We start from the raw sequence: 112,259 nt of genomic DNA on the forward strand, positions 1-112,259 counted from the left end.
TTTTCTTATCCTCCAATTGGCGTTTGTCTACCACAAGCTTCCGGTACTGAACCTATTCAGGCTACATCTCAGGAAATTATGGTTCAAGAAACTCTGTTTAGAGATCAAGTTGATGTTCGTGGGGTCTGGACATCATTTAACATCTACGAAGGAGTTAATGTTGGAGGTGACTATGCTGAACGGTTTCCTAACGATGAGGAGTATGAGCAGTTGCATAATATTGATCATGATGAGAATTACAATGCAGCAGGGGATGATGTGGATCATATGATGGAGATTTTGATCATGAGTTGCCGGACAATGATAATGATATGCATCCTAAAATGAACAATGAAGGAGTTGATGATGTTAGGGTTCATCGTGCTACAAGTGACCATATATCATCGAGCAACAGAAGTGGTTCTATGGCTATATTTTCATCAAAGTTCACTGGCTATGAGAGTATAGTAGTTGGACAATTATTTCGCAACAAAAGTGACTTACAGAATAAACTGAGTATCTATTCATGCGAGAAAATAAAGAGTTCAAGGTGACACGGTCAACTACACAACGGTATGAGGTTGTATGCTTGGAAAATACTTGTAAATGGTGACTACGTGCAACCACATTTAAAAATGGAGAAATATTTGTTGTGAGAATTTTTGATAATGTACACAGTTGCTCGTTAGATATCGTGCATCGAGAACATAAGTAGGCCAGTAGCCGGTTTATCGGGCAATGTATCAAATCTAAATATGAAGGTATTGCACGTGTTTACAAACCCAAAGAAATTCAACATGATTTTTTGTAGAAATATGGGGTGAATATAAGCTACAACAAAGCATGGAGAGATAAAGAGTATGCACTTAATAGTGTTAGGGGATCTCCAGAGGAGAATTTTGCTAAGTTACTTGCCTACTGTTATGAGTTAGTGTTGAAGAACCCTGAGACTGTTACACGTATCAAAACATACGATAATAACAATTTTGTATATTTCTTTATGGCGATTGGAGCAAGCATTAGGGGATTTAAATCCCACATAAGATCCGTGTTGGCTGTTGATGCAACTACATTGAAAGTGAAATACAAAGGGTACATGTATATTGCATTGGGCATGGATGGCCATAAGCAAATATATCATTTGGCTTTTGACATTGGAGATGGAGAGAACGAGCAAGCATATACATGGTTTTTCCAAAACCTCAAGGATGCCATCAGAGATTTTTCGAATTTGGTGTTTGTGAGTGATAGACACCCCGCTATTGAAAGGGCATTACGCAAAGTTTTTCCCAATGCATACCATGCATTGTGCACGTACCATATAAGCAGAAATATTAAAGCAAATGGACAGGCGAAAGATGAATCAATAATACAATGTTTCATGCTCGTAGCTAGTGCATATTTGGTTGAAGATTTTGAGTTTTATATGGGGCAAATTGAGGCAAAAAAACAGTAGGGCTGCCCAGTACATTCGATCATGTGACCCTATAAGGTGGGCACGTTCTCTTTGTCCATGTAGAAAGTACACTATCATGACCACCAATGTTGCAGAAAGCTTGAATGGCATTTTGCTAGATGCTAGAGAGATGCCAATAGTAGCATTAATAGAGCACATACATGATTTACTGCAAAGGTGGTTTTATGAGCGACGTACTGAAGGTGCAAAATTGACAAAGCCTGTGACTGACCATATGGAAGAGCAACTCAAACTACAAAATTTGGAGTCCATCGGACTACGTGTGAAAGCCATTAATATGCATGAATTGCTTGTGGAAGGTGGGAGTTTGAGGGGTACAGTTAATCTCCAATAAAAAACATGCTCATGCAAAGTCTTCGATCTTGATCAATATCCTTGTGATCATTATATTGCCGCTTGCAGAGACCGTAAAATTGCTCCTTATGGCATGTGTTCTCATTACTACATCGCGGATGCATATCGTGCAGCTTATGCTGAGTCCATTTACCCTTTGTTAGATGAAAAATAGTGGCATACCCTGGATGACGTGGCAAGTCGTATTGTTCTTCCACCAAGATGGACATGTAGGCGAGCCGGTAGGCCGAGGATGCAATGCATACCATCCGAAGGTGAAGATGTTATTGGACGTAGATGTAGCCGATGCGGTGGTGTTGGACATTATAGGCAGAGATGTACGAATTCATTGTCTTATGCTTCGAATTAGAAAGTTTTAATTTAGTGTTATGGTTTAATATGTTTTGATAATTATTTCATATATTGGATATAATATTTTCTACTCCACGGTGGAAGATTTATTAGCAATTTTTTTTTTTTTTGAATTTAATCCCAAATGAAAAGAGGCTTTTTGGAGTTGATTTTAAATCTTTAGTTTACATATCATTTTATGAAATGTCCAAATGATTTTGAAAAGAAAAACAAACATATATCATTTTTTTCTTTTATTTAAAATTGTTATTGATTTTAAATGTCACTACATTTTTTGTTAATTCCATCTTCATCTTATATAATATTTTGTCTCCACTCTCAATTGTTTTTTACCCCACTATTAACTTATATAATCTATTAGAAATTGATTTTCCAAGTGGAGGAAATTAGTTTCTGATAGGAGTAAAAATTATTCAACGATTTCCGCTTGGAGCAAATTTTTTCCAACAGGAGGAAAACTATTTCCGCTTGGAGGAAAAATTTTCTGCCTGGCGAAAATTTATCTAGAGGCTTTAATTTATCTCCATATGGGATTTCCAATTGGAGGAAAATTTTTCCGTCTATAGGAAATATTTTCCGACAAACGGAAATTTTTTTAAAATTTGCAATTAAGCTTGTAAGGCATTTGTGCATAACGGAATTCTAATAAATAAGCACGGCACATTTCCCATATGGTCAATTACTTATCCTTATATCAAAACCACATATATTTCAAAGGGCAATATAAAAGGTTTTATTTTGTTTATTGGATCAAGAAGTAGGAATACTGACTTAGTAATATTAAACCATAACACCAATCCCCATTGCCATTTCTCTCTATTTCTTTTTTATGCAGCCATAATAACACTCACTCACTAGCATAGCATAAAAAAAATTATTTGCAATATTTTAATTTTGCTGTTTTGGACCTGACAATCTGTCCCCTTGTTATATTTATAGATATAAATTAAGGATTGCAAGCTGACCACCATCATCATCCCCAATAACATGAATAAAATAAAGGTGAATTATTTACAAATGACATTTACAAGACGAACAAAGAAGGATAATATTTTAACTTGTCTTATTAATTTGTTTAATTTCATCTGCTGATAGCTATAAGGAATTTATTTATTCCTTTTGGTGGCAAGAAATGGCAAGCTAGCTCAAGTGTATCTCGTAAATCTAATCAAAGCACTACTATTACATATTTTCTAAGCTATGCCTAGTCGATGGCCAATCAAAATTGTGTGTTCTAAATACAGTTGTTTTAACATATATATATATATATATATATATATATATATATATATGTAGTCTACTAAAATCCATACATAACAGCTTCAATTGCAAATATATTTCAATGTATTTTAATCTTCTCCTTATGAAAATTACGAATTGTTTGCTAGAGAAAGAGTTAAATTATAAAAAAAGAAAAAGAAAAAGATACTAACTTAGTTTGCATGATAAACAAATGCTTAATAGATATATGAAAAGTTAGAGTTTTTTTTTTCCCTTAAGTTTTGAGCACATAATAATAAAAATAAGATTTAAATTCAATGTTGTATTTTTTGCAATAATCCGATCATGCATTGTTGTAACATAAACTTTAATGAGGTGGGTCAGTAAGCTCAAAACAAGTGAGGTTTGATGATTTTCGCACATATATCTATAACTTTTAATGGTGCTTATGAAGTCCAAATTGAATGAAAATTATAAAGCTGTCCCATAATAAGTTCTATTCGATGATGCTAATGAGAATTCAAACCTTCACTTGGATATTAATGTCTTGTAAAATAATTTAGAATGCACTGTGCATCAACCATCAAGTTGATAAAGCTGGTGAATGCTACTTTGTTAATCAGGCATTGATTTAGACATTCTACTTAACTATGCACTATATCATCCACAGCTTTTTGCTTTTCAATTTTTATTCCCTATATATTATTAAATGTATTTTCTTCTTGAGTTTGTACTATTATACTGTTTTGATTATATTTAATGTAGCTGATATTTTTTTAGCTTAATGTTTGGAGTTGGAGGAGAATATGATTTGTCAAAGTAACTGAAATTTTCTTGCTGTAGTCCAAAACAAAGAGAAAGAACAGAACTCATTAATAGGAAATCAAAATCGAACAAAACAAATTCAATGATAAAAAATATATTAACTAATAGTACAAAAGCTTCAAAACTAAGAACAAAAAGTTTGCAAGAAAGAAGAGAAACCTTACAGCAACCTAAAGATCAGAAATGGGGTTGCACAAAATTTTCAAAAACTAGGATCAGAAATGCTTAACTAATAACTCTACAATAATGAAAAGGAGAAACATCCTTTCTATTTTCTTTTTCTTTTTCTTTTCTTTCTATCCAAACATCCAAAAAAATGACAATACTTTAGATGTCAGGATATGAGGTAACTACATGCAGTTGATGAAGATTACATGAACAAGATTACATTTTCTTTTCTCACATTTTCTTTCGACCCGAACAGAGCATTAACTCAATTTAGTAGAACCCCACAAATATTCACCCCACAAAGAACTAGTAGCTCATTCCACTTAAATCACTAAATTGACAAAATTAAAGCACTAAATCATAGATTACATGAACAAGATCACAAACCCAATAGCAACTATAAGCTTCCATTAACATAATCACATTAAACTCATTTCAAACTCGAGCATCGACAAACATAGAGCCCTCAAAAATGCAGCACCACCACCCTAAACCCAAAAACGCCACATTTAAAAGCCAAGAGCAGGACCAAAGCTCTACTTCTTAGATTGCCTACCATTTCCCGAATCAAAGACAAGTAAACAATTCCACAGAACCATAAACAGCGAATTAACAATGAAAAAAAACAAAAACAAAACTGCTAGTATAGAAGAGAAAAATGCTTACCCAGATCATCCTAGGAACTAAGAAATTTTGGGTTTATGGATTTCAGATCTAAGTGTGTGAGTCTCTGAGCTTAGTGTTCTTGTGAGAGTGATAGAAGCTAGTAAAGGCAGAGAGAAAAAGAAAGAGAGAGAGACAGTATGTAGAAGAAAATCGGCTTCACGTGGCCCCTACATTCCACAATCTGATTTTCAGTCCATATTTTTAGTCAAAAAAAAGTTCTTGAAACTCTTACCTCTTTTAGCTATTCCTTCACTTTCTTCTTCAGCGAATCCTTCACTTTCTTCTTTCACGATTCCTTCACTTTCTTCTTCGGCAAACTAACTGACGAAAATGTGGACCTTCTATAGAAATTTGCAAGCCAATTGTGATTTTCCAGAAACTTGTCTCTCTGCTCAAAGACGAAAATCAAACAACATCGCATGGGCATGGGGAGGGAGGACAATTTTCCAAAAACTGGTTCTTTTATGACACTCGCGAATGGGAGGACAATTTTGCTTAAAGTGAAAATGGCGCTGGTGTGTTTCTAAAGGGAAAGGGAAAGCTTAGCTGTGTTCGAAAGCCCTAGTTGTGTTTCGAAAGGAAAAGGGAAAGGAGGAAAAAAAAAAAAAAAAACCAAAAACAACAGAATAAAAGAAAGTTGCATTTCGGTAGAGAAAAAAGACCCAAAAAAAAAAAGTACAAAGGGTATTTTGGTCCTGATGTACTAAAAGTTGGCTAAAATTTAAAAAAAAAAAAATTTCTATTTTTCAAAAAGTGATTTGTAAAGTGGTTAGTTTTCAATAAAACTCTTTTAATTTTTTAAACATAAAATCCATGGACCTTTGTTCAGAACCATTTCTGTATGCCAAAAATTCTAATTTCTTTATGGACCTAACTTTGTCCCAAATGGGAAAGCCCATTATCTAAGTTTGATCATAACAAGGTTGGGCTAATTTTAGCAAAATAAAATATAGAGTTTTTTAAAAAAATAGCCATCTCGTAACATGATTTTTGAAGAATAGCAAATTTTTTTTTTAAAAAAAACTAGCCCATTTTTTATGTTTTTGGACGAAAATACCCTTAATGAAGATATTTTTTTCTTTTCTCTATCAAAATGCATGTGTTTTATTTATTTATTTATTTATTTTGGTTGCTTTTCGTTTTCTTATTGTTACTTTCCCTTTCGAAATAGGGTTTCTTTCAACTTTTCCTTTCAACAATTAGGGTTTCTTTCTACTTTCCCTTTTGAAAAGCTCAATCACTGTCACCACCCAGAGGTAGAGGAAAGATACACCATCATTCGCCGTTGATCGCTCTGGTCCAACCTCTTGTTCGCCGTGTCGTCTTCGTCGCACCGCTGTCATCTTCGTCACGCCACCATCGTCCAACCAAGACAAGTCTTCCAGGGAAGAGATAGAGAGGTAGGCAATTGGCATAACTTAAACCTCGAGCCAATGGGTCTCGCTTTTGGTATTGTGTTTGTTATTTTTAATATGGTTGGGTTTGTAATATGTATTATGCATCTGAGTAACATTTGTTTTTTTCAATTTTTAAGAGGTTGCCAAAATAATTATAAACCTTTGCTTTCTTTGTTTTCTAGATTTTCTTTGGCTTACTTTCTTTCCTTGATTTTTAAACCTTTGTCAATATTTAGGCAATGAAGAGCTAGTCTCTTTGGAAATATCTAAATGTTACGTGGGAACAATTTAATCCCATTTTCATATTCATCCATAAAAAAAATGTTATTGGAAATGGAGCAATAACTTTGAAAGGAACTTTCTCCATTTCAGAACTCCTCTGTTTTATTTATTCATTTATTTATTGTCCTCCGTTCCTCTATTTTCTTTTATTTGTTGCCAAGTATTTGAAAAGTAATTGAATGTTGCAGTGTAGATAGGTAATGTTACATTTACTATTTAAATATGTAAATTTTGGAGAGCAGATTGAAAAATGGAATGTGCTTCAAGAAGGATTAAAAAAAAGGATTGAAAATTGGAATAGCATTTTTCTTATTATGAATCAGGATGTGGATAAATAATACAATATTCAATAAGTTTGATTTGTTCACGCACTTCCCCATTTATCTAATGTCCACATCTCAATGACAAATTATAATTTCTTGTTATTTTTGTTTTGTTCCTTGTTAAAGAATCTAATGGTTTCTAGCTAGTGGTATTATGGACTTCGAGCTATTGTCTTGTTGACTTGATAACGAAATGCATCATCTAAAATCTTGTTATTGCATTTAGAATTTTTTTCAATGATTCATTAGTTTTTCAAATTATAATCCCATTATTTTGTCTCGTCTTTTGTTTCATGTACCCTGCATTTGATCAAACCACTAAGGAAATGAAATATAACTTGCAGTTTGGATTTAATTCTTGATGGTGATATTTTTGAGTGAGTGAATCTAATAAAAGATCGTCTTTTGCCTTGGGGTCATTTTCTGGTTTTAGCAAGAGATTGTTTTATTCCTTGGTCAATTTTCTACTGGAAAAGAGGTGGTTTGGTCTAGATGGTCATATATCCTGCACTGGGTGGTTAGACTGAATTTACATTTCTTTGTTAATAACCCAACCCTTTTTCTTTTTACTCCCTTATCTTTCACAAATAAAAGTACAAAGCAAACAATATACAATTTGGCATTGGAATGAAAGCTTGTTTTCGTCCATGTGTATACATACATATATATATATATATATATATATATATATATATATATATATATATGTAAAAAAACTATTGTTTTGAGTGTGAGACCATAAATTAAATAAATTATACAACATCCTAAATTTTGTATTTTTCTTAGTTTTTGCAAAGGTTTGGTTTAATTTATGGCTGTTGATTAGTAGGGTTCTCATGATTGGCACCATCTTAGAACTTAGAAACTTTATTGGATCAAAATGCTAAATGTTGAAAGGAGAGAAACTTTAACAGTAGGGTTTTGAAACCAATTTTAGACTTAAAAATATCTTCTACTAAAATTTAAACATCAACCAGTAGGAGGAAAAAGTCATTAAGAAACACAAATTTATAAGGAGTCACAACTTTTTTTTTTTTAATAAAATATGCTAACACATGGAAAATATTTTGGAAGCTCTAATCATTTGGTTTTGGGAGTATGATCAAGGAAGGAACAAATTAGACAACTCATGAAACTATTAATCTATATATAATTCTTTTAATCAAATCTAACGTATGTGACCTTTAAGTTGCTTACATTCTGGTATAAGCAATTTGCTCTATCCACATGTGAGCATGAGGTCTTTTCTTTTTTCATTTTTTTACATGAAATTTGTCAATATCATTAAGATGAAATAGCAGTACATGAATTCAGCAAAATGAAATTAGAGTATTATGAGTTAATCATGACAGTGCCTCCTCTGTCCAGGTCTCATACTGAGACACACCGAGAGAATAATGAGTAAGCTCATTGAGTAGAGCTGTATTAGACCCTGTCAATCTTCTTTTTAAACTTGCAATTTTTTCACCTAATTATTTTTTCTGATGCACTCTAAGCCACGTGTTATATTATCTATGGACCATGGTCCACAAAAGCTTTTTTCTTTTTATTAATATTTTTATTTTTTGGGGGAAATTTGATGAAAGGATCGTAGAATATTTGAAAGTCAATTGCTTGTGAAACTGAACCTTAATTAAAGTATCAGAGTAAAGTAATTTTTGGTAATAGTATATAAGAATAGTTATTGATACATATAATTCTTTTAGCTTATTATTTTGCTTGTATGGAGTTGGTTTACTTCTTCTTCTTATTATTATTATTATTATTATTTCTGTTCATTCTTTGCTCATGTTGGAAATGTCTATGACAAGCTGACTGCTTTTGTATTATTATTTAAGTATTTAATGCCTTTTATTCTTTCATAGAAGCTAGAATCTATAAATTTCCTTGGCATGTAGCTTTAAAAATTGTCAAAGCTGTATAGTGATATTATTGTCGTGATTAATAAATGTTTTATTGTAAATTTGTTTCAATTTAGTTAACTCATTTTAGTTAAACTAAGAAATACATAAATTTTTAAGTTTTGTTACTAATATTGATTTTCTATATTTTTCAGCATTGTCGGAGCAAGTGATGGACCGAGCAGAAAATTGAAGCACAAAATTTGCGTTCGTAGAGTTACAAGTGTATGCTGAGAAAATTACACATACTTACAGAGATAGAGAAAGAGAGAGATAGAGAGAGATATATAAATAGATAGAGAAGCATTAGTGGCGGTTTCTTCCCCATTAATGTAAGTTGCTTCTCTAAACAAAATAGAAAATATTATGCAAACTAATTTCGCTTTAATGTAACAAACTTATTATTGAACCTTTACTTGTGCTGCATTAAATGGTGTTTCAGAATTGTTGATAATTTTCATAATGGATTATTTAGAGATAATAAGTCATCTCTTTATAAATTGCTCAATTTTGAACCTTTGTCAATATGAGCTATGCTTATAATATTGTGTTATTTGTTGTGACGGAAATGTTTGTGTTGCATGGTTAGAATGTGAAATGTGAAATTAAAACTATTATGAAGTTGTGTTTTTGTTTGAATTTAATGCGAGGTTTGAATGTGAAACCATAATATATGTGTTAGAACTATAGGTTATCCTTAGGAAGCAATGTCACATGTCCATGGTTGGTTTATATAATGTACACTAATATATAGAAGATATTGTAGCTTTTAAATCCACATATGCGCTGGTTCGAAAAGATTCTTTAGCCATTTTCATTATATTGTTGCACAAATCCTGTTAGGTGTATGTCATTTAAGTTTTGGAAAATTTTCCACCTGGACGAAAATATTTCCTCTTTTTTTACTCCTGGAGGAAATTTTTCCCTCGAGGCGGAAAATTTTTTTACTCCAGGCGGAAAATTTTTTTCTCCTGGCAGAAAATTTTTCCTCCAGGCGGAAAATTTTTTCGTCCAAGTGGAAAACTTTTTCCTCCAGGCGGAAAAATTTTCCTCTAGGCTTTCCTCATGTCGGAAAAAACGTTTCCTCCATATGTTATGCTTTGTTGTATTTGATTTGCAGATAAATGGATTCAGATTACCAACGAAGGTTTTGGGACTTGGAGATATCGAGGGCAAAGGTTAATTGTAGATCGAACTTTTGGAAAGCCGTATCAGATATTAAGTTCAAGCTGACTCCAGCCCAAATAAAAAAGTTCGAGGATAGCTGTTTTGGCCACTTTTTGAAGACCAACGAGATACAATTTAGTGGCCACATCATCAACAGCATGTTGTATAGGTAGTGTGTTTGCGACGACAAGGATTCTATGGTATTCAATTTTGGAGGGCATGGTGCTAGATTTACGTGGAGAGACGTCAACATAATTACAGGTCTACGGTTTGGTTAAGAACCTAATAGGCGAGTTAACATCTCTACTCGTATTAGTGACATATATTTTGGCAGAAAGCGAAAGGTCACTAACTCGGAGATGACCGTAGCTTTCATGACCACACAGTGTCAAGGTGATGATGAAGCCGACGATGATAGATTGAAGTTGGCTTTATTATATTTCCAAGAGACAGTTCTTCTAGGCAAAGAAAGCATGGCCATCGCACCTCATAATCACTTGGAGATGGTGGACGATTTAGAGTACTTCAATAACTATCCATGGGGTACTTTATCATATACTACCACCATTAGATAGTTGAATAGTGCTTTTGAGCATAGAGAGTCCATGGCTTTAAACAAGTCAAAGGGTTATAGTCTTTGTGGGTTTCCTTTGGCTTTCATGGTAAGTTTGTTACACTTGTATTTATGGTGTGTATTTCTTTACTTATTCATTATTAATTAATTGTTTGACAGATTTGGGGTTTTAAGACAATTCCTTCGTTAGGTCAAGCATTGGGAAAGAAGTTGCCGGACATGGCATTCCCTCGAATTCTTAATTGGCATATTTCACAAGTGCTAAGATTTAGGCTACTGAACTCTTCGATCATCGTGATGTAAGTATATGAGTTCTTCCACTTATATGTACAAATAGATATATATATATATATATATATATATATATATATATATATATATATAAATATACATTCCAACATAGTAACATTATTTATAGACTTTTGCAGTATTTGTAGGAATATTAGTATTACTTAATAATCACTTGATGATAATCCCTTTTGTCTTTTGTAGTATCCCGTTCATGGCTTAATGAATGTAACTGAATTTGAGCATGCATATATCGGCAAAATTGCATGGGATGTATGTCATGACAGTACTCCATACAATGTTGCACCTGCTGTCCGAGACAAGCCACCACAGGCAAGTCATGATGAAAAAGATGAAGGTCTTCCACTTACAAGAGGTGGAAGAAGTAAGAAATGAAAGAGGCATCTGTGGAAATTATGGGTAAAGCAGGGAGGCGGTGAATGGGAGATAAGCCGACAGACCAGCCTTCATCATCGACTGCAGGAGTTGCTGCTCATGTTTGTGTTAAACCATCGACTCCATCCCAACCTCCAATGACTCCATCCCATGATGAGGTTTGAATAAATTGTATGAATGTTTATCTTTTTTATTATTGCAAGTACTAATCACTATTGTTTCTTTTAGGTACCTTTGAGAGAGAGATTAACTATCCTTGAAGGCGAAGTGGCTAATGTACAGCAAGATGTTAAGGATTTAAGAATCCCCATGCTTAGAGAGTTTGCAAGTTTAGACACCAAGCTTGATAAGTTAATGAAGCACCAAGGAGTGGGAGTTGGTGCTGACGGGTTGGGAGATGGGATGGAAGCGGACGTTGAAGGGGATGAAAATAAAGAAGAGTTTGGTCCCAATGCAACCCCCGTTGATAGACAGTCACGTCCATCTGTTGTAGATGATGCAGGACCAAGTGTTACGATTATCGAGAAAGTATCTTCATCAAAGTTTCCTGTTAGGAGACGTGCAAGAAAGGTAGCAGTTGCTAAGCAAAATATAGATATTGGGAGGTGGGATAGGAAGGCGGCAGCAGCTATTACAACTCCTTACAGTGTTGGAGGATTGCGGAAAAAACTACATCGCACTTTACCAGGTGCATCTTCTACTTTGAAGTTTGACCCATACACACCAGTACCCACGCGACTTGTAAAAATTTTTGACCAATTTATGAAGTCCAGTTAGGCAGCAAAGTTTGATATGGACATTTTGTCTACGGGTAAAGACTTTTTCCAGTTGCTTATAACCAGTGAGAAGTAGCTGAATCACAATGTAAGTATTTTTCGATCAAGATTTTTATTTTATAATTTGATAAATTCCATAGATAGTTGTTCAACTGCATGAATGTAATTTAAAATTAACTCGTCTTTCAATGCAGCATATGGAAGTCCTACCTTATTTCATGTACGTGCCAATCGATTCCCTGATGTTTTTTATCCTAGTTTTGAGGTGATAGATGGAGGATTTTGGGTAAGTAAAGGCCAGGTGTCCTATATGTGGTTATTTTGATTTTGGGTAACTAATAATTTATTTTGTTGTAGGTATACATTGAGCAGTGTTATGGAAAGTTCCTCGCCAATCCATCTAAGTTCCAATTCTCATATGCAATGCAAGAATATGTATTGGGGATTTGAATGAAGGAGTCGAAGCCATGGAAATGCGTAAATCATGTACAATATACATGTCTAAATTGTATAATGTTAACTATTCATTTATTCATGTGCCTTCCTTTATTTGTTGTGCTAACTGAAATCTTGTAATGTATTGACAGTTGTTGATTCCACTAAACAAACACAACATACATTGGTTGGTAGGGCACGTGGACTTGAAAGAGCGTCGTATGACTGTATATGACTCAGATAAGGCTGGCAACCGAAACAGGAGAGAAATTTATTTCCAGAAATTATGCATTATGTTACCATATTTACTGCGGTCTGCATCCTTTTATGAGCAGCGGTCGGATCTTGTAGACTCCGTTGATGAGTTTACATGTGAATTGGCACAAAATTCCCCTCAGCAAAGTAACGGGTAAAACCCTTTAATACGTACATGTTTGTTGAATAAATATTAACTATTGAATATGGTTCTAATAATACTAATATATGTTATAATAATTGTTTTTTTGTAGTGATGACTGTGGCATGTTTACACTCAAGACCATCGAGTTTTTACATGCTAGATTACCAGTGACATTCACACAAGATGACATGGAGTTCTTTAGGAAGAAGTATGCATATGAGGCTTACAACAAAGAACTAAGCATATGAGCTGGGTGGTGATGCATTTTTCTTTCCTTTTGTCATGTTTATAGATGCATATTCTTTATTATATTAGACTTTTAATTGTAAAGATAATGGTGGCTTATAATGTTAATTTAACAAAGATAATGATGTGGTATTGATGTAAGGATAAGTAATTGACCTTATAGGAAATGTGCCATGTTTATTTATTAGAATTCCATTATGCACAAACGTCTTACGAGCTCAATTGCAAATTCTAAAAAATTTTCCGCTTGTCGGAAAATATTTTCTCTAGGCAGAAAAATTTTCCTCTAGTCGAAAATCCCATATAAAGATCAATTAAAGCCTCTGGATAAATTTCCGCCAGGAGGAAAATTTTTCCTCCAAGCGGAAATAGTTTCCTCCCATTGGAAAAAATTTCCTCCAAGCAGAAATCGTTGAATAATTTTTACTCCTATTAGAAACTAATTTCCTCCACTTGGAAAATCAATTTCTAATATATTATTTAAGTTAATAGTGGGGTAAAAAAATTGAGAGTGGAGACAAATATTATATAAGATGAAGATGGAATTAACAAAAAATATATTGACATTTAAAATCAATAACCATTTTAAATAAAAGAAAAAATGATATATATTTGTTTTTCTTTTCAAAATCATTTGGACATTTTATAAAATAATATGTAAACTAAAGATTTAAAATCAACTCCAGAAAGCCTCTTTTCATTTGGGATTAAATTCAAAAAAAAAAAAAAAAGATTGCTAATAAATCTTCCACCGTGGAGTAGAAAATATTATATCCAATATATGAAATAATTATCAAAACATATTAAACCATAACACTAAATTAAAACTTTATAATTCGAAGCATAAGACAATGGATTCGTACATCTCTGCCTATAATGTCCAACACCACTGCATCAGCTACATCTATGTCCAATAACATCTTCACCTTCGGATGGTATACGTTGCATCCTCGGCCTACCGGCTCGCCTACGTGTCCATCTTGGTGGAAGAACAATAAAACTTGCCACATCATCTGGGATATGCCACTGGTTTTCATCTAACAAAGGGTAAATGGACTCAGCATAAGCTGCACGATATGCATCCGCGGTGTCGTAATGAGAACACAAGCCATAAGGAGCAATTTTACGGTCTCTGCAAGCGACAATACAATGATCACAAGGATATTGATCATGATCGAAGACTTTGCATGAGCATGTTTTTTATTGGAGATTAACTGTACCCCTCAAACTTTCACCTTCCACAAGAAATTCATGCATATTAATGGCTTTCACACGTAGTCCGATAGACTCCAAATTTCGTAGTTTGAGTTGCTCTTCCATATGGTCAATCACAGGCTTCGTCAATTTTACACCTGCAATACGTCGCTCATAAAACCACCTTTGCAGTAAATCCCGTATGTGCTCTATTAATGCTACTATTGGCATCTCTCTAGCATGTAGAAAAATGTCATTCAAGCTTTCTGCAATATTGGTGGACAAAAAGAACGTTCCCACCTTGTAGGGTCACATGATCAAATGTACTGGGCAACCCTACTGTTTTTTGCCTCAATTTGCCCCATATAAAACTCAAAATCTTCAACCAAATATGCACTAGCTGCGAGCATGAAACATTATATTATTGATTCATCTTTTGCATGTCCATTTGCTTTAATATTTCTGCTTATATGGTACGTGCACAACGCATGGTATGCATTGGAAAAAAACTTTGCGTAATGCCCTTTCAATAGCGGGGTGTCTATCACTCACAAACGCCAAATCCGGAAAATCTCCAATGGCATCCTTGAGGTTTTGGAAAAACCATGTATATGCTTGCTCATTCTCTCCATCTCCAATGCCGAAAGCCAAATGATATATTGCTTATTGCCATCCATGCTCGATGCAATATACATGTACCCTTTGTATTTCCCTTTCAATGTAGTTGCATCAACAGCCAACACGGGTCTTATGTGGGATTTAAATCCCCTAATGCTTGCTCCAATCACCATAAAAAAATATACAAAATTGTTATTATCATCTGTTTCAATACGTGTAACAGTCCCAGGGTTCTTCGACACTAACTCATAACAGTAGGCAGGTAACTTAGCAAAATTCTCCTCTGGAGATCCCCTAACACTGTTAAGTGCATACTCTTTACCTCTCCATGCTTTGTTGTAGCTTATATTCATCCCATATTTCTGCAAAAAATCATGTTGAATTTCTTTGGGTTTGTAAACACGTGCAATACCTTCATATTTAGATTTGATACATTGCCCGATAGCCCAGCTACTGGCCTTCTTATGTTCTCGATGCACGATATCTAATGAGCAATTGTGTATATTATCAAAAATTCTCACAACAAATATTTCTCCATTTTTAAATGTGGTTGCATGTAGTCGTCATTTACGAGTATTCTCCAAGCATACAACCTCATACCGTTGTGTAGTTGATCGTATCACCTTGAACTCCTTATTTTCTCGCATGCAATAGATACTCAGTTTATTCTGTAAGTCACGTTTGTTGCGAAATAATTGTCCAACTACTATGCTCTCACAGCCAGTGAACTTTGACAAAAATATGGCCATAGAACCACTTCTGCTGCTCGATGATATGTGGTCACTTGTAGCACGATGAACCCTAACATCATCAACTCCTTCATTGTTCATTTCAGGATGCATATCATTATCATTGTCCGGAAACTCATGATCAAAATGTACATCATTATGATCAACATCATCCTCTGCTACATTGTAATTCCCATCATTATCAATATTATACAACTGCTCATACTCCTCATCGTTAGGAAACCGTTCAGCATAGTCACCTCCAACATCAACTCCTTCGTGGATGTTAAATGATGTCCAGGCCCCACGAACATCAACTTGATCTCTAAACTGAGTTTCTTGAACCATAATTTCCTAAGATATAGCCTAAATAGGTTCAGTACCGAAAACTTGTGGTAGACGAATGCCAATTGGAGGACAAGAAAAGGAATGAAGATTACTTCCACTATCCGAAGCAAAGGCTGTTTGATGAACATTTCTACATGCATGTTTAACTTTCAAAATCACATCAACATACAATGGAGGCAGCATCATTTTCATCCCTCCATTCCTCACTTCTTGAAGAAAGCATTTCACATCCCTATCACAGCATATTTTTGTAGGATCCAACTTTTCTGCACATCGTCCATATATCCATTTTAGCTTTAGCAAATATTCATTTCGATCTATCTCAATAGAATTGAAAATCTTATCCTCTAACTCTGATTTTGTACTTCTCTTGCCGACGGAAACCATTATATTTTTACCATTTCGATATTCCCAATTACCACCATCATTTTGTACCAATGTTCCATTGTATAAAACTGCAATTACAATATTATCATCTTCTATTTTACTACAAAATTAAATGAATAACGTTAAACTAAATCAATAAATATATAAAATTTTGAATAATACTAAACAAACATATTAACTGTATTAAAAAAGTTGATTCTGTTTTTTTTTTTGGGCCAAATATAGCTTTTTCCTACTGGCGGAAACTTGGTGGAAAATTGGCAAAAAATTAGAGGAAAACTTGCAAAAACTGACAAACTGGAGGAAAATGGCGGAAGTTCATCTTTTTCACCAAATTTCCTCCGTTTTTTCTATTTTTCATAATTTTTCAGTTTTACACAAATTTTCCCCCATTTTCAAACCATATACCACCTAAGTATCTTTAAAATCACATATAACAGCTCATAAATTAATTTCTTGCATATCCATATTAAATAAAAAGCTTAAAAATTCCAAAACTAACAAAAAATACAAGAAAAAAGAGAAAGAGAAAAAAGAAAAAAAACACATATTTCCTTACTTTCATCTAATAAGAAAAAAGATAAAATTTTTACCTGAGTTTAGTTTCAGATATGAGAAAATACAAAAAATGAGATTGAGAGGAGATGAGATGTAAAGAGTAGCCTGTTAGAGAAACCCTTACCCGAACGGCTGTGTAAAGGAAGAAGGAAAGGGTAAAAAAAATCTTTTGTGTAATTTTCAATTTTATCAAAGGTATTTTTGTCTCAAGGTGGCTAGTTTTTTTTTAAAAAAATTTTTGCTATTCTTCAAAAATCATGTTGCGGGGTGACTATTTTTCGAAATAACCCTAAAATATAACATTATTGACTGCCATTTGATGTTATGATAAAGAAAAAACAAATTCCAGGAAAAAAAAAAAAAGAAACTAAAATCCTTGCTTTATGTAAATATATTTCAATTTTTTTAGTTGGGCAAATTTACTTGGATTATTTAGGAAGTATAGAAATTTTGAAGGAAACCAATTACTGAGAATTAGTTTATCAGAAATTCATTTTTCAAGATTCAAAATTTTTATGAATAATTTATTAGAGTTTTTTAAAATTTTAGGATAAAATATTTTTTTAATAAAATATATAAAATTAGTTTTTTAAAAAATTTTAAAATGACACTGCTTTTTGGATGATTCATTTCCATCATTTACCATAATTTTATCTTTCTAAAAGCCATCCAAACTATAAAAAAAATTATTTTTTTAGAAAATTTCAAATTCCAAATAATTTTAATACTTTCTAAATGGGGCTTGATATTTTTTTAATTTTGATAAAAATAGCCATTAGTTTCTTAAAGCCTATAAAACTTTAAAAAAACTAAAAAAAAAAGTTCAAAACAAAATTATGATCAGTAGTATAACCTCTCCTTAATTATAATTATGGACGAAATTATAACCTTTTTTTTTTTTTTTTAGTTTCTAACAATGACCTGTTACCATAATTATGGCCATTTTGTCTGTGAAAAAATTACTTTTTTTATTTTTAAATGTATAGGTGCTAAGAGGGTTAAAACTTAAAATTGCTATTTTGAGTAATTGGTAAAAAAAAAAAAAAAGATTCAAATACAACATGAATTCACATTATAATTACAATAATTTTTTGAATTTAAATTATTAATATCGTATTGAGTTCTTATAAGTGGTACCTTATAAAATATAATAAATTAATAAATATTAATGGGTAAAATATGATAGATCAATTAAATCTATTATTAAGGAAAGGTATTTTTATAATTATGCCAATTTTTAAAATAGTAGAAAAACTTAGTTTATTATTTTAAATTTGTTTAAATATATTTTTTTATTTAATTTTTTCAAAATATAAAAATAAATAAATATATTTGCAAGATTAAAAGAATATATATATATATATATATATATTATTCCAAATCTAAATTAGATTTGAATTTTCAAATTGATATGGATTTTAATGAATTATTTAAATAATTTTATGAATTAATTTAGATTTATCTATTTTTATAAAAAAAATAAAAAATTATATTCAAATTGATTAAATTTAATATGAATATTTGATACATATAATATGAAACGAATATGATTCAATAGAGCATGTTGACAGGTAGTCTATATGTGTAGGAGTATAGTGGAATTTTTTAAAACAAAGTTGCATTGTAAAATAAACTGCAAAACAGGGGGCCAAAGTGAAATTATATTAAAAAACAGAGAGAGAGAGAGAGAGAGAGATGGCCCTGCTCATTTTTCCCTACTGAAAATTCCACCATTGGAGAAGCAGTAAAACAAAGTAAAAGTAGAAATCAGAAAGAATCCGGTATTCATCGATTGGGTGATCAGCTAATCAAGCTATGGCGACCACTAACAATGGCGGAGGAGAAGGAGGAGAGGAGCCACTTAAGCAGTTGGAGGAGCTGAGCAGAAACCTAAAAGAAGGTGAGAGAATTGTCGCCCCGACCCGACGACCTGATGGTACTCTCCGGAAGCCCATCCGGATTCGTGCTGGCTATGTCCCTCAAGACGAAGTCGCCATTTACCAATCCAAAGGTGCTTTGGTACGAATTTTATGTTGCCGTACTCTCTACCTTATTTTTTTAGATACCGTTTTGTTTGGTTTCTGGGAAATTATAAGGAATTGAATAGAAAGTTTGCTTCTTTTTGCATTATCAATAAGACCCATTTTGAGTCATAGTCATAGTCGCTTACTTCGGTACTTATTTTTTGGTTAGTGAGAAAATATATAGAAATAGTGTATGTAAAAGAGGAAAAGCGAAACCCAATAGTCTTTTGATCCTTGTGGTTGTTGGAGAGCTTAAAAATTAAAGAAAGGAACTTTTCTATGTTTATTCGACTTAATAAAGTTGGGTTTTTTTAAAAATTTTCTTGGGGATCCAACAATAAAAATTATGATTTTTATTTATGTCTTTTTTCTTTTTATTTGTCTTACATTTTCAAGGTTATCAAATGTTGCTATTATACAACAAGCAAACAGAAAAGTTGAAAACTTTTTTTTTGTGGGTTGTTCTCCGTGAATGGATCAACGTGGATGTTGCTTGTCTTTCTGTAATGCAGTGGAAAAAGGAAATGGCCTCACAGGATGGAGGACCTCCAGGTTATGATCCTACCCCAGATAATACAAAACCCAAGACCAAGGCTGTAAAGAGAAACGAGCGAAAGAAGGAGAAACGGCTACAGGTTTGTCATTTGCGCATTGGCGTGCTCTTTCTCTATTTTATTGAACAATTATTAGTTTCCGGATGGAGAGAAGCAATGGCGAAATCTCCCCATGGAAATTTCTATGTCAAATGATTTTTTTGTTGAATATAGATTTATTACTATATCTCAAATACATAAGTTAGATGGTTAACGCTGTTATGAAATGTAAAAAGTTAGAATTAAGAAGAAACACAAACCTTCAAGCTGTATCCATTTTTCAAATTCTTCCAATTTTCTTCCCCAGCTTTAAAGGTTTGATGTATGGCAGGATTGGAACAAGATGTCCGTGTTGGATAGTACTTGCCGTCCTGTTCAGGGAATTAGGATTTGTTATGCTGAATGATGCTTAGAAAGGGAAAATGATTATTCAATAATTGAACCTTTGATTCTGTATGCTTTTCTGTATGTTTATTATCTTGTGTCTGTTTTGTTTATAGCCTCTTAATAATTGGAAAATCTCTTGTTATTTAGATTTTAAAAGAAAAAAAATAAGTTCATAAATATAGAGCTAAAAACATTCTTAAAATTAGACTATGGTGCTGGAAATTACTAAGATACTTTTAGGCAGCCATTTACCGTAAGTGATCCTGGACATATGCATATTTTAGACTGCAGGCTTAAAGATGTTCTCCTTTTTAAGGATTTGTTGAAAGGTTGGTTATGAAAGGAGCTAAGAGGGTGTAGAAGTTGTGTTAGGATCTTTAGTCTGCAGATCGTGATTTGGATGAGATTAGGTTCTTAATGGTATATATCTGAAATTTTGATGGTCTAATGCCATGAAGAAGTTGTAGGAATTCATGGATTAAGGTTTCATTTCATGTTTTTCCTTTGGACGGGGTGAGCATAACATGTAGGAATCATTCTGGTTTTGGAATATGTGGCTGTCTTTAGGAAAAAAAACTTAAATCTAGGTTTGAAAGAATCATTTAAGGAGTAAAGTAATGGAATAAGGAGTTTGGTATTCGTGAGCAGAGGAAATTTAAGGCTTTGGTGGGATTAAGGAGTTGAATTTAAAGGAGGGAACGGATGGTTTAGGAGAGGAGAAGGCTAGAAGAGGCTTACGAAATGCATTTGATCGTTCTGACTAGTAAATTGCAGGAATACAAAATATAAATATTTGGATACTCATTTAGGAGATTAGTAGCTCTGTTTTCAAGTAAAGCAGCTTGGTTTTGGAAAAGGCATCGCCTCTTTCATTCTAAATCTAGTGTTTTTAGTTGTAAATTTATCATATACAAATTGAGGTCTCTTTTGAAAATAGTTAATAATGTGCTAATAAGTCCCTTTATGGTTTTGAAAGAATACCATTTTAAATTGAACAGCTTGTTTTAAATTCTCTTCTTTTTATGTTCTATAGGCTGCTCTTGAAAAAGAGAAAAACTCGGAACAAGGTGAAGCTGAGGAAACTGAGAGGGAAGAATCGGTACCCGTTGGAGATGCTGGTCATGAATCTGACTCTGTCAAGCCATTGATCTCTCAAATGAATGAGCTAGCTGTTTCTTCAAGTCCTGCTTTAGTTACTCCTCCTGTTGATTCAGCAGAGGATTTAAATCCAGGGGGTCCAGTTCAAGACATCGATAAACGAATTCGTGCGCTAAAAAAGAAGGTACATAATGTCATTGCACTTTTCTTTTGTAGCATATTCCGAATTTAACCAACGTACTAATCTTTCCATGTGTTGGCTCTCCCTTACAGATTCGACTTGCAGAAGCTCAAAAACAAAAAACTCCACAGCATGATATGAAGCCTGAGCAGTTGGACAAGTTGACAAAACTTGAAGGTTGGCGCAATGAGTTGAAGCTTTTGGAGGATGAAAAAGCTGGATCATCTGCATCTTGAACTGGGATTTGTGTTAGCAATGAAGAAAACAAGAAAACCATTGTAGTTTTGTTAATTTTTTATATTTATTTTTTTTACCCCCCTTCCATGTACGCTTTCTTGACGTGGACAAAAATGCTGCATGCATTTTGGAAAACAGAGGATCAGCTATTCAGATTTTGCTCTATTAATCGTATGGGGACAAGCTTGGCAATCCAAACGCTGATCATTGACCAATGCTAGCTTGTTTATTAACCTTGGTCATATATTAAGGAAACGATTTATAACAATAATATTCTCGGTTTAAGCTTAGAGGGCCACCGCACAAAAAAGAGTTCAACTAGATCAAAATAATTGGTGGTTTTTTTAATTACTTAATGAAGTTCAGGTGGAAGTTCTTAATGGCAATATGGCACTCTTTGTTCAACAAAAAGCACTTGAAAATTTTCTACTACTATTAATTTTGTTTTATTATTATTATTATTATTTTTTAATTATTTTTATTGGAACATGATGACGACTCAAGAGCCGCCTGTCACTGCACGGTTATAATTCTTATTTATTCCATTGGCTGCTTGTCGCTGCACAGTTGCAGAAGTCCAAGAAACTTCAAATTTGGTAGATCTTATATGCCATCCACAATAGACAATGGAACTAGCCCATCTTTTATTTAGGATTCAATATTATTTAATTTAACATTTTTTATGATGAAAAATTTAATTACTTTTTGTTAAGATCTGTGAACAAGGTTTTAATTTCTTAAGCTTTTATTACATTTTTTTTTTATTTTTAAAATTTTTTAATTTTACGATCACTTTGCTTTTATAAACTCATATTCCATAAACTACGGGATCAAGAAACTCATCTAACAAATTCCTGCTCTTTTCTCTTTTCCCATTTTTTCTTGACTGGTGGTAAACCCTCCTCTCTTCTTTCTATTTCGAAAATGAGATTCTCAGGCTTTAGCTGGTATAGATAGTGCCATCATAATAAGGATGTTATTGGGTGCGCCCTTTTTTTTTCTTTTTTTCTTTTTTTTTTTTTAATTATAAACATTTATTTTTCATAACATTTTTGTTAAAAAGTGCTTCATAAAATAATTTTTTAGAAAGTCCTATTTTGCCATTTTAAAGTAAAGTAGTTTTAAAAGAGAAAAAAATAAAGAAATAAATACAGAAAGTAGTTCTGTATAATGCAAATAGGTACATAGATTTTTCCCCCTTTCCATTGATTTAATATATTTCAATTTGCCTCCATTATTTTATGTCATATCAATATAATAAATTACACTACTTAAGATACATGCAAAATTTTGGTTTTTGAATTGGAAAGTACTTTAATAATATTAAAATGGTGCTAATTTACTTTATGTTCCTTAATTTGTGCCAAGAAATCATGATATTTAAGTGAAAAGTTATTGTTATTATAATTTTAAATTTTTAAATTTTTATATCTGCGATTTTTTTTAGCAATTTGTTATTTGAATTTAGAAAATGCATTTCAACAAATTTTATAATCTAATAATCAAATTTATAATTTAGGTACAATAATAATTAAAATGAAGATGCCAACTAGAAAAAGAAAACAAGATAAATTTTAGACTAATTGTTTCCTAAATTTTAAATAATAGATTCATGAGTTGAACTCATAACAAAATAACTTAATAGTTTTAACATTATATCTTTCATTATTTGTCTTTGAATTTCATTATTTGTCTTTGAATCGCATTAATAATTAGAATTTAAAATTTAATTAATGTCAGATGTATATATCAATGATATATTAAAATTTTATTTAGTACAAAAACTTATCAAGCACAATAAATAATATATATATTTTTAAATCTTAGTGATGCCATTTGAAAACTAAAAAAGAAAGATTAACCTTATTACTTGTTAAAATTAAGTAAAAAAAAAAAATAATAAGAAAGCTGACTTCAATTTTTGAAAGTAAAATAATATTTCAATCTAAAAAATTTTAAAAGAAAAAATACATTAAAAATATAATTTATTGGTAAATAAAATTCCACATTTCCCTATTTATTTGACATGTATATATATTGATTTTTTTTTATGATAAATATTTAAAATATATTTATATACATAATATTTTAATAGAAAACAATATAAATTTTTACGAATCCTAATGCTCAGAAACATTAGATAAATTATTTCATAACTTAATATTAGGTCACTACTTTTATTCAATTACATTATAATTAAAATAATAAAGGTTTAAGCAAGATCATATTTTCAATATTTTACAATTGAAATATCATGAGTTGGTGCACAAATATCATAAAATATAAAATAAAATTAAAATCAATTGCTTTTATAATATTTTTTGAAATTAAAAACAACATTGATTTGGTATAATTTTAATCATTGTACAGATGTTGTAAAATGATTAATCAAATATAGATTGTTCATCTATAAAATTGTAGCAGACTGAATTTATTAACCAAACTTAAAGTATAACTTTATCACTACACTAACTAAAAAAAATCTAAAAGAAATTTAAAATTATTTTAAATACTTAAAAATTATTATTATTAAAGCCCATATATATTTGTATTTCATACAATTGGCTACATATATATTTATATATTTAAGAACGTTAATTTGTAGAAAATGACACTATATATGACATCAAACACTAAAACCAAGTAAAAAGAAAAAAAAAATTAAAACTAATAATTATCAACTAAAAATAAAGTTGTAGTGTTTCAAATATAACAATACTCAGAATTCGATTTGAGACAAAATTCAAATCCTATACTAATTCAACCACGCACATATATATAAATATATATATATATTCTTGGCAAAATATATATATATATATATATAGATATAGATACACACATATACAAAAGTAGATATCTCATAAAGAAAGATGAAGATCAAGAGATGGCTATGAAGAACAACTGGGCGAAAGCAGCAGCAAAGTCTCCATGATTAATGGCTGTTATTCATGCTGTCACTTTGCTGTTGCTTTCGCTGCAGCTGTTCTGTTCATAACCTATGTATATCAATACAAGATGAACTAGGACGCTAAGGTTGTTGGTTTTTTTTTCTCTTTTTTTTATGTGTTTTTTTTTTTTTTTTTTTTTTTTAATTTTATCCTTATATGGTCTGTAATTAATGAGATTGAGATTTTGTAATCAATGAGATTATTCCTTGTTAATGAATTTTAAATGACTATTTTAATTTTTTTCTTTTGATAATGATCAATGTTACTCCAAATATATAATTCAAATCGAATAAAGTGCAAAATTTCTTCTTTCTTTTTTTTTTTTATAAAAAAAAAAACACAGAAGAAAAATAAAACGCATATATTGTATTTGATTCATTCTCTGAATAACTTTGAATTATTTGTAAAATTTAATTAAAAAATCTATATATATATATATATATATATATTTATATAAAATACTATATCACACTTCTTTAATTACAGTTCATATATATTATTCTTCCACACATCATTTAAATTGCAAACGTATGTGGTTATATAATTTTTTTTTTATTTTTTTTATTTTTTTTATTTTTTTTATTTTTGAATGAAAATGATTATGAGAGAATTGGAGAAAGAATAAAGGGTCCGGCAAGAAAATTGAGAGGAAAATTAAAAAATTGTCAAACTAATCCTCTATGTCCCTACATCTATTCAACTTCGTTCTTAATTTTTGGCTACATAATCTATTCAACTTTGTTCTCAGTTTTGGCTAAATAAAATGTTTTATTTTTATTTTTTTTCTTTCCAAAGTAAGTTTGCTCTTCAAGCCATGACTGCTGGTGAATTCCACCAAGAGAGTTGTTGTACACAGCCATAACCCGGTGAGAAAACTACTCAATCGGCATGCAGACAATCATGTCAATGAACATCGATCCTCTATATTCAAATTCCAGATGTTCCCAAAGCAAGAATAATGGGATATGAGAAAACCAAATATATTTCGTGTAGTAAATTGAATTGAATTCTATTCGCAATAAAATTCAATTCTCCTAATAGGACCTGAACTTCCACATCCAATCCGATACTGGAAGTTGTAGAGGACTCAAATTAGGAAGTTGATTTGCTATCAAATTCAAATCTCTTACACTTTGTGGCTTAATTAAGCTTATCTACTCCATATTGAATATCATCCTCTTGTTCAAGACAGAAGGAGGGATTCAAATATAGCAAAAAGGGTTTATTGCATAATGATATCTCTGACTTTTGCAATTTTATAATTTAGGCTTTCAATTTACTATTTATTCTAATTTGGATTATATTTGACTTTTGATTAGTAAGATTTAATAGCCATCTCACATGTAGATTTTATTTTAGATATTAAAATGCATCAAATTTCAAATTAAAAAAATACGAAAATGTAATTTTTAAAAATTTAATTTAAAAATTATACACTTTAATATCCTTTAATTTTTTTAGAAAAATTATATTTTGATACCCTATATGTTACTCACATAGGATGGCTATTAAATTATCTTGTCAGTTAAAAGTTAAATATGATCTAAATTATAACAAATAGAAAATTGAAGTTTAAATTGTAACTTTTGAAAATCAATGATGTAAATTTCAAAACTGCAATACTCGAAAATACTAAAATGAAATAACCCCAATAATAAATTATGTACTTTTTTGGGTCAAGATTTTGTTTGAAACAAATTACTCTCTCTCTCTCTCTCTCTCTATATATATATATATATATATGTATAATAATAATAATAATAATAATTGGTAGTAATGGGATATTATAAGAAACCAAATCATCTATGCTGTACAAACTGAAGTGGACTGCGTTTGTCAATTCAACTCTCTTAATAGCATCACTTAACTTCTATATGCAATACTAGTACTAAGAGGTTGAAACTATAAAGTCAATTTGCAATAAAATTAGTGTTTGTGGCTGATTAAGCTTAATGTACTACAACCATAGGACTCATTCCACATCCAAAATACTTTTGCTAGCTACGAATCATATGATACTCTAAAAAAATGCAACTTGTCACTATTGTAAATAATCACTAATGGAACCTATATGCAAGTAACAATTTAAATAGTTACAAAATTTACTTTTAGATTAAATTTAGAATAATAAATAATAAAATTAAATATTTCAATTAAAATTTACTATCTAAGATGATATTTGTTACTAATAGTAATAAATAGCAAGACTATACCTTCTATATTTTCAAAAAGAGGTAGGATTCAAATATAACAAATCAGCTGCACTCCATATAATTCTATTCAAAGCAAAATTATTGAAATTCAAATATTAATACTTCATCCATATATACATATAGAATGATTATCATATTAGGATATTCGGATTTTATAAAATCATATATAAGTATAAATAGCCCAATATTACAATGCAATAAAATAAGAAACAAATAACTAATGGCAAAGAAATAGAAAACTAACAACTTAACCAAATCAAATTAAAGCTCCAATAACAATAGAATAACTGATCAGCTCTAAAATCCTTTTCTTAATTTGAACTCTTAAAAACTGTTGGTGTAACATAAGGAGATTAGTATCGCCCTTGTTGTTTCTTTGTAGTATTATAAATTATATAATTAATATGATTCCATCATCTATTATTTATACATTAACAAATAATATGCGTTTTTTATTATTAGTCAAATTAATGCTTCTTTTTTTTTTCTCCTGAAGTATTATACACGACATGTGATAGGAATTAGGTTCAACGGCCCAATTAGACCCAATCCTTTGCTTTTTGACAGCCCAAGACCCAAATCCTTACTTTTTAACCGAAAAACGCACCGTTTAAGGTTGTAGTTCAAATTTCAGTTGGCGCTCTATGTCCAAAAGAAGAAAAACTTCAAATTCAATTCCTGTCTGACGATTTTCAGAATCAAAGGTCATTTACTCGCCCTCGGTGCCAAAGAGCGTTGAAATCGGTTTGGATGTGGAGTGGATTCGGGAGGTCGGCGACAAATTGGTATCACCAATGGAAACCGCCATTGAATTCAAGTTGGGCTTGATAACTACACGAAATTTCCAACCAAATGATTTTTTTTTTGTTTTTTGAATTCCTTTGGCTAGGTTTTGGGTTATTAGGTAACTGATTCAATATATATTAATATATATACGTACATGAACTGGAATTTGAATTTGAAATCTGCTTAATTTACTATTGGAGTTCAATTTCTCTGTTTTTGGCTAGAGAAAAACAAATTTGTCATCGAATTCTAATGTGCTGAAATTTGTTGTTCTTTGTCGTACCATACTTGATGCTTAATGACCTTCATTTTGTATTCCTAAATTTTTGTTGGAACTTTTGCTTGAAGCTGGCATTAATTTATTTGCTCATATGTGCTTGTTGAAGGACCAAATTAAGAATTTTTCCTGTACTGGCATGGTGAAGATCAAGTAGTTTAGAATTTTTCTTATTGAAGAACTTGGTCATGCCCAACTCTATTCTAGTTTGTTCAATTTGTTATACGGCATATATATATATATATATATCAGACAGTTTGATTGCTTAAATTTGAATAATATGTGGATTGTTTAATCCATCTTAATTGCATACGTCAATGCACATTTGTCCTCTTTCAGTTCTACTTGCTCTTGTCATAACATGAGCTTTTACTTCTCCATTATAGGTTTAGGTTGGTAATATGTCAGTTTAATATTCTCAGCCATGCTGATGCATACTGGTGAACATTTCTTTTTTTACTAATTGTAATTTACATTTACAATTGTAGTATGAATTTCGAATCTTCGGAATGGAGATCTAGTGCTAGATTTAGAGAACAGAAACATTTATGTGTTATGTATTAAGATTGATATATCTAACCTTGTTAACGTTTTCTCATGTTAATTTCGATGCTCTGGTTCATTTGTACATTAGGTGGCAGAAGGTTGAAAGGCACATGGATAAGCTATTTGGGCTACCTGAGAAACTTAGATATGCATATTTCTTCTCATCCAAGGCTCTTTTTTATAGTGAACAACAAATTGGATATCCATCATCATCATCATCATCATCATCATCAAACACATAGGTTTTCAGAAAAAAAAAGCATAAGCCTACAATTAACAAATAAGTCAGACACCACTTGTGAGTGAGTTGTGACATTAGTACAAACAGAGGGAATTTCCTAATTAAATTATGGTTTGTCAAAAAGCAAGCACAATACAAAACGCCTATTAATTAAACTCATATGTATTTAAGACAGATATGAATGAATGCTATTCTGAGTATGATTTCTGCTTGCACTGATCAGATATGTATTCCAACTTGCAAGCAATTTCCATATGCAGACAGCTTGTTCTATTGAAGAACCTGATCATGCCCAACTCTTATCTTAATTTGTTCCATCTTCTGTGAATATCTTGTGTGCTTGGGATGTAAATATTTTCATACTAATGGGTGGATGGCATAAATTGCACAAAGTTTGATTGCTTAAATTCGCATGATGATTATTTAATCCAACTTTCTGCCTATGTCAATACATTTGTCCTCCTTCAGTTGTACTTGCTTTTGTCATCACAACTTTTCTTTTCCATCATAGTTTGGCAATAAAATATATAAAATATTCTAAACTGCTTTCTTTCAAGAATTTTAATATTGACCCCTTTACAAATTTTCAAATATAATTGCTCTATTAGCTGAAGTCATGCATATTGTGTCAGTTTAATATTCCCGGCCATGCATACTTCTAAAACATTTTCTTGATAATTTTAATTGTCGTATGGATTTTGAATTTCAGAATTGAGCTCTGATGCTAGACTTTAGAGACCAGAAGCATTAAATTACATGTTACATGCTAGGACATCTATACCTTGTTAACATTTACTCATGTTAATTAAGATGCTCTGATTCATTTGTACTTGAGGCGCTAAAGGTTGAGAGGCACGTAGATAAACTCTTTGGGCTACCTGAGAAACTTAGATATGCATATTTCTCATCCAAGTCTCTTTAGTTTTTTGAGAATACGAAACACTTATTTGTTCAAAATTTGTAACGTAATGACCTGATATATATTAATTGCTTTGTTGAATGATATTAGAGAAAGACAAAATGTAAAAGTTGCCCATTGTTTAGGAGAAAAAGGATGTGCTCCCATTTGCATAAGGCTGTGAATTTATGGCTGAGCTTGATTGATAGGAATCAAAATTTTCCACTATCTCTATATTTCTGTGTATTTGAGAAACCATTTGTGCTGCATGGTATTAAAACTAACGCTTCAATAATATAGCAGTCACATAAGAGATTTTCTTTTTTCTTTTCTCTTTTTATTTATTTATTATTATTATTATTATTATTACTTTTTGGTATGCACAGTTTGTTTTCTTTGTGAAATAGGATATGCTTTTGGATTAGCTGTGTCACTTAAAAACAGTTTCGTGTAGTGAAAACAATTTGGATATCCGTCATCATCATTAGTCGCATAGGTTTTCTGAATAACAAGCATGAGCCTACAATTAACTTAAATTTAGACATCGCTTGTGAGTTGTGACAATTAGTACAGAGAGGATTTCATAATTAAAATATAGTTTGTCAAAATGCTAGCACAATAAAAATGTCTTTTAAACTCAGGAATAAGATATGAATGCTATTCTGAATATGATTTCGGCTTGCATGGGAAGAGAGATGTATTCCAACTTGCAAGTAGGTTCCCATATGGACAGATGGAGCAACCAGAAAGTGAAATCATAAAGGTAAACAAGACTATAAGATAATAAATAAATAAATAAATATAGAAATATATGTTTACAGTGCGATCTACAAATTGAATATTAAGAAATACAGAAAACTATAAGAATTCTATCTACAAGTTTTATCTACAAATTGAATATTAAGAAATACAGGAAACTATAAGAATCCTATCTACAAATTTTACAAATTCTCTTAATCTTCATCTTCATCCCTCACTGTCTTTGCTTCTTGTATAGCTTCTGAAGAGCTTGCCTAGCCTCACACTCTGGAAAGTTGTCCAAATCGTAGTAATGAGCTGCTAGATCAACCAACCACTCGCCGCGAATTCCTGTGATTGTACGGATGAATTTGCTGGTGGTTAAGACATATTCATTGTAAATCACCCACGTTGGCTTGTGATCTAAACCTGTTGAAGGATGTAACTGCACCATCTGCATTCAAAAAGTAAATATTATCAGTAAAATCCTATCAAACAAATAACAGCTTAAACAATGATAAAAATATATTAACAAAATAAATTAATAGGATTATTAATTATTAAATACCTGGTTGTCTTTCACTGTCAAGTAGTGTCCTGATCGTTCAAGATGAGCAACCTGCATGAAATTTCCAGCAAGCATGGCCTTTCTGATGTTGATGTAGTAGTCCCGGCTGCTAAAGTCATTACTACATAACCTGAGTTGAACCCTTGCCATGGTGCGGACCAATTGCTGTCTGATACTGTCAGCAGCTTTCATGAGCCTATGATTGACAAAATTTTGGTAGCACCAAGAAGAATCTTCATCTGCAAATTAAAAAATCCACAATAAGTAAGATTGTTTATTAATTAATTAATTTCAAGATGCACATTTTAAATTAGATTGTAAATTATCAACTTTAAAAAAGAAGAAACTAAGTATTTTTAGTACTTACCATTATTCTTGTAAGCATGATAGACATTTAGCAACGTCAGATGATCTCCATCAATGTGTGCAAATCTAGCTTTTGCTTCATCAGCAGCTTCTCTAGCTCCCCTTGGCCTCACAAAGCAATTGGGTACCGAAAGCATAGCACAAATTGAAACAATTTCGTTCGAACAGCCAAATTCAGGACTGACCACAAGCATCTTTGACATCTGAGGATCCAAAGGAAACTCACTCATAATCTCCCCAAGCTTTGTCAAGTTTCCATCATCATCCAATGCACCCAAGTAATTCAACATCTCCAATGCTCTCATCAATGTCTCAGGAGCTGGTGGATCCATAAAATCAAAATGGACCAAATCATCAACCCCAAGCTTCTTCAAAGTTAACACCGTATTTGAAAGATTGGATCTCAATATTTCTGGATAAGTTTGAGGCTGAAGTAACTCATCAAAACTCTTATTAGTGTACAGTCTAAAGCATTTTCCCGGTCTAGTTCTTCCAGCACGTCCAGCTCTCTGATTGGCGCTTGCCTTAGATATAGGAGATACCAACAACGATTCAAGACGTACTCTTGGGTTGTAAACTTTTTGCTTGACAAATCCAGGATCTATAACATAAACTATTCCATCAATTGTCAATGAAGTTTCTGCAATATTTGTTGATACTACTATTTTCCTTCCTCCTGCTTCATCCGGAGGATCAAATATCTTTTGCTGCATTGCAGGAGGCAGAGTTGAATACAGAGGAAGCACATTAACAGGACCAACTTGGCTCCCAAGATTCTGAATTTCTCTTCTTATTCTAGAGCATGCATCTTCTATTTCTTCCTCTCCTGTTAGAAAAACTAGAACATCTCCCGGAGGTTCACATATATGAATCTGAAGAACAGTCTGAATCGCCGACTCCAAGTAATCCTTTTGTGGTTTCTCTAAGTACAATATTTCCACAGGATGAAGCCTACCAGGAACGTTGATGAGTGGTGAACCAGAAAAGTAGCTCTGAAACTTTTCAGCTTCAAGTGTTGCACTCATCACAACCAGCTTAAGATCGGCTCTGTTCTTCAGTACCTCTTTCAAAAACCCGAATAGAACATCGGTTGCCAATGTTCTTTCATGAGCTTCATCGAGAATGATAACCCTGTAGCGTTCCAACAATGGATCCGCCATTGCTTCTCTTAAAAGCATACCATCGGTTAGATACTTGAGAACAGTCTTTGAACTGCTGCAATCTTCGAAACGAATGGTGTAACCGACCTCTTCACCAATCTTCACATCCATCTCTTCGGCTACACGTTTAGAGACCGAGATTGCAGCCACTCTACGGGGCTGAGTGCATGCGATCATCTTCTTCTTTGTGATCCCTTTATTGTTGTCACCAAAAGCTTCCAAAACAAATTGAGGAATCTGGGTTGTTTTGCCACTGCCAGTTTCGCCTACCAAAATTACAGTCTGATTGGCACTGAGAACTCGCAAGAACTCCTCTTTCTGTTGCCAAACCGGCAATGTCTTCCTCTTCTCTAGGATCTCATAGTACCTCTGTGAATGGGTTCTGAACTCGGATTCGTTAACCATGTCAAATACCTTCCTCTTCATTGTGAATTGAACTAGGATATTTAAAAAGATAAAAAAGAGTAAAGAAAAACGCCAAAGATATTTAACCAGGGAGAAACTGCAAAAAGAAAACAACACAATAGGATTTCGGAACTAAAATAAAGCAAAGGCCAAGATATATACAAAGGCCAAGATATATAAATAAAGTACAAGGCCAAGAGATGCTAGGAACCAAAACAGAATAGGAAAGGGAGATGTTGGATTTCTTTTTAATTAATCTGAATTTCCTTTAAAAATAATTTAATTTCTCCTTTTTTACTGGCAATAGACTGCGCGTTTATTTTTTCAACATCTCATTTTTTAATAAAATATTCGTTTTAATTTTATTTATTAGAAAATTAAAATATAGATATTTTATCTATTACAAATTAATTACTTCAATATTTACATTATTTTTATTCCTTTCTTATCTTATATGTGTGTGTACTGTATATATGGATATGTGTGTGCGCGCGCGCTAACTTGGATGTGAAGATATGTGTGCGTGCGTGTGTGTGAGCGTGTGTATGTGTGCATTGGATAACTTGGATGTGAAGATATGTGTGCGTGCGTGTGTGTGAGCGTGTGTATGTGTGCATTGGATACTGGATATGAAGAAATCTTATATTATATTTTTTATACTTATCCGATTTTATTATTTGACTCCATGCTCAAATCTGACCAGAAATTGGATTTCAAAATTTAAAGGGGAAAAGAAAAAGTTTATGGAAGAGCTTAAGGCTGGACTGGAATTATATGTAGATTTTAATCAAAATTATATATATTTTGTCTTGGAATTTATATGAAGTTAAGAACCATTCATATATAATTAGTTAATCCGTCAGTATGTATGGATTAATTCACAACTTGCACATATAATACATAATGTACACTACCAAAAAAATGTAATACTTCCAATATAATATTTCAACCATAAATCTCATCCAAATTTTTTTTTTTTTTATTTGGGAAGGAAATATATCTCATCCTTAATCTTCTAAATGGAATATTATATCCAGATAATTAATAAAGGGGGCGATATGAAGACTTGAAAAACAAAAACAACTATATATATATATGTTATTCATTTAATGAATTACATTAAAAAAATAAAAAACTAACTATTAATTATAACTGTAGTAACAATGTTTACAAAGCTTAATCATTTTTGTAAGAATACATACATACAAACGTAAAACTAAACAGATTATATAAGAACTACAAATTAAAATCATCCAGTACTCCAAAATCAATGATAAAGTCATCAAAATCACCATCTGGTGGCAAAGGCATGTGAGAATCATCATCCACTGCTGGCAAAGGCAAAGAAGATTGTGGCAATGGAGGCTGTGGTTGTGGTTGTGGTTGTTGTTGTTGTTGTTGTTGTGGGCATGGCAGTGGTAATGGCAAAGGATCAACCTGCACATTAGTGTTATGACCATGATCACCATGGCCATCCTCCACTGCCAATGTCAAGTCTTGTGGCAATATTGGAAAAGGAGGCTCTTCCTGGCATATTGGCAAGGCTTGCAGTGGTGGTACCGCAAACAACATAGTGCCATTATCAGCATCAACACCACCATTATTATTGGTCTTCTGGTTCTTCAATGGTGGCATTACATAATCGTTATCATCACCACGGTTCATGATCATCAACTTCTTCCTCTTCTTTTTACTATTCTCGTTTTTCTTTCGGATTTGGCAGAGGACAAAATCATTATCGGGACTGGTAATACGGTTTTCCAGTGAACCAGCAAGGCAGTATTCGAACATTATCCAACTTCCATCGTGTTCTTTGTACTGCTTGTTCTCGTAGTGGAATCTTTTCTTCAGTCCCATAACAATGGCTTCACCGGTTTCGATATTAGCGTAAATTTCGGTCCCGGAGTCTTGACCTTTCCATGTCCCGGAGCCGACTTTGCGGTTGAACCGTTTTCCTTTCGGTGTCGTTTTCTTTGGCTTGGTGAAGAAGTAGAGATCATCGGGATCAGGATCATCATCGTCGGTGCCGTTTCGAAACGAGTTCCAGATTTCCCAAGGCTCTTGCTTGCCGAACACGTCAAAGTCTCGGACAATATTAGGGTTAGGGAGTGGAGTAGAACCAGTGATTTTGTTGAGGAGATAGTATCCCACTAGTTCTTCGTCAGTGGGACGAAACCTCCAACCCTTCAAAGGCCGTACGTGAGCTGTAGCCGGAAACTCCATTGATGCTGCTTAATTGATTGGCTTTCTTAATATGCAATAAAGAAGCGAAATCTTTCAAGGTATGATCCGCTCGGAGCTTTACAAATGCTACTATTATTCAATGTGATATATAATCCCTCCTGATCATGATATTTATACGTAAAAAATAAACGGTTAATGATATTTGAATGCAAGTAGGATTATACATGATGATATATAACTTTTACTATCAGAGAAGCTTCTTATAAGCGTGTGCACTAATTAATTAAATTCAAGAATCAAGATAAGGGAGATGAGAAATGACAATTAAGGACTTAATTAAAGATTACTTCACTACAAGTTACTGTATAAAATACGTTTAAAAAGTGTACTATATTATTCAATATTTATATATTCATGTATTTTTCATGCATTTTCATTGCTGTTCTTTCCTCCTTTTATATTTTATGTGCTGCTAACTTGGATGTGAAGAAATCCTAATATTCTTTGCAAAAAAAGAATAAAGAAAAAAAAAGTCATATATTATATATTATTTGATATTTTATTTCACTTTAATTATTATTTGATTTGTACCTCTACCGTCTATTTATATACTAATATTTAACAATTATCTTCAACTTCACATATAATGTCCTATAAATTGAACTCTGAATTAGTAGAGATGTTGACCATTCCACTGCAAGAAGGATGTTTCTATCACTATGGGTGGTAGTTTAGCGAAAGGTCCAATAATTTAGTGGAAGGAAATATTTCAGTTTATGGAATAAAATCTTTTAATTTTTATATCTGTATGTTGAAAAATTTGAGATTTAAAATTTGATAACCATTATTATTATTTTGGATAGTTCTATACCATAATATCGCATAATATAGGATTACGATCCGATACCTATAATCCCATCAGATTTTTTTTTTTTTTCTATCGGAAAAAAAATATAAAAGGATTGCTTTTTCAAAAATAAATAAAATTATAATTAAATAAAATAAACCACAAAAGCGAACCGCAAAAGTCAGGGAACAGCCCAAGATTTCTGCAACTACAGAAATTCAGCCTGCAAAGGCAAAAGGTCCCTCGGTAATTGAAACTCATGATGTTCGGCCAAATATGTATAATTCGAATAAAGTGGAAAATTTTCTTTCTTTTTTCAAAATTTATTTTAGGTAATTGCTTCTATTTACTATTTTCAAAAAAAAAAAACAACTAATATTGAATTTGACAACTGCCCAAGAAAAAAATTTTCAATCCATGACGGATTAATTGATAATCTCCAGAAATTTAAATGAAATTAATACAAATAACATTTTTCTAGTCATTTATAACAATTTTTTCACTCCTCATGTTTTGAACTCACTACTTTATAAATCTGAGGTTACTTTTCTTTTCTTTTCTTTTCTTTTAGCATAGTCAAACGCACACATCACGCAGCCTGTGCATGTGCATTTTTTTGCATGAATACTTATTTGGTAACGTCCTTTAATTCCACTTATAAGAGCATCACCATTCCCTTTTCACAAACCTAATTAACGCAGTTCATTTTTTAGTTAACACATTATATACATAAAAATAGAATCTTTGAAAACTCATCTCATGAATACACTGCTGGTTTATTCATTTTATGCTGATTATCACACAATTTCAGACTGTTTATGTTTGCATAAATTCACATGATGATTATTTAATTCAACTTTCTCCCTATGTCAATACATTTCACCTCTTTAGTTCTACTTGCTCTTGTCATCATAGCTTTTCTTTTCCAGCATAGTTTAGTGTATTCTAGTGTATATATATATATATATATATACGGTTTTACTGTAGAGAGAATAAAGTTCTCTTTATAAGATGAGAAACCTAATGTTAAATTTTATTTCAGGAGGCTCAGTTTTGTACCAGTGCAGATATTCTTTCACAAAACATGCTTATAGAGAAGATTTGTCCATGCCGGCGCAAAACTGATTTTTCCGAAATGATATTTAATATTAGATTCTTACCTTATAGATAAAATTTGATTCTCCTTGTAGCAAAACTATATATATATATATATATGCTAAACTACTCTCTTACGGGATTTTAAAATTAACCCTTTTGAAATTGTTAATAGAAGTCATGCATACTCTGTCAGTTTAATATTAACCCCTTTTAATATTCGAAGGATCTCATAGTACCTAGGCGAATGAGTTCTCAACTCCGACTCCTTAACGATGTCCAATCGCTTCCTCTTCATTATGATTGGATTTAACTAGCTAGCTGACAGATATAAAAAGGATAAAAAAAAAGACTACGCCAAGCCTCAAAACCTCAAAATCGAATTCCAAGTGCAATCGATGATAGTATTTTCAGAGATATGTCATATATGGTATGTAACGGCCTAGTTCACCCGCATCAAGATATTGTCCTCTTTGGCCCAGGGTTCACTCCCTCTCTCCCCCCTGGCCTCAAGGTTTTGTCAAAACGCGTCCTCTTCATTATGATTGGATTTAACTAGCTAGCTGACAGATATAAAAAGGATAAAAAAAAAAGACTCCGCCAAGCCTCAAAACCTCAAAATCAAATTCAAAGTGCAATCGATGATAGTATTTTCAGAGATATGTCATATATGGTATGTAGCGGTCCAGTCCACCCGCATCAAGATATTATCCTCTTTGGCCCAGGGCGTAATAGCCCAGTCCACCCGCATCAAGATATTGTCCGCTTTGGGGTATTCCAGGCCGTAGCCCCCCTCACGGTTTTGTTTCTGTCAGTCTCACTGGAAAAAGGCCTCTCAAGGGAAAGGTATACACACCATTTTATAAGGCATGCTTCGTTCCCCTTTCCAACCGATGTGGGATCTCACAATCCACCCCCCTTAGGGCCCAGCGTCCTCGCTGGCACACCGATCCGGGTCCGGCTCTGATACCAACTGTCAGGACCCGTCCAAAATTCCTCACCGGAACCTTAGACAAGCCCTGATCCCAGGGAAACCCTACCGGACCCTCCAATGGAAAATCCGGCAGAACCTCCCCTAAGGGTTGGACTTACCACAATTTCCTGCACTGAAAACACACTTCTATATTCATCCCCTTATTCCTCCCACAATACTACAAGTTGATTCCACAAATTTACAACACTCCAAAAGAATAACAGTAACTCAGTGCATAAATAATACATAAATGTCCGAGACAGTATACAGAGCTTCATGAAGTACTACTAAGTATATAATACAACAAGAGTGAAAGAAGTATTACAATTTCAATAAACGAAGAACAGGGTACTTCTCGAACTAAGACAGCGATGAAGATCAAGTCCCATCCGGATGAATACCGACAAAACCTAGTACCTAGAGGAACGGAATTTAAAAATATGAGATGCTAATCATCTCAGTGAGTGACCTTATCTACTATACAATTATAATACCACGATAATTAGGTAGATACATAATAATTAATTGAAAATAATATTTTCTCTCAAAACCCTTACAATTCTCTCGGTTGGAAAAGTTCCCCTTTTAAAACATTTTCACAAAACCCTTTATTCATAATCCTCGAAAACCAAGACATCAATTTATTCAGCTAAATATCAAATAAAATATAATAAGTCAAGCATTCCAAATTTATAATTAAAAAGAAATTAATTTATTGAATAATTAAGTAAAGGAAAAATTAAATCAATTTAAAATTACCATTCAATTAAATAATAAAAACAGCATTAATCATATTCTTAATTCCAATGCAATTTCAAAATATTTATTTTAAAATCCCAGTTCTGAAAATCACTTGATGCACCCACTATATACCAGTGGCGCCAACAATACCCAGCGTCCTAAGGTACAGCCAGACAGGAGGTTATAGAGAGAAACCGGCATACGGTCGCGTGGCGTCTCACCGCTTCACTGCAAACAGGTATCCCGGCCATGGAGGGGCGGCCTACCCTCATCCAATGGCAAACATAGGACAACCCCATAAATCACCTGTGCGCTACTCACACCCACCCGCGAGCTAATCACATCCGTGTGCACACTAACTATATCACATATAAACAGAACACCAGTACGTGTACGGTGCATCTAAAAATCATAAATCAATACATCTCAAATTTTCCATAAACATACCGGGTTTATTTCCATCCAATTAAACCCGGAAATTCTCTACAATTTCTTTATAATCAACGTCATAAATTCCATGATTTTCAAATCCACCAACTTAAATATTCAAATTTTTCCAATAGCATAAATATTTTTGAAATATAATAAATTAAGTTAGATAATATTTCATGGGCATACTTATAAAAATTGAAGTCACCAACATAAACAAATATTTTCCTTGAAATATTTGAAAATCAAATCATGCCCAAAATAATGTTAAAACCACAAGAATTTCATATATAATTGAATTCCAAAATTCTCAATACCATAAAATAATTTTCACATGGCATAAATTTATATAATGCATATTTTCTTTAATCAAAATAAATCCACCAATAATTTCCACAATAATCAATTAAATATTTGACACATAGAATATAAATTTCAAATATTCAATTCACACAAAATATTCACAAATTTAATTCCCGAAATTAATTTGAAGGTGGGTCACTCACCTTCAGCACGTATCTCAATCAAGATCCTCCGCAGGATCGACTCCACTACTCGCACGTGCACCTAAAATATCCATAATACACCAAACCAAATATATTAATATTTTAATCGGGTAACTCCCAAATGGGTACCCGGGGAGCGAACACAAACGACAACCAAAGTTGACGAGTAATATACCGAATCGAAGCTTGAGCGACGAGGATTACAAATCCGGTCTTACTTCCAGGAGATCGGACCAGTGGTGGCTGGAATCTCGTCGGAAAGCTTTTGGGATTCAACTCTTCGATCCTCTCAATCCGTCGCGAATTGGCGAAAAAGGACCCCGGATTTGGATTTAGGGGGTTAGAATCAGTGGAGAGGGACCGGCGGTGCAACTGGGTACTCGCCGGAACAGTGATTTCCGGCAAGCGGCCGCGGTCACCGGCAACCGTCGCGGGCGGCGGTGCGTACGGTGACCGATGGCTGATATTTTTGGGGGTTTTGTAGATCAAGGGGAGAGGGTTCCAAAGGGACCAGCAGTGAGGCAAATAGAGGCCGGACGGCGAAGAAATCGGGGTTTGAAGGTTTTCGGTGCCTCGCCAGAAAACGCTTCGATCCCGGCGCGTCGGAGCTCCGGTGGCCATGAAATTTGGTGGGCTGGCCGGAAATGAGGAGGTGGGTGAGGGGTGGCTGGCGCGTGTGGTCTAAAAATGGCCGGAAAGGGGTCAAACGGTGGTGGCCGGCGGTGAGGGAAAAATCGCCATCGAGCTTCGCCGGCTCAATTTGGGCGTGTCCGGCGACCGGCGGTCGTGAGATTTTGGGGTTTGGCCGGAAATGGGGAGGTGGTCCCGTCTGGCCGGCGCGTGTAGCAAGGATCGGCAGGAAAATGTGACGATTCCGGCGGCCGGTCATTTCTCTCTCTCCCTCTCTCTCTCCTCTCTCTCTTTCTATCTCTTCCCCGTCGTTTTTGCCAAATAAAAGCCATCGTGGGTGATACTGTTCACCCACGTGGACCAATCAGGTGTCGACACGTGGTGTTACTGTATACTTAAGCCAGATATAATAAAATATTACGGTATCCGGCAAACTTCACACGTCTATACTTTTTAACTAGATGTCCGATTTAAGCGTGCCGCTAGTCTATGAACTCGTATCGACGAGTACTTTACAACCATATAAAAATCAAAGCAAAATTATACAACGATAAAAAGTCAACTCCTGGCACCTTTTGGACAGTTTGCACCACGACTTGTTTTGCCCATAACTTTCAAACCGTAGCTCTGTTTTCGACGTGCTACTAGTCTACAACTCGGGGCATTATGCACTTCGCCGTAGTACCCTGGTCAACTCAAAATTTCAACTGGAACAAAAGTCAACTTTTGACCCACTCGGTCAACGGTCAACCTCGGTCAACGTACACGAATTCCGATGTGGTTTGGGACGGGGTGTTACACAGGGTTCACTCCCTCTCTCCCCCCTGGCCTTAAGGTTTTGTCAAAACGCGTCTTAAAGGGAGAGGTGTCCACAGCCTTATAAAGACCGCTTCGTACCCTCTCCAACCGATGTGGGATGTTACAATCCTCCCCCCTTGGGGCCCAGCATCCTCGCTGGCACATTATAAAGACCGCTTCGTACCCCTCTCCAACCGATGTGGGATGTTACAATCCTCCCCCCTTGGGGCCCAGCGTCCTCACTGGCGGGGAGGCCCAGCGTCCTCGCTGGCACACTGATCCGGGTACTGGCTCTGATACCATTGTAACGGCCCAGTCCACCCGCATCAAGATATTGTCCTCTTTGGTCCAGGGTTCACTCCCTTTCTCCCCCTGGCCTCAAGGTTTTGTCAAAACGCGTCTTGAAGGGAGAGGTGTCCACAACCTTATAAAGACCGCTTCGTGCCTCTCTCCAACCGATGTGGGATGTTACATGGTATATATGTATATGTCGGTTGAATTTTGAGTATCAACTTTCAACTTTCTCCTTAATTTCTCTCTCGCGCCTTTCTTCACCTTCGTCTACTTAATTGTCTATCTCGATTGATCTCTTTTACAATTCTATTAGGATTATAATTGAAGCAAAGAATTAATAAATAAAATTCTATTAGGAAATTATATTGTGGCCTCTAATTATATAATGCTATACATATGCATGTGTGTGTGTGTATATATATATGTTTATATTGTAGATGTCCCTAATAGCTAGTGTTTTTACATTGCAGAAATCTCCCTTCTCTCTGTCTTCTAAAGCTGTAGATAGGATCGCCGTCCCATCAAATAAAATTGTAAATCACAATGGAGAGCAGCAGGATGAAAAATTTGGCGGTTTGGCAGAAGAAGGAGTTTTTGGAGGTTTTCAGAGCCAATCAGACGGTAATCGTTGTTGGTGATTGTTACAGTGGTAAAACAACTCAGATTCCTCAATTTGTTTTAGAGGAGGAGGCTTTTGATCTTGATGATGATGATGATGATGGTAGCAAAGGTATGATTGCATGTACTCTGCCTCGTAAATTGGCTGCAATCTCAGCTTCTCAACGTGTTGCGAAGAGATGGGTGTAAACATTGGAGAAGAGGTTGGTTATAGTGTTCCTTTAGAAGAAGACTGCACCAGTTCCAGGACTGTTATAAAGTATCTAACCGATAGCATGCTTGTAAAAGGACGCAATGGCGGCAGCCAATGATCGATTGCTGGAACGTCATAGAATCATAATTGTTGATGGAGCTCATGAAAGAAGTTTAGCCACGGATATTCTACTTTCTTTTCTAAAATAAGTGGTGTTGAAAAACAGACCCCAACTGAAGCTGGTTGTGATGGGTGCTCCTACAATTCTTGAAGCCCATGGAAAGTTTGAGAATTACTTCCAAGGTGCACCACTCATCAAGCTTCCTCAGGCTATGCTTCATCCTGTTGAACGTTATTACACACTAGAACTCGAAAAAAATTACTTGGAAGCCACCATTCAGGCAGTATGAGTGAACCAGTAGGAGATATTCTTGTTTTTCTTGCCAAAGAGCAAGATATAGAAAAGGCATGTGACGAAATCAAAGAGAAATTGAGAATTATAATAATAAAAATAATCACCAAGCCCAAGAACAAGATGTTGTTGGTCCGGGTGCTGCTAATGTACTTCCTCTGTATTCTCCAGCTACAATGCTAATGCACCACCAAAACGATCCTGAAAGGAAAAGGAAAATTGTGTTATCAACACATACAGCAGCAGAGTATTTTCTGACCATGATTGATGATGGAATTGTGTATATTTTAGACTCTGGCTTTGTAAAACGTAGAGTCTATCAACCCTTGGCTTGGCCACGATGCCATAATGGCAGTTCCTATAACTCAAGCAAGCGCAGACTGGAGAATGGGGTGTGCTGGGAGAACTCGACCGGGAAAATGCTTTAGGTTGTACCCTGAGATTAGTTATCATATTGATCTTGACCCTCATACCAAACCAGAAATACTGGAATCCCCCGATTTGGTAAATACTGTGTTAACTTCGAAGAACCTCGGGATTGAAGGTTTGCTCCGTTTTGGTTTTATAGATCCGCCAAATCCCGAGCCATTGACGAGAGCATTGGAGAGGTTGAATCACTTAGGAGCACTGGATGACCATGGCAACTTGACAGAGGTAGGGGAGTCTATGAGTGAGTCTACAGCCATCATTGATTGGCTTCATGTACTAGCATTAGCTCCGTGACAAATAATAGCTATATCTATATATAGTTGATCATCAGCATCCGTTCTATTTTTCTTTTTTTATTAATTATGTCCATTTTTTGATCTGTGAACATTTATTTTGGTGTTCTCTAAACAATGTATAAATTATCTGTTGGGCATCCATTATTTATAGAATTTGGGATTGTGCTTGTCCAGTTGGCTTTAAAGTTATTGAAACAATGTTTATATAATATGGATCCAATTATGTCCATATGCCTACAAAATAAGAGATATTATATTATTTTGTTTGAAGCATAGATTAAAGTTTTTCAAAGGAGTAGATTAAGTAATGGAATAGGGATGGATTTAGTACTATTGAGATGACATTAGATTAAGGAGTTAGTTTTGAATGAGGGAATGGATGGTTTAAGGGAGAAGAAGGCTAGAAGAGGCTTAATTTTATTGCTTTCTATGTGAAGGCTAAAAGAACCAATGAACCTTTAAGGCACTAGTCAAACTTTATCCAACTTCCATGGTGCTACTTGGACTTCTAGTTCTCGAAGTGAAATCTTAATCTTTTCCTTCAAGCCTAATAAAGTAGTGTCTTCATTAGCGCTTGTCTCAGAACAGTTCTTTATTTAATAAATTTATAGAGATTATATATATATATATATATATATATTAGAAAAAAACTTCATTAATAAGTAGGAGAATAAACATAATATCTGATAGTAGGAAACAGCCAACTTGGTCCTTCTTCAATCCAAGATTCAAATTCATTTAAAGTAACAGCATAATGAGCTAACTCGTGAGCCACTCGGTTTGTGTCTTTAGGAGAAAAAGAGTAGTTGAATCAACAAAGGGAGAAAATCACAGAATAGTTAAATCTACCAAGGGATAACAGTAAATGTCTAATATCTTCAATAAGGAAGCAAAGATGTCCTAGTTGTTCTTTGTCCTCCAATAATAGGTTAATGGTTTCTTAAGAGTCACTAACAATCTCTCCCCTTAAACAGGATCCTTTTATTTCATTACTCTCTTTGAAAGATCCTAATAAGATGCAGAATTAGTAGGTTGTTCAAACATTCTGACAAGCTCTGCAAACATAATAACAAAGAGTAGTTACTCAATGATAAAGAGCCACCAATTTCCTTAACATGTACCGCTATTTGCATTTGGATCATCCTCTCACGGCCCCGTCTTTCTTAACTACATAATTCTTTGATCATCTATGATGACAATATGAGATCAGAATATTGCATTACTAATAATCAACCAATCAAAGGCTCACTATGGGGTAATATCCTGAGACTTGGGTACTTTGGGATTGGGATCCATGTCTTGCCGACCATAGTATATAGAGAGGAACTAGATGGCACGGTTCCATTCTTTCTTGTTGAAGAAGAACACTACTCTTTTCCTGGGTGGCTATGCTACAACATGCACCCTTGCTATTGATGACTATATCGTCCCAGAAAAATTGCAGAGTTTGAGGAAATATTCTTAGACTATATATGGTTTCAAAAGTAACAATCAAAATACACTCATGAATTTGATTGAGAACAAGAAAATGTGAGGAATGTGATTATCGTGGAAGAACGATACCACTTTTCCATTGAGAGGATGAAAATTATATGAATTTTATCTCCTCGAGAAAGAGGTAGCTGGTCGAGTTATACTTATCATGTGAACTTGATATTTTAACCTAGCTATGTCTAGTCAAAGCAACCATAAAAAGATAATCTAGGTTTATAACAAACAAAATGCAAAGAAAAACACCTTGCATAACAAACACATAATATTGCTGTGAAAGAAGGAAAGCAGAGCAACAAACAGAGACCCTGAATATCAAAGTGCATGATTTGCATTACATGTCTATAAAATTTTTCAAAGATTTGGAAAATTCCTCGGCAGCATCCTCACATTCTATTCTTTGCATTACTGCGTACAATGTAGTATCAGCTTCATATAAAATCTTATTCTGATTATGCTAAATGGCTTCAAAATGCTCTCCTCTTAATATCAGTACAGATACTAATACTATGTAAAATCTGCCAAACTTGCATGGCTTAAAGCATGATAACCCCTAATATATGTATGCTACAGGGACAAAAAGTACAGATACTAATACTATGTAAAATCTGCCAAACCTGCATGGCTTAAAGCATGATAATCCCTAATATATGTATGCTACAGGGACAAAAAGGTTCCACTAACAGCATATTATGAAAATCGAATAAAAGATATTAAAATAATCAATGTTATTCCAAAGTATTGTTGACCACATAATTTTGGTTGGACTCCGCCCGTACGGTTTTAAAAGGCCTCTCAAGGCGTCCTCACTGGCACACTGATCTGGGTATGATCTGGTGTTTTGATTCCAACTGTAACAGCTCAGTTCACCTGCATGAGATATTTTCTGCTTTGGACCCCGCCCGCACGGTTTTAAAAGGCCTCTCAAGGGAAAGGTATCCACACACTCTTATAAGGCATACTTCGTTCCCCTTTCCAACCGATGTGGGATCTCTCATATGGTATAAATATCTTCTGTAGTACTGTCAATGGTCCAATACATAATTTGATCAATACCGAGAATAATATTGATCAATGGTCCAATAACTAACTTGATCTATCAGTGAGCAAAGCGTGGTACATAGTCAATAATTCTTAACAAATGTTTATATATAACAATCTAATTTCTTTTGCCTAATAAATTCTATACTTGTATCTAATATCATATCATATTTTATATTGGTTTTATAATTCAGGCTTAATGGAATTTTTTTTCCTTTTTCTTTTTTGGTTGATAAATGAAGTAGTCCACTTTACTTTTTTGGATAAATAAATAACTTACTTTCCTAACACCAACAATATGCAACTTTCCTAAATCAATAGTTTTATAATAATTAAAAAACCTCAATTATCCGATTGTTTTTTTTTTTTTCCTAGTTTCAGTCGTAAAGAAATATTATTCCTGCTCAAATTTTAAAATGTGCTAGATGAGTCCAAATGAAATTGAATAAAAACGAAATTCTTGGGAAACAAGGAAATTAATTTCAACCATAACAGTCTAGGAAATTATATTTTATTGCTTGTAAAAGAGTCCTAATTCTATTAGAAAATTATAATTGAAGCAAAAAATAAATGAAATTATATTGTAGCCCCTAATTATATAATACTATTCATATACGTGTGTGTATATATGTATATATTGTAGATGTCCCTAATAGCTAGTGTTTACACAGCAGAAATATCCCTCATCTCTATCTTCCAAAGTTCTAGATAAGAATAAAATCGCGAATCGCAATGGAGAGCAGCAGGATGAAGAATTTGGCGGTTTGGCAGAAGAAGGAGGAGTTTTTGGAGGCTTTGAGAGCCAATCAGACGGTAATTGTTGTTGGTGATAGTTATAGTGGTAAAACAACTCAGATTCCTCAATTTGTTTTAGAGGAGGAGGCGGTTGATCTTGCCGATGATGATGATGGTAGCAAAGGCATGATTGCATGCACGCTGCCTCGTAAATTGGCTGCAATCTCAGCTTCTCAATGCGTTGCGGAAGAGATGGGTGTAAACATTGGAGAAGAGGTTGGTTATAGTGTTCCTTTGGAAGAAGACTGCATCAGTTGCAAGACTGTTATAAAGTATCTAACTGATAGCATGCTTGTAAGAGAAGCAATGGCGGCGGCCAGTGATCGATTGCTGGAACGCTACAGAGTTATAATTGTTGATGGAGCTCATGAAAGAAGTTTGGCCACAGATATTCTACTTGCTTTTCTAAAACAAGTGGTGTTGAAAAACAGACCCCAACCGAAGCTGGTTGTGATGGGTGCTCCTACAATTCTTGAAGCCCATGGAAAGTTTGAGAATTACTTCCAAGGTGCACCACTCGTCAAGCTTCCTCAGGCTATGCTTCATCCTGTTGAACTTTTTTACACACTAGAACTCGAAAAAGATTACTTGGAAGCCGCCATTCAGGCAGTTGTCAAGATGCATATGAGTGAACCAGCAGGAGATATTCTTGTTTTTCTCTCCAAAGAGGAAGAGATAGAAAAGGCATGTCACGAAATCAAAAGAGAAATTGATAATTACAATAATAATAATGATAATAATCGCCAAGCCCAAGCACAAGATGTTGTTGGTCCTGGCGCTGCTAATGTACTTCCTCTGTATTCTCCAGATACAATGCTAATGCACCACCAAAACGATCCTGAAAGGAAAAGGAAAATTGTGTTATCAACACATACTGCAGCGGAGTATTTACTGACCATGATTGATGATGGAATTGTGTATGTTTTAGACACTGGCTTCGCAAAACGTAGAGTCTATGACCCTTGGCTTGGCCACGATGCCATATTGGCAGTTCCTACAACTCAAGCAAGCGCAGACTGGAGAACGAGGTGTGCTGGGAGAACTCGACCGGGAAAATGCTTTAGGTTGTACCCTGAGAGGAGTTTTCATATTGCTTTTCTTCCTCATACCAAACCAGAAATACTGGAATCCACCGATTTGGTAAATACTGTGTTAACTTTGAAGAAGCTGGGGATTGAAGATTTGCTCCGTTTTGATTTTATGGATCGGCCAAATCCCGAGACATTGATGAGAGCACTGGAGAGGTTGAATCACTTGGGAGCACTGGATGACCATGGCAACTTGACAGAGGTAGGGGAGTCTATGAGCGAGTCTACAGCCATCATTGATTGGCTTCATTTACTAGCATTAGCTCCGTGACAAACAGCTATATATATGTATATGGCTGACCATCAGCATCCCTTCTATTTTTCTTTTTCATTAATTATGTCCATTTTTTGATCTGTGAATATTTATTTTGGTGTGCTCTAAACAATGTATAAATTATCTGCTGGACATCCATTATTTATAGAATTTGGAATTGTGTATTGCAACAATGTTTATATAATATTGATCCAAATATGTCCATATGCCTCCAAAATAAGACATAAGTTATATTATTTTGTTTGAAGCATAGAATAGAGTTTTTGAAAGGAGTAGATTAAGTAACGGAATAGGGATGGATTTACTATTATTGAGCTGACCATTAGATTAAGGAGTTAATTTTGAATGAGGAAGTGGATGGTTTAGGAGAGGAGAAGGCTAGAAGAGGCTTTAATTTTATTGCTTTATACCTAAGTGCTGAAAGAGCCAATGAACCTTTAAGGCACTAGTCAAACTTTATCCAACTTCCATGGTACTTCTTGAACTTCTAGTTCTTGTAGTGAAATCTTAATCTTTTTCTTCAAGCCTAATAAAATAATGTCTTCATCAGTGTTTGTCATATATATATTAGAAAAAACTTCATTAATAAGTAGGAGAATAAACATAATATTTGATAGTAGGAAAAAGCCAACTTCGTCCTTGTTCTATCCAAGATTCAAATTCATTTAAAGTAACAGAACATTGAGCTAACTCGTGAGCTACTCGGTTTGTGTCTTTAGGAGAGAGTAGTTGAATCTACCAAGGGAGAAAATTAAAGAATAGTTAAATCTACCAAGGGATAACAGTAAGTGTTTAATACCTTCAACAAGGAAGCAAACCAGTCCTAGTTGTTCTTTATCCTCCAATAACAGGTTGATGGCTTCTTAAGGGTCACTAATATTCTCTCCCCATAAAACGGATCCTTTCATTACTCTCTTTGAAAGGTCCTAATAAGATGCAGATCGAATTAGTAGGATGTTCAAAATTTCTAACAAGCTCTGCAAACATAATTACAAAGAGTAATAACTCATTGATACGGCGCCACCAATTTCCTCAACAAGCACCGCTATTTGCATTTGGATCATCCTCTTGCGGCCCCGGCTTTCTTCGCCACATAATTCTTTGATCATCTTTGATGAGAATTTGAGATTAGAACATTGCATTACTAATAATCAACCAATCAAAGGCTCACTATGGGGTAATATCCTGAGATTTGGGTACTTTGGGACTGGGATCCATGTCTTGCCTACCATAGTAGTATATGGAGAGGAAATAGATGGCACGGTTCCATTCTTTCTTGTTGAAGAAGAAGGTGGGTATGCTACAACATGCATCTTTGCTATCCATGGCTATATCTTCCCAGAAAAATTGTAGAGTTTGAGGAAATATTCTTGGACTATATATAGTTTCAAAAGTAACAATCAAAATACACTCATGAATTTGATTGAGAGCTAGAAAATGTGAGGAATGTGATGAACGTGAAAGAATGATGCCACTTTTCCATTGAGAGCATGCATGAAAGTTTTATTAGATATTTTATATGGACTAGCCATAATCATATAACGTTTGTTTGTACCAGTAATGGGACTAATATGTTTATTGACTTTTTCAGTAAAGCTTTATAAGCACGCACTTAATATTTTAGTTTGCTTATTGGACTAAAAGACCTATTATCTCTAAAAATCCATTTGACATATTCCCTATTTTTAATATTATATTATTATTATATTCACTATATATATTATTATTTTTATTTTATTTATTAATTATTTTGTATATATATAAATAAATAAATTGGGAATAAGTTATCAGTAAGAATAATACGATATATAAAATTGCGATTAGGGTTTTGACGAATCTACGATGTCTATTAAGTGAAATTTGAAGGAGAAATGTTAGAAAGAAGTGTGTCCATTAAATATCTGTTTCTATCACCTTGTTTTCTGTTTTGCAGATTAAAAAATTTATTTTATTCATGATTCAATAACTGCGTTTAAAAAATTAGTAATTTAATTAAATGTAGTTCTATAATTGTGCATAGATCTTAGTGCTGCAATTGATATATATTTAATTGCTAATGTTATGATAGCACTAACAAATTCTAGGAATTTTATCTCCTCGAGAAAGAGGTAGTTGTTCGAGTTATACTTATCATGTGAACTTATATTTTAATATACTTGTGTATAGTCAGAGAGCAGCCATAAAAAGATAATCTAGGTTTATAACAAACAAAATGCAAAGAAAAACACCTTGCAAAAAAACACATAATATTGCTGCGAAAGAAGGAAAGCAGAGCAAGAAACAGAGACCTTGAAGATCAAAGTTCATGATTTGCATCACATATCTATAAAAGTTATGAAAGATTTGGAAAATTCCTCAGCAGCATCCTCGCATTCTGTTCTCTGCATTACTTTTACAATGTAGTGTCAGCTTCATATGAAATCCTATTCTGGTTCTACTAAATGGCTCCAATATGCTCTTCCTTTTAATATCAATAAAGATATTAATACTATGTAAGATCTGCCAAACCTGCATGGCTCAAAGCATGATAACCCCTAATATATGTATGCTACAGGGAGAAAAAGGTTTCACTAACAGCATATTATGAAAAGAGAATAAAAGATATTAAAATTATCATGTTATTCCAAAGTATTGTCGACCATATAATTTTGTTTGAACATGAATTGGTACAACTATTGGTTTTATATAAGGTAATAACCATTACTTTACAGCTAGATATGAATATGAGAATCAAAATGTAGTAAGTAATAATGGTTATGGGCACTACATGCTAAATTATTGGCCTTTTTAATACTCATTGCATAATTCTCAGAATATTAAAGTATTTGAAAGTGGGTACATATGTATACCTTCACATTTTCAAGCAGTATCAAGGGTGTCTATGTAGATTTCCTTGGAGCATTCAATCAAACACATTGCACACCAAATCCACTGAACTGCTTTTAGAGCCCCCTGTTATACTTTCTGAATACAAAAAGGAAGCACACGTGTTGGGAGGACTCAAACATATTATGGATATCTTCTTTATTATTGTCAATGGTCCAATCCCTAACTGATCAATACTGATAATACTATTACTGATCAAGATTGAGCAATATATGATTCTATCAGAATTTATTTTGAAAGCTCATCCTTCTATCAGTGAGCAAAGCATGGTACTTAGCCAATAATTCTTAACAAATGTTTATATATAACAATCTAATGTTTTTTTACTAATAAAGTTAATACTTGTATCTAATATCATATTATATTATATTAAATTGGTGTTAATAATTCAGTCTTAATGGATTTTTTTTTTATATTTTTTTTGGGTTGCTAAATGAAGTTCAAAATTTAATCAAAAACAAGGTTTCTAAAATTTTGCATAAAAATAGTATACAGTAAAATTGAAATCCAATACCCCATTCATATAGATTATGAACGTGTGTACAGCTTTGATATTAATTGTTAGTGCTTTACGAAATAAATCAATTAACAACTTTAATCATATAGATTAATTACCAACAATTTAGCACTATATTTTCATGATCTACACACATGCACTATACTATAAGATGTGAGAGAGAGAGAGAGAGAGAGAGAGAGAGAGAGAGAGAGAGAGAGAGAGAGAGAGTTGAATCTTTATAAATATTAATTTTACAAAATAGAAAACATGAACACAAGAATAGTGCCTAATAAACACACTCTCGCACTATTATGCCTCAAGCCATAATCTCTCCATATTGTATGTATTGTGTACCTTCACTGATAAGTTAATCCCAATTTTATATATATATACATTATATAACGATATAGTAATATAATAATGATAAAAAAAAGAATAATCCAATTGAGCTTTTAAATTACAGGGGTGTGAGTTCAAAGGCTTTACTGCTAAAGTCAATAAATAAGCCAATTTTATTATTAGCATAAATAAATTGTAAGTGAATCATATAATTATAACTAGTCCAAATAAAATATTTAATAAAATGTATTTCAAAAAATGGAAGGAGGATGGATTTGAAATGGAAGGGGGATGGATTTAATATTATTGAGCAGAGCGAAGTATAGAAGAGGCTTTATAATCAAGGGCTAAAAGAGCCTATGGTTGAAGGTGATCGTAGTGTTGCTTACTTTCACATTTTCTTTAAAGCCTATAACAATACCGATATTTTATTCATTGTAGTTATTGTTTGGTTTACACTACCTTTATATGATTGATCTATAAATACTAATATCAAATTTCACACAATGTGGTATCTTGCGCTTTGAATTATATATAGATTTAACCAATTTATATAGTTGTATCTTCAAATTTATAAGAAATTATGAAAACCAAAAAAGATTTAAGAAAAACATTGATCAGCAAATTAGAATGTAGGATAGACCAACCTAACAGATTCAATGGAGTTTAATTTAATGTCAGACGCGCAGTGTGGCTTATGATAAATTCAGTTGCAAGAAACGTGGGATTGGTCTCCAACTAAACTATCCAACAAGCATAGTTTTCTCTTTTTTCTTTTTCCCTTTTTTTTTTTTTTGTTTTTTTGGGAAATACATAGTATAATGTATTTCCCCCCAAAAAAAAAAATAGTAAAGTGTATTAATTAACATCAGATTAGTTTTATTCGAATATATACATCCTTTATATTTATTTTTATTTGTTAATAACGTTAATACTGTACTGTTTGTGGCAGAAGTCCAAAGACTCAATTATTTTGTTTGCATTTCGTCTTTGGAGGAAGGTGCATGATAGTTGAAGTGGCTAGATTTAAGCATGCGCACAAGGTGTTCAATAATAATATTATGTAGGATTGTATTTACAAGGGACTTATCCATCATTTGTTGAATGAGAATCATTTATAACCATCATATCGTGTGAATTCAATAATTATGAATGAGTATGGCCTATCATGTAATGTCCAACTTCACTCATACTAATATTCCTATATACATATATAATGAGCTAATTATAAAATATTAGTTCCAAAACACATAATTCATATAAACCCTATAAAAAAATACTTGTTCAATAGCTCAAGCTATTTTAAATACTTTGCATAATGCAACCGTAAAATAAAACAAAATAAAATATATCCAATGAATAATAAAATAAAAAACACTTGTGGAGAAGTCCTGAATATATAAATTTTATTGTCCCTGGCCTAGTGTACAACTACAGGTATTATTTGACTGATAAAATTCTAATTTTTGGAACATATTTTATATAGTCGGTCTCCATCACGCATCGCAATCTTACAGTTTATGAACTTCTATAATTGATTTCTAATAGCCCCCAATATTAATATCAAGAAAAAAAAAATTCTAATTGATTTCTAATATCTCTGATAAGCCTTGCAGTTGCAGTACAGATTCTCTCTACATATCCTATTCCAAGCCGGAATTATTACAAGAGCATTTTTAATAGTTTGGTTTATTATCGGATTTTTTTGGTCATATCTACTATAAATTGACAGCCACTTACGAGAGAAATAAAAAATAAAAAAACAATGGGTTTGTTTAAGTATTTTATGAAGTTCTTATACCAATATATATATATATATATATACATATCTAATAATCATAAATATTTTTTTTATGTATATTGTCATTAAAAAATAATTTTATAATTGACTGCATTTTTTCCACCTAAATTTAATCAGTATTTATTTTTATGCTATGGTACCATGTATATGACAATTTACATTTAACATTAAAGACACTCAATTTGCTTAGTTCTTTCCCTTATATCTTTGCTCTTTAATATATATATATGTTGTATTAATCTAAAACGCAAATTGCATTAGATTATTTTTAATAATTACTTCATTTAGGTAGTTGATTTGATATACGATTTTATTTGATAGATTTTTTATTGGGTTTGGTTACATACCTCTATCAATCAAACCAAGACAGATAATTATGCATTGATCTATAATCAATATTTCCTAAAATGCAATATGGAACTTTTTTTTTTTTTTTTCAACCTCCTCATATGCAACTTTCCTAATACAAATAATAACAACAATATTTCTTTTTCTTTTTCTTTTTCTTTTTCTTTTTCTTTTTTATGAGAAAAGTGACAACAATTCAAGAAATAGGTATTAATAGTATATCAGTTTATATATTCTCAGAAATAATTAAAATTTTATGGTACTTCAAAAATAATTGAAAATTTATGGTACTCCTAAAATTGAAGGAAAATTCAACCCAAAATGCAATATTTATATAGGAAGTTGATCGAAAATAAAACTGTACAGTTATCTATAAAACCTATTGGTAAAGTTTTTGTTTTAGCATTTGCTCCAAAGTCCAAACTAAAGAATATAACAACAAAATACTAGAGTTGACTTATAACAACAAAACAGATAGGATAATAAGAGGAGATCAGAGTCAAAAGCAATGAAGAACATGCTAGAACAAGCCAACCACCTACTGAGCTGCTGTATTGCATGTCTCTGGAGTAAACCAAACCCCTTTAATCCCTCCAACCTCCTCTTCTCTGCTGGCACCTTCACGAACAAAAGGCTGGTGATTTCCGATTCTGATTTTTTCATTGAAAATCACCTTTGGTATATCATCTCCATCCTGTGTCATCACATGGGTGCCGCATGTTGTCATTGTGACACTGTTGTTCCTCTGTCCTAGCGCTTGTTTCACCTTGTTTACTTCACCAAAGGTTCTGTGGCAAGGGAGATACCCAACTGCATGATCAGGAGTTGTAATCTCTCTCGAGGATGGATGATCTGTGTATGTATAGAATCTTATTACTTTCCTTTCAAAGCAATAACTCATCACGTTAATTTCATTGAAGAAATACAGCACCTCCTCTGAAAAAAAACCCTCCACAAGGTTTATCCAAAAAACCAAGTCTCCTCATGAAAAAAGCAATAGGAACTTCAAATCTGACTCTGCTCCATTCAGAAGAGCCACATTCAAGAATGTACAACTCCCCCTCATTACCGCCTATTTCTTGAAAAACTGCGACTTTCCAATGTTGAGATGTTGGGTAAGAAGAAAATACAGCAATTGCTTCTCCATTAATCACACTTGGATATGGAAATCTCTTTATGTCTATCCTAGTGCGAGATAAAGATGCAAAGAAAAACATCGAGCCTGATCCTTCTTTAAACATCAGCAGCCATCCTTGGCTAGATGCAAGGCAGATTGGTTCTTCTAACTCTGGCAAATGCTGTTGGTATAATTTCCCATTTGCAGTCAGGAAAGTGCATGGGTTTTCATTGTATATCAGAAACCAGCAATCTGAAAGCTTTCCAATGAATCTGTCCGAAGCATGCCAGAAAGATTTGCAAGCACCTCGAAAATTGAATACCTCCTTAAGCCCCAGCCGACCTGCTACATTTGCTAAAGCTTCCAGAGGAGCATCGGACAAAGGAGACAGTTTATGCAGCAGCACGTTTTTGCTCTCTTCAGCTGCACCCTCCTCATCAATCAGCCTCCTCCTCTTCGACTGCCTTTCATTACTCTCATCTTTGCTCTCTTCAGCTGCAAGCTTCTCCTCCTCCTCCTCATTATCTCTCATCAGCTTCTCCAACTGCCCTTCAGCATCTAAGTGCGTTACCAAAACCATTTGCAACCTGTCTCTTCTTTCCATCTCACTTTCTCCAAAAAGTGTAATAGGCAATCTAAGCTGACGAAGATAAGCCCGGACAGCCATGTCAGTGGTAGAAAAAGTCATTGGCAGTTTTTGCACAGCAGGATTTGGTACAACAGAAGGAACAACCGGAGGCGGGACTAGTGGTGAAATAAGAGGTAGAAGTGGTTGCTGAAGTGTAGTATTTACAGTGGACGCTGTTGGTTCAACATCAGGAATTGCATCAGATGATTCCATTGGACTTGATGAAGGGTCTTCCTCTTTGACTTCCATGATGTATACCTGACCAAGAGAAAACTCAGAAAATAAAGCCATACAAAGAATACAAACATGAGATGAGAAAATGAAGCAGGAAGAGTTTGTAAGAATACAAAACAAGCATATATCTGGTTTATAAACTGAACAGCATTATATGGAAGCAAAAAATATTGAATTTTAAAACACTAACCGAAAAACCCTGGGTAAAATGACTAAAAAGCAAAAGCAAAAAAATCCATACTCCACAAGGGGAACTAAATTGCTAATGTCCTTAACTTGCTTTACTAGCTTATATATATATATATATATATATGCCCTAGGTGATCTCTCTATGGCTTCAGTAAATAACCATTGTAAAGGTAATACCATTTTCTATTCCCAAATAAATGTATCTTTTATGTTAAATTCATTTAGCTTTAAAAAATGGAAGTCCTTTGAGGAATAATCAAAGCATCCAATAACATCTGTTAGGTACGAGTAATCCAGTCTAAACAGCAAAACAGCAGCAAAAACACCCAAATGCCTTTTGCTTGTTAGAGAAATAATATCAACCTTGGCAGGCAACAAAATCAAAATACGAACCCCCACTCCAATACAAACATCACGACTATATACACATGGAAAACATCTTGACCAAGAACATAGAGATTGATGATAACTTGATTCTCATATATGAAAGAAGCCAAGTTTTAAAATTGTTCCATTTAGACAAACAAAGATATATCAAAAGTAGGCAATAGCAAGCTATATTTGCATGCATACATGGTAAACATATTCTACTATACATTTTCTTCCTTAAAAAAATCCATAATCCTCACGAAAAAAATACAATAATTACAAGAATTTTCCCTAGGCGATCTCTCTATGGCTTGCATATGCTAGGTAAGAACAACCAGTTACCTAGTAGCTTGTCAGAGCATGAAACAAGAGATCTAAATTTAAATAATTAACGTAGAATATAGTGAACATGTATATATTAGTTACAACTAATTAATTATATAAAAAAAAAACAAAATTCATGAATAAAATAAGAATTTCATTAATTAAAAATTACAAAGAACAAGCTGATAACACAATCCCTTCATAACAAAAAGGAAGTGTATGAAACAGGAGATCTAAATTTAAATAATTAACATAAAATACAGTCAACATGTATATATTAGCTACAATGAAATAATTATTTTTTCTTTTTTTCTCCATGAATAAAGCAAGAATTTCATTAACCAACAATTACAAAGAACAAGCTGATAACACACTCCCTTCATAACGAAAAGAGAGAATAAAACAAAAAATATTACCTTTACTAAGATTATCCTTCAAACTCCATTTATATAGCAAACAACTTAATCATTTCAATCATTTTCAAATTTTGGTTTAATTCAACTTACAGTTAGTTTAATATCTATTCTTATTTCTTTTAAAACAAATCTAAGTCTGAGGTTAGTTTATATTCAGTTTATTGAACTTCACAAACTTAAGTCTGAAAATTAATTAGTAGGCTCAATCATACATCGAAACATAACAAACAAACAAAATAATTAAATAAAAAAAGTCAATTATGCAGTGACTCCATACTCCCAAAGTTCAAAACATCTTAGGTCCACACTCCCAAACTTTAAAACATCTTATTAAGCATAGTCCACACTCCCATACTTCCAAACAGCTCAGCATACTTTATGAAATTGGAGAAAGTTGAGCAGAAAAGGTTACCAGACACCAAAAGAACACCACTCTTTTAATTGGACACCCAAACTTTTCACCAATTGGAACCTGAGAAATGTTATGGAAACCAATGTACATTGAATAACATAATTCCCTGTTTGAATCCTAAGGATATATATATATATATATATGTACATATAAATACATAGGAGTTTATCATTAGAGCTGTAGGAACTAAAAACCTCTTTTGTTACTCCACATTGTCTTATTTACAATTTCATTTTGGATTATACAAAGAACTAAGCACTAAGCAGCAACTTTCATATCATTGGCACCATTTATTTATTATTTCTCCATTCCCAATATTATATTCCTCTCTCTCCCAATATTCCCCATTAACTATATATTGATGGAACCCATTCATTACAAAAAAGCAACATCTCAAATGGAAATAAATTTAAGGGAAATTTCACAAAAAGAGTTAAACAGCAACATAAATATCATCTGGGATGGAACCAGTTATTTATTATTTTTGCATGCCTCATATTATATTCCCCGCTCTCTCTAGCCCCAATATTCCCCATTAAATATGTACCGATGGAAGCCATTATTATTACAGTATGAAAATAAAACAATAGAATAAGAATGTACTGAAAATAAAACAATAGAATAAGAATGTACCTCGCTCTCTCTCTCTCTTCCTGATATCCTTGTTTTTTGTTTCTGAATCTGCAAGATAGGCATCTAACAACTAAATCTACAAAACTCAAACAAAAACACAAGAAAACTTACTTTATTACACTAATCAACCAATACCCACCAAGAATAAACCAGCTTGGAATGGAGGAGCTTAGAGAGAAAGTTGAAATGGGCGTCTCTCTCGGTCGAAGCCGGTCAAAAATTACCCTGATAAATCTGATACTCTTAGGACAACAAAATAAAAATGTTTATTTATTACCTACAAATCCCAATGCATCAAATTATGTGGCAATATATTATTGGTTTATTATTAATGCAATTTAAAAATAGATAAATGAAGTAATAAAATTTCATATCTAATCAATTAAAAACTATTACATTCTTTATTTTATTTTTAGCTAAATATTGTCACTTTGGAAAAAAAAAAAAAAATATATATATATATATATATATATTTTTTTTATTTGATTTATTGTTTAATAAATAAATATCATTTCTCTGCCAAGAGAAGCACCAAACGGAACCTTACTAAAACGAACCGTCTAGTACGCGCTATGGGTCACATAAATTGGCGGGAACATTTCAAAAAACATTTTTGTCTTTTATAAAACCTTCTACTAAAATTGTTTTTGTGTTCAAACAAAAGAAAAATTATATATAGAATAACTGTAAGCTGTTAATAATGCATGCATAATTATAAGCAATTAATTAAATATTTTTATACTATAATGTGTAAAAAAAACATGTATGTATACTTTACAATTTCATAATAAAATATTTTTATTTTTATTTTTATTTATTGGGAAATTTAAAAAATATTTTATTTAAGAAATTTCTTCTATTTTCTCTTTTTAAGGGGAAAAAGAAACTAATATTGCATTTTATTCATTCTCTTAATAAAGCTTTCTTTAACCATTTATTTATAAAATTAGAATTAAAAATAAAAGATATAAATTAAATATTTAAATTGCTATCCTTCTGTAATTTAAAAAAAAAAAAAAGTCGTATCAAATTGAATTTTCCAACAGAACTTACACTTACGGCTTTAATGATAATTAAGACATGTTTCAACATTTGATTCGGCATAATTAGCCTCTTTTTTTTCTTTTTCTTTTTTTTTTTTTAAATTTTTGAAACTTTTAATTACTAACTATTGATAAATTCCTTTTTTGTCACATGTTTTTGTCGCTGAATACCACATACTCTCAAGTAAAAAAAAACAAAGAATACCAAATACTCGTGATGCCATTTTTTTTTTTTCGATTTTGACAAAAAATTTTAATCGGTTCTAGGCTTGATTAGACCTTGCGCTAAATATTCCTTGTTAATTTATCCCAAAAAATTCAAAATTTGGTTAGTTGTTTTGTAGGTGAATATGCACAATTTTTAATTGTCACAAACAAATTAAATTAACTAAATAAACAAAGGTTTCTAATTTATTGCTACCAAATGATTTATGTATATTTAACCGGATTTCTATCAAACTGACTTAATGATTTTACCATTATAATTTTTTCATTTTATTTTGTATATCTTAAAGAGCTGAGATTAAAAAAAATTATCTCTAACCATCTTAACTTCTTATAGAATTTACTTTGTCCAAATGGGATTTTAGACTCTATTTGGTATAGCTTATCCTTTCGTTTCTGCTTTTTTCATAAATGCCTTATGAGAAAATTAAATTTCACTAGTCTTGGTTAAAAGTGCTTTGGACCTCCAAAAACACTTCCTAAAAATTAATTAAATATTCTCAAAAGTAATTTTAAACTTTTAAAAGCCATTTTTGACTTTTTAGAAACTATGTCAAACAGGTTGTATATCATTAAAGTAATATTTAATCAATAATTATTTTTAAATTTTAACTTTTCATTTGATCTAAATACTAATAATAAGAGATCTAAAGACTGATGATAAGAGGTCGTACGCTAAAATTAACAAGCCAACATGTGAGCCTAACTTTATGTTTTTATATATGTAGAGAATAAGAGATACGGAAATGTTCAAAATTCTTAACACATTTTAAATTAAAATTGATGCACTAATCTTTGTAAGGAGTTGAAGTTTTAGGAGGAGATAGATATTGTATACTTTTTGTTTTCCGCAAAAGAGATTGATATTATATACTTATATATAAAATACTTGAAATAAATATGAGCACAAGTTTTTTTTAATCATAATATAAGCACATGATTGAAATAAATATTTTTTTAATATACTTATGAATAATATTTTTATCATCTTTTATTTTATTTTATATATATATATATATATACACACACACATTTAGCCAAGCAATCACCAATATATCTATACATATATACATAATGAGGCTTCATTAGGTCGACCTAATGGGTTTATCATCAAGCCTTTCATTGTAAGTGGTAGGACCCAACAGCTGAGCTAGACAGGAGTATACAAAGTACTTCAACCATTGCAAGAAGATGAAAGGAAGCTCCAGTTCATCACTTACTACATCTAATAACAAATAGCATCAAACAATCGAGTATCATCAGCAACGCTTGGGCAAAAGGTAGACCTAATAGTAGAAGACGAAACTCAACTTCTTGTGACAAAAGTGAAAGATAACCGCATTGCAACACATAGTAGTCTGAACTATTTTACTAGCGCATTCCATTCTGAGCTGTTGCTTTTTCTCCATCTCCAGCTGAGCATTACTCTGTCAGCACACACTCAGCACCACTTAGTTCCATTCTGAGTTTGCATAGATCTTCCTCCCTGAAAGTACAGCAGCATAAACAAGTAAACCACACAACAGCAAAAAAGGGGAAGGAAAAATAAAATAAAATAAAATAAAGAGAGAGAGAAGATAAAGCAACAAAAGTAAGATTGCGAAACACACTCAAAATCTAATCAATGCCCTTGAATAAAATTTGAAAATTCAAAATATAAAAGGGGGCAAACAATACCTACTCGAGGAGGTGGTGCACAAGTGATTCTGAACAGCCATAGAAGATAATATGTAAACTTGCTTGGAATCTGATAGACATAAACTCTAATTGGCATGCTGATAGGGTAGTAAGGCTCCTTAACAGCCTCTGGTTTTCACTCTTCCAAACCAGGTCTTCAAGCTACTGCACATATTTATTTTGGTCTCCGTAGGAAGTGGAGAAGCCTTGTGATTGAGAACGAAATGGTCAAGTGATGTCACAAAGGAGGTCTCAGGCATGTATAATTGAGCTTTGGGATGGAATTGGGGTCAGGAAACTAGTTGGGGTTATGGAAAAAAAGAGAAGAAAACAAGGGAGAGAGTAATGAGAGCAATAGGACTGGGGACTTTGATCTTGGAGTTTGCAAGGCTGTAATATTAACATTAAAAAAGTCATCAATAGTTGTGCTTCTCCAAGAAACCATTGACATCAACTCTGAAACTAACAGCGGCTGCACAACAGCAAGAGTAAGCAGATGCCTAGGTTTATTTAAAAGAACTGGCATCCCCTGTTTGCCTAGGAATTGCTCCATCTCATAAGGGAACTGACCCACAACAAAAAAAAAAAAAAAAAAAAAAAAAAAAAAAAAAAAAGAAATTCCTTGAGCTCCATCTGAACAACATAACATCAAAAGTAAATTACATAAGATGTCTAATGCAACACACAAATGATAGAACCCAATTTATATCTTAATATTAACCTTCCAACCTCCATTTTTGCCATAATGCTAAAAACAAAGTCCAGCATCTCCTTACAAAAGGTAAAGAAATAAACAGAGAAGAATAAGACAAGAAAATTTAATCAATGCTCCTGGATAAAATTTGAAATTTGTCAATATAAAAAAGGGGGGGAAAAGAATACCCGCCCGATGAGGGAGTGCACAGGACTTCCATTTAGAGTTGAGAGTGGAGGTCTGTCTGTAGATTTTTCTGAACATCCATAAAGATCATATGTAAACTTGCTTGGCATCTCATAGACGCAAACATAATCAGCACACTGATATGGTAGTAATGCTCCTCATACAGCCTCTGGTTTTTACTCTTCAAAACTAGATCTTCAAGCTCCTGGACGCTTACTTTGGTCTCCATAAGAGGTGAATAAGCCTTGTGAGTAAGTAGGAAATGGTCAAGTGAGGTGACAAAGGAGGTCTCAGGCATGTAATGAAACTGGTAGGAGTTATGGAAGGAAAGGAATGAATTGAGGGAGAGTTTAATGAGAGCAACATTGAAGCAAAGGACTGGGGACTTTAATATTGGAGTTTGCTTCCCAGCCATATCCTCTGTGCCTAAGTACCAATTTTGTAAGGCTATAATATTAACATTTAAAAAAAAAAAAAAAAAAGTCATCAATAGTTGTGCCTCTCCTTGAAACCCATAACATCAACTCTTAAACTAACAAGCGGCTACATAACAGCAGGAATAGCAAATACCTACCTTTATTTAAAAGGACGTGAATCCCCTGTTTGCCTAGGAATGGCTCCATCTCTTAAGCGAACTGGTCAAAAAAAACCTTCCTTCAGCTCCACGAAGGAAATTGCTTAAGATGTCTAATGCAACACAAATTTTTTTACTTGAAACTTATAAATATGACCTTCAAAGATAAATTTCACTTTTTATAACACCATCAAAAATCAAGATCTTACACAATAATTATCAAACTCAAGATCCTTGTTGTTGGTCATCAATGGTAGAACCCAATGTATATCTGCGGTATAAACCTTTCAACCTCCTCGTTTGGAATAATGGTAAAACAAAGTCCAGCGTCTCCTCCCAAAAGCTAAAGAAATAAACAGAGAAGAACAAGACAAGAAAATTTACTTTGAAAAGAATACAAAGAGAAATTTAATCAAGACTATAAAAATAAAAAAAAAGACCATGGAAATTACTAAATTTCCATTGTCATGCCTCTGCTCCTCCATAATCCATTCCTCCCCGTTGGCTTGGACCGATAGCCAACTCCGATTCGATGACCTCCGACGACGACCCACAAATTACCGGAAAAAAAAAACGAAAAGAAACGAAAAAATCAGACTGAAAAATTAAACCCAAAAAAAAAAAAAAAAAAAAAAGAGAAAATCAATCACCAACGAACCAACCGAAAGCATACAACCATGAAACACAAAGCACATTCTATTATACAAATATAATATAATATGAAACAGCTTCACCTTCCCTTTCACAAACAGCTTCTCTTTCCCGAACCCCATGTCCCCTGTCCTCCTCCCTCACTCTCCTACTCCCATCTCAGCCCGCTTCACAACATGATATGATATAATATATGTAACTCTCTTTTTTCTTTTTCTTTTTTCTTTAATGAAAATATAATATATGTGACTCATCCTTTAAAAAAATAATAATAATAAATTCCTATCTTGTGATTTCTTTTCCCATTTCACCGTAAAAAAGTAAACAAGATAAACAAAAACTTAACCAAAAGCGACAAAACAAGGCAAAAAAAAAAAATCAAAAGAAAAGAAAAAAAAAAGTTGCACTTAAAATTAAAATGATAACGAAAAAATAAAAGAATGTTTTTGAAGCTGTTAAAGAATATAATATATATATATATATATTAAAAAGAATTATTTTTTCAAAACATAAAAGATTTTTGGTTTTTCAAAAACAGGTTTTTTTGTTTTCCCAAAAAACGGAAAAAAAAAAAAAAAAGAAAAAAAAGAAAGGGAAATAGACAACTGATAGTGCGGGATGAGCATTCATTTGAATGCCCATCCACTCTCCCGAAGACGTTGCTTTTCTTCTTCTTCGGTGAAATCATTTTGAATGCCAAATATTTGGCGGATTGTCTCCCTATTCTGTCCCTTCATTCTGTCTGCAATGCTCTCAGCGATCACATCTTCAACGGTGCTCATATCTAGGAAATGAGCCGCCTTGCATGCATAATAATTTAGACAATTAGAAATTAAATAGTAAATAGATAATTTAAACAAATTAAAATTGAATAAGAAAATTTTTGTACCTTGAGTAAGTCAACCAACGTGTCTGCCGAGCACATCTTCAAATCTAATGACGCCTCAAGTTGATTAGCTGAGTAGCTAATCAACTTTTTCATAATGCTTGCAGTAATGCAGACTCTACATTTTCCAGAAGAGTTCGACTCCAGCATCATGCGCATGAATTTAGATTCATGTGCAATCGAACATGCTTGGTCAATGACGAACGATTCTCCATCAGTGGATTCTACTTGGATGCACGACATTACTGAATAAAATAAACAGAAAAGGTGAACTCCATTGATTAATAAGTAAGAGTTGCAAATTAAGGCATTCATATGCGTTATCTAAAAACTTGCGAAAACTAGTTCAAAAATAATATAATAATAACCAAATCACTCAATATTTAACTTATTCACTAAAATGGAACCAACCACATAAAAAGAAAAAGAAAAGAAAAGAAAAAAGAAGCCAAGAAAATAAAATTACATGTTTTCTTGTTTTCTTGGAATTCAAGAAAACCATAAAAAAGTTACCTGAAGAATATGATACCAAAAACATGCTTATTGCTGACTTATAAACTATCTACATATATTTGAGGCCACTTATAATCTAATAAATCACGATTTAAAAGCCTTCCTTTTGTCATAATACAATATTTAAATTTAATATTTACATAATAATTAAAGTGATAGTTTTTAATAAGACAAAAGTCAAAATATCTTGTTGATAATAAGAATAATTTCTATATATTTGATATGTAAGTTTTGTTACACCTATACCCCTAAAGTTTACCTCCATTTACAATTTTATCACTTGTACTTTGTATTGTCACCTATGTTCTCCCGAGTTAACTTCATTGGTTTTGTTCCATTAGATGGCACACAACCCGTTTTCATTTATTTACCCAAAAAAAAAAAAAAAAAAAGGTTTTCGTTTATTATTAAGGAGTACAATGGGCATTTCAACTTCTTCTTCAATGTTTCTAATATTCAAAATGTGAAGATATATATATATATATATATATTTCTTTGGAGGAACAAAATTGACAATTGAAAGACTTGAACTTTGGATCTTGTTACATATTCATTCTATAGCTACGTGCTTGAAATTAAAGTGATTATCAATTGGATCCTCCTGTATATTATGTTCATTTGTAGATATCTCCGAAAGTACATTTGTTTGCAAGGGTTTTACATTGTGTCCTAATTAATCTCTTCTTTTGAGTAGTAACTAATATTTCGTATCGTTGATTTTTTGCATCAAGTTTAAAAGTCTGACCGATAATAAATGTCGGAAAATTATACTCATGTTCTTTGAATTATAATATTTTAAAAAAATACTAACACCAAAATATGCACATCTTTCAGTTGGCTTAGGCTTGTTTCCTTAGGAAGTGATTTAGAAAAACATAACAGAGTCGTAGCATTTTCAATTGGATTTTAGATTCCCAACAGTATAATTTTCAATTTCACATGCATTTTTAGTAACTTCTTTTTATCTCTTTTTTTTTTTTTAAATAATAATACAAATAATAATGAAGTCTTATTTTCATGATTCAAGTTTAAAGCTTCTTTTTAATCCTATAATATCGAACTTTCAATTTTATAAAATCTTAATTTACATAGACAATGAACTAATGTAGAAACCATCTCTCGCTACCCTCATTCATGTTCCATCTCACTTTATGCATTGCTAGAACTTATGAAGGAAATGTTTCAAATCCACTACCGGCTTCCACTTTCTCATTTTGTTTTTCTTGTGTTATTAGTGCCGGTTCTCCATCTATGCATACCAAGGCCTGCTTGATCCAGATTATGACATTCTGCTTCTCTTGAGAGAAGCCAACTTCTCATCGTACGTGAATCATATTCAACTTAGGATCATATCATCGACATCATAACAGAGACCTGTAACAACAATTGAGACTTCAAAAAGTGTTCTATAATATAGTAATAGAACTGAATCGACGACTTAGCTCATGAAAATATAATTGACAAAGCTTACCATATTTGCTCTTTTAGCCTTTCTTGACTGGGATATGAACCCTCGCATGGCTTTTGGGGCATAACCACCTTTGTAGAATTCCTTCTTCAGTATGGAAAAGGAGTATTTGACACAGGGGTGCAAGTGAAAGATTATCATCTTAGTACAACCACTGGACGATCTAACTAGGTAACTTTCATGAGTAACTGGCCATTTCCAACTACACCATAACAAAGAAGAAATTAAATAGGTTAAAAGCCTTAAAAATTATCCATCTAGCATTGTTTATGGATTATTTGCTGCTTCTTATACTCGTCGATTCAAATAATTGGTATGCCATGATAAACTACAATTTCGATGTCCAAAGAATATATAAGAATCAAGTGTTTTCCCTCCATGAATCAAAATGATTAAGCATACATAACAAAGATGAAAAAAGTCACCATGCCTAGGATTTAGAAATGAAATTTTTATCAACTAGCATACTTGATAATTCTCACCAACAAGTTTAACAGTTCAAGTCATCGAGCAGGAAAGTTATATATATACACAACTGGATGAGATATTAAAAATTTCATCATTTTGGTACAGTCGAGGCACAAACAAAGATACAAGATGGAAGGAGAATGCAATATCGCGTAAATTTGAAGTTCTGGGACACCAATCCATAGCCCACATAGACCTTCCAACATACATCACAAAGTCCCTGCAGCAAGAGAAATTGTGAGGAGAGATATTTGAATGTGCATGTCATAGCTTAAGTAGGTAGTGAGTGTGATAATCAATATGCAACAATACCAGAAAGTTTCAATAACAAATGCCCATTAAAAGACAAGAAATACAAGAAGTATAATTATTATAGCCAATAAGATAGGAAAAAAAATGCTTTCGTGATATTTGATTGTAATAATGGCATACTGTTCAACAATCAAGCTGACTATCTAAAATGGGAATGTGTACAATGGCATAGAAGTTCGAACATATAAAAAGCAGCAATAAGATGGTGCTCTTATTAGTGTCTCAAACACAAATATGGGACCACAAAAAAATGCTTAAACTGGATATGTTCAGAAGACCTAGGAAACCATTGCAAAAGCCTGATCAAATCCAACAAAAGTACCTTGGTTCCAAAGATGCAGCATTACCTGAGGGATTCTGAAAATTTGTTATTCATGCATATCAATTTTTATTCTAAAAAATAAATATTAAAAAAAAAAACTGGTAAAAGACACTCCATTGAGAACCTTAGGGATGGCTGCTGAAGAAAACTGAAGCAAGTTAATCCCGCAGATAGATACGAATTCATAATTAAAAAGCTTCCATTCTCTATAAAATACGGATTTAGTAGCGAAACTATATTTTTAAGCATTACGGGTAGAGAAGAGAAACATCACAGAAAAGCCAAAGAAGTGCCATTTATTAACCTCAAGAAAGTGATGAGGATGATAAGCGCTGAATTTCACTCTCATCTAGAGAGAGCCTTCCTCCTCCGCCTCTACCTATCCGCAGGGCTTGGAAATGATTTCCACGGCTCTAGACTGATATTCTTGACGCCACTCATCAAACAAGGATTGATTGACTCCACGGCCGTTGGAGTCATTCCCTTGCTCTGCCGGCATCAGTGGAACTGTCACTGCCGGTGTCTTATTGTTCGGCTATTGAATTGTTAAAAGTTGGGCAATTGAAGATTCTGATGCTTCTTCAAAAACCGGACTATTTTATGGTAGTAAGAATGCAAAATAGTACTAGTTACCCCAGAATTGCAGAGTTCCAAAAACGTTGTATTTTTCTTAATCGTCATTGTTGTGGCTCTCATCTATATACTATTAGAATTAGATTTAGCGACAACAATAGTGCAGAGAGATTAGACATACAATCTTCAAAACACAAATGAAAAAGGCACAGTATAAATGCACAAAGATTTCATTTCTTCAGTAGTCCCAAAGCAAATGACTTGTTAATAATTCAGATGGGAGCATCAGACAAATCCATCAAATTGAACCCAAAAACGCTATTAGACGACATAGTAAATAAAGCAAATGCAAATTGCAAATCGCTGCAAAGGGATATATAATATTGACATCCAAAGACTTTCTTCGTTTAAATCTAGTTTTAATGGATACAAAAATGTGTAAGAACTCCGAAGTACTGCATTTGGTTATTTTCTGTTTAATTGGGTTTGCATTTGGTTTAGAAAAAGTATTACCATTCTACGATAGCCTTACTAATCTTTACAACAAATAAACTAAAAAAAATTGTTCGCAGAAAAATTTTAGAGAAATATTTAAAATTTTACATAACCAGAATTAGTCAAAAACAGATGGAGCCAAAACTTAGGCGCAATATGTTAACAAATAATGATGGCTGAACGAAAAAATGAACTCAGCATCGAACTGCATTGCCATCTCTGCAGTTCTTGATACAACATTACATCTCTCCCAGTAAAAGCTAAAACCCTTGTCGCATAAACTCTTCTTTTAATTTAACCCTCTATCACAACCTAATCAGACTCCAAATGTGATTCATCAACTTGATTATCAAGAGGATTCAACATCTGAATCTCCTGGTGCATCGATATAGAGTTCGAAATCACTAGGGCTCCATCTGCAAATCAAGTGAAGTCGGAATGTGGCCATCTTGATCCCCAATAACCGCTGTAAAATAAATAATAGTCACATATTTGAGTATATATGAAGCTATGCTTCAAATAATCATTTTAAAGAAACTTGTTAAAAAGAAGTAAAGTTAATAGTCATAAACACCCATCAGTCATTCATGCACCAAGATTTTCATTATGCTTGTTGTGACATTTATAGTTGGGCCAAGGCATGCTGCTTGTGTGTAAATTAGAAGAGCCAACCATAACATGTAATGGAACAGACAAAGAAGTAGAATCATAGTACAAACCAGTATGCGAGCTGCCTCTGGTGACAAAGGCTTTCCCTCTTCACAAACAACATAGTCTGCAACAAGCTCCACAACACCTGAACAACATGACATACATAAACCTCGTTCTCCATTCATCATTCTGATACAAAAGGGCCTACATAACAGCAGGAGGAAGCAAATACCTACCTTTATTTAAACGGACTGGCATCCCTTGTTTACGTAGGAATGGTTCCATCTCATGAGAGAACTGGTCCAAAGGACCTTCCTTGAGCTCCACCTGAACAATGGAACATTGAATTCAACACAAAAAGAAATGCAACATGAAAGTTAAATAAATAAAGAGTTTACAGACATCTAATGCAACATAAAAAGCTATACGGGAACCTAAAAAAATATGACCTTCAAAGATAAATCGCACTTCATAATTCATAACACAATAAGAAGTCAAGATCTTACCCGGAAATTATCAAATTATACATATTTGTTTTTGGTCATCAATTATAGAGCCCAAAGTATATATCTTCGTATTAAACTTCAATACATCATATTAAATGATACCAATACACATTCACAATTGCTGGACTCCTAAATTATCGAATTATATTTATAACCATTTATTCTTAAGAAATCTCAGAAAACCTTTTCTGTTGCAATGCTGCCTGTTCTTCCAAAATCATAATCTTCATATTCATTAAATAACCTGCCACAAGTTGAACAAATCATTAAAAAGTTGATGTGATATTATAGTAGAGTACAAAACCAAATGACAAAAGAATGTTCTTTCTGCATTGTCAAAAAGATGGTGTAAGTAAGATTTTCTATAAATGGAAGGTAATAACATACTTTTACATCCAGCTGAACCAGTAACTATTGGACACAATTATGTTTTGGGATGTAAGAATAAAATAATCAGAATACTCAAAAATACTCCAATGATATACAATACAACCATCCCACATTTTATAGAAATATGCCTAACATTCATTCCATAGATTTTAATGATAACGAGACAAAACAAGTTCATGAAAAGCTTCATTTTTTTATCAATTTATATTCGTATATCCAAACTCTTGTAGTTTTTAGCTAAGAGTCCAAGAGAAATAAATTTAAAATTTGCAATTAACTTTAAACCGAAAAATGCAGCCATTAAATTTTATTTCCTCTTTCCACTATCTCTACAACCAAGGGGAGATAATAGATTGAATACATCAGTGAGAAAATATGTTATACGTGATGTTACCTTTCAACCTCTTCTTTTGCCAAATTGGTAAAGCAAAGCCCAGCATCTCCTCGCAACAGCTAAATACAATAAACAGACAGGAAAATTTACTTCGACAAGAATAAGAAAACAAATTTAGACCAAAAAAGGCCACAGAAATTACCAGTTGCCATAAAAAGAATTGCTTACCTTAGACACTTTGTAAATGCCCGGTCTCATCTCGTCAGCAGCAGATCTTCCTAAAGAAACTTGCATGACTTTGTTTGACCCAAGGAAAAATCTGGCAGAATTATAACGAGATTACTTGTTATTCATTCATAATTCATACACCATAGAATCTATGACTGAAAAGCTTTATCAAAGATGACATTGGCCTTCAAGCTGGAAAAATACCTTTTCTTAAATCATTGGCTAGAAAATCATTAATTTTATAATAATAAATATTAAAATTAGGCAATATATATCAAGAAAATAATATTTCTTGATGACCTAATTCACACAACATAGATAGAAAGGGCATAAACACAAACGGGTCACAAATATCAAACTACAAAATACAAATATCAAACTTTAATTGAAGCCAAAAATCCAATGATTATCACACATAGTAAACACAAATATCAAACTTTGAAATGAGCCTAGGATGTTGGTATTAAATGCAATGAAAAAAATATAGTCCAAACCTTTTTCTTTGAAAAAAAAAAGTATACCAAGTTCTTAAGAGTATGCCATAGAAATATTTCCAAGAGCAATAAAATAAAAATATTACATTATATAATTTTTTTGTAAACTTTGACCTTTATGATTAGTGTTCAGAGACTGAATATTATAAGTGAATACAGCCCTCCGCTTCTTAAAAGCCAAAGAAAAAAATACAGAAAATAAACCGACGAAAGTTAATTTTCTAAAGATCCTAGCGATCAAAGCAAAATTAATACTATGTTACATAGAAGTACAAACATCAACATGATCATTCTCCTCTTTTTCTCACATTACCTTATAATAAATAAAGAACATAAATTATTTATTCTAATCTTATATCTTATGTTTTCTTGTCCAGGCACTAATTTCCTCCTTTAAAAAAAAAATAAAAATATATTGGTTTGGGAATATGAACTACTTTTATTAAATAAATCTTTGATATGTGGTGTGAACTTACCGGCTTGTAGATTTCATCTTTTCTCTGAACTCTTTGAATTTTAGATTTCTCATGTTTTCAAATTTGAACACATAGATCGAACTGTAATCTTCCACAGCCTGTCTTATAGCATTTACTATAGCCTCTTTATGTTCCCTTCCCTTCTTCTTTGTCTTCGATAATGTAACTGCATTATACACCAAGCAATAATTTAAACAGATCATGAAGTGATATATCCCTTCTCACTTCTCAGGTTATTAGAAGGGCTACAATAAAGCATATCCTTCTTACAATATGCAAGACAGGTAAAAGGGTAAAGTATAGTCAATATCAAGAAGTACAATTTTTCACCCACTTATTTAGAAATAAAAGAAATAAGGTCCATTTTTTAACCCAAAAAACTCTTTCTAACAATATACTTTCATTATAGTTCATAGTTTAAACAGGAAAAATAATTAAGTCAAGTAAAACTCAAGAAAAGGAAAATAATGTTGTCATTAAAAATATATAATCCTTATAGTCCGTGCGAATGTTTTCACTAAAAATACTCTCGTGAGAGTTTTTCATGATACAGAATGGAGCCTTGAAATTACAATTCTTATTCAGTAAAGCAAACTGTTGTACAATTGAGAAACATAATTTTTAAAGTTAAAAATATTCCAAGTTTTAGCAGCTAAATAGTGTATCTAACAAAATCTCAAAGGCAAAAAGAAACATAACGACAAAAAGAGGGTATAAAAGCATCGTATAAATATTTTCATAAGCTTAAAAAAAAATATTAATAATATTAAATTTTTCTTAATCTATACAGGCATAGCAAATACAAAAATCTATCAAATGAACCCAGCAATAAACATCCTTGAACTGCCACAAATTTTGTTTCTAAGCTCATCGTTTTTTCTTCAATTTCTAGTTTCTATCACATTCCTACATTTTTCCTGGCAGCCAAACACACCAGCACAGGTCCACAAGAAAAATTTTATGTAGGCAAGAACATAACAAATAACCAAAAAATAATTCGATTTTGTCCATTTTCCTAATCCACCAGCAACCAGAAGAATCAAGAGAAAGAGAAAAATGGCAAACCTGGTCTGTCGCGCTTTGATTTGGGCATTTTTCCGACAGTGTGGGCGTTTTCCTTTGCTCTCTGTTAGCAGTAAAACTCAAAAACCCTAAACGAGCGGCCTTTACCCGCTTCCCAAATTGATCGTTAGGGTTTTATAAATACATGAACTTGTGGTTCTAAAACCGGGTTTCCAATTGGTCACTAACGAATCGGGTCCATTTTGGCAAACTAAACCAGCCCGTGTTTAAACAATCCGACCCGCTTTGCTCTGGTCCAGGTTTCTCAACCTCTAAATTCTAGCTGACCATATCATATGAATTTTTTTTTTTTAAACACAAAAAATTTATTTTTTGATTTTTCTGAAATTTAATTATGAAATTTAAATTAATCTTTTTACAAAAGATATCAAAATTGATTATTAAAATATCTTGAATTACCAATGAAATTGGTTATTTTTCTAATCATAAATGAATATCAAGAGCAAAATATCCAAAACTAAAAAGAGAAAATATGGTAAATAAGCTTGTTAGTATGGTTGATTTTTAGTTTTTTTTTATTTTTTTATTTTTTTAATCTGATTATATGCCATTTGCTTGATATATATTTAATAAAGTTATTGGTTTTTAGTTTTTGAGTTTTATTTTTTATTTTATATAATTACATGTTATTTGCATAATATGTTGGTTAATGTAGCCTTTTAGTTTTTTTTTTTATGTAATTTTACGTAATTTTGATTATTTCAAATATTTGTTAATAATAATTGTAAAAATGAAAAAGAACAAAAAAATTTAGAACAATAAAACAAAATCCAAAAACTAATGCAATTTAAATGTGTTCACTTTGGTCTTGCGAACTCAAACTATTACACACAATTATTAAAAAAATTAAAAATTATAACCCCTTACAATATAAATATTTAATGCAAGCTTTGTTCTTATCTGTGAAAATTTATCAAATTCATATGTGTTTACGTATTTTTTTTTTTTGGGTGAATATATGTGTTTACGTATTTTGAAATTTTATTCACAAATATATAATATATGTTGAAATTAAAATTTAGATGGCTAATACATGTATATATATAATAAATCATGTCGTACAAATAATATGATTTACAGTTTTTTTTTTAATTTTTCTGAAAATCCGTATTTTGCATACTTTTTTTTTTTTGGTTATAAATATTTAAACGAATATATAAATACATCATATAGTTTTTGTCCTTTTTCATTTCTCTTTTTTCAAATGAAATTCACAGGCGGGCCGTATTCGCGCCTTTGAATACAAAACCTCCAAACCTTTTTCCTTCGTCCTCTTCTTCCACAAGCCTCCATTTCTCTCTCTCTCTCTCTCTCTCTCTCTCTCTCAACGCCTTCCATGGCTTCCACTACCGAAGCCTCACTTCTCTCCGAGCTCGAATCCCCTTCCTGTTCCCAAGGCATTCACTCCCTCTTCTCCGACTACCTCCACCCATTTTCCGACCTCAAAAACCCCAAGAAAACCAAGATATCCGCCAAGTCCAAGACCACCGACCAATCCTCAATCCGATCGCTTGCCAAGACATTCCTTCCTTTCCTCAACCGAGCCCTATCGATCCTCCCCAAACGCCTCGCCGATCCTTCTAAATTTGGTGGTGGTGGCGCCGATGATAAATTGGCACTCGAAATGTTCGAAATTTACAGGCTTTGTTTGGATTGCTTGGAATCTCTGGCTTCGCAGCTGTCTTGCAAACCGTACTCTGTACAGCTCCAGAGAGTACGGATGGTGCATTGCTTGGAAGCTTGGGGAAAGTTTAAGGAAGCTGAAAATCAGGGGTTTAGGATTTTGAAGGAGCTCAAGGCGATCGATTTTGGTGGTAAAGTGGTGAAATGCCAGGGAAGATTATTGCCGGATATCGACAAAGGGGGTGGTGATAAGGATTTTGTGTGTTTGGTTGTGGAGATTGTGGTGACGCTCGTGAAGTGCGTGACAATGGGTCGAAGTAAGGATGGTGGTGATTATAGGAAGGTGATTCGTTTGGTGGAGGAGGTAAGAACATGGTTCAGGTGAGTGGATTCGATTGTTTTCTTTGTCAAGCATTGTGTGTCTGGTGGTCTAGAACAATTTTGTTTTTAATTTAATTTTTTTTTTCTCGGAGCATTTGTCTTCTGGGAAAATGCAGGAAAAGAAACAAATGTGAGGTTTCGTGTGGTAGATATTTAATTGTTCTGAGCTCTAAGAAGCAAAACTTTGTCGCTTATGAAAAGAGTAGTATAATTTTCTATTTTAGATTTTTAATGGAGCTGATTTTGTATTTAAATAGTGTCCAAAATTAGCATTAAGTACTCGATTCAAATGGGATTTTCTTTAATCGTCTTTGGTTTCCCGATAACTATAGAGTAGAATACTCGATGCTTTATGGTATTATATTATAAGCATTTTGTAGGAACTTTGCCATACTTTTAGTTAATATTTTAATTTTATGATATGTCCTATTTAAAATTTTAGGATTACTTGAAAAATGGTTCCCCACAGAACCTATATTTCTGTGAAAACCATTCATGCCCTCATTATGGGCATCAAGTTGGACCACTGAATAATGACCTTTGCATTATATTAAAGTGATATGACTGACAATATTGTTTGCTAATTATTTCCTCTTCATTAAACACTTTAGGGTATTAGATGCCAACGCATATGAAAAATTGCAGAGGGTGCTTGTGACCTATCTTAGTAGGTGTACTCTTTTTTTAGTTGGGGAGATACCAAGTTTTGATGAAGATCTGATACATGCATTATGCTTCACAACAATGGCTGAGTATTCCAAGTCATCAATGAAAGATCAAGTTTACAAGGTGAGACATGTTTGATTTGTGGGCATGGATGTTAAAAGGGATCTTTATTTGCTTATATGGTCAGACTTTCACTTGCAGTTTGCTCATAGGATATGTTCCTCTTTATTCTCATTACAAGAGAACAGATCTTCCCTCATCATTGACATGTTAATATGCGTGTTGGAATCTGTTGCCCGTGAAACAAAGGTAATGCTACATGCATTTAATTTATTTATTTTCTTTGTTCCCTTTACTTTTACTTTTCTTATGTTATACAACCTATGCCAGAAGTCTGGAATAGATAGAGTGTACAGATTATCACATGCTTTTTTTTTATTTTTATTTCTGGACAAAGAATAATCTCATAGCTTTACTGTTCTGTTCTCTTGTGGACAGAATATTATTAATTTTTTTTTCTTTTTTACTGCTTAGCGTGAGAACCTTCTGATATATTTGAATGATTTGAACGTTTATGATGTGCTTTTTACTCTCTGAGGTGATGTTGTTTGTTTGAAAGTTCGTTATATGGATATTATTTTATTGAACTGTTTATAGCTAAAGGCAGTGCCCCCCAGAATAATTGCATCTTTCATCTACGTCTATTTTCTCAGGTTGAAGAGGAAAATAATGGAATAGAGTTTGTTGAATTCGTTGCTTACTGTGCCAATAAGTGTCAAACAAACACAAATTTTTGTAGCAATATTGGAGCTCATTTGAATAAAATAGCCAGTTATTTCCATCAGGTATCTTGTTTATAGGGTTTATCACATTTCTTTTTCTGTTGCTAATTTTCATTGTAATGTTTCAAGTTAAATTAAAATCATTCTGCAGGTTAGGACACCTTTTCATTTGATTCTGAGGCTTTACGCTACTGGGTTGTTCTTCATTAGTTTTATTATGAAGTCCAGAAGTGGGGATCTTACATGCTCCGGAGGTGTAACAAGACTTTTACATGATAATGTGGATATTCTGCAGAACCTTTCTACTTTACTTGGTTCACTAGAAAGTTTCTTTCATGTTGGCTGCAAGGAAACCTGTGTGTCATCCAGGGTTGATTCTAAGGATTCTGTTTGTCAAGTATGCTCATTATCCATTTGTGATCGCAAGGCCTCTATGCATTGGACACAGAAGAGTGGAAAGGCTCATCTGCTGTCTTACTTAAATGCTTACTTAAATGCACTGAAGTTCTTATGCTTGCCGCTTGCTGAATTAGTAAATTCAGAAAAGAAGACGATACTTTCTGAACATGAAGCCAGTTCTGTTTCTAATGGAATATGTAAAATACAGGATGCATTCTATCAGTTTTCTGATGTTTTCTTTCTCTATAAAAGGTAATCCAATTTAAGTTCTAGTGTATTTATTTATTTGTTACAACTGCAACAGCTTTGCCTGTTCTGTTTTTAAACTTGTAAACTATTGCAAGGGGAACATCTTTAATCAGTAATTAAGATTTTGGCTTGCTCAAAATTACTTATTTATTATTTGTAATTAGTGTCTATCTAACAATTACTTTTTGGTTTTTACTTATCTTTTGGAATGGAAATTCACTTTCTATGATGTATTCTTTATTTGCTTTATTTTTGAAAAATTCACCATTTTATTTTTATTGAATTTTAGATACTTTGTGGTATGGTCCTGATTTCTAATTAGTGTCATAATGCGTCTATGAAATTTGCATGTTACTAGGTGTAGATGTACCTATGAAGGGGAGAGATCTGGATTTGATGAAAACAGCATGCACGCTGTAGCTGTGGCTGCATTTATTGTTTCCATCAGAACAAAGCATAAGATGGAGGTTGTCATACTCATGATGATATAAATTGATCTGGCCCCTGTTACTTTTTTTTTTTTTTTTGGTTTTCTATAGGCATCTGTAGACTTTAAAAGTAGTGGGTTATTGATATTATTTGTTTAAATTTGACTAATTGTCTTGTCTTTCTTTATTTCAGAACAGTGTGGCTATGTTTAATGACATGATTTCCAGTGAATGGATTCAACCTCATGGGTTAAAACATCTTTCCACCTCTCTTTATAACACTGGTGTAATTCTGTACAGAAATGACCAACTTAAAGAGGTATTTTTTGTTCAATACATGTTTCAATTGTGTATGAATTAATTTGTTAGATGTTCATACAGTTAAATAATTTAACTACTTGAAGATAATGTGACCTTCTTGTACTTTTGTGCTCATTTGGCTTTTTAAGTGTTTTGCTGGTCTTGATTGAGTTCTTCCTGTATGATTGGTTTGATATTGAACAATTATAGCTTGAAGTTGCATCTTCTGTTTGGGGAAATTGTATATATTGGGATTGATGGAATAATTACTTCTATGATTTCCAAGAATTTTTCTTTTAAAGAATTCAAAGGTAATGCTAATGGTAATGTTTGCAATTCTACAATACTTGGGTTTGGTCGTTTTGTCACTATGGCTATTTTTATTGCTTTTGTTAGTTGCATTATATACATCCTACGGGTTAAAACAAAGTTTTGAGTTTATTTGTGATCCTTCCATTCCTAAAGGAATTTGAGGACAAAGCTGTTTCTCTGTTTAATATGAGTTGGTCAGTTGTTACTTAGTATCATTATATATATTTTTCTTGGTTGTATGAAAGAATTTCACCCCTTTTTATGTTTTAGTTTTAAATTAATAAAGTTGAGTTTTCTATCAAAACTCAGTTACTTTGCCATCACTTATGTCATGCGCTGCAGCAGTAGGATGAGTGTATGAACCTCTTACCCAATTAAAACCACTTGAGAGGTAGTAGAGCATATACAGGTTATATTCATGAACGCAAGCAAAAGGTTACAAAGAATATAAACAGCTAGAAATTTTCTCACGTATTTAAGCTTCTCATATCACATAACTTCTTAACAAGTAGGAATAATCAACTCATTCTGCCCTTTTTTTTTCTTTTTTAATTGTCATATCGTTTCTTCTTTTGACATAGTCCAAACAGAAATTTAAAAATGAAATGTGTTTGGAAATATGATTAAAACAAATATAACTAGAAAAGAAATGATAAAATCAAATAGCACAATCTTATGATCAGTTTGGTTTAGTTATTTCTGTCTTGAATCCTTAACTATATCAGTTTTAATATTTTCATAATTAAACCAGACCAGTTATCCCATGCAACCTCGCCACTGTTGAAGATGATGTACATCTGTACAGATAATGTGACAGCTTATTTCACTGACTGGTTCCTGAGTGCCGGCAGGAGCTTTTCCTTCATCTCTTTTCTAAATAGATATTTGGGGTTGGGAGTGGAGGAATGAAAAGGGAGGATTTGGTAAACAAGCAATATCTGTAAAGCTGGAGCTTGTACTTTTATTGTGATCTAAGCAATTTTTGTGAAGCAGAAGAAGTGCTTGCACAATCCTTCTTTTATGGATGGAAGCATATTAGATTAATGATGGTGGCGCTCTGCATTGTGAATATATTGTGTTAGGAAAAAAAACAAGGAGTTTGTTTGTTCCTTTTCCTTTGACACTGCCTTGTTCAACAATCATTTTGTTTTGTAAATTTGTTTGAACTCAATGCCTCTAAAGAACTTTTATAATGTGTTTTCAGGCTTCAAAAGCATTAAAATTATGTTGTAGAGCATCATGGACTTGTGCTGTACGTCTTTGTGAGATGTTTGTGCACAAGTCGAAGGGGTTGGATGGTGATCTGTCAGAAGATGCTATACTAGATTTTGTCAATGAATCATGTAGAAGAACTGCTTTCCTTTTGGATGTTCTCCACCAATGTGACAGTCAGAAGATAGAAAGAACAATAGTAGAGAGCCTTGAAAAGTGGTCTATTGCAGCAGATGTCTTCAGAAGACTAGCAGGTCCCATGTCTATGGTGAAACAGTGGGTGAAGGTAACATCTGAAATTTCCCTAACTTGTTTATGATTTGATTTTTGCTACCTCATATTAGCATTTTAAATCCAGATTGAATGCAAATATCATAAAGAATTAAATGGTGAGGATATTGGTCCAACCTTATACCGTGCGCTTTCTTCTTCTGAGAAAATGTCAAAGAGGACAGTTGGGATTATCTTGGAACAGGTTAGGTCTTTTTATGGTGTTCCTTGTCAATTTGGTTTCATTACAGTGTTCTTTGTCAATTAGACTTCATTGCAATGATTCTCTTATGTATCTGGGGGTTGTGTTCATCCCATTCACTTGTGACTAATATTTGCTTTCCTTACAATCCCTTCTGAGAATTCAGGAACTTGTTGCATATGAAGAAATGAATGTACTGTACCCAGAGTTGTGTGAGAAAATGCAAATGAAAATTATAGGTTTCCTCCTGCAAGAAGTGTATGTAACACAGGATAATTTGTTAGAGAAATCAAGAATTTTAGTCAGAAAGGGAAGGATGCTAAGGAACAAAGGGAATGATGGTCTGGGGGATTGTATTCAATGCTTGTCAGAAGCAATAGCTTTACTTGTAAGTTAATTGGAGTCTCATTTTTTTCTTTTTTTCTTTTTTTTTTTTTTCCCAATACTTAATCATTCGTTCAATACATGCAAAGCATTATATCCTGGGAGTTGGTGACCTTAATTAAGTACTGAAACAGGAGATATTTGGTGAAACATATAGCTGTGGAGTTCCACCCAGTCACGAATTAGCTGTGGTGTATTGCTTACGTGCACTTTGTTCTCAGGAGTTTCAACCAGACTCAAAGGTGTTAATTCATGAAAGGCTACCCTCTCAAATTAGTAACTAATGCCAAAGCTTTTAGATGTTAATTTTACATGCTTGTATGATGTTTCGCGTTGGATTTTGTTGCAAGCAGCAAATCTTTGAAGATATCACTGCTGCCCTAAACCTATGGTCGAGCATTTCCACTCAAGATCATTTCTCTGCCAATGACAAGTACTTTGCAAAGTCTGAAAACGTGATGCTTCTAATTTATAATATTATTGATTTGTTGTCAATGAAGGTTTGTCTTTTTAACTATTTTTTCCTGTAGCTTCTCCAAAAAGGGAGTTTAATACTTGACATTGCACTTTTTTTTCTTTATGTTCACTGTTTCAGGGTTTCATGGAATTTCACCCAGATATATATAAGCTTATGATTAGATTATTTCAATGGAATAATGTTCCATCAGAGAAGTTATTGGCCATACTTTGGGAATGTAGGAGGACAGGCCATGGCCTTTGCATTTCACCTGTTAATGAGGCATTCATCATGAGCTTACTAGACCATTATGGTGAACATTCCAGATCCATTGATTATTGGACAAGTTGTTTACAAGGATCTCAACCATTGCTGATTGGACTGCAACACAACTTCTCATTTCTATTTGGAAACTTTGCTTGGGGTTCAAACGATCATGAAAGCTCTTTTCGACCAGATATCACAGTTGATGAAGTTGAAGAGTCTGCTTTTCAACTTATTTCAAGTGTAAGGTCCTCTTAAATAGCTTACCATGATTTCTTAACCCTCACTGATATAGAATCATAACAATCATATGTGCCTGTTGATTGTTTTATAGGCTTCTGTGTCCAGCCGTTCTAGTTTCATTGCTGCATACCTTTTTTATGATTTGAGCGAAAGACTTATTTCAAATGGACAGTTAATAAAGGTAAGAAGCACTGGATTTGTTTCATTATGTTAGTTAGAACATTTGTATTAACTTGAGTTTTAGATGGCAATAACTTGGAAAATTTTGGCATTCATATTATTATTTTCTTTTTCATCTCAGTACAGTATGTGACTATGTGCTTATTTCATGCGTTCTGCTGTAAAATTCTCCACATTGATGGGTTTTTCTTTGTTCTTTCAGGCCCTTTTTTATGCAAAAGAAGCTCATCGGTTACGTAGTAAATTATTTCAAGAGAAATTTATGTATTCTGTGGGACAGCAGGCTGAAAAGTGCCACGAAACTGGGGATATCGTTCAAAAGTTTACCACCCTTCAGAATTTGAAAGTGCGCAGATCTGTAGCTAGTGAATTTTGGTCCTTTGATACAATTTCATGGAACTTGGAAAATTGTTATCTTAGCCCTTGGAATGTACTTCAATGTTACCTTGAAAGCACTCTTCAGGTCTGACATTTTTCTTTTCCTATAAATAACCTAAAATTGAAATTTAAATGCAGATTTTTGCTCTATACTAACACTTTCTGGATTGGCATTTGAATCGCTCATCTACCCTGCAGGTTGGCATTGTCCATGAACTAGTAGGAAATGGAACAGAGGCTGAAACTTTTTTTACATGGGGAAAAAACATTTCCTGCTCACAAAGCTTGCCACTATTTTTGCTTGCTTTCTCTTGTGTTTTGGGTAGGAAAGTAAACTTCTTTTCTCCTTTATTTTTGCCTGATGATTGCTTAATTTATCCTCTATTTCATTTAGGAGACATGATAATCAGCTAAATTCCATTTACCTTTTGAATTTAGGAAAGTTGTATTGTAAGAAGCAGCATTGGGATTTGGCAGAAAGAGAACTTCAGAAAGCCAAGCAGTATTTGGTGACATACGGCACAAATATTTCTTGCTTAAAGTGCAGAACGATGATGGAAGTAACCGTTGATCAGCATCTTGGTGATTTATCCCTAAGCATTATTGATACTGCTAGTGGAAAAATATCTCCAGAGAGATTGTATCATGCTGAAGATCTGTATAAATCAGCTCTTGACAAGCTGAATCTTTCTCATTGGAAAAATTCTGTTAGCTGTCCTAAAGAATCCACTGCTGAAAGCATGGTGCTTGGTAATACTACTGTCAAAGATTTTCGAAATGGTGTTTGCCATATGTTTTCTCTATGCAAAGATCAAGTGGATATAAATAAACCATCTAGGGAGGGGTCAAAGTGCATGGAGTCTAAAAAGGGTAGAAAGCCTAGGAATGCCCCAAAACCTTTATCAAAGGATCAAGGTCCAATACTTGAGAAAAATGTGAGGTCAACCCGTTCCATGTATCGATCTTCTAAGAACCAAAATATTACCAGTTCTGATGAAATACAATTTGGCCATACAAAACATTTGAAAGGCAATAATGACTGTGATTATTCTACTACTTTTAGCCCGGAGGATGTGCTAATGAAAATGAGAAGCTGTAAGCTTGTTGCTGGGTGTGAAGAAATGTGTGTTTGCCACAAGAATAGGTGTTGGCTCTGCCTTCCTATGGAAGTTATGAGAAGTGGGTTAATAAAAGATTTTATAAACATGAAGTGGGAATTTGTCCGCAGGCGGATTTCGATAAGGCTGCTTACAAGTTTAGGTATGAGTATTGCTTCATGTTATGGCTATTAGATTGCTTAACCTTGCATTCATTTCAGCAATGTGCTTGGCAGAAATAAACACCAGATGTCCAAAGCATTAATACAATCCCGTTAACTGTGTGTTTAATAACACTAGACAAGGAAGTCCTTTTTTTTTCCTTTTTCTCTTGCACCAAAAAAAAAATATATATATATATATCTCATGATTTCTATGGAAAATATATGAAGTTTTCAATACTAACTTGATACTGAAGTAGATAAAAGATGTGCATGCTTGCTTGTTTAGTTGTGTATGCATTTTCACAGATTTATTTTATTGTATGTTAACATTATTTTTATCTTCTTGCAACCAAAGCTAAACCATGGAATTCTTTGTAAATATCATTTACAGGACATTGCCTGGAGAATCATGGTCAAATTCATGAAGCACATGAAATTATCTTGCAAAGCATATCGATCCTAGTTAGCCGGAACCCATTTTGTCTTACCAGCTCATCCATTCCAGTCACCTTCTTACTTGATATAATTGGGAAGGAGATCTCAGGAGATGTATTCAGTATTGAGCATGCAGAACTACTATATAATATAAGTTGGCTTTCTTTGAGAGCTTTCAGTTCCAAGGACACTAGGTTTGTCATACCTTTGTTTATTGCATACAGTTCATGTTTGCTTGACATCCTTTCTTCTCTCTAATATAATTTGTATATTAGTTACATGCCAACTTGAAGTAACTTTTAGTGCAGAACAATTTTATGTACTTGTGAATGCATTCATGTCTCTACTCTCTTTCTCTTTCTCTCTGTTAAAGGGAATCAACAATTATGTCATGTTGATTTTCATGGACTTGCAATACGTTAATCACTTCATTTGATTTGTAAACTAATATGCAAGCTAAAGTAAATTTATATTTTCTTAGTACACTCATATACATAGATCTTAGACACAAACACTTACACACCTTCACATTTGTGTTGCATGTGCATGTTGATTTAATCTTTTTTACTATATTTGTAATAAATACATCACCTTTTATCTATCATAGTTTCAGCTAACTTCCTTTGCTTTTGTCTGATTCATTTCTCTGCACCAGGATTGTTTGCTGTGATCTGTCTTGTATTGAGCTACCAAACATAGTAGGTTGGTTGATGCTAGCTTTTGTGCTTGGCCGAGAGGTTCCTGTGCTTTCTCAGAAGGTCAAATTTCATTTCATTTTGTTCAGTTATTTTACTTATGATAAATTCATTTTATTCTAGTTTCTTACTGTTATATATTATTGTACTAGTGAAGATCTCTATGTAGCATGGATGAACATTTTAGATGTTTCAAGATGTATGTCATGCATAAAGAAACTGATACAAGAACAGATATTTACAGGTTTCTAGATTGCTTGCTGTTATGTTTTTACTTTCTTCCTCAAGTGATCTTTCTCCTTTACCATCTTCATGCAAAGCACTCTCCAAAAATCACTGGGCTTCATATTTTCACCAAGCTTCAGTCGAAGCTCATCATAATTATCAATTCTTCACCAGTAACTCTGGGACAGCCAAAGTCCAGCATCTTGTAGACTCTGAGGTATGTTTGTATTTTTAAGTTCTTACCTACTGTTGTCTCAAGAGAGAAACTACCTAGATGGCCATAATTAGCATTTGGAATGATGAGTTTTGGAACCTTATCCTTTGATTATGTGCATCCCATGTTTCTCATTAAAAAATAAAATAAAATAAAATCTACTCTATCCAATTCAGTTAGTGGATTCTCTTTTATTTTTGGAAAGCAGTTAATGGCTTGCACCTTTTGGCTATGTAGCCTATAGAACTTTATAAAAATACTCAAAAGATACAAATCTGTTGGCTTTTATGAAGTGTTTGCATTGTTTGATTGGATATGCCCGGCAGATATTGAGGTTGCATCTTAGGGGCATACTTTTTATATAGTTAAGGAGAGCATTTTTTCTTCAAGTGTAGTTGTACCTCCTCATTTGCTTCTGTATTTGTCTCTTAGGCTTGCTGCATTTAAACTGGACACCCTTTTTTTCTTGCTTCTGTACATGTCTACTTTGGGTCCTGGCCTGCAAAGACCACTCTAGGTTTTGAGTACAACTAAGGATGTTTCAAAGCACCCTTTTTAGCCCAGCTCATGTAATACTGTTATTATGACATGAACCATAGTTTGCACATTGTGTTTCTTAGACCTCAATGCATGTTGCATTTGTTCTTTAAATGGTTGTGTAAGTTATCCATGGTTTTAGTTTCTATTTAGCATCTTGAAATCAAAATTAAATTGTCACATATATAATTTGCAGATCATGCCCAAAGCTTTTTAATTTTTAACATCTCTCTCTCTCTCTCTCTCTCTCTCTCTCTCTCTCTCTCTCTCTCTCTCTCTTCTCTCTCTCTTTTTCCTTGTATTTCTCATTATTTTAAAAGAACATGTGTTTTATGGTTATGTAACAAAGTTACTTTCAGGGTTCATGTGTTACTGGCTCAACTTGTGTGGGAGCTGAAACGAAGAACTTATCAAGGTCTTTTTTGTGACTTTTGCAACATTAAAGAATAAAATTTATCAGATCTGTCTAACATAATTTTCTATTCCCCTACTCAATCTAAACCTTAATGCAGGGTTGCACCCGAGTCTCTTCAAGATCTTGAAGAATTTGTAGAGAAATTTTTTTCTAACCTTCCTTGTACAACTGTTATTTGCATAAGTTTTCTTGGAGGTCCTTATGCTATTCTGTTACAAGAGTTGCTGCTTTATCCATCATGTGTTCACGCATGGATTCTAGTGACACGCATGTACTCTAAGGGTCAACCTATTGTCTTGCTTCTGCCAATGGATTCCATAATAGAAGGTATTTTGATTAAAACAGATATGGTAGTAAGAAATCCATTGCATTTGCACGCATGAATTCCTGCTTGTATATTGTAAATTCCTAAATTGAGGAAATTTTTTCCAGAAATTTCCGATGATGCTGCAAATTCTGGCTGTAGTGGCTTCCCTCATATCAAAGATTTGGGTGGTCAATGGCAATGTCCCTGGGGTTCCACTGTGGTGGATGATATGGCTCCAGAATTTAAACTCATATTAGAGGAAAATTACTTGTCATCTTCAATGTTTCCTTTTCAAGATACAAAAGAGAATAGGACAATTTGGTGGAAGCGAAGAAAGAAGCTCGATCACCGCCTAGGAAAATTGCTGAGGTAGGCTCTCTTCCCTATTGTATGTTTGTATCCTTACTAGTTTCTGAATTTTTATGAGTTCATTGGTCTGCTTGCGGTAGACTTGCCTACAATTTAATGTGGTTCATTTAGCTCTAGTAGCACAGTCTTTAGGTGAGGTAGTGAATAACTTTAGTGTCTAAACAATAGCACTCTGCTCTTGTGATTCTTTTTTCTGTTTTGCATTTGGTGCTTCAATTTCATTAATTGAAATAAACGGACAATACGTTCTTACATCTGTGGCACCAGGAATATGGAAGAGTCATGGTTGGGTCCCTGGAAATATGTGCTTCTAGGAGAATGCTCAAATTGCAAGGGCCTAGACTCCATACATAAGAAGCTGATGTGTGATCTGAAATCTAAATGCAAAATGGATGTAAATGAGAACCTTCTTAAAGTCATTCTTGGGGTTTCCAAGTCTGCTTTTGAAGAATGTGGATATGTTTTACAGCTATGTTTAAGGAACGGTTGCTACATTGGTCGGGGTGAATTTTGTGGCAAAGATAAGTGCTGGCCATCATCTAATGAAGCTGAGAAACTGTCTGGGATGGCCTTCCAACTTATATGTAAAGCATTGGAAGAACTTGAAGGGCTAGATTGTGTCGCTCGAGAACCAGTAGTTTTAGTATTGGACTTTGACATTCAGGTTTGTCTTTGGTTCTAGAATTTTACTATATCTTTTCAGAGAGAATTTTCATGAGTAATTTGTTTATTGTTTTTGCTTATTTTAGAGATATTGTCAGTTAAGTGATTAAACAAGCTTCAGTTATCTTTTTCTTTGAACAACCTGACTGATTGATGACTACTACAGATGCTTCCATGGGAGAATATACCAATATTGAGAAACCAGGAGGTTTATCGCATGCCTTCAGTTGGAAGCATTTCCACCACACTTGATAGAAGCCATCACCATCAAGAACAAGTTGGAATGGCTGGTGCTGCCTTTCCTTACATAGATCCCTTGGATGCATTTTATTTATTGAATCCCAGTGGTGACCTCAGCAGCACACAAATTGAATTGGAGAACTGGTTTAGATGTCAAAACTTGGAGGTAACCTCCCTGCACCCTTTCTTATTTAGGAAAGAAATTAGTGTAAGAATCTCCAGAATTTGAAATAAAGTTTAGTTTGTAGCATTCTCTGTCTTTTGTTCTGCATACAAGGTATGTCTTTGCTTTGATTGGTTCCATTTGACTGCAACTTGAAATGTATTCATCATCGCGTTTGTACAAAATTGATGCATGGGTGGTTTGTATGACTGTCAATTGATTCTTCATTTACTTAACTATACAGGGGAAGGCTGGATATGCACCTGCAGCAGAAGAGTTGGCTGCAGCCTTGAAAAGTCATGACCTCTTTATATATTTTGGACATGGAAGTGGTATGCTTCAGTAAACTCATTAATAACACTTAAATGTTCTATCCATGCAGTTCCTTTTGACACAAGAATTCTGTAGAGTACTTCTTTTTTATTTTTTATTTTTTTATCTATTGTTTGATGTCAGTTATTTACATAATGTGTGGTGGCGCAGGGACACAGTACATTCCAAGGCATGAGATTCAGAAACTGAGAAACTGTGCTGCAACTCTCCTGATGGGATGCAGTAGCGGATCTTTGACCTTAAACGGATGTTATGTTCCACAAGGTACTCCACTATCATATCTGCTGGCAGGTTCTCCTGCAATCATTGCCAATCTGTGGGAAGTGACTGACAAGGATATTGATCGATTTGGGAAAGCCATGCTTGATTCTTGGTTAAAAGAAAGATTGAGTCCCTGTACTAGTTGTGTACAAAGCAATTTATTAGAAGAATTTGATTCCATGTCTATAAAGGCCTCTAAAGGCAATGCTAAGAAGAAAAACTCAAGGAAGAAATTGCCTGAAGTTTGTGAAAGGGGTTCAAATAGGAATTATTGTGAACATAGGCCAAAGATTGGATCATTTATGGGTCAAGCTCGTGAAGCTTGCACATTACCCTTCTTGATTGGTGCATCACCAGTATGTTATGGTGTTCCAACAGGTATAAGGAGAAAGAAGAATTTGTAGCATCATGTGAAAATGGCTTGTTTTCGTGCTTAGTTTAGAATGGATTTGAAAATTTTTGGGACCTCACTCATTCCGGCAATCAAATATGAGATTACATATTGAAAGTGCCATCATCGATCATTGGCTCTGCTAACAATTAGAAGCCAGTAAGTACTGTCTAACACAACAGTTTTTGTTTGTAATATTTTACATTTTCTTTAACTCCCAAATGTAAATACATTCAAACAATTAGTTCCTTCTGAAAAAAGCCATTCCCTGTAATTTCCAATTTTGCTATTCTATACCATGTAATACACTCTTTTCCACTTATTATGTCAGAATATGCACTGAGGAATGTACATATTTTTAATTATTAGTATTGAAATACAAATATCCAGCTTAAACCTTTCTATTCTCAAGTATTTTAAAATATTGTATCATATGACAGATTTTTTTTTTTTTTTTTTCCTCTAAATGCAAGGCAGACGAAGAATTAGAATTCTATATATATATATATATATTTTTTTTTTTCTTTTCCTGCTAAATTTACAAAAATCAGTTCATCATTTGTTAAAATTCAGAAATTTCTTCAACAAAACGGTTCAAGCATTTTAAGAATGTGAAATAGAATTACGCCTTGTGGTATTCATGACATTACAGAAGAGGCTTTCTAGAGGTAGAAGAAATGGCAACCAGCTTTAAAATGGACGTCTACTAGGAAAATGTGCCTAACAATTTATATAAATTTAATTTATTCAAAAAGGATTATATAAATTTAATTAGTTTGGACTCAAACGACTACAAAATTAAATAAATCTTAAAGAGCTTTCTCTACTACCCGAAGAAGAACAAATATAAATTGATTCAGAAGATCAACTTCTTCTCAGACTGAGGCTTACCATTTGAACAAAAATACCCCAAAGTTCAATTTCAATTATATGGTATCTTCTGGAAACAAATTCAATTGTGTTGCAACATTAATGTCTATGTTCTAAAAATAAAAAATTATATCATATAAATAAATGTTCAAATGCCCAAATGAATTTTAATCAAAGAAGTAAATCCTCTTTAAATTCCAGAGTTTGGGCCAGAACCCCATGTTCGAACACCAAATGGTCGTAAAATAACTAGTTCATGCGTTAAACTCAATATAATTAAGTCATAGTACCCAATCTGAACCATAACTAGGTGGGAAATAATGATGCCAATCAATAATATACAACTTTTCCTATGGAAACCTGCCAGTAAGCAAAAGCCACACCCTTATCACAACTCACAAGGCGATCAAAGAAAATTTACAGAGGAATACTTTGAATCGAAAAAAAGAACTCATAATTTAACAGGAGGATATAAGGTAACAGGAAATTACATCAGAATAACAAATTTTACAGAACAATTAAGGATTGAGAACATCCATATCCCTTTTTTTTTTTTTCTTTTTTTTCTTTTTTTTTTTTTTGCTTTCTTTATCCAGCAATTCAAATTTGTGAGGTAAATTCATGCAATTGTGAGAAATCAAATTTTTTGAGTCTTTTTTTATTTGTCTAAATTTCTTCCTAAAATTTATGTACCTAAGAAACTTTTCCCACCTCCACCTCCTCCTACCATTGCCAACTTTTATCTATCTTGAACTGCCCTACGTCGGCGTCTTCGACCGGAGCGTCCCAACAACACCCTACCATGACGGCGGAGGCGGCTAGCCAATGACATACCACCATCACCACCATTATTATCACTGGGTTCATTGTTGTCATCCTGATCAGAGGAATCTGAAGCACCAACAGGAGTGTTGTGCCGGACGCCAACAGTGCCATCCATTGTGCGGTTTAAGGCCCTTTCAGGTTGCCTCAGCCGCCTACTGTAGTCATTTGCTGAAGCCCCAAATGCATGAATTAGGAGAAAGACATTCACAAGTTCACGGTCAATACCACCCACCTCAAAACCCCCGTTTGTTTCTGTAGCACCTAAATCAAAACCACCCTCATCTTCATCGGACTCAAACCCATAATTATTTCCTTCTATAACATAATCACCAAAAAACATGGCTCCTGGTGTGGTTGATCTTATAGTACTCACCACATCATCCCGCTCACGCTGCCGCTCAAGCCTGCTCCATTTTTGTTCTAGTGCAGGATCCACTTCACGTGGTCGTGCAGAGGGATGATCTGCCCTTACATGCCTCCTCAGCTCCTTGTAATTTCCAACAAATGAGCAACCATCCTGCATGCAGCTTCTCTTCTTTGCATTAAGATATTCTCTCGCTGGTTCAACGACAGTCCACCCCTTCACCTGACCCCTACAAAGAGGGCATGCAAGCTCTGAGACTTGACATTTCTCGACGGCCAAACTGGAATCTGGTGCATCAACTGGGTTGTTGAGAGAACTGTGCAAGGATAATCCATGGTTGGGTGAGACAACTTTAGTGTAAGCTTTTTTATATTGGTCAAGGCAGTTGGAATGGCGAAAGCTAGTCCCACACATATAGGGATGGCAACCCTTATCATGAGAAGAACAAAGAAGAAGGACAGCATTGTGAGGATACTCCATGCAGACAGAACATGTTGCATCTTCCCAGTCTCTCTTCTCCAAGGCTTTGGAGCATTTCTTTTGGTGCAAGTCCTCCAAGATATCATGATTGCAGTGCAACGGGTATGGAGCTGATCTGTATTGTCGTGAAGTGATCCTGCGCCTTCCCCTGCTACCTTTTGCCATTTCCAAGTGAAACCTGAAACCCAATTGCCGACTCTATTATTAACACAATTATTTTATTTTCAGATGTAGAGCATAAATATGTCATCATGACCAAGCAGATATAAAGCAAGAGAAATTGATCTCGGGAAATTTCACTGGTATTTGTAAAAAAAGCAAGTTCATTAGATAGTTGCAGCTAGCTGCTCAGTTACCAATGCATCACACCATGACAATGAAGCAGATTCTCATGTTAAATTAAATCCATTAACCATTTGTCAACCAACTATTTAGAATAGATCATCTGACAAACAAATCTTCTACTAGTTATAAAGCAATATCCCCAGAAAAAGCAGTTTCTTTTTTTGTCCCCCCAAAATTTTCAAGATTAAAAATTCTAAACCAAACAAATGTGCCATCAGCAGCAGTCTTCACGGTATGCAAACAGAGAGCATCAGGCAAAACAGACACAAGCCTCAATTTGCCACATGTACTATGTAACTATGCCTATTAGGGACATATGGCTAAGCATAACAATAATTTATGCCACAATAATAAAACAAATGATAATAACACTCTAATAACTCAATGTACTATACCCCTGACCACTTAGTGTACACTTCAAAAAGCACACTAGTGATTAAAAAACACTAGACAATCATTTGTAACATCAAAAACTATTTCCACATAATTACTGATTTATTACCATGCAGGGCTTTTTTGTTAGAATGCACTATCATCTAAACCAACATAGAAAGAAACTTGATTGAAATGCATCATTTTTAAATTGCACAATCAGGAAAATTTATATCATTTGTAACATTAAGATTTCTCCAAGCTCCAAAATCAAAATGAGTTTAATAGAAAGTTTATAATTAAGTCAAAGCCAAAGGCAAAGCTTAAGAGGGAGAGAGAAAAAAATACAATGACCGTTATAACCAAAACCTAAGCAAAGTTGCCAGACAACATATGACCGTTATCATCCATTTAAGAATCTAGATGTCAATAGTTAATATGATGCAGATAGGACTGTTTCTATAAGAAAAAAGTTTTTAAGTCTCAGTCTTTGTATGCAGGAAGCATTATAATGAAGTCTCCTCTTTCAGAATTATTAGACACTTTCTCATGCCATACAATTATGGCTTTGTAAACTAATTTTAAAATATCTAAAAGAAATTGTAAAAGTAGTATTGGTGTGAGAATAACATTTTAATTCTTCATCCTATTCACGGGTATATCCAAAATGTAAATGCTAAGCAAGTAAAACCACACCGAATATAGAGTAAAATCATTGTTCATTAATTTTCATATGTGATACACATAATTTAAGCACATATTGGATATCATTTCAACAGACATGGACATTTTGTGAACAAAAAACAATAGCAGTATGATAATTTACATCTAAGTCAAATGCATGCATCTCCTCAAAGCCAGCCAGTTACTAGAGGATGATAGGTAGCAACAATAAAAGTAACATATCTAATCACATATCAACTTCGGTCAAGGCACATATATATTCATCCATGCATAGCAACTAAGCATATGGCTTACAGCGGGCATAAACCAACCTGTTAATGCATTTTAGCTCAATTTGAGAGGAACTTGATTCCATCCTTTTTTTTACAGTAAAATTTTTAGTTCACACAATTCAATTTGCAAGGTACTTTTATTCCATTTTCAAAATTGAGAATAAAAAGGGATAGTTAACAAGTTTTGTTTCTTTTTAATTTCAAATTGGAAAACAACCTATTACCAACATCTCTCTAATATCTTGAACAGCAAGAGAGCGGTTCTGACCACTAAATGCTCCAATCTATCTTTTGTCATGAAATCAAATCACCATTATGTAGCCAGACAAAAATAAATATACAGGCAAAAGAGCAGATATTAATCCAAAATGCAAGAAGGATTTAAAAATTTTATAGCGAATAAAAATCTCAAAAATCATATGTAATAGCAGACTATTCAACCCAAAAATAATAACAATAGTTAACAATAAAAGCACCATTTACAAATGAAGCAAAAGCATAGTTACAGATTTTTTCCATGAGCTCCAATGAAAAACCCTAAATTTTGGTCTGAAGTACATGTACACAGGGTATGGATGCACAAGTACCTGAGACAGATAATCCCAGAAAACGAAGTTAACTTGGGCAGACAGTACTCACTACTTAAAATTAAAATTTGAAAAAGCGTGTCCTCTTTGGACTCACCTGACCACATCCAGAAAACATATGCCTTAACATAGCTGAAGAGATGTGGCAGCAACAAATTAGAGCCATTGAGGTCATCCAGAAGGGATGGTTTTTCCATCATCATTAAAATAAAAGCGACCTTGCTTGAAAAATATAGATCACGGTATAACAATTATAGGCCCCTGACTCAAATATGGTGCCAACGGATAGGCAACTGATCTAAGTACACAATTCTGCAATCTAGTAAGAGCCATGCTCCAAGAAATAGTTTCATTGGGAATACTCAACATGAATAACAAGGCATGAATAAAGACAAAATAGAATTTGACAGTCCCAATGAGTTTTGGAGTTTTATAACCATAAAATTAACATAAAAAATTTCAGTTTTTCAACCACAAAAAAGGAAATTGGCACTCTATGTAGGATAAACAAAATGCAATAGTAAAAGAGTACAGATCTCATTCAACCCATGGATTCAAACAGAAGCAGAATAACAAGGCTGAGTACAGAGCAGCTATTTATTTTAGCAATGATCTTGATTCCAAATAAAATAATAATACATATACTCATCAACAGCCGAAAGTTATTGAATTATGATAGAAAATTAACAATGAATGTAATTTGTGAAAAAATAAAAATAAAAAACAATTCGGCAGCAAAATCAAAATCAACAGATACATCAACCCTAATTGATCGACATCATAAAATCAGTAGTTTGGTTATGTAATCATGCTTCAATATACTCAAAGAACATAGATTCATGATTGAAATATTGAAATAGGAGGATCTGTTCTAAGCACTAGGGACTGGTTACCCAGTGTTTTTTTCTCCATTGTTTCTCCACACAATGTTTCTGCTACATCTTATTTATTCTCTTTCCCATCACAAGATCGTAATTGCACAATCCTAATTCCTTTTTCACTTGGTTATCATTTGAATTATCAAAAAAAATTCACAAATAGGCGCCACCCATAACATCCAGCAATCAAAGATATCACTTTTCTGCAACTTCTAGCAACAGACTTTACACATCCAAAGTTTAAACAAACAAAAGTTAAAAAAAATTCAATCCCCTCATCAATTTTCAAGAATATCAGACTGTCTCCTACTTAGTTTAACATCAAACGACTAAATGTCCATAACTTTAAATAGAGTAAACTAGTTGTTTTTGCAAGTAATTGAATTCCACTAATCTAAAATGATCAAGGACAAGTGCACAAAATACGATTTTGAAAAGAAAGTTGCATTAAAAACCCAGAGCTTAGCCGAAAATTGATCGAACTATACCAAGGAAAGAACAGCAAACAGAATTACACACTTAAAGGTGATCTGAGAACGCATCAAAATTAAAACCCAAAAAAAATAATAATAATAAAAAAAATCCTCACCTGCCTCGTAGTTTGAGCGAATCTGGATCCAAGATGATTTAGTTGTAGAGATCAAATTGCATCTGAAATGATAATCCACATCAACAAATTATTGAGTCGGAGATACTTATACAGATTTTGCGAAAAGAAATAACGTGCATAATCAAAGAATCACGCGAGAATAAAGTCATTTAATTAATATAATAATAACTAGACACCGAGCTAAGCACATGGCTCTAACCTATATCAAAAGAGGATCCAGAAAATTTTCTTTTTTAAAAATAAAATCAAATATAAAATCCTAACGTCAAAAAAATAAAAAATAAAAAAAAGGTAAAAATTTGTAAATAAAATAAACAAAAACACCAAAAGGGAGCAAAATGAAACAAATTTATCGAAATAAAATAAGATTTCAATCAAAGGTAGGAAGTTTCGTGCAAATTGAAAATTTTACGTTTTCTGCTTATCCAAGCAACGTAAAACCAAAATATTCCAACAAAAAAAACACAGAATAAATTCCAAATACTTGACTTTTTCCCTTTTGCTTTTCTAACCAATCAAACACAGCAGATAAAAAGGAAAAAAAAAATCAACAATGCGAAGATGCCGTACCAGAGAGAGAATTTTGTTGAATTTCGAAAGAAAAAAAAGACCGACACAGAGATAAAATGAAACAAAAAAGGAGAAAAAGTTTCTGTTTTTAGGGTTTTCTAGCAGAGCAGAGAATCGACAGCCGAGGCGATAAAATCGAAGCAAGGAGAGAGAGAGAGAGAGAGAGAAGAGGAGAATTAAAGGGCGGGAGAGAGAGCGAGAGAAACAATCCTGCTTTTCGGGCTTACAAAAAGCTTTTTAGAGAGAGAAAACCAAAAAAAAAAGTCTTTTTTTTTTTTTTTTTTTTCGGTTTAGAGAGAGAAAATCGCTAACGCGAATCGTCGAGTTCGAGTCATTTCTACGCAACTCTTTCTCTTTCTCTCTCTGGAGTGTGTCTGCGTTTTTGTGAAGAAGATTTTGTACAGAGAGATTGAAGAGCAAGAGAGATGGAGTGACGTGGGACCCTGTGAATGGCTGAAACTGGACAGTTACGAGCTCATAAGGAGAGTGGAACCTACGCTCTCCTTTGAGTGGATAAATATTCATGTGCGGTCGTGAGCGGGGTTAGATAGATTCGTGAGGCGACGTGTTGTGTGTTGGGTTTGGCTGGTCGTTCGCTCAAGTTTCCACATGGGAGTGCGTGACTTCGGATTGATGAATTTATCGTACAATTTTTTCAAGTTCTTTTAAAACCGCCAATCGGACAATTTATTCTCTGCTTTCGGTATATTCCCTCATATGCTATTCCTGCCACTTCTAACTTGCCATCTCTTATCATAAAATGATTAGTCAGATTATTGTCTACAATCTACACACTTCATTTTTCTTCCATTTTGCTGGGTGGTGAAATTTATTTCTAAGATTTATTTTTATTTTTATTTTGTAAATATGTTTTTGAGTACTAAAAACCTAATAAACAAATGTCATATTTCGTGCTAATACAAATTTTTAGAACTCTTAGTATTATTATTTGCTAAAATTAAAGAAAAGTGAGAATTAATACAGTCTAATAAGAAAAGTGTCACTTAAATTAATATCCAAACTTGGTAAATTAAATTTAGTGTCCTTATTACCATTATTATTGTTTATTACCACTGCGATTTGCCAAGTTCAACAAATTACCCAATTAGAAAGTTTAGCAATAATATAGAATCATTTTCGTCCGTAAAAAAAAAATAAAAAATAAAAAAAAGAGAACAAAAAAACAAAAACTTCATAACCATAACCATTTTTATACATTATCTACGTTGGCCAACACGTCAAGTAAGCAAACTATTTAATTAGTCTGAGTTTTGGTTACTGCAACCCAATTTGTATGACCAAAGCAAAGCAGAGACAATATGCCTTGGAGGCACCGTCTTTTCCTAGCACGCTATTGCATCTTTAAGCATTGTAGTCTTTGTTCTATCCTTATTTGTGAAACATTATGCTTGCTGTCAATTGAACAAAGTTATAATTTCACTTTTTGGGGGGAATTTATTCCAATTTTTACTTCATCTATCTTTTGTTGCACAAAATAAATATAATGTGAATTTCACTATTAGCGTATTAGCTTAGGTGTGCACAAAAATAAGAAACATAGCTTAGGTGTGCACAAAAATAAGAAACACCTAACTCTAATTATGTAGCCCCAAATCCTTCAAGAAAAAATACAAGTCTCTAAAATTAGACAGGAAGCTTGAAGGAGATGATGATTAAAGGCTATAGGTTAGCCTAGAGTAAGCTAGGAGGCTATGGAATAATTTCACTAGAAGTGGAAGCTGCATTGGACAAGCATAGTGAAGATGCACTGAACTTTGTTTAGTCATCTGCAATTAGAATCTAACCCTTATTTATGTAGTCACCTGGTCATGTTTCTTGTTAATGGTGTTAAGCTTCATCTTCAATAATTGAAGAATACCAAGCATATGATTCTATACATTTATCAACCATAAATTTCGTCAATTTTGATGTATATATTCACCAAGCAAGAAAACACTAAGCTCTGGAGGCACCATTTTTTTTTTAATCATGGTTTTACTGCAATTGTCGAGGCTATAATGCATATTAGCTCGGAAGATGCCTAATGGAATCTCATTTCTGACTTTAATTGTTCAACTATAACATCGTCAAACTGCCAACAACTTCGAACCAGTTTCACAGATAAAGTTACAAGATCAAAAAAGTAGAAAGCATCTGATTTAAATTCAAGTTCCTCAAATGAGAAGTTGAAAGTAGTACTTTTGTGATCAAGCATATATACATATACTTGCTAGAGATTTATATTAACATATTGAGTTAGCGGTTTGCCTGAAAAATATTACCAAATTCTGTTGTCAAGGAACTTTTGTAAATGTTTGATAATGCAGCAGCAGTTTCTGAAACATCATTCTTCATTTCTGAAATTTTGGACTGCATGTACTCTTTGTATTTTGAGACTGAATCAATCAATGCTATGAGTTCATATGCACACTTCTGAACTTCTTCTTCACTTTGTTTGACCGCTTCCTCAAACTTCAATTTTGATGCCTGCAAAAACACAAAAGTTGATTAGCTTATGTTTCATAACTAGAGCCTTTGGCCTGGATGATAAGAGGCAATAATTCTCTTATCTAAAATTGTTAACATGCTTTCCTTCATTATGATAATGGTTTTTAATATTTTTATTGCTTGGAAGTTCAAGATAAGCGTTCTTGAAGAGGTAGTTGTGGACATTGGATTCTTCTAAGGTCTTATTTCCTATAAATCTTTTCTGTACAGGATTTCTCTTCCTCTTAACATTGTGCAATAATAATTTTATTATTAAACTTATGCTTCTTATCAAAAATAAAATCCTGGTCTTAGTTAGAAACTTAAATTCAAAGCTACCTTCAAAATATCAGCTGCTTCTCTCTCCAAAATTTTCAAGTTATAAGCCTCCATCTCAAAGTCTTCCACCATCTTTTTGGCATCTGCTGCACAACTTTCAGTATAGTCATTTATTTCCTTCTTCAACGAGTTCACTTGAGCCTCCAGCTGAGACATATATGTTTATAAAACAAAAGATAAACATCAGAGAAGAATCCTTAAAAAGAATAATAATAAATTAGTTATATTTTCCAGTAAGCAAAACATTTGTTTTTGAAAATGTCACCTTAACCACATATTCCATACTGTTTTTAGTTAACAAATACCGTATAGAACAAAGTAATTTGGCCAAACACAATTTCTTATCTAAAATTACCAACATATAATCATACCTTTTAAGTTAAATAAAAATTATGAAAATTGTCTTCCCATTGAGAACCACACACAACCTTAAGAAAACTAAACCATGAGCCCACAGTTATCCTCCAATTTCCCTCACAAGTAATCCTAAAAAATTATTCTAAAAAGAATTAATGACATTTTACCCCCATTGTTGTCTATAAAAGTAACATCAAAAGTTCATATTCAAAGAAACAAATAAGATTTATATGCCTAAGATTTACAAAATGCATTTATAAAAGGCCAGGTAAATTATTCTAAAAAGAATTAATGAAATTTTACCCCCATTGTTGTCTATAAAAATAACATTACAAGTTCATATTCAAACAAATAAATAAGAGTTAAATCCCTAATCAAGAATGTGTAGGCACACATGTGTTTATAAATGGCTACGAATTAAGATATTTAATAATTATTATAGTTTCTTATATAAAAGTAAAATCTAATTTCCGTAGATTTTATAAATTTTTATGTATGTTCTAGTTTGCCACCGTTAGTATATAATCTGAACACCCCCACGAACAAATCAGACTCAGCAACAAAATCTAATAAGACCTCAGTCAAAAGGAAATATCAAAACATTTTCACCTTCCTAAGTCAAAAGAAACTGGGCTAGACCAGTTTCCTTCATCTATCTATAAGAATGACTGCCTTTTCAGGTTTTGATGCCAAATCATAGGAATTAGACAGAGAGCCAAAAATCATGCTTTCTTCCAATGAGTGATTGAAAGAATAGTCTATGCTATAACTTATAGAAGGATTAATCCTAGGAGGTCGATGAGATAATTTGTCAAGTAATAAAGAAAAAGAAAGACCAAAAGGATGTATCTACTGAAAAATTCGCAGGAGATGAAAAAGAAAATGTTTGCTCCTATGTTTGATTTCAAGAATGTCTTCTGAACTCAAATACGGAGACCTATGGACATGTTATAAACTTCTTGATGAACTCCCATTACGTATAGAGAATACATCTTAACTACCCTTAAGTTGAAAATGGAAAGCAGAATGAGTAGGAAGGGAAAGCAAAAGATAGAGAAGCCCTGGGGGCATCATTGCAGTAACTTGATAAACCATAAGAGATGATTACATTGCAAGGGGTTAATGGCAGCAGCAGCAGAAGCCATACGGTAGTTTTAAACGTAATACACCAGAGAAACATAATCATCACCTGTCGAAATAATATTTTATTAACATAAAATATGCAGTTGAAGTGAACTTACTTCATAACAATGCGATTGAAGTTTTGCTATGTGATTTCTTTTTTCTTCAACCTTGGCGGAAATTTCAGTCAACTGTTGCTGAAGGCTAATTGACTCTTCCAATTTCACCACAGAATTTTTCTTTATATCTTCACCAAAGGATTTAAGTACAGGCTTCAGTTTTGATTTGTAGTCAATCCCCATAATCTCAGCAGGAGTAGACCCATTGGCATTCAACGCATACTGAAACCCATCAAGAAACTTTAACCTAGTAACATCAAAGACAAATCAGTAAGCAAACCAAATACCCAACCAAAAAAAAAAAAAAAATGGCATACAAAACAAGTTAAAACATATCTCTCTAGCTACAAACCTTAACATAACATGAATGGCATTGAGACGGTACAATTCAAGTTTTCTCCATCATAACACAATTCAAATATAAACCTTATTCATAGAAAGTCACCATTCCAGCGCAGTTCTTCATGGAAATTTGTAATAACAGAGAGGGAAAACAGAGAGGAAAAACCTTCTCATATCTCTCTAGCGGCAAACTATGAATGGCATTGAAACAGTTCAATGCAAATTTTCTCCATCATAACACAATTCAAATATAAACCATATTCACTTATAAGTCACCAAACTTGTAATAACAGGACAAAATAAATAAATAAAAGAGGACAAAACCTTCTCATGGCCACGTTGCAGTCCATAGCAAGAGCCTCAATCTCTTTATATTTGTGCCCAAGCTTCTCCTCAAGATCCCAAGTCTTCTCCTCCCATGAGTTCCTCGAATTCTCAGCCTCCCCAATATCCCTCTCCACAGCCTGCAATTCCCTCTTCATCCTCTCCACATCCCTCGAATTGATAGTCTGAAGCTCCACCCTTCTCTTCAACTCCTCATTCTCTCCACGTATCCTATCATTGTTCACCATTTTCTCCTCCAATTCCTTCTGTTTCACCACCAAATCCTTCTCCGCTTGCCCTATCTTCTCCACCAACTTCTCAATCACACCGTGAAACTTCCCCACGTCCGCCTCCAACAACTCCTTCTCCTTCTCCAGCTCCTCCTTTCTCGACGGCGCCGATTTCAATCCAGCGGCCTTAGCCTCCAGCTCCGCCGCAGTCTTCTCCAAAACCGTCACAACCTCCGCCGCGTTTTCCTTCTCCCTCTCAAGCTTCTCCAACCACTCACGGTCCAATTCCTCCACGGAATCATCATCGCCGCGAATGAAATGCGAGTAGCTGGACAGCGTGTAGGCTTGCATGGGGTTACTATCAGCAAACGACATCGTATTCTCGGGCGAGAGGTGGTCGTTGTACACGGCGACCTGAAACAGCCAATGGATAATGGCAAGGAAAGTCGGCCACTGGTGAGGTGTACCGGGGGACTTGAGGATGGATTTGTTGAGTTTGAAGGGATAATTTAGGGATTTGAGGATGAGAGGCAGGTCTTCGATCTTAGGGGAAGGGAAATCGAGGCGAGTCATGAGGAAGGTTAGGGTTTGGGTGATGTCTTTGGCGGAAGGGTAAGGATATTTGAGGAAAAGTGGAGTGGAGGAATGGGAAGCAAGGTACGCATTGATGGTGTTCATGGTGGATTCTTGGTAGCGATTGTCTTTGTAGAGGTCGAAGGTCGTGGCCGCGGATCTGCCCACGCCGATGGAGGAAGGTCGGCTGCTGGCGAAGCTTGCGTCGGAATCGCGATGGTTTCCGACTCCGGCTCCGAGTTGCCGGTGGTAGTGGAGTTGTTGATGGTCCAGTGGTGTTGGCGGTGGGGGTGGCTGTGGATTGAACGATTCCTTTGGTCGGCGGCGACCTCCTCCGGCGACTCCTCTCATCTTCTTCTTCTTCTTCTCCTCCGGTGACTGAAACTGTGTCTCTGTTTTTTTTTTTGGGAAATTTTTTTGAATTCTGATTGAAAAAGTTTGGGGATTAGATTTTCTTTTCTTTCTTTCCCGCTTCTTTTGAAGGAGAATAGTCCCCAGGGCCAATCTTTACCGTTGAAATGTAAAACTATCAAGATAAAAATGGACGAGTAGGATTACGCCATAGTGAAACGGGTCGACCCGGTTCAGCTATGCTCCGAGTAAACGAAAATTTTGGAAATCGTAAGGCCGACTGACCCACTTGTTTTACTCCATGGTGCCCAACTTGACATAAAAAAAATAATAAAAAAAATTAATAATAATTGAAATTTTTTTTTAATCATTTCGTAAAGCACATTGCTGCTATCAATTTAAACAGTATTTTCATCAGTTTAAAATATCATAATAAGATAAATTCATAAATAAAAATAGGAAATGGATGAAATTGATTAGTATAATAATTTTTTTAGATCAAAGTTTACTGCATAAGTTGGTATATTATCTTATTGGTTTATTGTCCAAAACAATTGTGGTTTTACCAATAGATTATTTCTATTTGAGTGTCTAAGCAAATTATTTGGTAAATAAATCGGAAAAACCAATCACTTGTTCAATGGGTCACTCACTCTAACTCAAGGGCCCATTTTAAACCCAATACATGAACCTGGTCTCATCCAGGTTCAGAAACCATGAATCCATTTGTCTCTCTTACCTGAACCCTGGTCTCTTAATCCATGAACCCCCAACAATAAAGGAACACGTGTCTCACTTTGATCCATTATCTAAAGCTAAAGGTGTCTCTTACATTATATACATTTATATATATATATATATACACACAAAATGAATCTGTGATTGGGTGTTTGTGTAGTTTGAAAAAATACAAAAAGTTATGAAAAATTCATAAATACAAGTACTTCTTCGATTGATTATCCAATATCCTCATTCCCATACTTACCCCAAGGATTAATCATAATATTTACATAACTAAGTTGTTAAGTAATTAGACAACTAAGCTTTAAGCTCTTGTTCTTCGTTCTTTTTTAGAATACCTTCTAAAAGTTAGATTGAAAAATCTACCTATATTTGTTCCACAAACTTTTTAGAATACGTTTTTTTAAAATATAATTTGGAAAATTTTAAAAACCTTTTCTAAAAGTTAATGTTAATATTTGATCAAGAAAACCTTTTTAGAATAATTTAATTAATTAACCTTTACAGTTTTAAGTCTCAAAAAAAAAAATTTTTTTTCGTGATCAAAAATTTCAAAATAATTTGTTCAAGAAAACCTTTAAAAATATTTATTTAAAAGAATTTAATGTTTTAAATCTCAAAATAATTTTATAATAATGATTTAGAATAAAGATTTAGAGAAATTATAAATCTTAAGAGAAATTTGATAAATATTATTAAAAGTTAATTTCAAGAGTTCTAACTACCTATATTTGTTCAAGAAATCGTATTAGAATACTTTATTTTAAGCTTTAAAGTTATACACCTTAAAATAATTTGATAATAATGATTTAGAAGAAAATTTTATGAAAATTTAGAAAACTTTTATATAAGTTAATTATAAAAGTATGGCTGCCTATATTTTTTTAAAAAAATCTTATAGAATACTTTATTTTAAACTTTAAGTTTCTACAATAAATTTGCTTACCAAATTTTAATCTTAAAACAAAATTTAATAAAATTGAAAAATAACTGTAAATTGATGATCTAAATTGCAATGCTTTTAAATGAAGGTTGGAAAGTACAGTTAATTCAAATTAGATGATACCAAAGTGAAATCATCCTAAAACAAAATACCAAAGTTATATATTATTATATATATATATATATATATATATATATATATATATATATATATATATTTGAGTATGAAAACATGATATTTGCATCCATGTGATGGACAAATTAATTAGCTGTTGATGTTTTATATATTATTATACATATTTTGGGTATGAAAACATGATAATTGATGGACAAATTAATTAGCTTTTGATGTTTATATATATAGGATGCATACATTTATTATGTTTTGAATGTCTTTAAAATTATTTTTATTTATCAGTTTCCCAACCTCCCCATCTTAGTAATTTCTAAATCTGCCACACTTAATGTAATGGGACAAAATGTCCCTCATGATTTCTGGATGTCTCACCCCCATGCCTTATGCCACCTCAACTATTCTTCTACCACCCATAATGGTATAACAAATATTCTATCTACCTCCCTATTTAGAATTAATTAAACAAAAGTCAACCTAGAAAAAGACCATCATTCTCATTTCTATGCAAGGCAATTTTAAAATTTTTTCTTTTTCTTTTTAGACACTTAAACCAAGTACAAATTATTGAAATTAAAAAATATTCTAAAAGTTATACACTATGACTTCACATCACATACGGATGAAGACGAAGGAGTATATAGACAAAACATACAAATATGTATATATATAGATATATATTTATCTCCCTTAAATAAATATTTGTTTCTCCTAAGCCTCCAACCATATTTCTCCCGCCTAACTCTCAACCACATTACTCCGATTTTATTATCTGATGTACAGGTTACCCCTGTTTAATACAATGAGCCTTTTTTTCCTCCGAAAAAAAAAAAAAAACAAAAAAACAAGAACTCTCAATTATTAGATTATCAGTTCTAAATGTCCAAAAAATCATGTCCCAATTTAAAAAGCATCTTTCCTTTTTTGATTAAAGGATTCTTGCCCCTCAACAACAAAAACAACAATAATAATAATACTCTTTATCAAAAAAAAAAAAAAAAAAACTGACTTATTCGTTTATAAGTTTTAAAATTCAAAAAAAAAAAAAGTCCATATTAAAAAGCATCTAACGGATTTTTTTTTTTTTTTAAATTTATAGATTCTTGTTCATAATCATGATTGATTTGGATTATATTTAACTATTTTAAATCCAATCTAATTAGATAGAAATATTTGAACAAGAAAAGTTCTTTTTACAAAGTAGAATATTTGTTCCCACTACCCTTTTTTTTTTTTTTGCAACATTATAAATAAAAAAGATCTTTTCTATTCCCATTGCAAATTTCCCATCTCAATCACTTTTTTTTCTGCTTAATTTCCAAGCTCCCATTTCTGTCTTCTAGATCAAACTTTACAAAGGTCAGAGAAATTAAAATAAAAGAAAAAAAGAGAAAAAGAAAAAAAGTAATATAAAACCATAAACACTTTTCAAATCTTCGAAAGGATCCTAAACCAACTAGGAATTAAATCCAAAACCCATCTCCACCAATGCCTCTAGGAAGTTTTTCTATGGAAAATCTTTGTATACCCCGTTAGATTTGTAGAGATGATGTTTATAAAGCTTTAATTAGTATAAAACCCAATAAATATGATATAGTACTTTCAATGAATCAAGAAAATGGTTATGAGATTATGAGGCTCTATTAAAGAAAAATATAAAAGGATTGAAAGTTTACATTTTTTATCAATTCAAATTTTTTAAAAAAATGATAATTAAAAAAATATGAAAAAATTGAAAGAAACACAGAGAAGGCAAACCTACGGTATAAAACATAAAAAAAAATAAAAACCGTGTTAGAAAAAAATAGAAAAACTAAAAATCAACCTCCTAAATTTTTAAGAGAAATAATCATTCTTAAAAAAAAAAAAGAAACTTTTTTTTTTTTTAAAGAGAAGGAAAACTTATGGTATAAAAAATAAAAAAAAATAAAAACCGTGTTAGAAAAAAATAGAAAAACTAAAAATCAACCTCCTATCAGCGTAAATTTTTAAGAGAAATAATCATTCTTAAAAAAATTTTTTTTTTTTTTTTTTTTTTTAAAGAGAAGGATTACAAAGAATCATGGTTCTAAACTGATGTGGCAACATAGTTGGAATTTGGAATCACTACAGTCTAAGAAAAGCAACCAAAATGTCGAGGAAGGAACAGTTTGAGGATTCAAGAAAGAGGCCATAGTGGCTAGCTATCGAATTTGAGCTTGAGCTTGTTTGGCTCTGTTGCTCTTTTTGGTTTCATAAAATCCATACCTTTCAGTGAAAAATAAATAAATAAATAAATAATGAAGGGACAATATAGATTATCCATGGTTTGAAAGAAAAAAAATCCAAAAAGATCATTTTTACCATTTCTAACTTATGAGAAATATTCACTGTTTTTTTATGACGTAAAGTACTTACTATTATTATTTTTTTATCCTTCACAAAAAAAAAAGTACTCTTTTTCTGAACTATGCATTTATTCTTTTTTAAAGTTTTGAAAACTACTGATCAAGAAAAAAAATAGAGTTTTGAAAACTCACATATCTCAATAAAAATCGTACGTTCAAAATATTTCACCAAATTTTCTCCGTTGTATGTAAAAATTATACGTTTCGTTTTCAACCAAAATTGACAGTAAAATAGTAACACTCCCTTACTGGTTAAACAGAAAGAATAATAAATATTAAACTATTTCACCTTTGGTTGTTGGACGCACTGGCATGTCTCTCTTTCAATATGTTAGTCAACCATTGGAAAAGTTTAGCTTAGTCGAACTGTATACTAATTAAATGTATATAATTTTGTCTTCTTCAAATGCTTTATATAAATCAATAGAGGAAGAATGGGGAAAAAAAAAAAAAAAAAGAAAGATTAGGTCGAACATAGTAAGTAATCTTAGTTTGCATGTCGTTAAAATAAATTTTATAAACCAATATATGTAAATTGGACATAAAAATGTACATTATTTTGATATAATTTGAGTTTTCAAAATGCGTTCTGACATCCTCAAATTTACATAAAAATGTACATTATTTTGATATAATTTGAGTTTTCAAAATGCGTTCTGACATCCTCAATATAAACCCTTTTAGTAATATTCTAAGGAAAAGAAAGAAAAAAAAGAAAATATGAATGCAAAACACAAATACCATTTAATAGGAGGAGAGAGCCAACTCACAGCGCGCGAGAGAGAGAGAGAGAGAGAGAGAGGTGGTGACAGTGGTAGTCGTAGTGGCAGTGGTGGAGACACATGAAAAAAAGGCTAATTTCCGACCCATGAAAAAAGCAAATTCCGTAGTCGTTTTACGTTGCTTACGTGTAAGAAAATTGGTTAGGGTTGTTGTTAATAAGAAATAAATTGGGGAAACAGAGAATGGACGGTCAAGATCATCTGATCATCCAGCTATTGAAGGACCCACACCAAGTAATCCCCCAGGTTTATAAACCCCTCCCTCCCAAAATATGTTTCCCGCACTCCACCGCCCTCCCCACGCTTTCCACACCCCTCTCCTCTCTCTCTCTCTCTTCTCTAAATCCACTCCCCATTTCTTTCCTTTCAACTCCCACGGCGGCGCGTGTATTCCACCACCCACCCCATGACATTCTCCCTTCAGTACTACCTAGTTAACCACCCAGCCATCGTCGACTTCAGATGGACCGAAGGGCAAACTCTGGGCTCCACTCCTCTGTTCCTCACCCTCACCGTAATCTCCTACCTCCTCATCACCTTCCTCCTCTCCTCCCTTCATCTCCCTCCAGTCAAACCCCACCTCCTTAAACCCATCATAGCCGTCCACAACATCGTCCTCCTACTCCTCTCCTTCACCATGGCCGTCGGAGGCTGTCTCTCTTCGCTCCTCCATCCACCTAACATACACTGGATCATCTGCATCCCTCCGAAAACACCGCCCACTGGGCCCCTCTTCTTCTGGGCCTACATCTTCTACCTCTCTAAAATCCTCGAGTTCGTAGACACACTCCTGATCATCCTCAGCGGCTCCATCAAACGGCTCACATTCCTCCACGTGTACCACCACGCGACCGTCGTGATCATGTGCTATATCTGGCTCCACACCTCGCAGTCCTTATTCCCGGCCGTGCTGGTTACCAACGCGACCGTGCATGTGCTAATGTACACCTATTACTTATCGTGCGCACTGGGGTTGAGACCAAGATGGAAGAAAGTGGTGACGGAGTTTCAGATAGCGCAGTTCAAATACAGCTTCGTGGTTATGGCGGTGATGCTGGGCTTCCATTTCACTGGGTCTTCGGGATGTTCGGGGATCTGGGGTTGGTGTTTCAATGTCGTCTTCTATGCTTCGCTTCTGGTTCTGTTCGTGGACTTCCATACAAAGAACTATGGCGGATCGTTGAAGAGCAAGAACAAGAGTGTTAACGGTGTTAATGGTGTTATTAAGGTCTGTGATATGGATAAACGGTCCTAATTTGATGGGGGTTTGGAGTTTCTTCTTTTTAATTTTAATTTTTTTAAGTGTTTTTCAAAAAAAAAAAAAAAAATTGCTTGCTAATTCAAGGCAAGGGACATTTCAAAAGAGAAAAAAAATTCAAGGCAACGGTCATGATTGATTTGCATGTATTGCATGAAATGTTTTTGCTTTTTTTTTTTTTTTTTAGTATTTTCTTTTTTTCTTAAGTCAAACACTAAGAGTTGAATTAATTTGATCCAATTAATATATTTGTATTTACTCTATACCCTCTAATCCAAGTCTCTTTCTCTCTCTCTCTCTCTCTCTCTCTCTCTCCTTTTATTTTATTTTTATTTTTTTATATTATGGTTAATTTTCCAATTGGGATGCAAATTGAATAAAATCTGGTAGTGTGAAAAGAAAGATGAAGAAGTGATCATATATATGTTGTAACACTTTTCTTTGATAAAAATTTGTGAAATATTGTGAATATGGATGGGTGTGTAGTTTTAACGGAAAAAAAAAAAAAAAAAAGGATGGGTGTGTAATTAAGTACTACCTTCAAGATATGTTTTAGACCACACACACACACACACACAAGGATTTTTTATTTTTAATTTAATTTGTTCAATTATTATTATTAATCTTTTCTCTGACTCTGAAATTATTTATACATATTGGTATTTATTATTTACTTGTGGTTACGTGTCAGGATAGCAATGTAACTATCATGGGACATGGTTTTCAACCATGCAAATGAAAGCTTTTGCCATAAAATCTGACCAAACTTTTAGTACTTATAAATGAGCTTCAAAGTTACGATTATATATATATATATATATATATATATATATATATATATATATATATATATATATATAAATATATATATATAATTAAATATATTTGTATACTTATTTGTATTTTCATGGTTAAAAACTTATATATTAATTCATGAAAATGCATTCACAATAAGTTTTTTTTTTTTTTTGGGTTTCTTTTCCTTTTGTTTTGTTTCTTTTTGTGGTGGAAAAGAGACACGGTGTTATGATATATTACAAGAGATTGATTCATGTTATAATATAATGTTAAATTAATTGCGGCCAACCAAAAGTTCTGTTAAATAAGTGCTTACAGTGTTAAATTGAATATTTGCAAAATACTTGGTATATTTGGTAACATATTATTTATTAATGATAACTGATTTAGTTAATCAAAAAAATGTTTTTAATTAATCATGAATTTTCAAAATATGTTACAAATTATAACATTATAAATGAATTTTTTTAATAAAAAAATAATTTATTACCATTAATGATTATTATTTATAAAACTTTTATGTTATTTGAGAATTTAAAAATAGATTCATTTTTTAAAATAAAAAATTAGTATATAATTAAATATTGTAAATTAACAATTTTATTATTAGTAATGATTTCATTTATGATTACCCTGTTGATACTGACACTGATATGTAGGAAAAATTTCTTATAAAGTGGTCATTTTAGTTGGTTTATAATTTTGCTAATGGTAATCATGGAATAAAAAAATGGAGTGTCGTTGCCTTTTTTTTTTTGAAATAATAAAGTTTATAGATATATTTTAATAAAAAAAAGGTAATGAGTGTGTAATTATTATTGTTATGTCATATCATATGAATCCGTACGTGGAGGCAGCTATTTCCATCTATTTTGCTTATTTTGGTTCTTTGACTGTGGAAATCCCTCGTGGTAGTTGTTCATCGTTTTAGACCAATTAAATGAACTATCAATGAAACAAACAACTTTGTATAGATTTTTCAGGCCAGGGATATTGCAAAAATAACATAATTACTACCAAATCAGTACCCTTTTTTTTTTTTTTTTTTTCCTCTTTTCATTTTGCTTTTTGTTTACCATTTTACTTGTTTGTTTTTTTAAAAAAATGGTATCATGTTTCTAAGCTCATGATATACCAAACTGCGTTACTGTCAAATTAATTTAATTTTTGACATTGGTTTTTGGCAATTCAATTTCAACTTTAATACAATATTCTATATTAAAATAATATTAAACGTAATACTGAAATATTGTTATATTTTATGTATTATTTATGCCTTATATTAAAGTTATGTGTTCAAATTTGATATTGTCATTTTAGCATTTGTATTTGTTTTGAAGAGCTCACGACAATGTTAAAATACAATTATGCCAGCTTGGTTTTAGTACTATATTTTTTATATTGGAGACACTCAAATGATTTCCATAAACAATTAAACATTTTGCTTAAAGGTATTGCATTTGTACCTTTAAATTAAAAACATTGTATTTGAGGCAATTTTGAAATTTATTGTAATATGGTATAAATTGTATTTTAACTATAGGATTTTGCAATAAAACCTTTAATATGGAAAAATGCATTTGGTACCAATGTTCGATTATGGACAAAGCCAATAACGGTCGTCAAACCATGTGTACCAAATTGCAATAAATATTTAAATCAAGTGTTGATTGCAAAATTTTAAATTGACGGACTATGTAAAGTGCAACATACTCAAATACACATGCGGAATTACAATTAAACCACAATTTTCATTATCTAATTTTCCTAGCAATTTTAATACGAAATTAACATATTGATGATTGTTATTACATTGGATTATATGTAATCTATGGTCACATGTAAACCAAAGCAAATTACATATAATCATATATGCATGCATTTGATCCATGCGTGTGCAACTGTTTTACAATACAAATTTTGATATAATTATTTTTTTATAAATTATCTTTCTAATTTAGGATAAACAATACAATGACACGGCAAGTCATATGAAAGAGATCTAACCAATTAAACATTCAAAACTAAAAACTTAATTAGTTGGGGAATTGGCAATTTACATTGTCTTGTCTTATCTATTAGATAATTTTTTTATTTTTTTTTTCTAATACAACTTGGGAAGGGGGGAATTGACAGAGAATTTTATACAATGAAATCGATATGTATATATATCATGAATCACGATGATGAATAATCTCTTAGCTCCCCCTAGCAAAAGTACCTTATTTGTCAGGAGATGCATGGTCTTTCATCACATCATATTAGTTGAAGATCAGAACCACATGTATGTTTTAGATCGATGTTGACAGTTGGAACATTAATGTGAATGGCTAGCTATCTTCTATATACACTATAGTACTACTACTGCTTAATTTCTTGTATTTATCACACACAAACTCCTTGTTATAGTTGTAGATATTTGAAAGTTTTAAAGATATACACACATACATATATATATATATATATATATATATATAGATTATCTACAAACTCATCGGAATAGTTTAGAGTCAATGGAATAGTTTAAAACATTTCCAACATAAAATGTAGGTTACTTTTTATGTAATATAAAAATTTCTAAAAAATGATATTTTTTATTATTGATGAACTATTAATGAAATTTTAATATATAACACAGCATTTTGGAAGTAGAAATTCTTTTTAACAATATTCACAATGGCCTTGTCAACTTGATATTCATTGCATACATTAGTATTGAATAGTTATTTTTTTAAAACAATATTAATATATATTGTTTATATATATATATATATACACATAAATTATATATCGTTTACATATATATACACATAAATTATCTGCTACGCTCCATTTGAACAATTTATATTGGTTCCATATGGTTTATTAATAATAATAAAATACCAAACGTCCAGTATAAAAGCTTCTCCAATAAAAATATTGAAAATGTGGTTTGTTTTATATATATATATATATATATATATATATGGGTGTGAATATATGTAATAGATTTTAAACAGTATTTTCAATTATAATGAGTTTTGAATAAAGGAGCTACTATTTCATGTAATAATTTTATCAGAAAAGTTAGATGGCCTGCAGGGACTTAAATGATATATGAATGGTACGTAATGGAATAGCAGCTACTCTTAGCAGTCATAAATTTACCGTCTCTGACCCGTCTTTTTTTTTTTTTTTTTCCTTTTCATTTTCTTTTTCTGAAAAAATTAAAAAGATTTACTTTTCTGTTTGTTTGCCGTTTATATATGCATTAATGGTGCAAATCTTGTGTAGGTGAGGTTGTTGTATTTTATAGCATTATTCACTTTCTTTTTTCCCTTTGTCTTTTTCTTTTTAAAATTTTGTTGTAATTTTAATTGATGTATTTTGCAATGCTACCGTATGGGGAATGTATGAATTGTCCCATCCTTTTTCATAGCATGAAAGAATCATGTCATATTTACTCAAAAAACGGAGAAACAAAAAAAAAAAAGAAAGAAGAATATCATATAGATAGGCGACTTTTTAGTCTTGCACCTTTATCTAAAACTTAAAAAAATAAAATCAATAATTGAAAAATTCTATCGCGTATATACATATATATATATATATATATACAACCTTGAATAAGATTTAATACGAGTCTCATTTATAGAAACTTTATTATCGAACATATCTATGATAATTCTTCCATCAATATTATCATTATTATTAATATATAGTGAAAGTTGAGAAATTCAAAGTCTAAATTATTTTTGTGACAAAAATAATGAGTTTAATCACCACTACACTATAATAAATGCAATAAGTTTTTTAGTAATATAGGACCACGAAATAACCTCTCAAGACATACGTATCACAAGGTAAAAGTAGCGCCATGGTCTACTATTTACCAAACAAAAATACTGGCTTTGAATTTTCCAATTGAAAAGACAATTTAATTCTTCACGACCTGTTTTGTCCATCGTTTACATTTTCTAACAATTACCTATTAAATAAAAAATATCAAGCTACGTGTCACTGGCCCACTTTGCACGAACCTACTTGTCAAAGCTCAAGAGAAGTTTCAATTTAAAACCAATTAACAAATGAAGTAACTCATTTAAGTTATATAGTTTTTTTTTTTTTTTTTCCTCTACTGATGTGAGGCTTTATTTTTATTTTCTAACAATAACTAATACTTTAATAAGAAGTATGGATAATATTAATATGAAAGATGTGAATCAAACAATATAGAAGGAAGTTGATAACTTATTGAAATTTAAAAGAAGATTGATAATATTTTAAAATTAAAAAAATTAAATTGTATTTAAATTAAATCATAAAAAAAATAGATTAAATTTACCTTTTAAGAAAAGAAAAAAAAGTACTACAATATTAATTCAAATTATTAATTACGATTTGTTAAACTTAAAAATTTCACCAATAATCCGGGTTGGTTTTGCTTTTTTGATTTGATTTTATTATTATTATCTCTAAAGAAATTAATAGGATCGATGATAAGCTGTATATATAGGTAGATAGAATCAAGTTGGCAATTGTAAATTGAGTAGACAAGACAGCCCAGGTGCATGAAATGGTTGAAGTAAGTGT

The 112,259-nt window shown here is 32.9% G+C and overlaps 11 protein-coding genes, 2 long non-coding RNA genes and 1 pseudogene across 24 annotated transcripts; 6 read left to right on the forward strand and 8 right to left on the reverse strand.

Annotated features, from left to right (window-relative positions):
- The first annotated feature begins 6,174 nt into the window (after positions 1–6,174).
- Positions 6,175–13,242, forward strand: LOC112490645 (uncharacterized). 3 transcript variants are annotated; one of them, XR_007243154.2, is made up of 10 exons: positions 6,175–6,441; positions 9,100–9,276; positions 10,065–10,773; positions 10,845–10,984; positions 11,178–11,527; positions 11,598–12,233; positions 12,340–12,431; positions 12,503–12,631; positions 12,733–12,989; positions 13,090–13,242. It is a non-coding gene; the product is annotated as an uncharacterized LOC112490645 (long non-coding RNA). The 3 variants fall into 3 exon arrangements; XR_009640813.1 differs by having other exon boundaries at positions 10,065–10,654; XR_009640812.1 differs by having other exon boundaries at positions 10,065–10,984.
- A 5,465-nt stretch (positions 13,243–18,707) lies between these two features.
- On the forward strand, positions 18,708–21,777 carry LOC107427809 (partner of Y14 and mago). The gene is made up of 4 exons (XM_016038202.4): positions 18,708–19,078; positions 19,596–19,718; positions 21,097–21,345; positions 21,435–21,777. The coding sequence occupies exons 1-4, from the start codon at positions 18,875–18,877 to the stop codon at positions 21,576–21,578; spliced, it is 720 nt and encodes a 239-aa protein (XP_015893688.1). The 5' UTR covers positions 18,708–18,874; the 3' UTR covers positions 21,579–21,777.
- Positions 21,778–30,464: 8,687 nt separating this feature from the next.
- On the reverse strand, positions 30,465–32,736 carry LOC107427801 (probable pre-mRNA-splicing factor ATP-dependent RNA helicase DEAH3). Its single transcript, XM_048481059.2, has 3 exons — positions 31,165–32,736; positions 30,798–31,036; positions 30,465–30,683 (listed from the first exon to the last, which is right to left on the reverse strand). Exons 1-3 carry the CDS (start codon positions 32,726–32,728, stop codon positions 30,465–30,467), a joined length of 2,022 nt encoding a protein of 673 aa, XP_048337016.2. The 5' UTR covers positions 32,729–32,736.
- A 1,228-nt stretch (positions 32,737–33,964) lies between these two features.
- LOC125424242 (NAC domain-containing protein 83) lies at positions 33,965–34,951 on the reverse strand. The gene has a single exon (XM_048481061.2). It carries the CDS (start codon positions 34,949–34,951, stop codon positions 33,965–33,967), a length of 987 nt encoding a protein of 328 aa, XP_048337018.2.
- A 6,817-nt stretch (positions 34,952–41,768) lies between these two features.
- LOC107427799 (probable pre-mRNA-splicing factor ATP-dependent RNA helicase DEAH3) lies at positions 41,769–43,171 on the forward strand (annotated as a pseudogene).
- A 3,266-nt stretch (positions 43,172–46,437) lies between these two features.
- LOC107427798 (probable pre-mRNA-splicing factor ATP-dependent RNA helicase DEAH2) lies at positions 46,438–47,859 on the forward strand. The gene has a single exon (XM_016038192.3). The coding sequence runs from the start codon at positions 46,438–46,440 to the stop codon at positions 47,857–47,859; it is 1,422 nt and encodes a 473-aa protein (XP_015893678.3).
- Positions 47,860–54,057: 6,198 nt separating this feature from the next.
- Positions 54,058–58,315, reverse strand: LOC112492972 (uncharacterized). Of its 2 annotated transcripts, XM_060820235.1 has the most exons (4): positions 58,197–58,315; positions 58,058–58,105; positions 57,425–57,484; positions 54,058–55,738 (listed from the first exon to the last, which is right to left on the reverse strand). In XM_060820235.1, exon 4 carries the CDS (start codon positions 55,727–55,729, stop codon positions 54,647–54,649), a length of 1,083 nt encoding a protein of 360 aa, XP_060676218.1. In that variant the 5' UTR covers positions 55,730–55,738; positions 57,425–57,484; positions 58,058–58,105; positions 58,197–58,315; the 3' UTR covers positions 54,058–54,646. The 2 variants fall into 2 exon arrangements, with proteins under 2 accessions (XP_060676218.1, XP_060676219.1); XM_060820236.1 differs by lacking the exon at positions 57,425–57,484.
- A 2,039-nt stretch (positions 58,316–60,354) lies between these two features.
- Positions 60,355–63,279, reverse strand: LOC107427788 (uncharacterized). Of its 4 annotated transcripts, XR_003057201.3 has the most exons (7): positions 62,909–63,279; positions 62,666–62,799; positions 62,457–62,517; positions 61,885–62,329; positions 61,724–61,773; positions 61,003–61,567; positions 60,355–60,811 (listed from the first exon to the last, which is right to left on the reverse strand). It is a non-coding gene; the product is annotated as an uncharacterized LOC107427788 (long non-coding RNA). The 4 variants fall into 4 exon arrangements; XR_003057202.3 differs by lacking the exon at positions 61,724–61,773 and having other exon boundaries at positions 61,007–61,567; positions 62,909–63,276; XR_001582315.4 differs by lacking the exon at positions 61,724–61,773 and having other exon boundaries at positions 62,909–63,276.
- Positions 63,280–63,733: 454 nt separating this feature from the next.
- LOC107427757 (SKP1-like protein 1A) lies at positions 63,734–64,236 on the reverse strand. The gene is made up of 2 exons (XM_016038137.1): positions 63,997–64,236; positions 63,734–63,907 (listed from the first exon to the last, which is right to left on the reverse strand). The coding sequence occupies exons 1-2, from the start codon at positions 64,234–64,236 to the stop codon at positions 63,734–63,736; spliced, it is 414 nt and encodes a 137-aa protein (XP_015893623.1).
- Positions 64,237–68,226: 3,990 nt separating this feature from the next.
- On the reverse strand, positions 68,227–72,443 carry LOC107427781 (uncharacterized). The gene is made up of 8 exons (XM_016038168.4): positions 72,289–72,443; positions 71,224–71,389; positions 70,254–70,344; positions 70,086–70,144; positions 69,485–69,545; positions 69,032–69,122; positions 68,864–68,940; positions 68,227–68,610 (listed from the first exon to the last, which is right to left on the reverse strand). The coding sequence occupies exons 1-8, from the start codon at positions 72,314–72,316 to the stop codon at positions 68,494–68,496; spliced, it is 690 nt and encodes a 229-aa protein (XP_015893654.3). The 5' UTR covers positions 72,317–72,443; the 3' UTR covers positions 68,227–68,493.
- A 1,103-nt stretch (positions 72,444–73,546) lies between these two features.
- On the forward strand, positions 73,547–87,941 carry LOC107427758 (separase). Of its 2 annotated transcripts, none has more exons than XM_016038138.4 (27): positions 73,547–74,310; positions 74,922–75,099; positions 75,178–75,285; positions 75,690–75,821; positions 75,910–76,409; positions 76,765–76,873; positions 77,028–77,153; positions 78,651–78,944; positions 79,017–79,133; positions 79,297–79,518; positions 79,649–79,756; positions 79,868–80,014; positions 80,110–80,478; positions 80,570–80,659; positions 80,861–81,121; positions 81,235–81,358; positions 81,475–82,296; positions 82,689–82,926; positions 83,388–83,490; positions 83,672–83,869; positions 84,763–84,818; positions 84,916–85,145; positions 85,251–85,494; positions 85,762–86,158; positions 86,324–86,563; positions 86,805–86,892; positions 87,044–87,941. In XM_016038138.4, exons 1-27 carry the CDS (start codon positions 73,643–73,645, stop codon positions 87,556–87,558), a joined length of 6,684 nt encoding a protein of 2,227 aa, XP_015893624.3. In that variant the 5' UTR covers positions 73,547–73,642; the 3' UTR covers positions 87,559–87,941. The 2 variants fall into 2 exon arrangements, with proteins under 2 accessions (XP_015893624.3, XP_060676109.1); XM_060820126.1 differs by having other exon boundaries at positions 74,179–74,310; positions 74,999–75,099.
- Positions 87,942–88,846: 905 nt separating this feature from the next.
- On the reverse strand, positions 88,847–95,111 carry LOC107427793 (uncharacterized). 5 transcript variants are annotated; one of them, XM_060820309.1, is made up of 4 exons: positions 94,403–95,111; positions 93,812–93,873; positions 92,442–92,642; positions 88,847–90,262 (listed from the first exon to the last, which is right to left on the reverse strand). In XM_060820309.1, the coding sequence occupies exon 4, from the start codon at positions 90,247–90,249 to the stop codon at positions 89,155–89,157; it is 1,095 nt and encodes a 364-aa protein (XP_060676292.1). In that variant the 5' UTR covers positions 90,250–90,262; positions 92,442–92,642; positions 93,812–93,873; positions 94,403–95,111; the 3' UTR covers positions 88,847–89,154. The 5 variants fall into 5 exon arrangements, with proteins under 5 accessions (XP_060676292.1, XP_015893669.3, XP_015893667.3 ...); XM_016038183.4 differs by lacking the exon at positions 92,442–92,642 and having other exon boundaries at positions 93,816–93,873; XM_016038181.4 differs by lacking the exon at positions 92,442–92,642 and having other exon boundaries at positions 94,403–95,108.
- A 1,316-nt stretch (positions 95,112–96,427) lies between these two features.
- On the reverse strand, positions 96,428–100,741 carry LOC107427783 (kinetochore protein NDC80 homolog). The gene is made up of 4 exons (XM_016038171.4): positions 99,493–100,741; positions 98,827–99,073; positions 97,229–97,375; positions 96,428–96,889 (listed from the first exon to the last, which is right to left on the reverse strand). Exons 1-4 carry the CDS (start codon positions 100,644–100,646, stop codon positions 96,659–96,661), a joined length of 1,779 nt encoding a protein of 592 aa, XP_015893657.3. The 5' UTR covers positions 100,647–100,741; the 3' UTR covers positions 96,428–96,658.
- Positions 100,742–105,894: 5,153 nt separating this feature from the next.
- On the forward strand, positions 105,895–107,162 carry LOC107427797 (elongation of fatty acids protein 3-like). The gene has a single exon (XM_016038191.4). The coding sequence runs from the start codon at positions 106,038–106,040 to the stop codon at positions 106,884–106,886; it is 849 nt and encodes a 282-aa protein (XP_015893677.1). The 5' UTR covers positions 105,895–106,037; the 3' UTR covers positions 106,887–107,162.
- The last annotated feature ends 5,097 nt before the right edge of the window (positions 107,163–112,259 follow it).

Source organism: Ziziphus jujuba, chromosome 9, assembly GCF_031755915.1.
Source record: "Ziziphus jujuba cultivar Dongzao chromosome 9, ASM3175591v1".
In the NCBI taxonomy this organism is placed as follows: Eukaryota; Viridiplantae; Streptophyta; class Magnoliopsida; order Rosales; family Rhamnaceae; genus Ziziphus; species Ziziphus jujuba.

What these genes read in the sequence shown, in the direction of transcription:
- LOC107427758 (XM_016038138.4), top strand. Translation starts at nt 73,643, where the DNA reads ATGGCTTCCACTACCGAAGCCTCACTTCTCTCCGAGCTCGAATCCCCT. An exon ending in GAGGTAAGAACATGGTTCAG is followed by an intron (nt 74,311 to 74,921) that starts GTGAGTGGATTC and finishes TAAACACTTTAG; the next exon opens with GGTATTAGATGCCAACGCAT. An exon ending in CGCCTAGGAAAATTGCTGAG is followed by an intron (nt 85,495 to 85,761) that starts GTAGGCTCTCTT and finishes CTGTGGCACCAG; the next exon opens with GAATATGGAAGAGTCATGGT.
- LOC107427809 (XM_016038202.4), top strand. Translation starts at nt 18,875, where the DNA reads ATGGCGACCACTAACAATGGCGGAGGAGAAGGAGGAGAGGAGCCACTT. An exon ending in ACCAATCCAAAGGTGCTTTG is followed by an intron (nt 19,079 to 19,595) that starts GTACGAATTTTA and finishes TCTGTAATGCAG; the next exon opens with TGGAAAAAGGAAATGGCCTC. An exon ending in TTCGTGCGCTAAAAAAGAAG is followed by an intron (nt 21,346 to 21,434) that starts GTACATAATGTC and finishes TCTCCCTTACAG; the next exon opens with ATTCGACTTGCAGAAGCTCA.
- LOC107427801 (XM_048481059.2), bottom strand. Translation starts at nt 32,728, where the DNA reads ATGGTTAACGAATCCGAGTTCAGAACCCATTCACAGAGGTACTATGAG. An exon ending in TCATGCTTACAAGAATAATG is followed by an intron (nt 31,037 to 31,164) that starts GTAAGTACTAAA and finishes TTTAATTTGCAG; the next exon opens with ATGAAGATTCTTCTTGGTGC. An exon ending in TGACAGTGAAAGACAACCAG is followed by an intron (nt 30,684 to 30,797) that starts GTATTTAATAAT and finishes TTTTGAATGCAG; the next exon opens with ATGGTGCAGTTACATCCTTC.
- LOC112492972 (XM_060820236.1), bottom strand. Translation starts at nt 55,729, where the DNA reads ATGGAAGTCAAAGAGGAAGACCCTTCATCAAGTCCAATGGAATCATCT.
- LOC107427798 (XM_016038192.3), top strand. Translation starts at nt 46,438, where the DNA reads ATGGAGAGCAGCAGGATGAAGAATTTGGCGGTTTGGCAGAAGAAGGAG.
- LOC107427781 (XM_016038168.4), bottom strand. Translation starts at nt 72,316, where the DNA reads ATGCCCAAATCAAAGCGCGACAGACCAG. An exon ending in AAGATGAAATCTACAAGCCG is followed by an intron (nt 70,345 to 71,223) that starts GTAAGTTCACAC and finishes TAATTCTGCCAG; the next exon opens with ATTTTTCCTTGGGTCAAACA. An exon ending in GCATTTACAAAGTGTCTAAG is followed by an intron (nt 70,145 to 70,253) that starts GTAAGCAATTCT and finishes TATTGTATTTAG; the next exon opens with CTGTTGCGAGGAGATGCTGG.
- LOC107427783 (XM_016038171.4), bottom strand. Translation starts at nt 100,646, where the DNA reads ATGAGAGGAGTCGCCGGAGGAGGTCGCCGCCGACCAAAGGAATCGTTC. An exon ending in TTCAATCGCATTGTTATGAA is followed by an intron (nt 97,376 to 98,826) that starts GTAAGTTCACTT and finishes TATATGTCTCAG; the next exon opens with CTGGAGGCTCAAGTGAACTC. An exon ending in AAGCAGCTGATATTTTGAAG is followed by an intron (nt 96,890 to 97,228) that starts GTAGCTTTGAAT and finishes GTGTTTTTGCAG; the next exon opens with GCATCAAAATTGAAGTTTGA.
- LOC107427793 (XM_016038183.4), bottom strand. Translation starts at nt 90,249, where the DNA reads ATGGCAAAAGGTAGCAGGGGAAGGCGCAGGATCACTTCACGACAATAC.
- LOC125424242 (XM_048481061.2), bottom strand. Translation starts at nt 34,951, where the DNA reads ATGGAGTTTCCGGCTACAGCTCACGTACGGCCTTTGAAGGGTTGGAGG.
- LOC107427797 (XM_016038191.4), top strand. Translation starts at nt 106,038, where the DNA reads ATGACATTCTCCCTTCAGTACTACCTAGTTAACCACCCAGCCATCGTC.
- LOC107427757 (XM_016038137.1), bottom strand. Translation starts at nt 64,236, where the DNA reads ATGTCGTGCATCCAAGTAGAATCCACTGATGGAGAATCGTTCGTCATT. An exon ending in CGTTGGTTGACTTACTCAAG is followed by an intron (nt 63,908 to 63,996) that starts GTACAAAAATTT and finishes TATGCATGCAAG; the next exon opens with GCGGCTCATTTCCTAGATAT.